This window comes from Malus sylvestris, chromosome 13 (assembly GCF_916048215.2).
Source record: "Malus sylvestris chromosome 13, drMalSylv7.2, whole genome shotgun sequence".
In the NCBI taxonomy this organism is placed as follows: domain Eukaryota; kingdom Viridiplantae; phylum Streptophyta; class Magnoliopsida; order Rosales; family Rosaceae; genus Malus; species Malus sylvestris.
Genome location: NC_062272.1, coordinates 5,898,406 through 6,008,182, shown reverse-complemented (window position 1 = coordinate 6,008,182; position 109,777 = coordinate 5,898,406). Strand labels below are relative to the sequence as shown.

Sequence of the window (109,777 nt, the reverse complement as noted above, 5' to 3'; positions counted from 1 at the left end):
AGCCCAAACATTGGGGTGAACCACGATACATCTTGTATTCTTTACTTTCTTGCAGATTCACGGTTGGATTTACGTTGTTCCAAGACCCCTCCGGTTTTGTGCATCAACATTTGACGCCATCTGTGGGAAACGACACGAAAAGCTATGTCGGTTATCTTTCATTTTTTTCATCTCACCACCGTGAGACCTCACCACACTCCACCGTGAATCTAGACAACCCAAGACGACATGATCTTTCTCTCTCACTCATCCCCCAAACGACAGCTACAGAAGAGGAGAGAGAAAGTAGTGGCATGAAGCACATGAGGTCTGCAGGAGGGTCGAATTTACCATGATACCCATCTCCCCGGCTGCTCCCGTCATCATTCTCGTAGATTCCCCCCCAACCGGCATGAACCCTGCTTCAGATGACCTATTTTTCCAGTCGTTAAACTCCCTCAAGCTTTTCAACATGTGCTCTCCATTTGCCTTGGACATGGCTGCGGAGCTTAGGCAGATCACTGCCCACCCACGGTCACTCGAGCCAAAGCTCAGCAGCGATATGATCCCCTGCATTACAGGATCGCTTTTCAAATGATCAGTTCGGGAATGGGTTTTGCCTTGCTCACTTAGAAGTTGTCCTTTGGATTGCCACATGCTCTCGAGACGAATCCAGAAGAACCAAATGAGGTTCCAGTCAAAGGTGTGGCTTAGCTTCTCAGCTTGGATGATTTTCATGATGTTCTTCATTACGTTCTCCTTAGCCTTGCTCCGCCCCACATATAGAATTTCCAACTGAATGTCGGTGTCAAGAGCCACGTTTTTCGCAGCCTTCGTGAAGTTTCGAATCCACTCGATGTCTTCTCCGCCATACAAGCAAATGTAGTCCCCCAGGACTTGCCAAGGAGAATGCTCTTGCCATCATCTTTATTGATGAGGTGGATGCTATTGCCACTGCAAGGTTTGATGCTCAAACTAGAGCTGACAGAGAAGGAGCGGGGAGATCAAGAAAAGCAAAAGATAAGCTTCCTATTATTAATTCTATCATTAATTCTATCATTATTCCTAATATTAATTCTATCATTATTCCTATTATTAATTCTATCATTATTTCTTTTGTCTGCCATTTGCCAAAAAAATAAATAAATAAATAAATAAAAAGTTTTACTTTTCCTTTTCAGCAGACATCATGATGATTAATTATAAAATAATAATTTATTATTTTTATGTCATGATGACTTATGATTAAATAATATAATTATTATTTCTGATATCACATGATTACTACCACGTTATTAATTTATACAACATGTGATTTATCAAACAACTGAATAAATCATTTATTTATGATTATATATATATACGCACACATTTAGGCAATACCTAATATATTGTTGATTTATGCAACATGTCATTTATCACACAACAGAATAAATCATTTATTCACAAAAGACACATAATACAATATTTTGCCTAGACAAACTTTGTCAATTTGATTTATTCATTATACGGTCGTACTTATACTGTCATTTATTGTTAGGAATGATTGAGCAACTAGATCCATTGATCAACATTGTTGCTAATTAAAGAAGTCTACCAACTTATAGACTGATGAGCCACGTGCTCATGGTGATCTCTTGTCTGACTGGACACCTACTTGCTTATCACCAACCAGGTGATCAAAAGTACGTCAAGTACTCCAAAATTATTCGGCAGCATGCCGCTATTATCACCAACCAGGTGATCAAAAGTACGTCCAGTACTCCAAAATTATTCGGCAGCCTGCCGCTATTATCACCAACTAGGTGATTAAAACTACGTCAAATACTCCAAAATTATACATAAGCATCACTCATGTCAATCATACATAAACATTCATGAACATCACTCACGTCAACATTCATGAGCATCACTCATGTCAACATCCACGAGCATCACTCATGTTAATCAACATAAACATTCATGAGCATCACTCATGTCAATCAGCTTCGAAAACTTCATTTACAAAGATCCGACTTCAAAGCTTCATTTATAAAAGCTCCAGCTTCAAAGCTTCACCTACAAAACTTCAGTGCATGGTATACAAAGACCGCATCCAAACAACCGCCACTTCGGCCCACACATGGATTGAATTTGAAGCATCCAGCCAACAGACTTTATTGACCGAAGACTTGGGGGGACTACACTATGTACCATATATTGGGCTTCTGCAACTGGGCCTCATGAAAAATACTTGGAGGACTTAGCCCATTATTTATGTATTGAGGAACGAACCCTTATTCTATAAAAGGGACTCCCTCACTTTCATTAGAGAACACCCATTATTCATGTATTGAGGAACAAACCCTTATTTTATAAAAGAGACTCCATCACCTTCATTAGAGAGAGACTCTTAGCCCATCACTTATGTATTGAGGAGCGAGTCCTTATTCTATAAAAGGGACTCCCTCACCATTATTAGAGAGCATCGCTGCCTACTAAGCAATTGCATCGCCGCAAGCATCACTCCTAACCCATCACTTATGTATTGAGGAGCGAACCCTTATTCTATAAAAGGGACTCCCTCACCATCATTAGAGAGTATCATCGCCAGTTGAGCAACCGCCTCGCCGCGAGCATCACACCTAACCCATCACTTATGTATTGAGGAGCGACCCCTTATTCTATAAAAGGGACTCCCTCACCATCATTAGAGAGCATTGCCGCCTGCTGAGCAATCGCCTCGCCGCGAGCATCAACTCTAGCCCATCATTTATGTATTGAGAAGCGAGCCCTTATTCTATAAAAGGGACTTTCTCACCTTCAACGCCGCAAGCCGAGCCAATCAAGGCAACATAAGCCACATGTCGAGTAGCCTCGCAACATGTGCTACTTCTAGTTCAGCATCATTTCACATTGAGCACCGCCTCATATCGAGTATCATTTCTAGACGACATCTAGTTACTCCGGCCCACACATGGACTGAATTTCAAGTCTCCAGCCAAAAAACTCTCTTGACTGAAGACTTGGGGGACTACTGTTTGTACCATATTTAGGGCATCCGTATTTAGATCTCGTATAAATACTCGGGGGACTCAATTGTAATTATGTAATAAATGAAGGGGCAAATATGTAATAAGTGAGGAACCCTTATTCTATAAAATGACTCCTCACTCTCCTCATTAAGAAAGGTCAAGATTCAGACCATGGGAAGAGAGAAAATAGGCTAGAGAGCACACTGCCTCTAGCCTTCTTGTATATTCACCATTCAGAGTGAAACAATATCAACATCAGTGTGGACGTAGCCCAAACATTGGGGTGAACCACGATATATCTTGTGTTCTTTACTTTCTTGCAGATTCACGGTCGGATTTACGTTGTTTAAAGAACCCTCCGATTTTGTGCATCAACAACATTATTGCCCATCATTTTTTTGTATGCTAGAAGATTAATTTGTCTTTTCACCCTCTTTTGATTGACAAAGAAAATTTCATTAATTAGTAGAGATTATATATATTTCTAAAATAATAAATAAATAATTATATATATTTCTAAAATAATTATATATATATTTATATTATACTATTAAATAAATAAACAAACGATATTATATATAAACAAAACAATAATACTACGTGGCCCGAGTGAGACATACTCTTTGTGTGTTTCACCAGATTAATTTACCATACAACATTTTAATTCATTTTAATAACTAATTAATTATTAAAGAATATATTAAAATTTGTGGCTTTATATAAAATTGAGCGACACCGAGACCGTGCGGTCTCTTTTCTCAGAGTGTCCTTAAAAGTTAAACCGCTAGCAAACTCGCTCGCTCGCGGCTCACTCATTCATTTCTCGCCTCCTTAGGTTTTTGCTGGTTCATTCCTCTGGTGCGTTTGGCTATGGCGGACGAGAGTGTGGCGGGGTCCGCTGATTTTCCGGTGAAGAGGCCCAGGGAGGAAGAAGAGAACGGCTCTGCAGCTGTTGCCTCAGCCGTCTCCATGGAGCCTGACGGTGGCAAGGAGCCGGATTCTGTCTCCGCTGTCATTCCCGGCTGGTTTTCTGAGATTAGCTCAATGTGGCCAGGTTGGTTTTCTCTTCCATCCCCATTTATTTTCTCGCTATAACTTGTGTTTGGAAGCTCAGAAATTGTGGGAAAGTTTCCAAATAGTTTATTTAATATTATAGCTTTAAATGTTATGAAATTATTGGTGGGTTTTCTGAATCGTTATTTGTTTGCCTGTTAGCTATTAATGCTTTGCTAATGAAATCTTGGAAATGGGTTTTTGCACAGAATAACAGTTTAGAATGAAACTAATAGATTGTGCCACTTTTATGGACCACAATTGTTGGAATGCAGGGGTATAGAGTATATGATAAATTTCACTCCTCTGCTTTCTTGTATGTCATCAAGTGTTGGAATGCAGGGGTATACTGCTCGATGTCGCAATGCGTAGCGGTTCTGAGTCACTTGCAAGTTTGAAATGTTTATATTGTATGGTCACATGCTCCAATACTTGCGCTTTCTCTAACTATAGTGAATAATTTCTCATCAAATGTTTGTTCAAGTTGTAATGCGTATTGCTTGATGTTTGAAACATAAGATTGATAATCGGATGCTTACCGAATGAAAACAGGGATTGTTCGATGTTTTGTTGATTGTTGATTGTATCTTCCCATTGTTTGGTAGACTGATTATAGAACTAGATTGCAACTCTATGGAAATTGATTTATACATGATATTGTGCAGGAGAGGCACACTCCTTGAAGATAGAGAAGATTTTGTTTCAGGGAAAGTCCGACTATCAGAATGTGATGGTCTTCCAGGTAATTGACTCTTCTCATAAATTCACGTCTATTTCTAATCGTTTCAATCATTTGATCTTCAAGAAAAAAAATTATCTCAATTGATGCTACGATATCTGTTTACAGTCAGCGACATATGGAAAGGTTCTTGTATTGGATGGGGTGATTCAGTTAACAGAAAGGGATGAATGTGCCTATCAAGAAATGATTACTCATCTCCCACTCTGCTCAATTCCAAATCCAAAGAAGGTTAATATTGTTTTTAAATTTTTTTTTAGTGGTTTTAGCATTGTTAATTGTTTTTGAAGTCTAATACTTTGACGAACCCTGTCTATGTTTACAAATTGGTTTTGTCTATTAATCATCTTTCCAAATTGGTATTATTTAGGTTTTGGTTATTGGTGGAGGAGATGGTGGGGTACTGAGGGAAGTGGCTCGTTATTCTTCGGTTGAGAAGATTGATATATGTGAGATCGATAAGATGGTGATTGATGTAAGTGTTGATGATGATGTCTTTCGGCTTGATCTGTTTGTAATTTTAATGTTTAAAAAATTTCAAAGTAGCTTGTGTAATATTTTCGTGTACACCTAGATTCATTACTTGAAGGAATTTACTTTGACTGGAACATGCATGTTACCATGTGGTTCTCATTTGACATAGCCTCTGTCAATACGCACAATTGGACTCGAGATTTCTGACTTTTATACGATGAAATGGTAACAGATTTATTTCCGTCTGCATTCCAGGTGTCTAAACAATTTTTCCCTGAGGTAGCTATTGGATATGAGGACCCACGGGTCACACTTCATGTTGGTGATGGTAAGCTTGTTCTTCTTCTGTCTAATTTTTTTTTTCTTGCCTTTTCGTTTCTTTTCTTGTAAACGGCTTACTCATAAGATTTCTCTTAATATTGTAGGAGTTGCATTTTTGAAGGCTGTTCCCGCAGGAACTTATGATGCAGTAATAGTGGACTCTTCTGACCCAATAGGTATTAATAAGAAACTACATGCATCTTGATCCTGATAGAAGGATGAGAGTTGTGAGTTTACTGGTTTTGATGTTTTTTGTTTTTTTTTTTCAATCAGGTCCTGCAAAAGAACTTTTTGAGAAGCCCTTTTTCCAGACAGTAGCTAATGCTCTTCGTCCGGGAGGAGTTGTGTGTACACAGGCAGAGAGTATATGGCTTCACATGCACATCATTGAGGATATTGTGGCAAATTGTCGCGAGATATTCAAAGGCTCTGTCAACTACGCATGGACTACAGTCCCTACATATCCAAGGTATACATTTTTCTAAGTCTCTTTCACACACACACACACACACACTCTCTCTCTCTCTCTCTCTCTCTCTCATGAGCACACACACACACGGATGTACAAGGATGTGCCTGCCTGCATGACCACGTTTGTGTTTTTAACTTGTTTAATTGCGGGATTTTTTTCATTTTGCAATTTACCAGGTGGCAAATTATCATAGCTAATGGTTTGAAAAGTGCAACAATTGACTTAGAGGCCACATATTTTCCCAAAGTTTAGCTTAATCTGTTGTTTTCTTCTGTGCTTCCATCACTTGCATGGCCGTCACTCGTCAGTTACAAATTTTCTTTCATTATCACAACTTGGGCGTTGTGTTGTATGTTGGTTTGTTGGTCCATCATTAATCTGATTAAACATGTTCCTATCTTACTGTTGATTAAGCTTTCGTTTCTGTTTCAGTGGGGTGATTGGTTTTATGCTTTGTTCTACTGAGGGACCTGCTGTGGATTTTAAGCACCCCGTGAATTCGATTGATGAGTCGAAACGGCCCTTGAGATTTTACAACTCTGAGGTGTGATTTTGCTTTTTCTTGTTTTCGTTGAGCTCATCATCATGATCCCTATTTCTGTCAGATTTAACCTTTTTTTCTTTTCTCATTTTCAGATTCATACAGCTGCTTTCTGTCTACCATCTTTTGCAAAGAAGGTGATTGACGCAAAAGCAAAGTGAGGAACACTTTCAGTAGCATCCAACAAGCAGATTTGTTGTTGCCGAGCGCCTTTTTATCCCGTAGTTGAAATAGTTTAATTCAGAGCAATGAACCATGGAATAATTTGATATTTGAATTGCTGTTCTAGAGTCGATCCCGATTGGGATTATTGGAGCTGTAGTAGTGATATGAACAGTTTTTTCGAAGATCGTCTTGCCTTATGATTAGTTACAGAGATGGTTATATACATGCCAGCTAGTTTTTGCCTCCATTTAATCTTCATTACATCATATTTTCCTGCAAATGCGTGATTTTTCAACAGGTCCGGACATCAAGTCCGTCTGGCGGAACATGAACATCATATGCCGTTTTGGCGTTTGTCAAACTGTCGTCGACGACGACTTCATCAACTTTCTTCACCAAGCTCTGCCTTTTGCAGTTGTTGAAGTAAACCACGAAGACAACCCACTTCATCACATTCACGATGCAGAAAACCCTAACATGAGCAACAACTCCATTCCTTCCTCCACAGCATGCAAAAAACAAGCAAGACCCTCTTAAACTGAGTCCGAAAACAGAGAAAACGAGTGAAATATAAAGTCCTTGACGCCGTTGCCGCTCGCTACCTCTGATTAGAGAAGCCGAGAGCATCAATGCAACGATCAATCTTGTGGCCGTGTGGAGCAATGTTTTCCATTCGTAGTCGAAGGAATCGAGGTGGTGTTGTCGTACGAATTATAGACGAGTGAGAAGCAGAAGAGAGGGAGAGAGGAAAGAAAGGTGAGTTGAATAAAGTGAGTATACTTGTAGGTCAAGTTTAGATTCAGTATGTCAAATAACCCTAGATTTTGCTTCAGCACGATGTGGTTGCTTTCCATATCAACAACCTTCACCAGCTACAAATTAATCAGGGATACTTCAGTACTTATATGAAAGGGAAATGATTTCCGCACAGACGCATACTATTTTTCAATCCAAATACCGAAAATAAACAAGAATATGAGTGAAAAAAGGAAGTTTGCGGGATCACTTGTCATATAGTATAAAATAACTTATTAAGAAAGTCAACGACAATGGATTGAGAAGGCTTGGTTTGATTAAACCCAGTGGCCATCCAGTCAATGGCTTTGGTTGGTATTTGACAATGATACTGTACTTGCTGGTACATGAGGTTCTACTTCCGTACATTGACATTGTCAGACAAGCGGATGCTGGATTAAGACTAAAAGCTCTTCTGGATAATTAAAAGCAAAAGCTCTACGTAGGAAGTTCTAGAAATCTTAATTAAGGATTTGAATATGCTTCTAACAAAAGCACTTTTAGTGCGCTTAGAGCATTTCCAATATTGTGGTGCCAAATGATAGATTTTTTTTTTTTTTTTTAGAAAACTACCAAATGCTAGATTTTGGCATACTAAAAGACAAATTTTAGCTTCCCAAAGATATTTTTTTTTTCATTTGTTTGCTCTCTACTTATTCGAGTAGCTGAGGACGTGTTTAAAGTGACCACATAACATTGGCGAATAAATTTCAAACACCATGCATCACTTGACCAATGCTCCATCATCAATCACTTTTAACAAATTGGGGTTGGATTTTATCAACACCAACTTCAATGGAATTGCATTGTGATTGAACTTGTTGCCCGCTTTCTGCATTTTTAACCAGAGATAAATATACCTGGGTTTGGATAAGCCCAAAATAAGATATTTTTCATAGCATTCTGGATTAAGGAGGCCCAATGTGCTAACGTGGGAATCTGAAACTCAATGCAGCTCCACTTCCATTGTAAAAAGACGTTAATATAAGCGGTGTTTAAAATATCGGTATCGGTGAAAATAGCGATATGTAAATTTTTGGAAATATCGAATGTTGATATCGGTTACTTTCGATGGAAATGATAGAACTTTAAAATGAAACTTTAGAGATTGTCAATTTAGTTTGGACGAAATATAAGAGTTTTTCCGATATTTAACAGATGAGTTAGAAATATCAGTAATATATGTCAATTTTAGCCTAAACTTAAGAGTTCCTCCAATATGAGGTGAATTTAGACTTCGCCCCCCATTTCCATATATTTCTATGATTTTTTGATATTTCCATGGAAATATCAACTGCATCCAACAAATTTTAAACTCTGAATGTAAGTAGGCCTATGAATTTTTGCACGACACGTAACCCGACACGAAAATAACAGGTTTCGAGTCAAGTTGTTTACAATTCAAGTCATTATCGGATCACCTATTAAGAACTATTAATAAGTCGGGTCATTATCTTGTCACCCATTAAGAATCTAACAAGATATCATTTTTCAGATTTAGACATTAAGCATGTTAATTTCTATCATGACCTGTTAACCCGATACAAAAAGACACAACCCGTTAAGAAATCAAGCCATTATATGGTCACCTGATAAGAACTTGTTAAAATAACAGGTTTGACATGACATAACTCATTAAATTAACGGATATCACACGAAAACGACACGAACACAATAAACACGATCTTATCGCTAGGCCAAATATAAGAAAGGACAATGGTCAATCATGACATGTATATAATATAATTTTCATAAGCGTCTTCCATTACCAGAGTCTTGCATGATAGAGTATTAATTCATATTAGAGGTGGCGCATGTTATTTAATCTGTAATTTGGTGATTGAGTGATTGGACATTGATGTTATATATGTGGTGACGAGTAGTTAGGGTTTTGAATTGCTTTTGAGTGCGGGTTATGTCTTATCCAATCAATCAATGCAAAAGACAGCCACAAGTCGAAAGGACGGACTTGCATCATTGGGATAGTGATTTTGCATCCTTCGTTTTTTGTGGTTAGGATGTGATATCCACGTACCTTATTTTATATCTTACATATCTTTTTAAATTTTAGCAGTTGGATCGGATGAATTGAAAAAGATTAACGGATAAAATTATCAAGGATGTGTTAGAAGTAAAATAGGATGTGTGAATAGTATATCCCTTTTGATTTAGGTATACTTCTTCAATTGTTCGTAAGGGTCGTAGTAGCATTAGTCGCACGTTTACATATAATTATCATGAAGCTCATAAAGATTAACAGCTAGCATGCTTCTTTTGCAAAAGTTGTGCTAGAAACAGTCTTTCACACAAACATGAACAACTGCATAATTCTTCTCTCTAATGCAAGGTAGGTGATTAATACAAAAAGCAAAATGAGGAAATTTTCACCATCATAGGGTTGGTAGCATTTCCTTTCTAATTTTTTTTTTTTGCCAAAATAGTAACTATACTGACATTGAAGTTGGAAAGAAACAGAGCAGATTTTACCCAAATAGTAACTATACTAACACTAAAAGTGTATGAGAAATACACACAAATAAAATTGGTTACAAAAAAGGAAATGCAAAGCAGTAGCAGATTCATGATTCTAACATTAGGTGGTCCTAATTAAGGTATGCTAAGCGCTTGTCGCGCAGACCGAATACAAAGATATAAATAATGAGTTTACAAATGATTCATTCACAGTCATTTCTTATTGCATTCTATCTAATCATTTAAAATCCCTCAATCTAATTTTTTACAATGTATTTCCAATTAATTTGGCCTGAATTTGTTAGTCTTACGTATCTCTCATCCAAATATACGATAACGTCTAGTAAAGGGCAATATATCATGATTTTTAGTGTCTCCAATTTTTTTTTCTTTTTTTCTTTTTTTATCAAAAACTCATAACCTATTTATATTTGTGCATATATCTCAAAAATATTAATCCAATACTAGACAAATTTAGAGGTGTCGAACGGACTAGCCGGCACATGCACAACACATGCACGACCCACTTAAATAAGGAACAGTACAACATGATTCGTAAGAAGTGGACGGACCGTACCTAAGATTTAGGCTCAATTGGTCACCCGGATAGAGGCCCATTGGGCCCGTTATGGGTAGAGCACGACCCGCGACCCTAACTTATTATAAAAAAAATTCATTATTCGTTGATTTTCAATTACAATAATACATTTTTAAGGTTAGTAAGACTTAATAGCAGTGATATTTAGCTTAATAACATGTTTAAATAAATTTTTAAATTTTTTTAAAATAACTGAAATTTTTTTTTGGAAACTAAAAATAACTGAAGCTTGTTTTGCAGAAATTGGCGTGTTTAGTAACATGGTCCAAGTCTTAATGTTGGAAAAGGATCCTCGTCGGATCCTTTTTATGGGGATCCTAGGGATTCCGTGATCGCGATCGTTCATTGTATATCATGAGGTTAGAAATTATTTTAAAATTTAAAATTTAAAATTAAATGTAAATAGTACCTAACGAAAATTGATCGCATAATATATGATGAACAATCACAATCACAGGATCCTTAGGAAAAGAATTCGGCGAGGATCCTTTTTTATTTTTTATTAAAAGGAAAACTAATGAAAATGATTTGAAAACTTTGAGTTTTAACGATAAGGATAAAATAAAAAGTAAATTAAATAGTATCATGATTGATCTTTTAGTGTAAAAATATGATTTTTTGTTAAAATAAACAGTATTGAAAGTTTTTCGTTAAAATTCTTTTATTAAAAAGTTGGCTCAAGCACAATTATTTTATTAAGCGGGCTGACTGGAGCTGATCGGCATAAAAGAATCAATTTAGATATCCTTTTGTGACACTGATGACGACTAGATCAACGCCTTAATACTTCAAGAGAAACTCGACCCCAAACCCGGACAAAGATTGTCTGCCCTCCACTTCCGGTGCTCTCCCCGTGCCCTTCTGTTTGTGTGGTCACGGTTAAACCACGTCAACATTTTATATTACTATTCATTTTTGTCTTATTATATCTATAAAAAAATAATATAAAATGTTGACATAACTTAACAATGACCACACAAAACAGAAATCAAGAGAAGAGCACCGGAGGGCAGACAATCCTTGTCCCCCAAACCCATACCCATGTGAGCGAACTTTAAATGGACGAGGATGGACCGAGCCGACCGATTTGACAACTCTAGTCACAAGTTGATATGAATGTGACACAAACCACATCCCCTCTGTTGTTTTCGCTTGTACGTTTGGCTTTGATCGGAACGGATGGTCCACGTAACATGATAACTTGTGTACTTTGAAACTATTACCATGTTATTTATATGTTAAAGATTGCCTTCTGAGTAAGAATATGCATGTCAGGAGTATGTCAGAAGTGTATACTATTTTTTATTTGGAATTGGATCCTCGCCGGATCTAATTCATGGGGATCCTAGAGATCAACTCATATGGGCCGTTGATAAAAAATCGTACGGTCATAATTTTTATTTTATTTTATATTTTTCACGTAAAACGAGACTGATTTACTTTTAAAACATTTAATTGTGACCGCACGATTTTTGATCAACGGCCCACGTGGATTGATCCCTAGGGTCCCTAGCAATTAGATCCGGCGAGGATCCAATTCCTTTTTATTTCTCTAACCACATGACATATAACGCGAATCTAATAAGAAGTAAAGATAAGGTAATATCCCGATGATTTATGTTTCTTTGTAATGGTAAGGTTTGTTTACTTACTTGAGATAAGAGAAGTCATGAACAACTTTTCTAGGTAAAACACATACTTAATTGTTTAGATATGACATGTATAGTACTTCAACGTGAAAATCGCCAACTTAATCCCTAGTGTGTTAATAAACGCAAAATATGCCATTAATAAAAACGATAATTGTACTTTATGCATTTCTTCCATAATATGTGTGTGTATATATATATCTCACGTTATTTAGTTAAGCAACGAGAGATACTAGACTAGTATATATATATATGTATGTATGTATGTATCACTTATGTTTAGCACACTCATTACGTTACTTAGACCATCTCCAACCTTGGGCTAAAAGCCAAATTACCCCCCCCAAACACTCTCCAACCCATGCTAAAATTTTAGGCTAAATGCCAAATGCTATTTCTGGGCCAAATACCCCCCCAGCTTTCCCCCCGGGCTAAATGCGAAATGTTTATCGGAATTTAAATTTTTTTAGATCAAAATGTTCATAAAATTAATTTACAATAATCTACATATTTATTTAAAAAAAATTGATTTAAGAAAAAAATTTAGGCTAATTTCATTCTTTAATAATTCCGGGCTAAAATTTTAGGGTAGAAGGGTTGGAGCAGAAAATATATTTCTGGGCTAAAAGCTAAATTTTCCGGGCTAAAAAATTTGGCTTTTAGCCTAAGGGTTGGAGATGGTCTTAGGCTTGTAATGGGAGAGTTGAAATTGACTATCCTCATATGTTTATTTTATGTGTCTATCGCTCCCATCACATTATTTAATCATGTGGTGAGAACGATAAAATTAAGGGTTCCTTTAGAGATAGATCTGTGTAACTCTTGTTTCCTCAATAGAAGCCCATCTATCTTTAAACATTCAAATAAAACTCAAAATTCAAATTTGTTGACATGTGAGCAAGGAAATAACGTATTATTACAAATTATTTACAATTTATGACACAATACACTAATTATGTTAATGAATCATATTATTATCTACAATAATGATGTAATTCGTTGAGTTTTAATAAGCACGATTTCAGTTTTTTTTTTCTCGTAAAATCCTTATTTCCATCTAGCTTTTTTCTTTAAGCAATTTAACATTTTAAAATTCAAATAGTTGGTGCACTATTTGTGAGAGTGAAAAACTGTAGCTTCTTTCAAGAGTTGACCAAGACAATTATGTGTATTCTATTTAGATTTTGAGAGATTTTAATGGATTTAATAAATCGATGGATTCTAATAGAGTTTAATTGATTTGTAGAAATTGCATGTAAAATTTTGATTCAATTCCCTCGAAATCTCAAGGGAAGAGGCGAGATTTGTGAGTGCTTAAAATACATTACGAAATCTTTCTAATTCCCTCAAATTCCTCAACTTTTTAAAATTATATAAAATGAATTCCCAATTAAATACACCTGGAATGTTATCAACATTTCGAAATTCTAATTGAATACATATGGATTTCTAAAGATCTAAATAAACTATATTAAAAACCTGATTCAATGCATTTTGAATTTCAGATAATCATTTAAAATCCTGGTTAAATATCTATAGAAATTTTTTTTTGAGATTTATTAAAAGAATTAAAATTCCTTAGAATCTCAATTGAATACACCCTCCATTTATGATACGTACAAAATTTAACTATATTTTTGTACTAATTAATTTACCAATATATAAATACATTTTTTTTATTTTTTCTATAAAAATATAACATGCCTAATATATATAATATTACATGCAAAATAAGTTACCTACAAAATAAATGAATGTTAAAAAACATGCTTATAAATAATAAATGCAAAGTTAATGTTACGAAAATTATGTTTTACATATAAATGTGGGTAAATTATTTTAAACACATATATATACTACAAAAAAATTATGCCTAGTATATATAAGAATCCATGCAAAATAATTTACCTACAACATAAAAAAAATGTTGTTTGATTAAGTTAACAATACATGCAAAACAAATTCACCTACAAAAATGAATAATGAGCTAAAACATGCCTAATATGTGTAATAAATTTATTAGGCATATTAGGCATGTTAAGTATTAGTGAATTATTGGGTGTGATAAAACATGCATAAATCAATTATTAGGCATATTAAGCATTTTTGTATATTTATTTATAGGCTTTTTTTTTAATCCAAAATGGTCCCTGAGATTTGCATAACACATCATTTTGGTCTCTGAGATTGAAAATCAATAAAAATGGTCCCTAAGATTGTCCACCATCCATTATTTTGGTCATTCCGTTAAAAACTCCGTTAAGTGTCCTGGAGCTATTGGCCAGAAGTTTGAGCAATTTTCAAAGTTTCGTAAATCAATCGTTTCTTAACCAAACTCTCAAAATGAAGATAGGAAAGTGTAGAACAAGATTATACCCATTTGGAAGCCTAATGTTTGCCGAAGATGGCTGGAAAATAGCCTGAAAGGTGACTGGTCCGCGGGAAAATTGGAAAACTCGCCGGAAAAATGTTCATAGCTTCTTTAATACTCAACGAAATCGAGTGATTCAAAAACAAAAATCATACTTCTCGACGAAACGAAGAGAATAGTACCTTTTTTGAAGGCTAACTCGCCGTGATTTGGCCGGAAAACAGCTCGAATGTATAATATTACATGCAAAATAAGTTTCCTACAAAATAAATGAATGTTAAAAAACATGCTTATAAATAATAAATGCAGAGTTAATGTTACGAAAATTATATTTTACATATAAATGTGGGTAAATTATTTTAAACACATATATATACTATAAAAAAAATTATGCCTAATATATATAAGAATCCATGCAAAATAATTTACGTACAACATAAAAAAAATGTTGTTTGATTAAGTTAACAATACATGCAAAACAAATTCACCTATAAAAATGAATAATGAGCTAAAACATGCCTAATATGTGTAATAAATTTATTAGGCATATTAGGCATGTTAAGTATTAGTCAATTATTGGGTGTGATAAAACTTGCATAAATCAATTATTAGGCATTACTGTTTATTTATTTGTAGGCTTTTTTAATCCAAAATGGTCCCTGAGATTTGCATAACACATCATTTTGGTCCCTGAGATTGAAAATCAATAGAAATGGTCCCTGAGATTGTCCACCATCCATTATTTTGGTCATTCCGTTAAAAACTCCGTTAAGTGTCCCGGAGCTCTTGGCCAAAAGTTTGGGCAATTTTCAAAGCTTTGTAACTCAATCGTTTCTTAACCAAACTCAACCCATAATATATCAAAATGAAGATAGGAAAGTGTAAAACAAGATTATACCCATTTGGAAGCCCAATGGTTGCTGAAGATGGCTGGAAAATAGCCTGAAAGGTGACTGGTCCGCGGGAAAATTGGAAAACTCGCTGGAAAAATGTTCATAGATTCTTCAATACTCAACAAAATCGAGTGATTCAAAAACTAAAATCATACTTCTCGATGAGATGAAGAGAATGGTACCTTTTTTGAAGGCTAACTTGCCGTGGTTTGGCAAGAAAACGGCTCAAATATTAATATTACATGCAAAATAAGTTATCTACAAAATAAATGAATGTTAAAAAACATGCTTATAAATAATAAATGCAGAGTTAATGTTACGAAAATTATATTTTACATATAAATGTAGGTAAATTATTTTAAACACACACACACACACACATATATATATACTATAAAAAAATTATGCCTAATATATACAAGAATCCATGCAAAATAATTTACCTACAACATAAAAAAAATGTTGTTTGATTAAGTTAACAATACATGCAAAACAAATTCACCTATAAAAATGAATAATGAGCTAAAACATGCCTAATATGTGTAATAAATTTATTAGGCATATTAGGCATGTTAAGTATTAGTCAATTATTGGGTGTAATAAAACATACATAAATCAATTAATAGGCATATTAGGCATTTTTGTCTATTTATTTATAGGTTTTTTTAATCCAAAATGGTCCCTGAGATTTGCATAACACATCATTTTGGTCCATGAGATTGAAAATCAATAGAAATGGTCCATTTGATTGTCCACCATCCATTATTTTGGTCATTCCGTTAAAAACTCTGTTAAGTGTCCCGAAGCTCTTAGCCAGAAGTTTGGGCAATTTCAAAGCTTCGTAACTCAATTGTTTCTTAACCAAACTCGACCCATAATATATCAAAATGAATATAGGCAAGTGTAGAACAAGATTATACCCATTTGGAAACCTAATAGTTGCCGAAGATGGCTAGAAAATAGCCTGAAAGGTGACTGGTCAGTGGGAAAATTGGAAAACTCGCCGGAAAAACGTTCATAGCTTCTTTAATACTCAACAAAATCGAGTGATTCAAAAACAAAAATCATACTTCTCGACGAGACGAAGAGAATGGTACCTTTTTGAAGTTAACTTGTCGTGGTTTGGCTGGAAAACGGCTCAAAATTGGTTGTCTTGGTCGTCGAGTTAGCCACTTTCAAGCTGTTTTTCGGCCAAACCACGACGAGTTAACTGTCAAGAAAGATACCATTCTCTTCATAACAGTGAGAAGTATGATTTATGTTTTTAAATCACTCAATTTAGTTGAGTATTGAAGAAGTTATGAACATTTAAAGTTTACCCAGTTTCCGGTGAGTTTTCCAGTTTTCCCGCGAACTAGTCACCTTTCAGGTTATTTTCTGGCCATCTCTGATAACCATTGGGCTTACAAATTGGTATAATCTTGTTCTACACTTTCCTATCTTCATTTTGATATATTATGGGTTGAATTTGGTTGAGAAAAGATTGAGTTACGAAGCTTTGAAAATTGCCCAAACTTCTGGCCAAGAGCTCGGGACACTTAACGGAATGACAAAAATAATGGATGGTGGACAATTTCGGGGACCAAAGTGATGTGTTATGCAAATCTCAGGGACCATTTTGGCTAAAAAGCCTTATTCATATTAGGCATTTTTGTTTTTTATATTAGGCAATGAATTTATAACTTTTAAATAGGTTATTTTAGGTATCCTAAAGATGTACAATGCTTAAAGTCCAACGTAATTAATGAATTTGTTTATATGGAGTCTAGTCACGATTCGAGCAAAAAATTATGTTAGATTTTATGTGGAAAAAATTAATTTTGAGGAACTAAATCACAGTTTCAACAAAATTAATTATCTCCAACTGCATGTTTGCACTCTATACCACTCTCATCTTGTTATGTGTTACTTAATCATGTAATGAGAGAGATAAACACAAAACAATATACAATCTAACAATACAAATTATCATTATCATGTGACTTAATCACATAAGAAGAGAAATAAAAATACAAAGTCCTCGCAATGAGGTTATGTCCGAGAAAGTCGAAGCTAAGGGTTTTGGCGATTTGTTTTCGAAACCTTAAGGTTAGGACGACGGCGCGCTTCAGGGAACGGAGATTAAGGCAACTGGGCTATTTGCGAATGAGAAAGGTCTGTGTGGGGTGTTGGTGTGGTGCAGAAGTTTTTTAGGGTTATGGTTTACGGAGGTGGCCATGGCAGGCATGCAAAATATGGAGGGTTTGGCAATGAAATTTGGAGTTAGTTTCCCTCTGTCGGAGAAGGAGAAATGTGGGGTTAAGATCGACATGAAGGCTATGGAAGGAGCACCGTTAGGGTTCCATTATAGTGTTGTGGCTGAGGTCTTTTCGATGAAACCTATCAACGAGAATGGGTTCATTAACCAGTTCACGAGTCCGTGGAGAGGAAATAAGGGGATTTCCATTAGGGCTTTGGGTGGGGCACAGTTCATGGCCCGTTTAGTAGACCGTCGAGACATGTGTTGTGTACTAAAGGCGGACAAACGATGGTTATTTAGGGATGATATAGTTCTGGTTGTTGATGGTGCCCATCATGGTTGATGAGCTAATCTTCTTCACTTGGCGACAATGTAGGTGCAGTTGCATAACGTCCCGCCGCTCAATATGATGGAGGCAGTTGCTAAGGCAATATGAGGCTTGATTGGTACTGTCGTTAAGGTAGACAAGGATAATGGTAAAGATTGTATTGGTTGGTTTTAACATATGAAGATTTCTTTCGATGTATGGGAGCCACTTATGCGGATAGCTAATGTCGAATTCCCTGATAAGGGGACAATTTGGATTGACTTTCGTTATGAGGGGCTACCTAGTTATTGTCTTATCTGTGGTAAGGTGGGGCACGTTACTATATGGTGTAAGGATCAACCTGGGGATGAGGCTTCTAGGGTTGACACGGAGGCATTATATGCGTTCAAGGGGCTCGATGCAGAGTAGGATTTGAAAATAATTGCCTTGTGAGGAGATGAGATGGGCAGATGGGAGCTATGAGGTGGAGTGGTTAATCCTTCTCGTTTATTTAGAGGCACAATAAAGCTCGGATGAGAGGGGACTTACGTAGAAGACGTGCTCTGGAGGTAAAGAAGAAGGAAAGGCAATTGTTGACGTGGGAGAGAGCCTTTGATGCAAGGCTCATTGGTCCAGAAGGATCCATTGCACCTGGAGCAGGGAGGATATAGTTGGTGAACAATCTGGAAGAGGTTGGGGTTAATAAGGAGAACAATGAGGTAGTGCAACCAAGTCGTGACATTGATCTTAATATGCCAATTGTGGAAGTGAATGATGAGGTGTCTAAAAGGGCTCATGAGAGGGACGGTACAAATGAGGATTTGGGGGAATGAATATTGTCTTAGGATTCAGATCCATTCAATTTTCTTCCTATCATTGAGGCTGTCTCGATAGGAGGAATGAAACGGAATCGGGAGGATGATGGTGATGAACTGGAGGTATTCAAAGAAGGTTTGACTTGTGTGAACAAGATCCAAAGGTCTGGAGTGGACCAACCGGAGGCCACCTACGAGGGGTCTTCGGGATCACAATGAAAATAATGTATTTGAACTGTCAGGGTATTGGTGGGGGGGACCTGACAGTTGATGATTTCTTGGAGCAAAATCAGCTTCATTCCCCTGGGGTTGTGGCTCTATTAAAAACTAAAAATAATAGTCGAAGGTACCGTTACTTGAAGCGTAGGCTTGACATGTCATGTATGCATGATATTGAGCCTAGGGGTATTGCCGGTGGTATGTGTGTTTTTTGGAAGGATGCGAATGATGCGGTTTTGTTGAAGTATGGTGATTTTTTCCACTGAGGTCTTGATTGAGGATGGGGTGCGGCATTGTAGATAGCGTTTGGTGGTTGTTTTTGCGAGTACGAATGAGCGTAAACAGGCACAACAACTAGGTGTGCTAACGGAACGTATTGCATGCTACCTTGAGCCATGCCTATTAATGGGCGATTTCAATGATTTATTATTGGAATCGGAGAATGAGGGGGTAATGGAAGAACATTTGCGAGTCTGAGGTCTTTTCGGACCTTTGTGGCTTAAGCGCGCTTGTTGGACTTGAGGTTTGAAGGATACCCGTATACGTGGAGAATAGATGTGATGATGGTTTTATCCAAGAAAGAATTGATCGTGCTCTTGCTACAAATGAATAGGTCAAATGTTATCAATAAGCAGTAGTAAAACATGTGATGTTGGAAGGGTTGGACCATGCAATGTTAGTGCTATTAATGGATGTGGATCAACCTAGGCGAATGAAAAGGCTCTTGTATGACCCACGATGGAATCAGGATAAAAAGTGTGATGAGGTGGTACATATATGTTGGGGTGGTGCGCTCGGTGGAACTCCTGCACATAACCTGGTGCATAATCTATAGAAGGTTAAACGTGGTTTGGTGATGTGGCGGAAAAATGAGGGGTATACTGAACATAAGGAGATTTTCCGCTTGAAGGAAGTCATCCGTGATGCGTATCAGCAACCGGTGTTTAACGAGCACCGGATTCAAGGTTTGGAAGAGGAGCTTACACGAGCAATTAGAAGGGAAGAAGTCTATTGGCGTACGAAGTCTCGAGTACAGTGGTTACGGGAAGGTGATAAAAATACTCGGTTCTTCCATGTGCAAACTTTAAAACAAAGACGGAGGAATGTTATTCGGGGATTAAAAAAGGAAGATGGGACATGGTGTATGGATAGGCACCGAATCCATGACATTGCAGTTGATTATTTCCAGTCATTGTTTTCCACAGATAAGCCTGCTAGTTTTATGAAGATCCTGTAGTGTGTGTCGAGTAGGGTGAGGGATATGGATAATAATTTTTTGATTGCCTTAATGAATGATGTGGAGATTGAAACTGCTTTATATCAGATGCACCCAACAAAGTCACCGGGCCCGGATGGGTTCAATGCGGGATTCTTCCATCATCATTGGGAGACGGTTGGAGGTGTGGTTATGGGTATGGTAAAATCTTTCTTTTGCTTGAGAAGAATGTTAAAAGAGTTGAATCATACTAATATCGTGCTCATTCCTAAAGTGGATAACCCAATGAAAATGTCCCAATTTCAACCGATTTCGCTATGTAATGTGGTGTATAAAATTATTTCCAAAGTTCTAAAAAATCGGTTGAAGAGAGTTCTCTATAAAGTGATTAGTCAGAATCAATCGGCGTTTGTGGCAGGACTACAAATTTCTGATAATATTTTAGTGGTTCATGAACTCCTACACTTTATGCAACATGGGAATGAGGATGGTGTTAACTTTATGGCGATGAAATTGGACATGGAAAAAGCTTATGATCGGGTTGAATGGTCCTTTTTGAATGTTATGTTGCATAAATTGGGATTCGACGATATTTTTTGCCAATGGGTGATTGAGTGTATGCAAACCGTGTCATATAGTGTGGTTGTTAATGGTGAGACAACGGGTTACATCACACCTAGTAGGGGAATTCGGCAAGGGGATCCATTATCACCTTATTCCTAATTTATGCGGAGGGTTTTTCTTCTTTAATCCATAATGAGGAGAGGGTTGGACGCATTCAGGGTATGTTTATGAATGCCTTTGCCAAGCCTCTATCCCATGTCTTCTTTGCGGATGATTCCGTTTTATTTTGTAGAGCTATGGAGATTGACGCTCGTAATGTTAAATGTTTGCTTCAACGGTATGCTGAGGGATTTGGACAGTTCATTAATTTGGATAAGAGTTCGATCCATTTTAGTGTGGGTTGCTCGTAGGGGTTGAAAGCTCAATTATCACAGGTCTTGGGGATTAGACATCAGAAAGGATTCGGGAAATATTTGGGTATTTAAGCGAATTTTAGGGCTTCGAAGAAAAAAGTGTTTGAAGATGTACAGATAAATTGGATGAAATAATCAATGGTTAGGTAGAACAATTTATGTCTTTAGCCGAAAATGAGGTACTAATTATGAGTGTTACAACTGCCCTACCTGTTTATACTATGTCATGTTTCTAATTGCCCATCCAGTTGGCAAAGGAGATTGAACAAATTATAGCACGATTTTGGTGGAGGGATCAGAAGATGAATAAGGGTGTTCATTGGGTTGCTTAGAATAAAGTTGCAAAAAAAAAATGCTTCTGGAAGTCTCAGCTTCAAAGAGATTATTGATTTTAACTTAGCTATGTTGGCTAAGGTGAGGTGGCATCTTATATGTAATCCGGACTTGCTCTTAGCTAAAGTGCTTCAAGCTAAATACTACCATTCTTTGTCGTTTCTTGAAGCATCGGTGGGAAAGGGGTACTTCATGGGGTTGGAAGGGGATTTTGTAGGGGAAGAATATATTGAAGGTCAGTATACGATGGAAGGTTGGGGATGGGAGAAGTATTCAGAGTGTGAATGACCCTTGGTTGCCTACACCGTGGACGTTTCGGCCTATTTCAAGACATGAGAAGATGCCTATAATGGTTGCCGACATGGTGGCCCTTGGAGGTAAATGGAAGCGAGAGGTTATTAAGATGTGTTTTAATGAAGAAGAAGCCCGTGTTATTTTAGGTATGCCGCTTAGTCAATTTGGATGCCCTGATCATATTATTTGGCCTTACACTCGAAATGGGGTATATTCAATGAAATTAAGGGATATGGTGGCTCAAGAGATGAATCAGAATAAAGAGCTTGGATGGAAAGGGGTGGGTCAATCCAGCAGGGATGCCAGCAAGGATTTAGTGTGGATGGCTATATGGAGGTTGAAGGTTCATCCCAAGCTGTGTCATTTTGTTTGGAAAGGGTGTCGGAATATTCTTGTGGTGCGCACAAATTTGCAACGCACGGGGATTCATTTGGAGACTAGTTGCTCGTTTTATGCAGGTAATGAGGAAACGCAGGTACATCTTTTTTTTGGGGCCCATTTGCTCGTGTTTTTTGGTTTGGTTCTCTGCTTCAATTAGATGTGACTACGGTGGTGGGAGAGAATTTTATGGAATGTTGGAAGTGGTTGTGTGCGAAATATGGTAAGGAGGGGGAGGCTAGTGATATCATGCATTAGGTGGTTTGTAGTCTATGGAGAATATGGAATTGTCATAATAGTATGGTGTTTGAGAAAATTGAGGTAGAGTCTACTGTTGCGATGCAATTACTTCGACAACAGTGGGAGGAGATAGCAGGATGTGATGGGGAAGTGGTGCAACAACCAACCTGTGGGTAGCAAGGAAGAGGGGAGAGTCCTAAAGGGTGGGTTAAGCCGCCTTTTGGAACAATAAAAGTTAATTGTGATGGAGCCTGGTGTAATTGTACTGGTGTGGGTGGTTTTGGGTGGGTTGCGAGGGATTTTGTGGGCATTTTCAAAGGTGCTGGAGGTGTGGGCAAAGTACTATGTGTTTCGAGCATCATGGCGGAAGCGGAAGCAATGAGGTTGGCTTTGCTTGTGTGGAAATGGGTTTCGGGTCTGTTCAGTTGGAAACTGATTCAAAGGTCTTTGTCGACATGATTCATGGGAGCTTGCAACCAGAGGCAATCATGAATGGTATTCTATGGGACATTAACCTTATTAAGCAACAATAATGTTTTGTTGAGTTTATTTATACTCCCCATGCCTATAATGAGGCTGCGCATCTTGTGGCATCTTATGTCACGCGTGTGGGGGGTGGTCACTCATGAAATGGTTTTGAACCAAAGTGATTATTTAATACTCTGGCGTCTGATGTAAACATTTTGATTCGTATGTAATAATATTCAACTTTCAACAAAACAAAAAAAAAAATATCACATAAGAAGAGAGACAAACCCAGCATAACACACACCACCGATTTGGGAAGTGGCACAGATATAGCAGAATTGTGGCCAGAAATACTTTGGCCCTCAACATCATGTAAATATCCCAAGCTCCCAACCCTTTATTTATTCCAATTTCCAACCAGCTGGTCTCGTCCAAGGCCATACCAAATATGGATGCCTTCTCTTCCTCCTTCCTATCTGCTTTTCCTGCCTTCTCTACCCCCAAACTCAGCAGTATTTCCTCTATCAGAATGGAAGAAAGACCCAGCTCCAAACCACCAGCTTCAAGGCCGCCGCCGTCGCAGCAGCCTCCGAGAACCACTCCACCACCGCCGCTAGCGGCAAAAGCCGATCATGCTCTTCAAAACAATGCCTCAACTTTCACTGCGGCAAAACAAACAGTTTCTGCGCTGCCTGCAGTGATCTTCAATGCTTTGGACGATTTCATCAACAGCTTCATCGACCCTCCAGTGAAACCCTCAGTGGACCCCAGGCACGTGCTCTCCCACAACTTTGCTCCGGTTGAGGAGCTTCCGCCGACGGAGTGCGAGATCATACACGGCTCCCTGCCTCCGTGCCTCGACGGAGCCTACATTCGCAATGGCCCCAACCCGCAATACCTTCCGCGTGGGCCCTACCACCTGTTCGACGGGGACGGCATGCTTCACTCCGTTAGGATCTCCGGAGGCCGCGCGGTGCTCTGCAGCCGATATGTCAAGACCTACAAGTACACCGTTGAGCGTGACGCCCGCCACCCTATACTTCCCAACTTCTTCTCTAGCTTCAACGGCCTCACCGCTTCCGCCACACGTGGCGCTCTCTCCGCTGCCCGGGTCCTTACAGGCAGGGTCCACAATCCATTCCATACCTAAAACGCAAACATTTCAATGCATTCTTTTCGACATATTTCTTATTAAAAAAAATTGACTTAAATGTTAAAATGATTTCTATGTTTTAAAATAAAAAAGAAACTAATGAAAATGGTTTGAAAACTTTGAGTTTTAATGATAAGGACAAAATAAAGGGTAAAGTGAATAGTACCAGGATTGACTTTTTAGTGTAAAAATGTGGTTTTTCGTTAAATTGAACGGTATCAGAAGCTTTTCGTTAGAGTTCCCTTTAATCAAAGGATCAATTTAATCTTTGTGTTTCTAATTTGGCTAATTTAGTCATTGTGTTTCTTTCTGTTCGCTAATTAAAGACATTTTTATCTAATTTTTATAAATTATAATTGATTTGATTTAAAATATTTAAAATGAAATAAATTAAAAATAAAAATAAAAATAATTCTCCTCCCAACTCTCTGACCTCCTCCTTAACATTACTCCCTCTTTTTTTTTTATGTCACAACCTTAATCATTTTTCAGATTTGAAGTTTTATTTCTTATATGTGTTATTTCTCGTTGATTTGCATTTTTCTTAAAAGAGAAAGAGTAAATATTTCTCATATGATTTTTCTTATGAATTTTTTAAAAGAGATTGAATGAAATGTCCTTAATTGACTAATAGAGACAAACATGAGAATTAAAGTAGTCAAATCGAAATACGGGGACTAAATTGACCATATGGTTATAACATAGAAACTATTTTGACATTTAAGCCAAAAAAAATTGGATAACATAATCTTTAGCGATCCAAACTACAGAACATGTCGGCTTTGTGGTTACTAAATTGATAAAGAAACAAAATAGTATTTTCAATCATTATTGTTCATTTTTCGTATTATAAATTGTCTTGACTATTGAAAAAAAAAACTATTATAGTTTTATTTTTTGTTCAAAATTGTTATTCTTACTATCTATTTATATCATTATTTATTAACTCTCTAATAAAAATGAGATGCATATACATTTGTGGGCCCTAATAAATAGTACAAATCCATGATAATTGTAGTAATAATCTTTTTTGTTACTGCACATCTCCTGTTTCTTTTGTTCCTCAATTTTTCTTTGGTCTATTCCATCCAAAAGTTAAAAGGATGAGCACAAAAGAAAAAGGAGTAATTTCTCATACTTAGTACAACATTACCAAGTACATAAGTGTCATAACAAAATTAAATTAATTATATTTTTATTTTAATCTTTCATTTAGTATTACTATCAAATGATTCACCGTTACTTTGTTTACAGGCCAATACAATCCTGCAAATGGCATTGGTCTTGCAAACACAAGTTTGGCCTTCTTTGGCGACCGACTTTACGCTCTCGGCGAGTCCGATCTCCCTTACTCCCTCCGCCTGACGTCCAACGGAGATATCGAAACTCTGGGACGCCATGATTTCGATGGCAAGCTCTCCATGAACATGACAGCTCATCCCAAGATAGACCCTGACACGGGGGAGGCCTTCGCCTTCCGCTATGGCTTTATACGGCCGTTTCTAACCTACTTCCGCTTCGATTCGAATGGCGTGAAGCAGCCGGACGTTCCGATATTCTCCATGGTCACTCCAACGTTCCTCCATGACTTTGCAATCACCAAAAAACATGCCATATTTGCTGACATACAAATTGGGTTGAACCTTATTGACATGATCACTAAACGAGCCACCCCATTTGGTTTGGACCCCTCGAAAGTGCCAAGAATTGGAGTGATTCCGCGGTACGCAAAGGACGAGTCGGAGATGAGGTGGTTTGAGGTGCCGGGTTTCAACGGCGTACACGCCACCAATGCATGGGATGAGGACGATGCTATTGTGATGGTGGCACCAAACGTTTTGTCAGCAGAGCACGTACTGGAGAGGGTGGATCTTGTTCATTGCTTGGTTGAGAAGGTTCGGATTGATCTCAAAACGGGGATTGTGACGAGGCAGCCGATTTCGACCAGAAATCTGGATTTCGCCGTGATCAATCCGGCTTACCTGGGGAGGAAGAATAAGTATGTGTATGCAGCTGAGGGTGATCCCATGCCTAAGATATCAGGAGTTGTAAAATTGGATGTGTCCAATGTGGAGCACAAGGAGTGTATTGTGGCCAGCAGGATGTTTGGGCCGGGGTGCTACGGGGGCGAGCCGTTTTTCGTGGCCAGAGAGCCCGAGAATCCTGAGGCGGACGAGGACAACGGGTTTTTGGTGTCGTATGTTCACGATGAGAAGGCCGGGGAATCGAGGTTCTTGGTGATGGATGCAAAGTCTCCTCAGCTTGACATTGTGGCTGCTGTGAGGATGCCCCGGCGGGTGCCTTATGGCTTCCACGGACTCTTTGTGAGGGAAAGTGATCTCAACAATTTGTAGTTTCATATTTCCCCATGAAGCAACGTAGCAAACGTTACACAAACAATTATATTATAAGTATGAAATATATTGTACGTATTTATCTTTTGCAATAAAGCTTCCAATAAAAAATAAGAGTTTAAAATACAATTAATTTTGCTCAAATATAAAAAAATAAAAAAATTTACAATTAATTGGTGTTTATAAACATGTATCGGAGAAGTATGACAACAATCTACAATTAGATGGTTTACTGGGCCTATCTGGTGTGTATGAACCAGATTGTGTTGGACTGATGGTTAAGTTAAAGATAATATCGAAATTAGATTGAATTCTATATCGCATAAATAAATCGTGTAGGTGATCGCACTTCACCATACTAATTCCCCAAAGCAGAACAAGCTAATTGATCTAAGCATTGAGTGTTGGAATTTAATATAGCTGCAAACATAGATTACGAATGTGCATCAAGTATTGTGATATGAGTTCAGACCTTGTGAAGCCATTGATCACTGGGAAAAGAAAAGGAAATCTTCTACTCAAGGAGGACCTTATGTTCTTTGTAGAATATGGCTATGCAAACACGTTCCTCTTGAGCAGGGACTTATCCTTTTATAAACGTGCAACCATAACCATTTCCTCTTATCAAGGAAAACAGTTTGTTCAAAACACACGTCTATAGTGCTCCAACGTGGGATATCCACTCACAAACATGTTTAACCCTTAATGTCCTACTTTAAAGGAAAGAAGTTTATTCACCTATTAACTCTAACCGTTCTTAGTTTCCACTAAACTCAAAACACGAATGAGATTAGTTTAGAGTCCAATAGGGTTCCAACATTCTTCCATTTGGACCTAAACTCATCGTCTTTGTTTTGAGCAATGTTTCTACTAACAACAGTTCCTTAGTGATCACATGAGTTAATAAATAAACAAACACATCCTCACACATCCACCATGAATGACTCAAGTCATAGAACTTCAGAAAAGTTTGCACAAAATGGTGCAGCCACTCTAAAATCACTATAACATGCAATTATTCACGTATGATGCTTATACATGTTAGCTATAAGAGAGCTTTACTGTATGCTCCCACTAGTTTTCCCATTACCTTAACGTTGCCTTAGTTAGCAACAATCCAACTTCAACTTTTCTGCATGCTGAAAAGTAGGATCAAATAGCGACCTGAAAAGCTTTTAAAACAATCAAGCTTCATTGCAGAAATATCACATATATGATCATAGCTTTTCAGCCAAGTCTCATTAATGATTACTAGCTCAAACAAAAGCAGTACATGAAATAAATTTAGAATTCATCTATTGCAATAAATAACTACAAAGCAAATAAGACAAGACTAAGTTTTACACCCACATATTCAGCTTGCATGGTCGATGTTGCAAGTGTTTTCTGTTTTGCACTTTTCCCCGAGATGACTCATTCAGCCATGAAGAACAAATAACCACTTGTGGACCTTCTATCATCTGTGCAGCCTGCAAAATCCGAATCAGAGTACCCTACCACTTCCAGCTTTTTACTATTTCCATACACAAGCATGTGTGATTTTGTTCTTTGCAAATATCTCATTACATTCTTAGCTGCCACCCAATGTTGTTCTCCAGGATTCGATTGATACCTCCCAAGTACATTAATTAAGCTAAGTCAGGTCTAGTACAAACCTGAGCATACATCAAGCTCCCCACCAATGAAGCATAGGGTTTGTTCAACATGGTTTTCCTCTCCAAGTCATTCTTAGGACATTGCTCCTTGTTCAATTTGTCACCTTTGCTCATCGGGACTTCTCCTCTTGAACATCCTTCTATGTTGAAATGTTTTAATATGTTCTCAGTGTATGACCTTTGCGAAATCCCCAGTAAGTTTCTTGACCTGTCTCCTTTAATCTCTATGCCGAGAACAAAATAGGCATCCCCAAGTCTTTCATATCGAAGGTGTTTGACAACAACAACTTGGTTTCAAGCAATAGGTTCAAATCATCGCTTGCAAGAAGTATATCGTCAACGTAAAGTATAAGGAAAATGAACTTGGAACCAATGTTTTTAAAATAAATGCAATCATCAACCTTATTCTCAGTGAAGCCAATATGAGTTACCTTTTCATCAAATTTCATAAACCACTGCCTCGATGCTTGTTTCAGACCATATATAAACTTGCTTAATCTGCAAACTAGGTGTTCTTTACCCTTTTCAATGAAACCAGGAGGTTGGTTCATATAAATTTCCTTTTCCAAGTCACCACTTAGAAACACCGTTTTGACGTCCATTTGGTGAAGTTCCAAGTCAAAGTGTGCCACGAGTGCTAAGATTATCCGCAGGGAATCCTTGGACGACACGGGAAAAAATGTTTCATTATAGTCTACCCCTTCCCTTTGAATGAAGCCTTTAGCTACCAATCTTGCTTTGAACCTTTCAACCTTCTCTTTCGAATCTCTCTTAGTTTTGTACACCCATTTGCATCCAATGGGTATCATAGATTATGTCTTCTCTACAAGGGTCCACACCTGATTAGAATGCATAGACCCTATCTCCTCTTCCATTGTTCGCTGCCATGATAGAGAGTTTTCACTTTTATAACTTCATGCATGCATGCAAGTTGCTGGATCAGTCATTATACCTTCATCATGCTCAACTTCACAAAAGTAAGTGATATAATCTTCTGGAATCGTTGATCTGCAAATTCTTTATGAGGCTCTTCTTGGTGCTTCCAAGGCAATTTGCAACTCATCAGCATCATGTTAAACTATTGGTCCATCTTGTTGTGGTTCATTTATTTGATGACCCTCTGCAACATTATTTTCATGTGATGGTTGCGAGAAACTAGTTTGAAAAACTATAGTTTCTCCAAGGCTTTGACTTCATTCATCATTATTGCTCAGCACATCAGTATAGTTTGAAAAACATTATTTAATGGATTTCATAAATCTATGAATTCTGATAGAGTTTAATTGATTTGTAGAGATTGCATGTAAAATTTTGATTCAATTCCCTTGAAATCTCAAGAGAAGAAGCGGGATTTGTGAATGTTTAAAATACACTACGAAATCTCTCTAATTCCCTCAAATTCCTCAACTTTTTAAAATTATATAAAATGAATTCCCAATTGAATACACATGGAATGTTATCAATATTTCGAAATTCTAATTAAATACACCGGGATTTCTAAAGATTTTAATAAACTATATTAAAACCCTAATTCAATACACATTGAATTTCAGAGAATCATTTAAAATCTTGATTTAATATCCGTACCTTTTTTTTGAGATTTATTAAAAGAATTAAAATTTCTTAGAATCTCAATTGAATACACCCTCCATTTATGATATGTACAAAATTTAACTATATTTTTGTACTAATTAATTTACCTATGTATATATATTTTTTTAATGATTAGCTAATATGCCTAATATATAAATTCATTGCCTACTTACTTACCAACATAATGCAAAATAAGTTACCTACAAAATAAATGAATGTTAAAAAACATGCTTATACATGCAAAGTTAATGTTACGAAAATTATATTTTACATATAAATGTGGGTAAATTATTTAAACACATATATATACTATAAAAAAAATTATGCCTAATATATGTAAGAATCCATGCAAAATAATTTACCTACAACATAAAAAAATGTTGTTTGATTTAAAATTAAGTCACCTATGTTTTACATAAAAATCTATCAATTATTTGCACATAAGTTAACAATACATGCAAAACAAATTCACCTATAAAAACAAATAATGAGCTAAAACATGCCTAAGACCATCTCCAACCCTTGGAGTAAAACCTAAAATTTTTAGCTCAGAAAATTTAGGTTTTAACTCAGAAACAACTTTTTTGCTCCAACCCTTATGACCTAAGAGCATCCCCAGTGAGGGGCTCTATATGAGGCTGGAAAAGTGATGGATAGAGCCCATTCTAAAGCTCCAAGGAATCTTTGGGGCTTTATAAAAGAATATCTCCCAATGAGGGGCTATATTTTCCGGTCTCTATATGGGGCTATATATATTTATTTATGTAGTAATTTGATTAAGCGATGAATTTTTTTATTTTTTTATTTTTTGTGTTAGTTTTTCTTAAGTTGATTTTTGAACGTGCTATCTTAATTTTTTTTTTATGAACCCTTCAACCTAAAAAGTTCAAATTGTGACAAAGTTAGATTTCATCAATTATGAATCATTCGTTGGATTAGATTCCCTTATCTCAATCTCATCCGTTGAAAGAAACAAACCCCCACTTCGCCCTCTGAAATAATTTGATTTTCACGTATAACACAACAAATTACCTAGCACCAATTAATATATTAGTATCATGATTTTGAAAAAAAATATTTGAAAATTTCACCCATCAATGCCCATAAACGTTAAGTCAATTTGAAATTTTAATTCTTATGAAATTTAAAACAATCATTAATTAGCCAAATTGCAAGAAAAATAAGTAAGAAACAAGAATTAAAAAAATAATAAAAGGAGAGTATAAGTGTATTCACAAGTGGAGGGAGAGTGATAGAATTTTGTTCACATGAGTTGCTACTTTTTTTGTGAGACCCACTGTTTTTTGGGGCTAGATGTAGCTCGATTTTTTGCTACCCAAGAAAGGAAGTTGCTAGCCCCAGTGGTGGATCTAGCCCTATTTTCCGGCTCATTTGGGATGAAATTTCTTGCTAAGGCTAGAAATGTGGTAGCCTTATGGAGGATAAAGCCCCCATTGGGGATGCTCTAAAATTTTAGCCCAAGATTATTAAAGAATGAATTTAGGCTTTTTTTTTTAACTTAACTTTTAAAAAAAATTATGTAGACTATCATAAATTAATTTTTGAACATTTTGACCTATAAATATTTAAATTCCAATAAATATTGAAAAATCACTAAATCGACACATGAAACTTATGAAATACTATGGAAGAATATGAAACACATGATAGAGATTGGAAGAATTGTAAATGGGAAGAAATGGTTTTGGAAGATGGTATAAAAAAAAAAAAATTGGAAGAATTGTAGGAGAAAAGTGAGTTTTGTGTGGATGTTTGAACAAATACATATGTATTTATAGAGTTTTTGGGTGAATTTTGAGTTAAATAATTTTTTTTAATTATTTTAGTTGTTGAATTTAAATTTGGGTAGCTAGATCTTTTTTTATTGTTAGATTTGATTATATTTGATTTTAGCCGTTTGATTCAATAAATATATAAATATAAAACTAAAAAAAAGAAAGTTTGAATGTGGATCGTTGGGTGAACCAATGGCCCAACTGATTGTGGCCGCCAAATCATAAAAGAGCCGTTGGGCTTAGTTACCTATCAGACATCAGGGTAGACAACCCTATGTGGGTGGGCTATATTCTTTGGGCTCCACCAAGTTTTTGGGCTAAATTTTGGGAGAATTTGAGTTTTATTTATTTATAGGTTTTAACACTTAACCTAATTTTAGAACAATGGTTGGAGAGAAACAAGGGGGAATAGAAGGGAAAATTTAGGACTTACTCCAAGGGTTGGAGTTGGTCTAATATGTGTAATAAATTTATTTGGCATATTAGACCATCTTCAATGATGACCTAAAACCTAAAAATATTTAGCCCAAAAAATTTAGGTTTTAGCCCAAAAACAATTTTTTAGTTCCAACCCTTCTAGCTTAAAATTTTAGAAGTGGGCTTCACAGCCCCGGTTTCAGTCTCAGTTGGTGGGGCCCTTAGGCATTTTTGTTTTTTTATATTAGGCAATGAATTTATAACATTTAAATAGGTTATTTTAGACATCCAAAAGATGTACAATGTTTAAAGTCCAATGTAATTAATAAATTTGTTTATGGCTTCCACGGACTCTTTGTGAGGGAAAGTGATCTCAACAAGTTGTAGTTTCATATGTCCCCATGAAGCAACATAGCAAACGTTACACAAACAATTATAAGTAGGAAATATATTGTACATATTTATATTTTACAATAAAGCTTCCAATAAAAAATAAAAGTTTAAAATACAATTAATTTTGTTCAAATATAAAAAAGTAAAAAATTTACAATTAATTGGTGTTTATAAACATGTATCGGAGAAGTACGGCAATAATCTATAATTAGATGGTTTACTGGTGTGTACGAACCAGATTGTGTTGGACTGATGGTTAAGTTAAAGATAATATCGAAATTAGATTGAATTCTATATCGCATAAATAAATCATGTAGGTGATCGCACTTCACCATACTAATTCCCCAAAGCAGAACAAGCTAATTGATCTAAGCATTGAGCAACAAGACCAATATCTGTTGTAACGAATATTGGAGGCTTCCAGCTTCTCATAATTCTTCATCACAAGGTTGCTTTCATGTGCTCTGCCTTCACTTGCACGCTCATCCCAGTCACAATCGAAAATATGCAGTCTTTTCTAATGATTAAGGGGCCCTTTGATTTTTTTCTTTTCAGTTTTCAATCATACATCTGAATAAAACAATAATCTAAAGTACATATACATATTGATAGAATTCTGATTCTTAACCAAAACTTCATAATATTATCATTCCAACTTTCTGATCAAAACTAAACATAAATAAAAATTATGGGCAATTTAGTAATTACATGAACACAAATTTTACTGTTTTTTTTACGTGAACCTCACGTCCATATAAACATAGCAGCCCTATTCAAAATTAAAAATTAAATTAAAAAAACTCCAGTTCTCTCCTCCGACTCTCTTTGCACTCTCTCGCCAAAAAAATCCTCAACCGCTCTTCTCCCATGTTCTCCTCACGCTTAACTGATCTACTTTCTTAAAACCACCCAACAACACTATAATTTGTCTTTCCCCGAACTCCCACAAGTTACAAAAACAAATCCTTCAAAATATTAAGATCCCCATTCCATATTAATTCTTAAAAAAATTGTTTAATGTTCCACAAAATTGCAAGATAAATGAAACAAGGATTAATCTATAAGGTTTGATCTGTACGTTTCTCTTCTCTTCAAAAATTGATGAAATATAAATGAAAGGATTGTTTTTGCTGGTTTGGTGGCTATGTTCGGCAGTATATTGACAAATATTCCTAAAAAGCAGGCAACTTTTTCTTACTTCATAAACTCTCTTGTAGTTTTGTGGATGTGACGAAACGTAGAAAATTAAGATGCAAATTTAATTGCACACGCATTGGTGTGTGCCAATTGCTAGTTTAAGTTGAGTAAACTCGAGCATGGTTATTAAGAGTTAAGAACTTAAGACCCACGTTTCCTCATGGTTGGGCGATTTATTTTGGTCCACAAACACCAAGTAAAATATCTCCCCGGCTTCCCAACACCCTTTAATAGTTCCCCTTGTTGGAATATGATTATGATAACATGATTTTCATAATATGTGTAATCATATGTAAAGGTACATCATAACATTGGTATACTAATATACATATGATTGTAGTAAAATAAGTTAATTAATAAAGGAAATAATATAATATAATACAATTAATTAATTTTAAAATGATATGAACAGTTGTATTTCAACGTGAAAAAGATTATTTTCATCCCTATATATTTGTCAAATCATTTTCTGTCAAATTCATTCAATTTCATTCTCACTCATTACTCATAACATATTGTAATCAATAGTCTAAGCGACAACCGTTTCCCGATCATGTGAACTACCCAATTTCTATCACCCCTTCCCCTCTGTGGAACAAAAATCCATTGATCCGTGACGGTGTTAGATCCGGACGGAATTTAGAGCCGCCGAAACAAAGAGCAATACAAAAAAATGGATGCCTTGTCTTCCTCATTTCTACCCACATTTCGCACTCCAAATATTCTAGTATCTCCTGCCATCACTACCCCCAATCTCCTCATAATTTCCTCTGCCAGAAGAACTGAAGAAAAACCAGATAATGCTTCAACTTTCACTGCGGCAAAACAAACACCGTCCGCGCTACCCGCAGCTATCTTCAGTGCCCTTGATGACTTGATCAACAATTTCATCGACCCTCCACTGAAACGCTCTCGACCCCAGACACGTGCTCTCCGGCAACTTCGCTCCCGTTGAAGAGCTTCCCCCAACAGAGTGCGAGATCATACACGGCTCCCTGCCGACGTTCCTCGACGGGGCTTACATTCGCAATGGCCCGAACCCGCAGTTTCTTCCTCGTGGGCCGTACCACCTTTTCCAACGCGACGGCATGGTTCACTGCGTTAGGATCTCCGGAGGCCGGGCGGTGCTCTGCAGTCGCTACGTACGGACATACAAGTACATCGTCGAGCGTGACGCCGGCCACCCTTTTGTTCCTAACTTCTTCTCTTGCGGCACGTATCGTTCTCTTCGCTGCCCGCATCTTAACAGGCAAAGTACAAAAATCTTGTAGTTAAATGTTAGGAAGATTAAATTTGTCTATAAAATCTTATAAATTAAATAATATGGAAGTTGATTAGATTATTATTTAAGTATTAATTAGTGTGCTTATTTATTTCTATTTGCGACAAATAATTTAGTTTTCAAATTTAGTCTACGTAGTACTACTGTTATAATAATCCAACAGTGTAGATTATGACACGTCACTTATAATTAAACTAAAATTAAGAAAAATTTTATTTCAAACATAATTAAACGGTTTTGAAATTTTTTTTAAGAACTTCTAAACCTTAATTGTAGTAAAAATTAAGCTTAATTACATGTGATGTGTTATGTTTTAATTTCGTTAGATTATCTTTATGGTGAAGATTGAACAAAATGCGGGTAGATACACATGACTAGATGTAGAGACTCGGAATCATCTAGCCCATCATAACACACCCAAAATAATTACAATTAGTTTTCTTTTTTGTAATGTTTAATTATTGAGGTTATGTTTAACTTCTGCGATCCTTAAAAAATAAAAAAATAAGTACGTCAAAACTTGTAATAAAAATTCAAATACAACCTGAAAAAAAAACAATTAAAATGTGAGATGCTTTTTCTAAAGGGGATTTTCTAATACTTTTGTTATGCAGTTAACTTTTTCAGCTGACAAATTGGAAGTAATTATTATTATTTGCATGCGCTTTTAGCTATTCTAAAAAATTTCAAACAAGTTTATGAATAGACAATAGCGAGTCAATATGTAATATATTGGTGTATTTACTAAAATATTCCAATAGGTTAGGGTATATAGTATATTATTAAATAAATTCACGTGATATATATATTGTGTGACGATTTGATAATCACATTTCTTATTGTCCCCACTCACTTTACCTTTCCACTACTTCGTTATTTACAGGCCGATACAATCCTGCAAATGGCATCGGTCTTGCAAACACAAGTTTAGCTTTAATTCTTTGGCAGTCGACTCTATGCCCTTGGTGAGTCTGATCTCCCTTATTCCATCCGCCTGACGTCCAATGGAGACATCGAAACTCTGGGACGCCATGATTTCGAAGGAAAGCTCTCCATAAGCATCACGGCTAATCCGAAGATAGACCCTGAGACGGGGAAGGCATTCTCCTTCCGCTTCGGCCCCATGCCGCCGTTTCTAACATACTTCCGCTTTGATTCGAACAGCATGAAGCAGCCTGACGTGCCCATATTTTCTATGGTCACTTCCTCTCTCGTCCATGATTTTGCAATTCCCAAAAAATATGCCATATTTGCTGACATACAAATCAGGATGAACCATATCGACATTCTCACTAAAGGTGCCTGTCCGTTTGGACCCCTCCAAAGTGCCGAGGATCGGAGTGATTCCACGGTACGCCAAGGACGAGTCCGGGATGAGGTGGTTTGACGTGCCAGGGTTCAACATCATGCATGCCATCAATGCTTGGGATGAAGATGATGATGCTATTGTGATGCTGGCACCAAACCTTTTGTCAACCGAGCACGCATTGGAGAGAATGGAGCTTCTTCATATTTCGGTGGAGAAGGTTCGGATCGATCCCAAGACGGGGATTGTGACAAGGCAGTCAATGTCAACTAGAAATCTAGAGTTTGGTGTGATTAATTCGGCTTACGTGGGAAAGAAGAATAAGTATGTTTATGCAGCTATTGGTGATCCCTGTTGACCTATATTGACTTAGAAATGCCACATAATCTGCCATGTAATGTGACATGTCATCAATAATGCAGTTGAGAGTTAGTTAGGATGGTTATATGTGGCATACAAGAGAAGGAAGTTAGGTTATAAGATGTATAAAAAAGGTAGTTCTCGGTCTATCTTGTGTACTGAGAATTCTTTTAATCAATACAATTCCTCTATCTTCTTTTAATTCTTCTCTTGAGTTCTTCCTTTCTCTTTATTTTCTGCAATTCTAATGCTTCTGTTAAGAATCCCATGCCTAGGATATCCGGAGTTGTGAAATTGGATGTGTCCAATGCAGAGCACAAGGAGTGTAGTGTGGCCAGCAGGATGTTTGGGCCGGGGTGCTACGGGGGCAAGCCGTTTTTCGTGGCCAGAGAACCCAATAATCCTGAGGCGGATGAGGACGACGAGTATTTGGTGTCGCATGTTCATAATGAGAAGCCGGGGAATAGTGGCGTAACCAGAATTTTTAAATAATAGAGTCATAATATCAAGCAAAAAAACTTCATTGGGCATTTCACCCATCACCTAGTACGCACTTGCCAATTCCTGTCAACATATGCCAAAACTTTATGCCAACATAAGTCAACAACTATTATTATTCGTGGAGGCTTGTGAGAGTTGACTAAAGTATTTCATACTAGAAGAGAGAAGGAAGACAAATATGATAGAAGAAAATAGAAGAAGTAGGAAGAGGATGTTGTAATTTAGTTTAGATTAGGTGTTTATAAGGGTCAAATACAATGTACAAAACAAATATACATGGGGTTTTTAAGTTGTTGGGGTCAAGGATAACCAATGACCCCATGTTGGCTCCACCACTGCCGGGGAATCGAGGTTCTTGGTGATGGATGCCAAGTCTCCTCAGCTTGACATTGTGGCTGCTGTGAGGATGCCCCGGCGGGTGCCTTATGGCTGCCATGGACCCTTTGTGAAGGAAAGTGATCTCAACAAGTTGTAAATATGTGACACATTTCGTTATAAGTTTGAAATTATATTTTCTATTGAACACATCGGTTACCATCAATACAAATAGTTAGTGCTAAAAACACCGATCTTTTGAGATAAAATCCTACACTAAAGTGGCAGCTATGTTGCACAACAAAGTACAAGGGAAGAACCAAGTTTTTGAGATTTTTTTTCAATGAAAGGGATACATAAACCTATACAAATTCAGCTAGAAGACCTAGTTTTCTGCATAATGTGAAAACTGATGAAGTGCTGAACTTGCTGCAGCTCCTAATTGGGCTTTGGAGTTTCTGATCATGAATTTCATCCCCATATTTCAGTTCCCTTTCCCTTCATCGCCAACTTCTTCTCGACAGGCCGGTTCTTGCAATCGGCAGAAATTTGTCGTGCTTCAGCACATTCCCAAAGCAGAACAAGCTAATCTGAGCAACAAGACCAAAATAATTAGTCCCTCTTTCATAGCAGCCAATGTAGATGCAAAGCAACCTAAAACTTAGTCCTTAGCAAAGAAACCAAGCATCAAAAGAATCCCTCTCCACTCGCAACCACTGCCAAAATATATCGCTAGCGCAATTGCATTGATGCCGTGCGTCCCCTCCAATACCGAAATCACAAGACTCACATTGCACACAGCACTCCACGCTAAGTAAATTGTTAGCACTGCTGTAAATGCTGGCCAGCACCAAACAGCAAAGTATAGACCGAACATTATTTGCAGGAAGACAACATGGTAGGTTGCCGCTGACCTTATCAATCCAAGAAGCGTACAGGTTGACAAGACAAGAACATAGACAGATGTTAAACTTCGCTTCAATCTTGTTTTCTCAAAAGGGTATATGTAGCATTGCCTTGAGAGTCATCGTCGGTCCCTCTTCTTCATAGATCTTTGAGGCCAAATCAACGATCAAAAGCACGGTGCTGAGCTCTAGGAGATGGAGAGGCACCAGATAGAGAAGACCGAGATGACTGAACCCAGCTGAATAGTCTTTCATTTTTCTGGCTATGTCAAATGGTACGAGCCAATTGAAGTGGAGATCATCGGGGATTTGTTTTACAATTTCTGAGATTTCAACCATGAACATTTAGGAACAAAAAAAGACAGAAGAGAGGGAGGGAGGTGAGGGGAGAATTCCGAAGGCTTCTAGCTTCAAATTTTTCATCGTAAGGTTGTGTTGGAAGTTTTGAGACTCTTGTCCCACATTGGGGAAAACAAGATTCTCAAGGGTCTTTATATAGATTTAGTGCTTTAGTCTAGTAATTAGAATATGGGCCATTTGGAAATGGATTGAAGGCTTGGGCCTTATGGTTGTGTGGATTAGGCTTGTATAATATAGCCTAAATACAATTAATATTAATTAATCAAGACAAGGGCCTGCCTAGGCCCTTGGAATTTAAAATTAATCTGATTCATTAATTTTAATTTTCGGATTAAGTTTTTAATTAATTTATTATTAATTAAAAACGTTTTGATTAAAAGACACAGCTCTTAGAAAAGAGTTGTGAACCTTCAAATACACTGAACTGGTATTTGAAAAGGTGTGAAACAGCCTATATATCTGCAATCCATGGTGTTGATGCACAAAATCAGCGAGGACTTTGGTACAACAGAAAGTGTCAGGTTTGTGACCTTCGCTTGGTTGCTTCGATCACTAGTGAAGATAAGTACGTAAATGAATAGGGACAGGGAAGCAAACACAAGATGTACGTGGTTCACCCAGATCGGCTACGTCCACGGAGTAGAGGAGTTCTCATTAATTGTGAAGAGTTTACACAAATACATAGGTTCAAGCTCTCATTTTGTGAGTTCTAGTGAATAGTTTAGTACAAAATGACATTAGAGATTATTGTGGGAGAATGATCCCTATTTATAGAAGAGAGTTTCTAGTTTTTTTCTAACATTGACACGTGTCATGTTGTGATTGGCTTCTGATGTTGACACATGTCGCGCTGTGATTGCTTCTGATGTCGACACGTGTCGCATTGTGATTGGCCTCCTGGTTGAAGGGAAGCTCTTCTGGGTCCTTGACGGTATAACGTTGATCGGTGTTCAGTAGTTTCGGGATTGGTCAAGTATGGTACAAACAGTGCTCCCCTAAGTTCCCGAGCGAGGGAAGCTCCTCGGTTGGGGACTTGCAAGATCCAAGCCATTGAGTAATCACGAAACTTCTAAGTACCGAAGTGTGGTATCATTTTCACGTGCCTTATCTGTCTCATATGTAGATGTGGCATCTTCTCTGGAAGTACTTTTCCTCCATCCATGGGTGGTATCTTTAACTGATGAAGATGCACAAGGTAATGTATCAATTTCACTTGAAGCTTACTTGTAGTTTCGGGCTTGGTTAAGTGCGATACAAACCCTATAGTAGGAGTCCCCCAAGTCGCCGAGCTAGGAGATCTGCCGAAAGAGGTGACAGACAAGGTAAGCAGTCAAACTTCCAAGCAAGCAACCCAGGATCGGAGGTTCGACTTCGGCTTCCGGTTGATTGTTCTCCTTCTCCTTGTCTCTCATTCAGCTGCCAGGATAAGGAGAAGTAAATGAAGAAGAGATGATATGAGATACTTTTGCTTTTGAAGAAGTAACTTTCCACAGGCTCATTCTTGAACTGTGCTGGAGGGTTTTCTGGTTCCCTTCAGAGTATAAGGCCGACTCAAGAATTTGAGGGTCAAAACAAGTCCATCAAATCTAGAGTACGTTCGACCTTGATGATATGAGATACTTTTGCTGTTGACGGAATAGTGAATGTGGTATGGAAAGGTGTCGTGCTGTAATGATCTGTTTCAGCTCACCGTTGAACCTTCTGCTTCAATCTTTTGCATGGCAGAAGTGGTGTGCAACCTTTGCATTTAAATGGTCCTTCAGAACATTCCTTCATAGTGACTCATCCACGCTTGGCAGCTTCATAGTGACTCATCAACTGTCATGAGGTATTTGCCGGTGGAATTCATGACCTTGACAGCAATTGAGGATGAGTTCTCGAGAGCAATGCTAAGTAAGCAACCAGGTAAAGGTCTCAGGCAGTCAGTTCCAGATTGGAGGTTTGATTTCAGGTTCCGACTGACTGCGCTATTTCTCTTTGTCCTGCAGGTGTGGACAAGGACGAAGACAAGGACAGGGAGAAAGCATGATATGGGATACTCTTGCTTTCGACCCTGATGATATGAGATACTCTTGTTCTTGGTGTGGCTTATTTGCTGAGGTATTATCAGGGGGAAATAAAGCTGAGTATTTCGAGAGGTTATGTTGAGGGTGCATTCTCGAATGCGAGAAAAGGTTGAGCATTTTTGCAGGTTTGCCTGTCCGTTGAGGAGGGAGGTCGATGTATATAGGGATTTCCCAATAACAAGTAGTAATGCTATTCCTTTACCCTTCTTGGTCACAGCAATGTAGTGAGAGCTGCCAGCTTCACGTGTTTTAACTTTGTCAGAGCACTTTGCAAAAGTGGTATGTGGTATCTGGAAAGCTGATGTTGCGTGTGAAGATTACAGACAAGTTTTATCTAAGGAAATCTGGCTCTCGAAGTTCTGAAAGCTGTGCCTCTTCGGTTTTCGAACAAGCAATCCCGTCGGGGATCTGGCTCTTGATATTCGGAAAGCGGTGCCGCTTCGGTTTTTGAGAAAGTAATTATGTTGGGAGTCTTTTCTCGAATGTGAGTAAAGGTTGGACGTTCTTGCCAGCCTGTCTTGCCACAGAACATGGAGGTCGACACATATAGGGACTTTCGAGTTGTCAAGCAGTGGTGCTGTTCCTTTACCCTTGTGGGTAATAGTAGGGTAGCTGGAACTTTGAAATTCTCGTGCCTAAACTTTGTCAGAGATCTTTGGCAAAGTTATATGTGGTACCCGAGGAGTTGATGGTGCGTGTGGAGAGTGGTGATTGAACAGTAAGATTCACGTGCTTTCTACTTCACCAGAAATCTTCGACAGATTGCCCGTAATTTCCGCAAAGCTGAGTGTGCATGTGACAGGTGCTGACGAGGCTGAAAAAGTAGGTGCTTCTTCGATTTCTGAGATCGGCCCTCGTGGTCTCTGAGCAGCTCAGCTTTCGAGAAAGTAAACGCCTCTTCGATTTCTGAAGCTCCGTCAAGTGCAGATTTTTATAGAAGTTGGCATTAAGTTCCACAGCACACTTGAATCTCCACCAGTAGAAGCTCCCTTCTTGCACTTCTAAGATCTTAATTTGTCTGACCTCTTCCTTCTTTAACACCTTTGAAAATGTCTGGCCCCTCCGACCGTCGTTTTGACTTGAACCTTGGAGAAGAGACAGCCACGCCTTCTCCAGACAACATATGGCGCCCATCCTTCATATCCCCTACTGGTCCTCTTACCGTTGGGGATTCTGTGATGAAGAATGATATGACCGCTGCGGTGGTGGCCAGGAACCTTCTCACTCCCAAAGATAACAGACTACTTTCCAAACGGTCTGATAAGTTGACTGTTAAGGATTTTCTGGCTCTTAGTGTTCAGTGTGCAGGTTCTGTGTCTAATATGGCCCAACGCCTATTTGCTAGAACCCGCCAAGTTGAATCATTGGCTGCTGAAGTGATGAGTCTCAAACAGGAGATTAGAGGGCTCAAGCATGAGAATAAACAGTTGCATCGGCTTGCACATGACTATGCTACAAACATGAAGAGGAAGCTTGACCAGATGAAGGAATCTGATGGTCATGTTTTACTTGATCATCAGCGGTTTGTGGGTTTGTTCCAAAGGCATTTATTGCCGTTGTCTTCTGGGGCTGTACCGCGTAATGAAGCTCCAAATGATCAACCTCCGATGCCTCCTCCTTCTGGGGTTCTGTCCAGTACTGAGGCTCCGGATAACCACCCTCCGGTGCTTTCTCTTTCTGGGGCTCTACCGACTGCTGAGACTTCCCCTGAGCAACCTTTGTGAAGGCTCCCTTTTGTTTGTTTATTTTGATTCATGTATATGTACATATTTGTAACTTATCGGAAATATCAATAAACAAGATTTGCTTCATTTCAACGTATTGTGTTAAATACACCAAGGCCTTCTTCACTAAGTTCTTTGAATTTTTCCTTTTGTTGAAGCTTGTATGTTGAAACTTTGTGAGTGAAGCATGTAGGTTGAGGTAGTGCTCCCTTAATTTCCCGAGTGAGGAAAATTTCTCGTTTGGAGACTTGAAAAATCCAAGTCACTAAGTGGTCGTGAGACTTCTGAGTATCAAGGTGCAATATCATATGGTAGGAGTCCCCCAAGTCTCTGGTCGAGGGAGTTGACGAATGAGGCATTTCCTTTCTAAGTGGTAGCCCAAAACTCCTTCTTCATATATATTTGTTATGAAAGTTGTTAGGCCCAAAGAAGATGAGGCCTAGGCAATTTTTTTTTTTTTTTTAATTTTCAAATTTCCGGATTTTTGAATTTTCGAATTTCTGAAAAAATAAAAATTAAAAATAATATATATATATATATATATATATATATATATATATATATATATATATTTTAAAGCTTTGTAGGTGAAGCTTTGGTGTTGAAGCTTTGTAGGTGAAGCTTTGAGGTTGAAGCTTTGTTGGGCACCATGAATTGATTTTGCTTCACACTATCTTGATGAAGAGTGTGTGAAGCTTTTATATGCTTTGGTGTTGAAATTTTGTATTGTAGGTGAAGCTTTGGGGTTGAAGCTTGATAGGTGAAGCTTTGGTGTTGAAGCTTTATAGGTGAAGCTTTGGTGTTGAAGCTTTATAGGTGAAGCTTTGGGGTTGAAGCTTTATAGGTGAAACTTTTGTTGGCACCATAAATTAATTTTGCTTCACACTATCTTGATGAAGATAGTGCGAAGCTTTTGAGATTAATATTTGTCCTCCATTGATGAAGCTTTTGTTGGCACCATAAATTGATCTTGCTTCACACTATCTTGATGAAGATAGTGCGAAGCTTTTGAGATTGATATTTGTCCTCCATTGATGAAGCTTTTGTTGGCACCATAAATTGATTTTGCTTCACATTATCTTGAAGCTTTTGAGATTGATATTTGTCCTCCATTGATGAAGCTTTTGTTGGCACCATAAATTGATTTTGCTTCACACTATCTTGATGAAGATAGTGCGAAGCTTTTGAGATTGATATTTGTCCTCCATTGATGAAGCTTTGTTGAATTTCCCAATTTCCAATTTCCTCTTTTTTTTTTTTTTTTTTTTTTTTGGGAAAACTAGAAATTTGAAAATGTGGGAGAGACAACGTATACAAATTTTGCTTCCACATTGTTGAGTGAGAGATTGTGATGCAAGCCACATCTTGTAGTAGTCGAAGGTTTGGATGAACCATATAAATTGAATTTGTTTTGAACAGTCTTGATCAAGAGCGTGTGAAGCTTTCTATGAGTTGTAGTGTTTGCATTGTTACAGAGGAGAAATGTCTGAAGCAGATGCAAGAGGGCTGAAGAGCTTGATCTTCGTATACCAAGCCCTGAAGCCATTGTTGGCTTGCAATAAGACTTTGTTGGTGACTATAGCTCTTGTTAGGCATAAGTGCTCCCCTAGTTGAGTTGTAAAGCTTGAGGGTTTTTGATTATTTGTGAATGCTAGGAGTTCACATGTACAAGTTGTACCACTCGTCTTCTGGTTAGTGGAATGAATGGTGGGTTTCTTTCATCACTTGGTTGGTGGTACGAATGTGAATTCCTTAATCACCTTTAATCACATTTCATCACCTGGTTAGTGACATGAAGGAGAGTACGCGTTGTACATTTCATCACCTGGTTGGTGGCATGAATGAGAGTACGTGTTGTACATTTCATCACCTGGTTGGTGGCATGAAGATGAGTTCCTTCTTCACCTGATTGGTGATAAGGGTGGCAAGTTTCCAAATAATATTAGAGTACGGGTTGTACATTTCATCACCAAGTTGGTGGCACGAAGGTGAGTTCCTTCATCACCTAGTTGGTGAGAATAAAGGCAAGGTGTCGAGGCACATTGTGGCAAATGTTGAATGACACAAAGTGTGTTGAACCCTTTCGAAGCACAGTTGGCTTATGTATGGATGTGTTGGAATGTATGATGTTTATGTATGAATGTGTTGGAATGTATGATGTTTATGTATGAATGTATTGGAATGTATGATGTTTATGTATGAATGTGTTGGAATGTATGATGTAGATCATTTGTATAGTCTTATTGACACATACTTAGATTTTGTTTTGTATTGGAAACATTTACGTTGAAGCTTCAACACTTGAGTGTTTCATTGCTCGGAATGTAAAAGAGTTTAGGGCCGAGTTGGCTAAATCACCTCTTTATTGAATTCATACCAAATGGTCTTTGTTACATAGGATGCCGAACGGCTGTAGCTTAACACTTGTACAATGTGAGTCTATTTGTAATAGTACTTCAAGTGGTCAGCATTCCATGGATGGCCAAGGGTCTTGCCGTCGGAGCTTCTGAGCTTGTAGGAGCCAAGGCGGCTGATGCCGACGACCTCGAACGGTCCATCCCAGTTAGGACTGAGTGTTCCTTCACTCGGGACTCTATCACAGAGTAATCTTTTCTTCAGTACCCAGTCTCCCACTTTGAAGGAGCGAGGTTTGACCCTTGAGTCGTAGTAGTTGGAGATGCGCTGCTTGTAGGCGACATTCCTCAGGTGAGCCTGATTTCTGTGTTCCTCGACTAGATCCAGGTTGAGGGTGAGTTGGTTGTCGTTTTCACTCTGCATGTAGTTTGGATTCGGTATGTTGCTTGCTCAAGCTCAACCGGGACAACTGCTTCTGTACCAAAAGCAAGTGAGAATGGAGTTTCTCCTGTGAAAGTCCGATATGAAGTGCGGTATGACCAAAGAACTTGGGGTACGAATTCTGGCCAACAACCTTTAGCTTTGTCCAAGCTAGTTTTCAGAGTGCGCTTGATTATTTTGTTAACGGCCTCGACTTGTCCATTAGACTGGGGATGGGCTGGAGAGGCAAAACATAAGTTGATGTTGAACTTAGAGCAGAACATCCTGAAGTTCTTGTTGTTGAACTGCCGCCCATTGTCCGTGACTATCGCATTGGGAATGCCGAATCTGCAGAGGATGTTCTTCCATACGAAGTCTTCTATTTTTTCCTCAGTAATGGTTGCCAAGGGTTCTACTTCAGCCCACTTTGTGAAGTAGTCAACTGCAACGATTGCATAACAGACCTTGCCCTTCCCTGCAGGCATTGGGCCAATCAAATCAAGTCCCTATTGGGCGAAGGGCCAAGGGCTGATCATAGGAATGAGTGGCTCGGGAGGGGAGTGAGGGATGGTTGCGTAGCGTTGACACTTATCACATGAGCGAGATATTCTGATGCCATCTTAGTGGAGTGTTGGCCAATAGTATCCTTGGCGAAAAGTCTTGTGTGCTAGGGATCGAGACCCAACATGATCTCCGTAGACTCCTTCATGTATTTCCCGAAAGACAATTTCTGCCTCCGCAGGTGTAAGGCATCTTAGGTATGGTAGGGTAAAACCGCGCTTGTAGAGTTGGTCATTAATGATCAGGTAGCGAGTAGACTTGTATCGAATCTGCTTAGCTTGGACTTTGTCATTTGGGAGGGTGCCATGGGCAAGGAATTTATAAATTGGGGTGATCCAACTATCTCCTTGTTGTAAATTGCACACTTCCGCGACCATGGTGCTTGGTGCTGCCAACAATTCAACATGAATTTTTCTCCCAATCTTGTCTTCCACTGCCGAGGCGAGGCGGGCCAAAGCGTCTGCATGACTGTTTGCCGCTCGAGGAACTTGGGTGATCTGGTAGTGGAAGTGCTTGAGCAAAAGTCGTGTTTGCGCAAGATATGCTGCCATGGAGCTATCCTTAGCATCAAAGTTGTTTGTGACTTGGTTGACCACTAATTGGGAGTCACTGAAGATATCAATTTGTTTAACTCCAAGATGCTTGGCCAAACGTAAGCCTGCTAGAAGGGCTTCGTATTCGGCCTCGTTGTTCGATGCCTTGAATTTGAAACGAATAGCGTATTCTATCGCCACTTTGTCAAGGGTAGTGAAGACTAATCCTGCTCCGCAGCCCTGTTGGTTGGATGAGCCATCAACATACAGACTCCATGTTGGGGTTGTTGATTCTATCTTCTGAGCTTCCGATGGTAATGAAGCTATTGCTTCAGGTGTAGAAGCAATGTCAACAAGATATGTGAAGTCGGCGATGAAATCTGCTACTGCTTGACCCTTTTCGGCTGGTTTTGGTTGGTAGGAGATGTCAAACTCACCCAATGTTATTGTCCATTTGATCATTCGCCCAGACATGTCAAGACTCTGGAGTATCTGTCGAAGAGGGTGATTGGTAAGCACGATGATGGCGTGTGCTTGGAAATAAGGGCGAAGTTTTCGAGCAGACATGACCAATGCTAGAGCTAATTTCTCAATGTTGGAGTATCGTGTCTCCGCATCTTGTAGGGCCTTGCTAGCGTAGTAGACGAACCGTTCGACACCACTGTCCTTTCGGATAAGAACAGAACTGACTGCTGAAGCCGAGACCGATAGATAGATAATGAGAGTGTCACCAACTTCTGGTTTGGAGAGCAGAGGGGCTTTACTCATGTACTCTTTGAGGTTCCTGAATGCCTTGGCACATTCCTCCGTCCATGTAATGTACTTCTTATTTCCCTTGAGTGCTTTGAAGAAAGGAGCACATCTGTCTGTGGCCTTAGAGATGAATCTGGTTAAGGCTGCCACCTTGCCAGTAAGGCTTTGGATGTCTTTTGAAGTTACTAGCTCTTTCATGTCAAGGATTGCTTTGATCTTTTCGGGGTTAGCTTCAATGCCTCGTTGGCTAATCATAAAGCCTAAGAATTTGCCAGATCCCACGCCGAAGGCACATTTGTTGGGGTTCAACCTCATTCGATACCTCTTTAGAATGGTGAAAGTTTCAGATAGGTTGGTGATGTGTTGGTCAGCATGTTTGCTCTTGACTAGCATATCATCAACGTAAACTTCCATGCTCTTCCTAATCTGTTCGGCGAACATTAAATTGACTAGTCTCTGATAAGTTGCTCCTGCATTCTTTAGGCCGAAAGGCATGACTTTGTAGCAATATAGTCCCTTGTCAGTAGTGAAGGTTGTGTGTTCTTGGTCTGAGCGGTTCATGAGGATTTGGTTGTATCCTGAATAAGCGTCCATGAAGCTCAAGAGCTCACACCCTGCCGTAGAGTCTATAAGTCTATCAATGAGAGGAATGGGGAAACTATCCTTCGGGCATCCTTTGTTTAGGTCGGTGTAGTCGACACACATTCTCCACAAGACCTTTTGAAGCAGGAGACTTTCCTTGGTCGGATTTTTCTTAACAATGACAACATTTGCTACCCATGTTGGCTAATTAACTTCACGGACGAAGCCTATGTTCTTGAGTTTTTCATCTTCTGCTTTCATCGCCTCGTATCGTTCAACATCATAAGATCTTCGCTTCTGTTTTACTGGTTTGGTCTTGGGATCAATACTCAAGTGGTGACAGATGATATCGGGAGAGATGCCCGGCATATCTTTATATGACCAAGCGAAGACCTCGGCGTTCTCTTGCAAAAATGAGATCAGCGACAACCGAATAGGTGGTGACAAAGTGGTGCCAATCTTCACCATGCGATCTGGATGGTCTTTGGAGATAGAGACATTCTCTAACTCTTCAGCGGGTTGTGCTTGCTGGGTGAATGAGTCATCTCGAGGGTTGTCGGGTTGACTGTTGCCATCATGAAGATCCGAGTTGGCTTCATCTGGACTGGTCTTTACTACCTGGTTATGTATAGAGAGGGTCTCCTTGAGGACAGGCAGGTGTTGTTGCTTAACTGAAGTATTGTAACATGATCGAGCACTAAGTTGATCTCCCCTGATGTATCCATTGCCGAAAGGGGTTGGAAACTTCATCAACAACATATGTGTGGATACCATGGCCTTGAGATCATTGATGCATGTGCGCCCAAAGATGACATTGTATGCCGTCGGGCAATTGACCACTAGGAAGTTAGTGGTAATAGTAGCTGTGTAGGGGCTTGTACCAATGGTGAAGGGTAAGTGTATACTCCCTAAAGGTTGCACGATATCACGAGAGAAGCTTATCATAGGAGAAATCGAGCGATCGAGCAAGTGTTCAGCTACATTAAGTGCCTTGAAAGCTTCAGCAAACATGATATTGACTGAAGCACCTGTGTCTATCAGGATTCGTTTCACATCAAAATTTGCTATGTGAGCCTCCACAATCAGCGGATCGTTATGAGGGTAGATGATACCTCTTTCTTCCTCAGGGTAGAAACATATTGGATCCCAATTAGGTTTTTGATACTTGCCTCCCCTGATGTCTTCCACGTGAAACACTTGATGGCCATGTCTCAAAGTTCGTTCATTGTTTTTCATGGCCCTATTGGAAGATTCAGACATGGGTGTGCCGCCGCTTATGGAGTATATCACATTCACCTGGCGTTGGTTACGGTTATCCCTTAGAGGGTGAAGGAGGAACTGATTAATTTTTCCTTCACGTGCCAAAGCTTCGATATGATCACGGAGGATGATGCACTTCTCGCCGTCATGGCCATTATACTCGTGGTAGCAGCAAAACACGCCCGTGTTCTTCGTGGACTTGTAATCTGGCTGCCTTGGCTTTGGCTTTGGTAACAGGTAAGCTATACTGGGTTGATGGCCGCACATGTAGCGTTCAAAGGTGTGTATGTCTCATACCTCGGGGTAGGGCCTGTCTTGACACGCGATTGGCCCACTGTGTTGACTGCCTGGGGATGGGTGTTATTGTGACGATATACTGAGTTATCGCGATAGTGCCCCTTATTCTTTTTATTAAAATGAGATTGGTGAGGATGGAAATCTTTCCTTTTGCCCTGGGATTGATATGTCTGCTGACTTGGCGAAGCATTAAATGAGGCCGGGGGGTGTGCTGCTACCATTTGGAAGGTTGAGGTCTTTTCATTCGGTTGGATCTGGCCTCCACTCCCTACTTGCTGATAAGGGGTGACTGTAGGGGGTTTCCCTTGATATGTCCTTGCCTCGGTAGAGGCATGGTTGTAAGCTTGTGCCATCACCTCAGAGTAAGTCTTCCAAGTGTTGGCATTGATCATGTACTTGAAGAAACAGTCACGTAAGCCTGCCGTGAAGGCCTTGAAGGCGGTCTTGTCATTTGCCTCAGCGCAGCGGGAATACTCATGGCTGAAGCGGCCAGCATACTTTCGTAATGACTCGTCCGGCTTCTGGCGAATAGTGTACAAGTCATTTGCGGAATGCAAGCGATCGGTCTGGAAGATGTGTTGAGAGACAAACAACTTCCTCAACTCTTCAAATGAGTCTACCGTCTCGGGTGGAAGACGGCAATACCAGTTTAAAGCTCCGCCAGAGAGGGTGGAGGGGAAGAGAAGGCACCGTTCTTCATCGGTGTGTCTCCAGTATACCATGGTGGACTCAAAGAGGTTAAGGTGTTCAATCGGGTCTTCCCTTCCAGTATACAGTTGTAAGTCAAGCTTCTACTTTGTCTTCGCTTTGAGGGGGGTGTTGAGGATCCTTCTTGTGAGGGGGCCAAGCCTGGGTTGGTTCCAGTCAGGTATCTCGGCTTGACGTTCAGCCTTCAACTTGTTTACTTCTTCCAGGAGCTGTAGGACGAGGGGGTCCTGAGTGGAGTCGTGCATCACTGAAGTTTTCTTCCGTAAGTCCCCATCGCTTCTTGGAAGTAGGAAAGTTTGATCAAGATAGCATGATTTTTCCTTGGACTCGTCACACTGACTCCTAGAGTGAGTATGTCGGAACATTTTCGAGTCCCCTGTACCTTCATGTTCTTCTGGGACTTGTTGCCCATTCCCTAGATTAACTGCTGGCCTGGGTCGTGGGAGAGGACCGAGTATTTCAGAAACTCTTGGGTCATTGATCTTCGAGCTTATGTGGATGGGATTCTCTCGACGTTGCTTTAGGAAGTCTCGACAATCGCGATAGACGGCTTTTGATCATTCCACTCCTTCTGTGAGGAGGTGCTTTCCTCTACTCCTTCTGCTTCGGGTTGAAGCATCTTGGTTGAGAGAAGTCTCATGTTGATTATCACATTGATGTGTAGCTCGATCCCTATCAGGGATGTCCGTGTTGGATATCGGTGACCCTCCGTGTTGGGGGGCATTCAGATGATTGTTGACCTCAGCAAGGGCGACGAGCTTGTGTGCTTGAGCATGCCTAGCCTCGTGAAGCATCTCGAAAAGTTTTTCATACTGCTCCTGGATGACCTCGTTCCTTATCATTATCTTGTTGTTCTGAGCTTCTAACTCATCGACTTTAGCTTGAAGAGTAACTCTATTTCCTTCCTGCTTTCGTTGATTCATACTAGGTCCAATGGGGGTGTCATTCTGTGTGCTATGGCTTCTTTCGCTCCCCATGTTGGAGAGAGATGTTTGGCCAAAAGAAAGTGTACGAGTGGTGGAAACCAGCTTAACAAAGCTGAAGAGAGTGGGAGTAAGTGTCTTTCCCACAGATGGCGCCAAATGTTGATGCACAAAATCAGCGAGGACTTTGGTACAACAGAAAGTGTCAGGTTTGTGACCTTCGCTTGGTTGCTTCGATCACTAGTGAAGATAAGTACGTAAATGAATAGGGACAGGGAAGCAAACACAAGATGTACGTGGTTCATCCAGATCGGCTACGTCCACGGAGTAGAGGAGTTCTCATTAATTGTGAAGGGTTTACACAAATACATAGGTTCAAGCTCTCATTTTGTGAGTTCTAGTGAATAGTTTAGTACAAAATGACATTAGAGATTATTGTGGGATAATGATCCCTATTTATAGAAGAGAGTTTCTAGTTTTGTTCTAACATTGACACGTGTCATGTTGTGATTGGCTTCTGATGTTGACACGTGTCGCGCTGTGATTGGCTTCTGATGTCGACACGTGTCGCATTGTGATTGGCCTCCTGGTTGAAGGGAAGCTCTTCTGGGTCCTTGACGGTATAACGTTAACCGGTGCTCAGTAGTTTCGGGATTGGTCAAGTATGGTACAAACACATGGTATCCAAATGAATCATCTTTTCTTCTTTCTTTTCTTCCGTACAAACTTTCCAGAGAGAGTAAACACACAAAGCAATTCGCTAGAATTCTATAATCCAGTGCGGGTTATAAGATTAGGTAGTTGTATCCTGGTCGAGCAGACGTTATAGAACCACAAGCACAAGAGTGTGCCTTGGAATTTAAAATTAATCTGATTCATTAATTTTAATTTTCGGATTAAGTTTTTAATTAATTTATTATTAATTAAAAACGTTTTGATTAAAAGACACAGCTCTTAGAAAAGAGTTGTGAACCTTCAAATACACTAAACTGGTATTTGAAAGGGTGTGAAACAGCCTATATATCTGCAATCCATGGTATTCAAATGAATCATCTTTTCTTCTTTCTTTTCTTCCGTACAAACTTTCTAGAGAGAGTAAACACACAAAGCAATTCGCTAGAATTCTATAATCTAGTGCGGGTTATAGGATTAGGTAATTGTATCCTGGTCGAGCAGACGTTATAGAACCACAAGCACAAGAGTGTGCCTTGGAATTTAAAATTAATCTGATTCATTAATTTTAATTTTCGGATTAAGTTTTTAATTAATTTATTATTAATTAAAAACGTTTTGATTAAAAGACACAGCTCTTAGAAAAGAGTTGTGAACCTTCAAATACACTGAACTGGTATTTGAAAGGGTGTGAAACAGCCTATATATCTGCAATCCATGGTATCCAAATGAATCATCTTTTCTTCTTTCTTTTCTTCCGTACAAACTTTCCAGAGAGAGTAAACACACAAAGCAATTCGCTAGAATTCTATAATCCAGTGCGGGTTATAGGATTAGGTAGTTGTATCCTGGTCGAGCAGACGTTATAGAACCACAAGCACAAGAGTGTGCCTTGGAATTACTGTTCGAATGACATAGCTTTTACGCTAGCCTTTACCTTCTGTAATCAAGTTAGTACCGTTGACATTCTTATATTAATTTCTGTATTTATTGTATACTTTTCATTCTGTATAGCAAGTACCTTTTGTGAAATAAAATTGTGAATTTCAAGTTCTGTTTATTTCTGAATTGTTCTCCAACAGGTTGCTTTCCATTGCTTTCACTTCCAAGCTCAATCCACACGGTTTCATATACAACCGTGAATTTCTAAATGACCATGAAGTCTTTGAAGTCTTTCTTGATGCAATTAGCAATGCGGAAAAGTCCAAGTCAAGACTCAAGTCCACCCCAACCACCATCAACAGAAAAAGTCTTTCTTGATGATTTCAGCCTATTGAATATTTGAAGGAGAGCCAAGGGTAGACTTGACTTAAACTTTAAGTCTAGTTCGGAATTGCTTATGTTCATAAACTTTTGTTTTTCTTTTCTGAAAGTGCTTTTGATACAAATACATTGAGAATTTTATTAAAATTCAAGTGCTTCCTAAAAAGGCCACTCGGAAGTACTCTGTATCCCAAAAACATTTCTATGTAAGTTTTTCTGCCAAATTTCGAAGCGCTTTTAATTGTCAGAAAGCGCTTTTAACTCTTCTTGAAACAACCCCATTTGTTTCTCGACTAATTACAACATTACTACCATGGCCCCAAAGTTGTTAATTTTCACATGTAAAGGGGGCCATTGGTTTGTTATATCCTTGACTTTGTCTCTTGGCTCACAAAAGATAACGAAAAAAGGTCGGCCTACTTTGTGGAAGAACCAAAATTTACCAATTCTTACCCTGTGTAACAACAATGCAGTAATACATAATTCAGTGTAACAGCAATGTGGTTACTGGTTTTGTTTCGGTAGATTGTTGGACGCTTTGAAATTCCGATGAGATAATACAGTTGCCTTAGCAATGGCGCCGCAAAATGTCAAATTCTTATCAATATGGTAAAAGAGAAAGACATATAATTTGATGGAAGGATGCATCCAAACTGCAATAGTATTATATGAAGGGTTGCAACATCTTCACAATTTCATTTCCAAGTAATACATTCATTAAAACCACCAAATGAAAGTTACAAATTGAGCTACAAGAAACCAGAATATTCATCCATTGCTTTCACCTCTCTTCTTAGCCTGCATCTTCAATTTCTTCTCCACCGCGCGATTCTTGCAATCGTAGAAATATATCATGCAGACAATCCACTTCAGCACATTCCCAAAGCAGAACAAGCAAACCTGTGCAATAATACCACCAAAATAATTCCTGCTTTTGTAGCAGCCGGAATAGAGGCAAGGCAACCTCAAACTTATTTCCCAGAAAAAGAAAATGAGCATCAAACTAAACCCTTTCCACTCACATCCGCTGCTCAAATATATCGCCTGACCAAACGGCTTGATTCCGCCCGCCCCATCCAGTATCGAAATCACAACACTCACATTCCACACAGAACTCCATGCCAAATACATTACCACAACCCCTACAAATGCCGGCCAACACAGTACAGCATAGAACAAAGCATCGAAATCATTGAAGTTTCGGAAGACAGCATAGTAGGTTATTCCTAGCCATGTCAGCCCTAGCAGAGTATAACTTGACAACACAAGGACATAAGAAAATGTTACAAAAGTTCCCTTCAGCCTTGTTTTGTCAAAGGTTTTTTTCACCATTTCTCTTATAGTCATCACTGGACTCTCTTCTGTGTGTATCTTAGATCCCAAGTAAACGATCGGAATCACAGTTACGAAATGGAGGAGATGAAGAGGCACCACAAAGAGAAACCCCAGATAAAATAACTCATTGGGAAAATCTCGGTTCAATTTTCTGGATACCTCAACTGGAATGGACCAACTCAACCTGAAGTAAGTCAAGTAGCGGTTCATGCCGGCCTCACGCGGCGGCAGGTTTAGGGTTTTCAAGGTTTCAACCATGATTTTCTGGAGATGGGATTCATAGTAAATCAAGAAACAGAAGAGAGGAAGGGAGGTGAGGATTGTGAAAGTTAAGAATTTGATGTTTCTGGCAGGGATTAGAAGAGCTTTCCTGAGAATACCGGAGGCTTCCAGCTTCTGATTCTTCATCACAAGATTGCTTTCCATTTCCATGGCTTCGCTTCCAAGTTTGATCCACTCACAATTGAAGGTTTCTGATAATCCAAAGCACATCATTTACTAAACTATTTGAGCAGTTTTGGGTATTAATGAAATTTCCAAAGAGTAGAGGACAAATTAAATGACACCATTGTTCAGCCCCTTGAACTTTACTCTGCAATTTTAATTCTTTTTTATGGCTAGGTCAAGGCTGCGTGCATGTCCCGTTGCACCCAAGTTAAAAACTCCCTCCATGTAGATTAGACCTAGGTGATTTACAACAAAACGCGTACAAAGAGAAGAAATACGATAAAATACTTCGTTACTTCATTTATTATTTAAGGTTTACAATGTACACGCATCAGGGCCGGTCCAGAGCGGGTGCAAGTGGTGGCACCGCACAGGGCCCCCAAATCGGAAGGTTCCCGATTTTTCAAATTTGCATGTATATACATATATTCTCCATCGGCACCCGGATGCAGTGTTAAATGAGCAAGGGGGCCGTAGAAACTTCTTTTCGAACGACTCCACTCAAAGTTGTTTGGGAGCATATGCTCCTATCAACTTTACACGGGACACACAAAAGAAGTACTTTGATCCTATTAGACGGGGGAGGGTGAAGAAGCTAGGACAGAAGGGTAGAGTTCAAGAGAGCAAAATGCGTTTAGGAACGTGGAATATAGGAACCTTAACGGGAAAATCTATGGAAGTAGTGGAAGTTATGGTGAGGAGAAGGATAAATATTATGTGCCTACAAGAAACTAAGTGGGTTGGTAGTAAGGCAAAGGATCTAGAAAACTCAGGGTTTAAACTTTGGTATTCGGGCACAAATAGAACGAGAAACGGTGTTGGCATCATCGTGGACAAGACCTTGACACAAGATGTTGTAGATGTCAAGAGGGTAGGAGATAGAATCATGGCAATCAAGATTGTAATAGGACAAGAACTTATCAATGTGATTAGTGCGTACGCACCTCAAGTAGGGTTGGATACAAGTTCAAAGGAGAAATTTTGGGAAGACCTTGGAGACTTGGTGCAAGGAATTGCTCAGACGGAGAAGTTATTTATAGGAGGAGATTTAAATGGACACGTGGGCAGGGAGACAGGCAACTATGGAGGTTTTCATGGTGGCCATGGTTTTGGGGAGAGAAACGAGGATGGGGAAGCTATCTTGGATTTTGCAATGGCATATGATCTCTTCTTAGCCAACACCTTCTTTAAGAAGAGAGAAGAACATGTGATCACCTACAAGAGTGGGTCGTCAAAAACACAAATAGATTTTCTTCTAATGAGGAAAGGGGATCGTATAACTTGTAAGGATTGCAAAGTTATACCAGGAGAGAGCGTGGCTAATCAACATCGCTTGTTGGTGATGGATGTACATATCAAAAGAGTGAGACAAAAGAACAAGACTTGGAAGTGCCCAAGGACTAGATGGTGGAATCTAAAAGAAGAAAAACAAGCCATTTTCAAAGAGAAGGTAATCACCCAATGTGTGTGGGATAGAGAGGGGGAAGCTAGCCAAATGTAGGATTCCATGGCTAGTTGTATCCGAAAAGTAGCAAAAGAGGTATTAGGAGAGTCCAAGGGCTTTGCCCCACACCAAAAGGAATCTTGGTGGTGGAATGAGGAGGTACAAACAAAGGTGAAGGCTAAGAAGGAATGTTGTAAAGCCTTATACAAGGAGAGGACCGATGAAAATGGTGAAAGGTATAGAAAAGCGAAGCAAGAGGCGAAGAAAGCTGTCAGAGAAGCTAAGTTAGCGGCTTACGACGATATGTATAAACGACTAGATACCAAAGAAGGAGAGTTGGATATCTATAAACTAGCTAGAGCAAGGGAAAAGAAGACAAGGGACCTAAACCAAGTGAGGTGCATCAAGGATGAGGATGGAAAGGTTCTTGCTACAGAGAACGCGGTTAAAGACAGATGGAGAGGTTATTTTCATAATCTTTTCAATGAAGGACATGAAAGGAGTGCTTCTTTAGGGGAGTTGAGTAACTCAGAAGAGTGTAGAAACTACTCTTTTTATCGTCGAATCCGGAAGGAAGAAGTGGTTGTAGCTTTGAAGAAGATGAAGCATAGAAAAGCAATAGGCCCAGACGATATACCAATCGAAGTGTGGAAAGTTTTGGGAGAGACAGGTATAACATGGCTCACTGACCTTTTCAATAGGATTTTGAAAACGAAGAAGATGCCAAATGAGTGGCGAACGAGCACTTTGGTGCCTATCTACAAGAATAAGGGCGACGTACAAAATTGCATGAACTATAGGGGTATTAAGTTAATGAGTCATACAATGAAGCTCTGGGAGAGAGTCATTGAGCATAGATTGAGGCAAGAGACACGGGTTTCGGACAACCAATTCGGGTTCATGCCAGGGCGCTCAACCATGGAGGCAATCTATCTCTTACGAAGATTGATGGAAATATATAGAGATGGGAAAAAGGATTTACACATGGTCTTTATAGATTTGGAAAAAGCATATGATAGGGTCCCAAGAGACATTCTTTGGAGGATTTTAGAGAAGAAAGGAGTACGAGTAGCATATATCCAAGCTATAAAGGATATGTATGAAGGACCAAAGACTGCCGTAAGAACTCATGAAGGACAAACCGAAAGCTTTCCCATAACTGTAGGATTACATCAAGGCTCATCCTTAAGTCCTTACCTTTTTGCGTTGGTAATGGATGAGTTAACAGGACATATTCAAGATGATATTCCTTGGTGTATGCTTTTCGCAGACGATATAGTGTTGATAGATGAAACTCAGGAAGGGGTAAATGCAAAGCTTAACCTTTGGAGAGAAGTGTTGGAATCTAAAGGTCTTCGCCTAAGCCGATCAAAGACAGAATATATGGAGTGCAAGTTCAGTGCAAATGGAGGCCAAAACGAGTTAGGGGTGAGGATCGGAGATCAAGAAATACCAAAGAGCGACCGTTTTCGTTACCTAGGATCTATCTTGCAAAAGAACGGAGAATTAGATGGAGATCTCAACCATAGAATACAAGCTGGATGGATGAAGTGGAAGAGTGCATCTGGTGTGTTGTGTGACCGCCGTATGCCACTGAAGCTCAAGGGAAAATTTTATAGGACGGCAATAAGGCCGGCGATGCTGTATGGCACAGAATGTTGGGCGGTGAAGCATCAACACGTACACAAAATGGGTGTAGCGGAGATGAGGATGCTTCGTTGGATGTGTGGGCACACGAGAAAGGATAAGATTAGGAATGAGGATATCCGGGGTAAAGTAGGAGTAGCCGAAATTGAAGGAAAGATGAGAGAAAATCGGTTACGGTGGTTTGGACATGTGCAAAGAAGGCCTACTGACGCTCCGATTAGAAGATGCGACTATGGGACAGAGGTTCAGGGCCGAAGGGGTAGAGGAAGACCTAGGAAAACTTTGGAAGAGACTCTAAGAAAAGACTTAGAGTACTTGGATCTAACGAAGGACATGACACAGGACCGAGCACAATGGCGTTCTAAGATTCATATAGCCGATCCTACTCAATGACTTGGATTTTCCAAGTCTCCAACCGAGAAGTTTTCCTCACTCGGAAAATTAAGGGAACACTACCCCAACCTACATGCTCCACTCAGAAAGCTTCAACATACAAGCTTCAACAAAAGAAAATTCAAAGAACTTAGCGAAGAAGGCTTTGGTGTATTTAACACAATACGTTGAAATGAAGGAAAACTTATTTATTAATATCCCCGATAAGCTACAAATATGTACATATACATGAGTCAAAATAAACAAACAAGATGGAGCCTCCACAAAGGTTGCTTAGGAGAAGTCTCAGCAGTCGGTAGAGCCCCAGAAAGAGAAGGCATCGAAGGGGGATCATTCGGAGCCTCAGTACTGGACAGAACCCTAGAAGGATGAGGCATCAGAGGTTGATCATTTGGAGCTTCATTACGCGGTACAGCCCCAGAAGACGAAGGCAATAAATGCCTTTGGAACAAACCCACAAATCTCTGATGATCAAGTAAAACCTGACCATCAGTTTCCTTCATCTGGTCAAGCTTCCTCTTCATGTTTGTAGCATAGTCATGTGCGAGCCGGTGCAACTGTTTATTCTCATGCTTGAGCTCTCTAATCTCCTGTTTGAGACTCATCACTTCGGCCGCCAATGATTCAACTTGGCGGGTTCGAGCAAATAGGCGTTGGGCCATATTAGACACAGAACCTGCACACTGAACACTGAGAGCCAGCGAATCCTTAACAGCTAACCCATCAGACCGTTTGGAAAGTAGTCTGTTATCTTTGGGAGTGAGAAGGTTCCTGGCCACCACCGCAGCGGTCATATCATTCTTCATCACGGAATCCCCAACGGTAAGAGGACCAGTAGGGGAGACGAAGGATGGGCGCCATATGTTGTCTGGAGAAGGCGGGGCTGCCTCTTCAACAAGGTTCAAGTCAAAACGACGGTCGGAGGGGCCAGACATTTTCAAAGGTGTTGAAGAGAGAAGAAGTCGGACAAATCAAGATCTTAGAAATGCAAGAATGGAACTTCTACTGGTGGAGATTCAAGTGTGCTTTGGAACTTAATGCCAGCCCCTATAAAAAGCTGCACTCGACGGAGCTTCAGACATCGAAGAGGCGCCTGCTCAGAAATCGAAGAGGCGTTTGCTTTCTCAAAAGCTGGGCTGCTTAAAGACCACAAGGGTGATCTCATAAATCGAAGAGGTGTTTGCTTTCTCAAAAGTTGAGCTGCTCAAAGACCATGAAAGCCGATCTCAGAAATCGAAGAGGCGCTCGCTTTCTCAAAAGCTGGGCTCCTCAGAGACCACGAGGGCCGATCTCAGAAATCGAAGATGCACCTACTTTTCCAGCCTTATCAGCACCTGTCACACGCACACTCAGCTTTGCGGAAATTATGGGTATTCTGTCGAAGACTTCTGGGGAAGTAGAAAACACATGAATCTTACTGTCCAATCACCCACTTCCCACACACAACAATAGCTCATGGGTACCACAGATAACTTTGCCAAAGTTCTCTGCCAAAGTTGAGCACGTGAAGCTTGCAGCTCCCACTACATCGCTCTGACCAAGAAGGGTAAAAGAATAGCAAAGAAACAGCACTAACAAAGTTTAGACCCATAAATTTTGAAGGTCTAGCTACCATATTATTACCCACAATGGTAAAGGAACAGTACCACTGCTGGATAATTGGAAAGTCCCTGTGTGTCAACCTCTGTGCCTCGTGGCAAGGTAGACTAGCAAACATGCCCAACCTTTACTCACATTCGAGAAAACACTCCCAATAAGATTGCTTGCTCCAAAATCGAAGAGGCACCGTCCTCCGATTCTCGAGAGCCAGACTCCCAACATGACTACTTTCTCAAAAATCGAAGAGAGGGTAAAGGAACAGTACCATTGCTGGATAATTGGAAAGTCCATGTGTGTCAACCTCTGTGCTTCGTGGCAAGGTAGACTAGCAAACATGCCCAACCTTTACTCACATTCGAGAAAACACTTCCAACAAGATTGCTTGCTCCAAAATCGAAGAGGCACCGCCCTCCGAATCTCGAGAGCCAGACTCCCAACATGATTACTTTCTCAAAAATTGAAGAGACACTGCTCCCCGAATCTCGAGAGCCAGACCCCCAGCATGATTGCTTTCTCAAAAATCGAAGAGGCATCGTTCTCCGAATCAATCGAAGAGGCGCTCGCTTTCTCAAAAGCTGGGCTGCTCAGAGATCACGAGGGCCGATCTCAGAAATCGAAGAGGCACCTACTTTTCTAGCCTTGTCAGCACCTGTCACACGCACACTCAGCTTTGCGAAAATTATGGGCATTCTGTCGAAGACTTCTGGTGAAGTCGAAAGCACATGAATCTTACTGTTCAATCACCCACTTCCCACACGCAACAATAGCTCATGGGTACCACAGATAACTTTGCCAAAGTCTCTGCCAAAGTTGAGCACGTGAAGCTTGCAGCTCCCACTACATCGCTCTGACCAAGAAAGGTAAAAGAATAGCAAAGAAACAGCACTAACAAAGTTTAGACACATAAATTTTGAAGGTCTAGCTACCATATTATTACCCACAAGGGTAAAGGAACAGTACCACTGTTGGATAATTGGAAAGTCCCTGTGTGTCAACCTCTGTGCCTCGTGGCAAGGTAGACTAGCAAACATGCCCAACCTTTACTCACATCCGAGAAAACACTCCCAACAAGATTGCTTACTAAAAAAATCGAAGAGGCACCGCCCTCCGAATCTCGAGAGTCAGACTCCCAACATGATTACTTTCTCAAAAATCGAAGAGACACTGCTCCCCGAATCTCGAGAGCCAGACCCCCAGCATGATTGCTTTCTCAAAAATCGAAGAAGCATCGTTCTCCGAATCTCGAGAGCCAGATACCACATACCACTTTTTCAAAGTGCTCTGACAGAGTTAAAACATGTGAAGCTGGCAGCTCCTACTACCGTGCTATGACCAAGCAGGGTAAAGGAATAGCATTACTACTTGTTGTTAGGGAGACTCCTATATATGTCGACCTCCATCCCCAACGGACAAGCAGACCTGCAAAAATGCTTAACCCTTCCTCATATCTGAGAGGGCACTCCCAACGAAGCCTTTCGAAATATTCAGCTTTCTTTCCCCCCGATAATACCTCTGCAAACAAGCTATACTAGAGCAAGAATATCTCATATCATCAGGGTTAAAAGCAAGAGTATCCCATATCATGCTTTTTCCCTGTCTTTTCCTTTGGCCTTGTTTTTACCTGCAAGACAAGGAGAAAGAGAGCAATCAGTCAGCACTTGAAATCAAGCTCCCAACCAGGAACTGACTGCCTGGAACCCCTTACCTGATTACTTACCTGGCATTGCTCTCGAGTACTCATCTTCAACATCTTATATTTCCAGGGAAGGTACCGCATCTGCTTGAGGAACAAATAGGGCAAGTGCGAAGGATACAAGGAAGCATGTGGAGACAAGCGTAACAGCACACGTGCCTATACATCCATTACTCTGTCAAAAGCAAAAGTATCCCATATCAGCAGGGTCGAACGTACTCTAGATTTGATGGACTTGTTTTGACCCTCAAATTCTTCAGTCGGCCTTATACTCTGGAGGAAACCAGAAAACCCTCCAGCTCAGTTCAAGAATAAGCCTGTGGAAAGTTACTTCTTCAAAAGCAAAAGTATCCCATATCATCTCTTCTCATTTTTCTTCTCTTTATTCTTCATGCTGCTGCAAGATGGGGAGAAGGTGAACAATCAGCCGGAGCTCTGATTGCTTACCTTGTCTGTCACCTCTTTCAGCAGATCCCCTAGCTCGGCGACTTGGGGGACTCCTACTACATGGTTTGTATCGCGCTTGACCAAGCCTGAAACTACAAGTAAGCTTCAAGTGAAATTGATACATTACCTTGTGCATCTCCACCAGTTAAAGATACCACCCCTGGATGGAGGAAAAGTACTTCCAGAGAAGCTGCCACATCTACCTATGAGACAGATAAGGCAAGTCAAGATGATACCACACTCCGATACTTAGAAGTTTCGTGATTACGAGATCATTCTCCCACAATATTTCCTAATGTCATTTGTACTCTAATGTCATTTGTACTAAATCATTCACTTGTACTCACTAAAGGAGAGCTTAAACCTATGTACTTGTGTAAACCCTTCACAATTAATGAGAACTCTTCTATTCCGTGGACGTAGCCAATCTGGGTGAATCACGTACATCTTGTGTTTGCTTTCCTATCTCTATCCATTTATATACTTATCCACACTAATGACCGGAGCAATCTAGCGAAGATCACAAAAAGCGACCGTTTTCGCTACCTAGGATCTATCTTGCAAGAGAACGGAGAATTAGATGGAGATCTCAACTATAGAATACGAGCTGGATGGATGAAGTGTAAGAGTGCATCCGGCGTGTTGTGTGACTGTCGTAGGCCACTGAAGCTCAAGGGAAAATTTTATAGGACGGCAATAAGGCCAGCGATGTTCTATGGCACAGAATGTTGGGCGGTGAAACATCAACACGTACACAAAATGGGTGTAGCGAAGATGAGGATGCTCCGTGGGATGTGTGGGCACACGAGAAAGGATAAGATTGAGAATGAGGATATCCGAGGTAAAGTAGGAGTAGCCGAAATTGAAGGAAAGATGAGAGAAAATCGGTTCCGGTGATTTGGACATGTGCAAAGAAGGCCGACTGACGCTCCGGTTCGAAGATGTGACTACGGGACAGAGGTTCAGGGCCAAAGGGGTAGAGGAAGACCTAGGAAAACTTTGGAAGAGACTCTAAGAAAAGGCTTAGAGTACTTGGATCTAACGGAGGACATGACACAAAACCGAGCGCAATGGCGTTCTAGGATTCATATAGCCGACCCCACTTTGTGGGAAAAGGCTTTGTTGTTGTTGTTGTTGTTGCATGTATATACATATATATAGCAGTATGTGTATAATATTATAAACTTGAGTATAAGCGCAAGTGGTATTACAGCTTCTTTACATCGGCTTAGGTGATGGGTTTGAAACTTGTCGCCATCTTTTTTTTTAGTTTATTTTTTTTAAATGCATAAGTTTCCACAAAATAATATAAAAATTCTACATAATAACATGAAAATTCAAATCTTTACCCTCTAAATAGTTAAGGAAAAACAATACGCTACCTTTCCACTTGTTGATTTGTTAAATTTGTTTGTGCTATTAGAATTTAAAGAAACTCAAATGAAAACTAAAATTATTTTTTCAAACAAAAAAATAAAAAAATAAAATTCTTAAGTACTTTTTCTTAAGTACTTTTTAGGGCCTCCAATTGACTTTTGCATAAGGCCCCTAAATTCTCAGGGTCGGCCCTGACACGCATGTTTGCCTTATTCTATAAGGAATATAATTACAAGGATATGAAAACTAAATACAAGAGAGATTACAATTAAACAAATCTTAATCCTATCTAAAATAGGACTCCTAGAATATTTACAAGTTAGGACTCAAATCAACACTCCCCTCAAGTTGTGCGTAGATATCATAGATACCCAATTTGATAATTGGGTCCTAAAAAATCCTTTACTAGATACTACCTGAGTAAGAACATGAACCTGCTGGTCCTCTAAATTCACAAACGGTATAAACACATTCTTTCTTTTAAGATTTTCTTTGACAAATATCAATTAACCTCCACATGCTTTGTTCGATCAACATTAGACTTGATCCCCGACGTAAATTACAAAATATGGCATTAGATTCTTAATTATTTGCAGCATCCGCTAACTAGGCACGATTACGCACAAGATATTGTTCAGAATATGGTATTCGATTCTTTTAACTGTTCGCAACATCCACTAATTGGATCGTTAATTACAATAGTCAAACAAAGAACATACAATAAAAAAAGAATGGTTAGTCTTGTATAGTATGTGGTAGGTTTGAACTGTGCTGCACAAATAAGAGTACCGCAACCAGAAGATGTCAAAAACCAAGTCTTTGTGACTAATGATGGGGGTGAAACGGACTCCACAAGCAAAAAAGATCGGCAGCTCATTGGGACTTCGTCAGTAGATTAACCAACCATACTATTTCGCTCAAAGACTACTACCATAAATGCTCAACTCTCAACCACTGAGAACCAAACTCACCTTCTTCGATCAGCAAGTGGAGAACTAAGAAGTGGAGTCTTACTGTGATACACGGTAGATGATGACACTCTAATATGGCCAGTTGCGTCCAAATTTCTCAAGGAAAGAGAAGCAGATTAACGCGTAGACATCCAACGTACATGTTGTGCAGAGGTGCCAAGGTGGGGAAGGCGACAAACAACTTCATCTTCTTGAACCAACAAAAAAGGGTGTTCATGAAGCTCTGCTGGAGAAGAATGCAATAAAAAGGTGTCGCGTGCAACCAAAGTACCAAAGTTCGTGCAAGAAGAAGACTTTGATGGATGCAGAGCAGAGATAGAAATTGTGAGCGCTAAGATGCAGTAAGTGTTGAAACGAAGCCGTTTTAGCCGAAAATACACCTCAAATCAAAACAAACAAACTTTAGGAACATCTAATGCAAACAATGAAAATCCAACCACAAAGAAAGAGTTCACATAAAATCATATATAAACAGATATAATATGGCAACTTCAAAGTAGGAAAGCAACCTCTAATTTTTAGCACGCAGAAGTGAGAAAGCCGATGCAAATGATGTCCAAGTCATCCAATCCAAGTTTCTAATAAAACCCATTGTCACGACATCGACATAACTAACATGATTCTCGTCAATCCTACTAGAACTACAATATAGCAGAGAAATCATCCTTCCAAGTCATCCAGCAGTTGCTCCAATTCCAGCTTAGTCCCTGTAAAGGCAAACAAGCAGATGCACTCAGCTACTCGATAATATCAAGAAGAAAAGAAGTCCCAAAACACAAAGCCCTAACACTTTCAACCAGTTGTTCACATCCAAATACACTCTACTTGTTCGAGCTTATATCTTTCACCATTTTGTAAAAACACTGTATAGCCAAGACTTACAAACGTTGTATAGCCATGACTTACCCATTGGCATAAGGTGAAGCACGACGAGCAGGGCGATGTGGAGGAGACCTGCTGTAGCTCCGACCACGTCGAGGAGGTGTGACACTACGGCGTCGTGGAGGTGATCTTCTCCTACGCGGACTATAACTCCTGCCAAAAAAGATATCATTTAAGTGTAATAATTTTAATTCTCCTCATCAAGAACAAAATATTTTCAATTCAAAAGTAGACAAACATTAGGAATATTGTGTTCCAAATAAAAAAACTTGCACGCACAAGGCAAATTCTAAGTGAGCTGAGACAAGTATGTCAAGAAGGATGCGGTTAATCAGGGTACAAACAATTCTCATTACCATTCAAACACTCAACGCAACAATAGCATAAAATGGAAAGACAACGGGTCATCAAAATACAGAATCACAATTTTAACAGAGTGAGTTAGAAAAGAAAGATGGTCCCACCTGCGCCCACAGCCATCGTAACTGGGACTTCTGCGGCGTCGAGGGGATGGACTTCGACGCCTTCCACCACTCACTCCTCGTGAACCAACGCGCGTGCGACATTCTCGAGCAAAATGACCAGGTTCACCACACTCATAACACTTTAAGTCCTCTCCTCCACCACGCCCACGTCCACCACCACCACGGCCTCCACTACCCGTAGAATTGTGAGAAAGCTCCACACGCCATCCATTTTTACCTGTATACACAAAAACGGGAGATAGGAAGCTTTGCATCTACCAGAATAAATGAAGATATGATGCAAAAGATAATACGACACCAACTTATCACTTATAGTTGCAAAAGTCAAAACAAAACAAATTAACACACACAAATACAGTTAGAGTGGGATAGTTGGGCAAACCATTCAAAGCTTGAACCGCGTCTAGAGCATCCCTGCGATCATCAAATTCAATAAATGCATATCCTGGCGGTCTTCGTGCAACCCATACACTGTCATCAATTTCATAAAAATATTGGTTAGCAACACGAATCCTTCGAACCTATGAAAATTGATCACGACTCGTTAAGACAACGAAAAACAAGAGGAATGTAGCAGAAAATACTTGCGAAGAACGCCGAACATCCGGAATTCATCTTCCAAATCCCTCTCGTTCACTCGAGTGTCCAAATTCCCAACATAAACCCGAGTCATCGTCGCAATACCACCTTCAACCTAGCAAAATACATACATATATATATATAACACAAATTTATCTAATAAAAACAAATTCTCATTTAAATTCCAGAAATAATCGAACTTTTCCAGGAAAAATTAGAACAAATCGAAAGTTCAATGATTTACGAAACGAAAAGAGGGAAAAATAGCATTGAATATTACCTTGAAAAAAACCTAGAATTTGTGAACTTTGATTGATCGGAGCGATGGGGAAACGAATTGGATGCTCTGCGGGTGGAATCGCAGAGCCCGATTAAACCCTAGAAACCAGAACCAATTTCCCCGCGTGTTCTTCGACTGATTGTACATTCCCCTTTTAGCCCTTATGGTGAATCTCCTCTTTTAACCTTGTCTGTGAGTTTCGGGAGCCCAACTGCCCCGCTATTGGGCTTATATGTAAAGTTATCTGCTCTCAAGGCCCAGACTTCTAAGGGTGTCTGAACGGCATGTCGTTTTTAATATCCAAAGCCATTCTACGGCATTGCTAACACATGCCTATGGGCTCGTTTGAAAATACTTTTAAAACGACTGAAAATGCTTTTGGTGAAATTGACTTTGGGTTTCCAAAAGCATATAAGTATTTTTTGAAAGAAGTACCATATATATTCTTCTTGCAGGAAGCACTTAAAATGTTTTTCTATAATCCACTTAGATTTCTACTAAAGATTGGTCTTAAAATTTTGGATTTTTAGCCAAATGGTCCCTGAGATTTGCATAACTCCTCATTTTGGTCCCTGAGATTTGAAATCAATAGAAGTGATCCTTGAGATTGTCCAAAATCAATCATTTTAGTCATTCCGCAAAAAATTATGTTAAAAACAATCAAAATGACAAAAATACCATCAATCTAACAAACAATACGTCAAAATGATTTGACAAAAAAAATGAGGGTATTTTTGTCATTTACATTTAGTGGAGATTTTTTATGGAATGACCAAAATAATTGATGATGAACAATCTCAAGTGCCACTTTTATTGATTTCAAATCTCATGCACCAAAGTGAGGAGTTATGCAAATTTCATAGACCATATTGGCTAAAAAGCCAAAAATATTTTCACTAAAAGTTTTTTCAGTAATTTTAAAATAACTTTCAAACGAGCTCTATATTTCTCATATCATTTTCGTAGGATAAATTTTTACTTCTTCACATTATTTCACCCCTTTTATTAATCCATGTCGTATTTCCAATGATTCTGCTTACTCCATTTGAAAGTCCTTATTTATTGTCTAGAAATAACTTAAGAAACATAAACTCTACAAAATGGCGTGTAAGCGTTTAATATTTCTCATCAAACAAGACTAATGACGTACATGGAAAACTTTTCTAGTGGAAGTGATGTTGTTATAAACACGTTTAGAAATTTATTAGAAGTTCCAAGTGTTTCATGAAAAACTTCCAAGTTTTCTTAAGTGAAACACATTTAAAAGCATTTTTTTGTTCATAAAGTGTTTTTCCTCGTATGGAAGCAAATTATAAAGAAGCTTTAAATTTATAGTGAAGAGGTTGGACGAACATAAAAATAAAATAAGAAAAATGCTTTCAAACATCATATCGTCTTATAGTCAAACTATCTGAATAATTTACCGCCTACAAGAAAATAATCTATTTATTAAATACACAATCATTGAATAATCTGAATTTATAAAACTAAATAATCCAAATTAATTCATATTATCAAATATTCGTAACATTTAATATTGCGCAACGTAAAAAGAATTCCGAAAAGATACACTAAAATAATCTTATAGAAAGAAGCAAGATATACTATAAAACAAGAAAAAAGTGCGTGGACGTATGATTATGGACCAATAGCAGAAAAGCCGAAGGAAGATAAATGGATGGTTTGTTGTTTGTTATCATGTCAATAATGTCCGTGTCGTTATTCGAAAACGCTGTCGCCGTCCTCACTCCCACTCATCTGCCACGCTCAAACATCATCTCAGCAGGCACGATATATAACCCACAACAAATCATTCAATTTCATGACCAATTACTGAAGCTCGAAGAAAAAGATTGGATTTTTGTTCTGAAGGATTTGTGCAAAAATGGCAGAAGAAGATGGGATTGTGGAGAGGAGTGAGAGATTGGCGGGAAGAAGTGGGAGTGGGGTAGGGAGCGACTCGAGGTGGGTGGATGGGAGCGAGGTGGACTCGGAATCGCCGCCGTGGTCGTTGCATTCTGATAATGGAGAACGCGGCAGAGGAGAAGGGTATGGAGGATCTTTCAGGAGGAGGCTTGTGAAGAAGCCCAAGAGAGTTGATTCTCTTGATGTGGAAGCCATGGCGATTGCTGGTGCTGGTAGCCATCACTTGAAGGTAATAACACAGTTCCTTACGTTTTTCTTCGGTTTTTTTTGTGAAATAAATCATTTTTATGTGGTATTAGTGGTTTTTCTTTATGTGTTGGTTAATTTTAAATTCATCAAATGTTGTAAGATTGGAAATTTGGTTATTTGGAATAAAGGTTACTTTGCATGGGTGTAACCACATTGGCTAGAGCTGACATGCTCCCCTATGCACCTGAGTTTGAATCCTCATCCCCGCAATTTATATTAGCTTGGAGTAGAGTATCGTTTGTATTAAAAAATAATCTTTGTAATATGGTATGTTTGTTACATCATGTGAACCTTTTATTAAGAAATTGTATATCAGCAGAATCATGATTTGCCACCCCTTTTTTGCAGACAAAATTACCTTTTCCCAATTCTGTAATGTAAAGTGTTTGAAAATGCTACTATGATAATATCCATGACTTACTAACTTTGTTTAATCAATCAGGATCATTCTGTTTGGGGCACTCTTGCTTTAGGATTCCAAACTCTTGGCGTGGTCTACGGTGACATGGGAACGAGCCCTTTATATGTCTTTGCTGATGTGTTCAGCAGGGTGCGCATCGAATCAGATGTTGATGTCTTGGGAGCTTTATCACTAGTGATGTACACAGTTGCGCTTATACCTTTAGCAAAATATGTTTTCGTAGTTCTCAAAGCCAATGATAATGGAGAAGGTAGGCGCTTTTTCGTGTCACAATTATTTTGTCCTTAGTTGCTTGGTAGTATATGGTCATGTGAGTACTTGTTAACCTGTACAATATTTATGTTTCCAATTGTAGGAGGAACATTTGCATTGTACTCACTGATATGCAGATATGCAAATGTTAATCTGCTGCCAAATCGTCAGCCAGCTGATGAATACATCTCAAGTTATAGGCTCAAATTGCCCACTCCAGAGTTGAAAAGGGCTTTGCGTATAAAAGACTCTTTAGAAAGGAGACCATTCTTGAAAACTATCCTCTTGTTGTTCGTTTTGATGGGAACTTCGATGGTTATAGGAGATGGTATTCTAACCCCAGCTATATCAGGTACATTACTTGACTGAGCTTGAGGTGGAAAATTCTTGATATCATATACTCAGCCAACAAAATATGTTTAAGCTGCAGCTACTGACATGAAATCACATTACCAATAACAGCCACAGATTGTTCTTGCATCGTTTTCAAGTTCCTCTTCCTTAGACAGGAAACCACAATTAGGAAGTAGGACTTTTGTTAAACCTGGCTGAAACTGCAAAATTGTGCACAATCATTTTCATACATTATACGAATGTTTTCCATTGTATCTGTGTAGGAGAGTATACTGATGTATTTTCTTCTTTTTGGTTGTCTTAGTGATGTCTGCTGTGAGTGGCCTGCAAGGTGAATTGCCAGGTTTTGGTACAAGTGAGTATCTTTTTCTTAGTCTGACAGAGAATCTGTGGTTCATTTGTTTACTTAACTATTTTTTTTACCTGGGATAGAATTGAAAGGGGAAACACAAGTATAACTTATAAGTTGCGGACAGTATGGCCCATTATCTGATTGATTTTAATTGCAGATGCTGTGGTTGTTGTTTCGATTGTAATTCTCCTAGTGTTGTTCAGCATACAGCGGTTTGGGACTGGAAAAGTGGGTGTCATGTTTTCTCCAATACTTGCTTTGTGGTTCTTCAGCCTGGCATCTATTGGAATCTACAATTTAGTGAAGTATGACGTTACAGTCCTGAGGGCATTCAATCCTGCTTATATTTATTTTTTCTTCAAGAAGAACAATAAGGAAGCATGGTTCGCTCTTGGTGGTTGTGTTTTGTGCATTACAGGTATATCTCACCTTTAACTCCCGTTAGGTTTCTAATGAGAGCCATTTGTTTTTCCCTTTTCAATTTCTCCTATGGATTTATAGTAAAGAAACTTCCCAAATGCATTAGTGGTTATGCTGTTTCAGGAGCCGAAGCTATGTTTGCTGATCTAGGACATTTCTCTGTGCGAGCCATTCAGGTTGGCCAATGCATACCCTTTCTCTCCCTTGAAATAGCTTCATACATTTTATTTATCGAAGAGCATCGTATAATCTATACATCTTGTGCAGGTTGCCTTCAGTTTTGTGGTGTTCCCCTGCCTTCTCTTAGCTTACATGGGCCAAGCTGCTTATCTGATGAAACACCCTGATTCCTCGGCTAGAATATTCTATGATTCTGTGCCAGGTGACACTTTCCAACATCTTGGCTACCATTCTTTTCAACTCCACTCTAACTGTCTCGTAAAGGGGCATCTCTCTGTATTTGGTTCCTCAGTTTGACACTTATGGTTCCCCAATCTTGTGAACAAACAGATAGTCTTTTCTGGCCAGTCTTTGTGGTAGCTACCCTTGCTGCGATGATTGCCAGCCAAGCGATGATATCTGCTACATTTTCATGTGTTAAGCAATCAATGGCTCTTGGATGCTTCCCAAGGCTAAAGATAGTTCACACCTCAAAGAGGCGAATGGGCCAAATTTATATCCCTATTATCAATTGGTTTTTAATGATCATGTGCATAGTTGTGGTTTCCATCTTTCGAAGCACCACAGAGATTGCCAATGCATATGGTGAATTATCCTTTTCCTCTCCTTCCTATAAGAATTTTGTCCAAAGCCAAAGATATTTGTATATTTGAAATGAAGTTGGTTCAACATTCATATTCTAATGTTATCACATGAAATTCTATATGTTACAATTTTAAATGCCACTAGGCAGGAATATTGAGTTTATATTCCTCACAACAATATATATGAGTTTTATTAGTCGGACAGGAGTCAAGATGTACCAACTATTAATGTGTAATGATAATTTTGCTAATCCAATTATATCTATTCACGCAGGAATAGCTGAAGTTGGTGTCATGATGGTGAGCACAACCTTGGTGACACTTGTAATGCTTCTCATTTGGCAAACCAACTTGTTTCTAGCTTTGTGTTTTCCACTTGTATTTGGATCGATAGAGTTTGTCTACTTGTGTGCGGTTTTATCAAAAATCAAAGAGGGTGGCTGGCTGCCTCTTGCTTTCGCCTCTTGCTTCCTCTGTGTGATGTACACTTGGAACTATGGGAGTGTGCTGAAGTACCGAAGCGAGGTAAGGGAGAAGATATCCATGGACTCCATGACTGATCTTGGCTCCACACTAGGGACTGTTAGAGTCCCAGGAATTGGATTGCTGTACAGTGAGCTTGTCCAAGGCATCCCATCCATTTTTGTGCAGTTCCTTCTAAGTCTTCCAGCTATCCACTCCACTATAGTTTTCGTCTGCATTAAGTATGTCCCTGTCCCAGTGGTTCCTCAGGAAGAAAGGTTTCTGTTTCGAAGAGTTTGCCCAAAAGACTACCATATGTTCCGCTGTGTAGCCCGATACGGTTACAAAGATATCCGGAAGGAAGATCACCATTCATTTGAACAACTTCTAGTTGAAAGCCTGGAGAAGTTTCTGAGGAAGGAAGCTCAAGATATTGCCTTGGAGAGCAATTTAAATGACTCAGACTTCGACAATGATTCTCCCAGGTCAAGGGATTTGGGAGTCCCAGGAGGTGATGAGATTGAGGAACTCAGGATTCCATTGATGTACAATGGAAGATCACTGGAGGTAGGAGGAGCTTCAACCTCAGAAGAAACTGCTGTTGCTGAAACGTTGCCGTCTAGTGTGATGTCATCGAATGAAGACCCCGGTCTGGAGTATGAGCTCTCAGCACTGCGAGAAGCAATGGATTCAGGATTTACGTATTTGCTAGCGCACGGAGATGTGAGGGCAAAGAAGAACTCGTTTTTCTTCAAGAAGCTAGTCATAAACTACTTCTATGCATTCATGAGGAGGAACTGCAGAGCAGGTCCTGCAAATATGAGTGTGCCTCACATGAACATCATGCAAGTCGGTATGACTTACATGGTCTGATTTATTTATTTTTACTTGCAGAATTTATCTCATTTTATGGATATTTATCTGCTGCTTATTGCAACCTCTATGTGAGACACTGTAAGACAATTATTGCATCATAAATTTCCCCATCCTTCAGAGAAACATGCAACTAAGACGCTCTGGTGATGGTATCTCAAACCGACTGATCATACCATATGTGGTATCTCGTGATTTGTTTGCGATACCGCCTCCTTAACGGGCCAGTTCAATGTGAGTTCTTCTATTGGTCTCTTTGTGTTTCCCTGTCTTTGTTTTGGTCCATTTTTCAACACCAACCAAAGTTGTTCTTGCGTACAAGAAGCTCTGTTGGGTCAATTTTTCTTGTCGGGCTTTAGGCAAAAGTGGCAACCTATTTTTATTGGTGGAAAAGTATCGACATTTAGAATAAACCCTAAAGAATATTTTTATGTACAAATATAATCAAGCCACATTTCTCACGCAGTGCGTTTTAATAAGAAGGCCAACTCATGCAAGTGCGTGCTTGAGGGTTCTTATAGAAGGAATAGGATCCTCTCCGGATCCTCTTTGTGGGATCCGGATGATTAATTAATCGTGTCCGCTCATCGTATATCGTGCGATTAGAAATTATTTTAAAATTTTAATTTAAAATTGAATATAAATAGTACCGAACGAAAACTGGCCTAACGATGTACGATTAAAGGACACAATTGAAGGATCCTCTGGATCCCCACAAAGAGGATCCGGAGATGATCCTATTCCCTTGTAGAAAGCATTTATGTTTATAAGAATTTTGTTAAAAACGCTTTAGAAAGGTCACCTTTCAAAAGAGCACTATGTATAAGACTACGTGTTTGGGGTCGCTTCAAGTGTTTTATGAAGTGCTTCATGAAATAGCATTCATGTGATTCTCTCGAAAACACTTCTACAATCACTTTTTAAAAAAATTGTCAAACACAGTCATAAGCGTTTTTGAGCGTCGAAAAACACGTTTAGTTCTTCTAAAAGCAATCTCATTCATACCTTGTAATTTGAAATCACACTCATATCAATCTATTTGTTATCATAATCGCTTTTAGCCATTCTAAAGGCACCCTGAACAACAAGGACTCTTAGTGGAGTTTGCGTGTGGGGGAAGTTGGATTATACTTTAAAAAAGAATGGATAAGAGAGGAGGATGAGTAGGGTTTGCACTTTGCATCATCAATTAGATTGGGAAACTCTCAGACTCGTTCCCAGTCAACCGCTAGATCCACCACGTGTCATGACTCCTAAAACGTGAGGAAACAAAGCACGCTTGAGAGTTTAGATACTTAAAAATTGCTTTTTGTTCGTTGAATTTTCATAAGAAATTCATGAAAACTAATTTTTCTGGACTGAAATCCGTGGAAGCTGAAAACTTCTTCTAAATAGTGAAAAGTCAGATGTTAGTTGATAATTAAGATAATTAAGTGACCCATGTGTCTCAGAATAATTGAATAATTAAGGGCATTTTAATCCAGCATTATTTCGATAATCAAGGGGTGTAAACGGTCCTGTTAAGCTTTGAAGGGCCATTAGAGTCCAACCATAAACCAATCATATAGTTTTTAATCAAATTTTCAACGAGTGAGCTTTGCTAAGACCACATCGTTGATGGATGCAAGTTTTATGTGTGAATGATTGAGAACCATTGATCTTTAGGTTTCTTCTTGAGTCGTGACTCAGACGAGTGCACCAACGACCTAAAGTCATCTACATGTGATGAAGGATTGTATTGCATTTCCTTCTATAATAAACAATTACTGGCTGCACAGACTAATGCTGACAGTTCTTATCTATTGGATCCCAATCACGGTTTAAAATACCTACGAAATTGTCGATATTTATGTCAAAATATCTGAAATCAAGAATAGTTGGAGGGGGGGGGGTGAAATATAAACTTCATCGTGTATCGGTGAGATATTGGAAAATTGATGAATATCGACAATGTCTATTGACTCACTACAAAAATTTTGCTAGATAACCATCGAGCGAGAGCCCTTCCACACAAGACTCCCGGATCACTATGGTCGACTTTCATCTCTGTTCGACCAATAGATCTCACAGTCAAGCAGGCCTGGGATAGTATTTTACTTGCTCAAGTAATGAGAGGTTTTTTATTCGTAACCCAATCAATTCTTAGAAAATATATTATATTACCTTCATTGATAGCGAAAATATTTTTCGTATACTATTATTTCAATTTTCGAACGCATTGCAGATTTCGAACTTTTGAATTTTTTTGAGTATTTTCGTCAAAGGCAACTGATATCGATATTTTCATAAATTTGCATACTGATATTTCCTGCTATATTTATATTTAAACAATGATCCCAATACAATTAAATGAGATTAAATCATGACTAATCCTAATAGGTAATTTATTTGAGAGCCAACAGGCTACTAGATCCATCGCTATCCATGGACCACAAACATTTACAAACCCTATGGTTTATAAGAGCTGGAACTAGTTAATTAAACAACTACTAATTAATTAATTTGTGTGATCCGGTGCTTCTTGACCTAACATCGTTGTGATTATACAAAATTATGTTACTTAATTTATTATATACACATGCTCTTGGTGCAGGTTAAATCTAGCTACCTAATCCCCCATGCTGAATTGTAATCATTTAATTAATTTGATTCATGCATATGTGCTGCATAGCTTGAATTCTGGTTTTGATACCGACCCTCATTTTTTTAATGCCTCTCTCCTCCCATGCATGCAAACTCGAACCTAACTTCAAAATTCCTTGACATAAACTATTATAAATTGTTACCTAATAAAGTAATTTGGATAACCGATTAGGTACGATAGAACAAATACACAACTCTCATAACTTGCATATAAAAATGAGTTTTCAGTTACACTGTGTTTGGATGCGTCAAAATAACTCGGAAATTAATAAAAACTCGGTATTTCAGCAAGGAAAAATTGTTTTCCCTCGTTAATTTGGCAACCTCTATCGTGGAAAACGCCAAATTTTGCGCAGAAAAAATAGTGGAACTTGAGCACGGAGATTTCCAACTTTAATTTCCACCGATAGAGGCGTTATTTCAAAATCCAACCTAAGAGAAAAATTTGGCGCGCAGAGAGACGCTTCAAAGTCAGGGAACAAAGAATAATCCAGCAACAGACACCAATCAGAAGGGAAAAGGAAGATAAGCCACTGACCTGGAAATCTACACGACATCAAGAAGAGCGACACAAGAGCAGATCGCAAAACTTTTGGTTCAGATTACAAGAATAGGTGAACAACGCAAGAGCAGCGTAACTCATACCAGAAATTTGGAGTATCTCTCTGCGCACTGAAATTCCCGCTTAGGTGTATTCGCGATTTTTTCACGTAGAATTTGGCGTTTTCCACGATAGAGGTTGCCAAACGAGAGAAAACAATTTTTTTCATGCCAAAAACCAAGTTTTTACTAATTTTCAAGTTATTTTGATGCACGCTGTGGTTGGATAAGGAAATTTAAAATTACTAAAAAATTTGGGGAAACTTGATATAACTCCAATTTTTTGAGCCAATAGTAGGAATGGTCCAATTTATTAAAATAAGTTCAATTCTTTAAATTTAATTATTTAATTATCAATAATTATCTCTTAAAAGAAAAAACTTATTGTAAAAATCAAATTTCTTCCTAATTATCTCTTTGATTATTTTTTTTTGTATATTTTTGTTTGTTATTTCTTGTTCTTCCTCCTGCTTTAACCCATTTATAGATTTTTTTTTTAATTTTTATAATCAACCTATATCACATGTTAATTGTATTTATCTACCTATATGACAGATTCTTTTTCATAGTCAACCTGTCACAGATTAATGTGTCTTATCTCACTATGTTAATTGTATTTATCTACCTATAGGTATATTATGTTTTTTTTTTCTACCTTTTAGTTAAGTTTCATATCTCACTTACAGGTATAATATACATTCATATATTTGTTACTTGAGTTAGGGTAAAATGTTTTGCAGATAGATTTATGTTAGTATATTAATTTTTTTTTTTGTTTATAAGATATTAATTAGATATTTGGGAGTTGAAAAATGCATAATATTAAAAGATTTTTATTATTTTTAGGAAATATAAAAGGAGTATAAAAGAAATAAAAACATATAATTAGATAACTGGAGTCACTCCTAAAAACACTCTATGTTTTTTGGACCTGGATCTAAAAGCCCCAAAAAATTTCAAAATGACGAAATTTTATTTTCTAGAATTTATGGATTTTCTTGTTTGGTTGACCTAAAAGATGGAAATTTTTATTTTTAAACTCTCACTCATAGAAATTTGAAGATAACACATATATATTTACATAGAATTTAAGCTTGGGAAGGAGGTCCCAAATTCCAAGTCCTTTTTATGTGGAAATTCAAAATTTATATTTTACGAATTCAAAAAGGAGAATTAATTAGTACATGCTAATTTATAAATTTTAATTTTTGTCAAAATACGAGTATTTGGATAGTTTGATTGAACCAGTAAAATCTTTAGCCCTAAATTACCAAAAATTCGAGCCATTGATGTAAAATGTATACAACTTTGATTTGACACAGATTACCTTCCTCAGGATTCTAGGGATCCCATAATCGTGACCGTTCATTGTACATCGTACGGTAAGAAATTATTTCAAAATTTAAAATTAAATATAAATAGTACCTAATGATTTATGACTGCACGATGTACAATGAATGACCATAATTACGGGATTCTTAGGATCCGCAGGAAAAGGATCCGACAAAAATCCTTTTCCTACAAGGCAACAAAATGAAAAAAAAATAATTAAATAAAATCATGCAAAATATTGGTAAACATCTCAGTCGCTTCTCTGTATGTACAAAGTACAATTGTTTCGTCTATTTCATATGTACGTGCAATTTGCACCACCATACACCTCAAAATATTAGCCTAAACCCTAACCCTAAAACCAGAAAGGACTATTTAGGGTAAATTATATAGTAGTCCCTCATGTTTGAGGTCTATTACAACCTCATACAACATCTTTAAAACATTCACTTTCATACATCACGTACTATTTTATTTCAAAATAATACATCCGTTACATTTTCCATCCATTGATCCGTTAAGCGCTAACGTGGCTGCCAAATGTGTGCCACGTGGCAAAAAAAACAAAATTTTAATTTTTTTAAAACCTAAATCTTCTAAATAAATTTAAAAAAATATAAAAAAAAGCTGAAACACACCTCCCCGCAACCCCCGCTTTGTCTTCCTCCCTCCCTCCCCCACCCAACATGCAACCCAAAATAAGAAGAAAAGAAAAAAAAAACCCATCTTCATCTTCCCCGACCCCCCTTCCTTGCAACCCACCCCTTTCTTCCTCCTCCCATCTTCCCCAAACCCACCGCACCCATCCTCCACGTCCTCCTCCGCACCCACCCTCACACCCATCCGCGCACCTACCCTCCGCACCCACCCTCTTCCCTCCTCTACACACCCCACTCCTTAAATCCACACCCATTGGGGAAGACAAGATCTGGGTTGCCACATTTGTGCCACGTGGCAAATTTTTTTTTTTTTTAAAAAAAAAAAACCTAAATCTTCTAACAAAATAAAAAAAATTAAAAAAAAGCTAAAACACACCTCCCTGCAACCCCCACTTTGTCTTCCCTCCCCCACCCAACCTACAACCTAGAAGAAGAAGAAGAAGAAGAAAAAAAAAAAAAAAAAAAACCCCCCGTCTTCATCTTCCCTGACCCCCCTTCCTTGCAACCCACCCCTTTCTTCCCCCTCCCATCTACCACAAACCCACCGCACCCACCCTCCACGTCCTCCTCCGCACCCACCCGCGCACCTACCCTCCGCACCCACCATCTTCCCTCCTCTACACACCCCACTCCTTAAATCCACACCCATTGGGGAAGACAAGATATGGGTTGCAAGGAAAGGGAGATGGGTTTTTTTTTTTTTCTTTTCTTTTCTAGGTTGCAGGTAGTGGGTGCGGAGGAGGAGGAGGAGGAGGTGGAGGATGGGTGCACATTGGGTTTGGGGAAGATGGGAGGGAGAAGAAAGGGGTGGGTTGCAGGAAAGGGGGGTTAGGGAAGATGTAGTTGGGTTTTTTTATTTTTTTTTTGGGTTGCAGATTAGGCTCGGGTGGGGAGGGGGGATGGGAAGATGGGTGCGCGGAGGAGGTGGAGGATGGGTGCGGAGGAGGATGTGGAGGATGGGTAGGAGTGGTTTTGGATTTGGGTAACAGAGAGGGATGACGGATGGGGAAGATGATGAAGGGGATGGGGTTTCGGCGGGCGGCGCAAGGGGGGTGGGGTGATGGGATATGGGTTTTCTAAGTTTTTTTTTTTTTGCCACATGACACAAATGTGGCTGCCACGTCAGCGCTTAACGGATCAATTGATAGAAAATGAAACGGATGTATTATTTTGAAATAAAATAGTACGTGAAGTATGAAAGTGAAATGTTTTTAAAATGTTGTATAAGGTTATAATAGACATCAAACTTGAATAACTACTATGTAATTTACCCGACTATTTATTGTACGAAATTCAGTGCATGAAATGATTTTTTACGCTGAAGTTCCAAATAAATCCTTCTACCTTTATGGCTGCTTCATCATATATGTCTTAGCGAATGCGCTAACAACAGTAGAAAATGTGTTTCTGTTTGCATCCCTCACGTTAATTTGATAAAATAAAAAAAACGAGAGCCATGCATGCATTCTCCAAATTCCAGCCATGCATGAGGGACACGTGCTGTTGTGTTGAGCCGACAGGAGTACGACACGTGTTTAATTCATGCATCCTAGAAGTTTCTTTGTTTTCTTAGAAGGGCAAAGAGTTAGGTAAAACCGAGCTGTTGTGCTGCATGAATTGAACGTGTACGTCCATTAAGAAATACATTGTTTTTTTTTTTTTTTTCATTTTTTTTTTTGGGACAGGACGGCATATATTTCATAAAGTCAGTCAGGCTAATTGGTACAAGATAAAGAAACATCCTTAACAAGAAGATCACTAATGATATGGGTTACCGAGTTTGCTTGACGGCAAATATGGGCAACCGAAGCTTCAGTGACCAGAGACAGCAAGAATTTGGTATCTTTGATGATGGGTCCCATGGAAGACAAGTTCATCGAAAACTCCAACACTACCAAAACAATCTGAAGCACATCACTCTCAATATTAATCTTAATTAAACACCAGTTCAAGACTAACTCTCATAGCCAGTGCTTACATTGTTTCAACTCCGAAGAAGCAGAGTGATTTTGCAATCTTCTTTTGACCTTTTGCAGTTCTTTCTTTCTTTTCAACTGTTTAATATCATTAATAAATCAAGGGACAAACTTACCAGGTACGGTCAGTTTGCAAAAAGTAAAAAGAAGAATGTAAGAATTTACTCGGTTGAATAATAATAGGAATTTGGATCCGATTCGAATTTTACTTTGTGGAATTCTATAAATCTTCACATATTAATCATTTATCGTATATCGTGCGATCATAAATTATTTGATTTTTTTTATTTAAAATTAAACACAAATAGTATCTGACTAAAACTGTCCGCACGATGTACAATGAACGGCTAGGATGTGGGGAACCCTAGAATCCCCACAAAGTGGATCCGGAGAGGATCCTCTTTCTAATAATAGTGTGCATAATCTAGAAGGCATAGTTAGCTTGATGATTAATTGACTACAAAAAGTAATGCTAAATAAATTAACTTTTTAAATTAAATTTATATACCGTATGATGTGTCAGTAATAGAAAATGACACGTGATAATTTGATCATCAAAAACGACTTCATATATAAAAATATAATTTTATGAATAATATCCTTAGCATTACCCAACTAAAAATCCAATATAATTCATCGTCACCAACCATCCTTCAAAAGTTCAAAACAGCCAAAAAGGGTGATAAAAGCAAGAAGAAGAACCCTATTTTTTTTTTTTTGGAACAGAATAAGAACCCTATTTGTTCACTTAGTTTAGGGTTATTGGTAAACACTAGTTACAAACTATTTTTCTTAAGAAAATGTGCTATTGACAATCCACTAATGATGTACGTCTGTATACGACTATATACCGTATAAAATGAAATTACATTTTCGTCAATCAACCGTTTATAATCGTGCTTATATATAAGGAATGGTAATTGATTAGTAAACTTCGTGCTTTAATAAGGATTAAATTTTGTATGGAAATAAATTGAGCCCTTACATGGTGGCGTGGATTCGAATTCTATGGTTTGTTAATCTAATATCTAATCTAACAAAATTTATCTTTTGACGAAAAAAATAATAATTTGTATGGAAAGTCTAGCTGTACATTTGGATATGTGGATGTCAAGGGAACCCTCTCGATTATTGTAGTCCTATCAAGACAAAGTGTATCATATTATTTCCTATCCTGGGTTAATTAATTTTATTTCTAGACATCAAGGATATCATATTAGGGTTGGTTTGGGTGTGTGGTTCTTTAAAAAAAAACATGTTATTAAAAAAATTTGGAACATTAAATATGTTTGATAAGATAAAAAAAAATTACTTTTTTTTTTTAAAAGTTGTCGTTGACAATGGAGAAGCATAGAAAAGCATAAATAAGGTCTACTATATGTTTTTTTCAAAGCATAGTGAACAATGTCTATTTAATGAAATTTTAAAATGACAAGTATACTTCTGCATATTTTACAAAATTATAATCTTTACCTTGTATTATTTTCCTTAGTCACTTAACATATTCACATCAAAATTTTATACAAAAGTTTAACACTCAGATTTGTTGAAAGCACTTTTTCAGAGCTACCCTTAAAAAGCCACTTGGGGAAATAAGCCATAAAGTTCCAACAAAGTTGTTGCAACTAATAATATTAGTGATAGGATAGCAACCCCTTATATTTATTTGATTTTTATTAACAAGTTAGTCAATCGTAGTATAAATATTGTTTTTGTGGTGGGAAGGGAAAGACATTTAAAACACCTTCTCAAATGGATGCAGAATTATTCTGTCTAAGATTCCGAATGGTAGGGTTTTTCTTGTTTGGTTTCAATGAACCCTATCACACACTTTGCCTTGCTTATTACTGGTGATAGCCTATCAAACACTCCACGTACGTGTTGATTTTTAGTCAAAATCCAACTTTAAATTTGTTGGCTTTTCAAATAATCACACTACCAAAGCCTCAAAAGTTGCCTGCTCTTTGTATTATTTATCGATATTTATTTGGTTTTTAACTAAGATGGTCTTTGAGATTCATTCTTTATTTTGGTATCTGATAATAAAAATTGATAAAATTAGTCTTTGAGTTAGTCCACCGTAAATTGTTTTGGTATTTTTATGAAAAGTCTGTCAATATCCTCGTTAAGTGGAGGAGTTTGTTTGACAAAAATACAAAAGATGGTCACATGATCATTTACGTGACAATTTAATAAAGACATTGACAGATTTTCACGAAATGACCAAAATGATTTACAATGGACAAAGTCAAGACCGTTTCTATAGATTTTTATTTGTCAAACGAAAGTGAAAGTGAGGAGTTATACCACTTTCAAATACCATTTTAAATAAAATAACATTGCCAATTTGTTATTGAGCTTTAGCTTTCTGAACCCACCACCAAAAATAATCGGGTCCAGATTTAAATTATATGAGAATTAGATATGAATAATACTCCAAAATTATGAGCGAACTAAAAATATTTTCAACTAAAAATATCAAGAAAGTCAAGATTCATGTTTGGTGGCTGCCAAAAACTAGACAAATTATATACCAGAAGTAACTTCTGAACTTGGAATTCACACAAAGGTCACACCAAATATTAACAATTAACAAACACTGAAACATTTGGCTCTTCGCAGAAATGGAAAATAAGAATTTATTCTTCTTTATTTTTGTTTATTCTCATAAAGCTTCTAAAAGATTTGGTTCGTATAGTTCTTTTTCTACAAAAAGAATTCTTATCCATTCAAACTTAAAGAGCAAAGTAGCGAGCACATTAGTTTGATTATCTACCTTAACCAATATCAGTCATTGTTAAGTTTAATTTATGAAAGGGGTTTGCTTACAATTCTCACATGAACTTTCTCGTTTCATTTTCTCAGCTTTTTTTTGTTTTATCATGCAATGTTGTTTGGTGATAAAAAAAAAAAAAAAAAACTCTCTAATTTCTAAGTCACATTTTTTAAAGATTAATCATGCAAAAAACCAGTTAAATTATAAATCTCAATCGTTTGAATAACCTTGTCAAAATTTCAATGTTTAAATAAACATGATTCATCTATTTCATAGATAACAGTTAGATAATTAAAGGCTTTCACATTTAGTTAGTTAACTTTTGCATAAATAATCTTTAAAAGTTGATCAAATAATCACCATGCAACAATGCAACAAAATAAAAGGGAGAACTGAGAAAGTTAAATAAGAATATCTAAATATTCGCAAATAACCCGAAAAAAAGAATATCCAAATGCGACTCTGCCCCTCTCCCTACCTCTTGCCTCATCCAGCCCTCATTCTCTCTAAAATGCTCTCGCCCTTCCTTGCTCCGCCCTCAATCGTCTCCGTCGGCTGGCGGTTTCAGAGTCGGTGACATTTATTTCCAACGTTCTTCGCCACTTCTCCGACGTTTATCGTCGGTTTTTTATGCCTTAATTTCCTTAGTTTTCCACATTTCCTATCTTCCTTGTCGTCTCTTTTCAAACCCAACTTCCATCCTCCCCATCTCTTCCCTCTACCTCCCCTCCTCATATGCCATCCTCATCCCACCCTCTACTCAAACCCACAAACGACGAACCAAAGATAGATGCCAAATCCATTTCCTTACTCCGCTTTCCTTCCCACGACCGGCATGCCGACTTTCCCTTGAGGCCAAGCGTTCTGCGACTTCAGGCAAAGTCACATTCCCCCTTAGCTTCACCCCTTTTCCATATATTACTGTGTTTGTATATATTTGCACGGGATGGTGAGGATTTTTGGATCCCGTGGCTATATCCTGATTTGGCACTTTGGTGACGAATTTAATGTGTTAGATGAATTTAATTTGTAAAATTTGTAAAATAAATAGACACAAATATCAAAATTTAAAGACATTCAATAGCAATCACAGTGCCATTTCTGAGTCAAACCACCTAAAATTTAGAAAAAAAAACCATTAGATTTGGAAGAAAAAAAAATCCTCCATCGCAACTCCTAATTTGGCTGCTGGAAATCGGAAGAAACTCACTTCACCACTCTCTCATTCTCAACAGCCACCGAGTGGTCTTTAAAAGCCCCAACGCAAAAATTCCACCAACTACAATACAACAACAAATAACACAAAACAAATCTCTCTCTCTCTCTTTCTCTCTCTCTCTCTCCCCTCTGCTCTCAGAGAGAAGCTTAAAGCCAGATATTCTAATATTTTTTATACAGAAGTGACTACTGAGTAGAAGGAAGGCACCACCGTCTTTTGGCATTTCGTGTTTTTGTTCTCCATTTTCTGGTTGTTCACCTGCTGTCTACATTTCCCTCTTTAATTTTTATATCTGTAAACTATTATTTTATCAAAAGAAACAATCTTTCTCTCTCGCCCTGCAGATTATTACAAGCCAATTTCGTGTTCCTGTAACGCTCCTTTTGTTTTCAGTTTTTCAGAAATTTTTTCTGGGGAGGCGTTTTCTGCAGAAACTTTGTTTTTCCGCTGAGTTTTTCTTCTGTTTTTTTGTGGGTTTCTTTTTCAGAGATTCAGAAAGTCGCTGAGTAAATAAGTTAAACAATCCATTTCATCTTTTTGCAATTTAACGAACACCAAAAGAATGTGACTTTTCTCTGCATATAACTTGGGGAGGCTGTTTTTGCTAAATGGGTTTCGTTTTCTCTCCCCAATCTGAAGCAAAACATGGCTCTGCTCGATCACTGAGTCCACCCGCCATGGATCAGGAAACTGGGGTTTATCAAAACCATATAAAGGTGCAGTATTTTGCTTTGATTTCATACTTTTTCTTCGCAATGATGAAAACCCAATTGAGTTTTGTGATCAAATTGCTGTTTTCTTGTGTTGCAGAAACAATCATGGAAGACAATTCTGACTCTGGCTTACCAGAGCCTCGGCGTCGTCTATGGCGATTTGAGCACTTCGCCTCTGTACGTTTACAAAAGCACATTTGCTGAAGATATCGATCACTCAGAGACCAACGAAGAAATCTTTGGCGTCTTGTCCTTCGTATTCTGGACTCTCACCCTCATCCCCCTTCTCAAGTACGTGTTTATTGTCCTCAAAGCAGACGACAATGGCGAAGGAGGAACATTCGCCTTGTACTCGCTGCTGTGTCGACACGCCCGAGTCAGCTCGCTGCCCAACAGCCAGTCTGCCGACGAGGAGCTCTCCGATTACAACAAGGAAAGAGCCGGGACGGCGCTGCAGTCGAGCATCGGGTCCAGGTTGAAGTCGACTCTGGAGAGGCACAAGGTGCTGCAGAGATTTTTGCTTGTTCTTGCTTTGATTGGAACTTGCATGGTGATTGGTGACGGTGTTCTCACGCCGGCTCTTTCTGGTAATTTTGGGTTTTAATTTGGAAAATTGGCCAAAATGATCAGCTTTACAGTATGTCATCGATATCTGATCGCTATAACGTCAATTGATATGTCGTCGATGTTTAATTTTGATCAATTCTACAATTAGGATTTGACTTCTGATCATTTCTAGCCAGTTTCCCTTTTAGTTTATTGCTTTTGGGTTTTTTGGAGTGAAAGTTGGAATTTTGTGTGTTTTTATTTACAGACTAACTGGAATTTTGCTTTAAATCGCTGCAGTTTTTTCTGCGGTTTCAGGGCTTGAGCTTTCCATGTCCGAAAAGCATCACAAATGTAAGAGAACTTTTTATAGCACAATCACTTTTGAAGCTTTAGCAGTTTGTTATGAGCTTCGATACAAGTAGAGATTGCTTATTTAGTGAACTTTTTTTCTTCGGAGTTTTTGGACTTGAAGCCGTAAATTGGTCCGGTTTGTTCCAACTTGTTTCGTCGGATTCATAAGAGTAAAATTGAATAACCGAGTTTTGCACCTTAATACACCGGCTGTTTTCCTCTTTCCGGAATTCCACGGTGCATTTCATCTTTTACCAATCATAATTTCCTTGTACTTCAAGTTAATTGTGACTTATCCATACTTTAGTTGTCTGGTATTGTTGGTCCTTAACGCGATAAGGTTTTTTTTTTCCTTAATTGTCGGCCTCCATAAATCTCGTTGTGTAATTGAGTGGACAGTTTGATTTCACTCTGGTGTATAAAGATCAATGCTTTGCCTTATACTTCCTCCTGAAATTTTGATAATCTTTATGCAGATGTAGAAGTTCCAATTGCATGCATCATTTTGATTGGCCTGTTTGCACTTCAACATTATGGAACTCACAGGGTCGGGTTCTTGTTTGCTCCTATAGTTCTGATATGGCTTCTATGCATCAGTGCGATCGGTGTTTATAATATACTTCACTTCAATCCGAGTGTGTACAAAGCACTTTCTCCATACTATATGTACAAATTTTTAAGGAAAACTCAGAAAGGGGGCTGGATGTCCCTCGGCGGAATTATGTTGTGTATAACAGGTAAGTATGCATGTATAGGATTGACTCACGTATATATTTCCTCGGAAGCAAAGTGGTTTACCTGTTTCTCTAATGCACAACTTAACTTTTCCAGGTTCAGAAGCCATGTTTGCTGATCTTGGACACTTTACACAATTGTCCATTCAGGTATATTATTTTTGCACGGCTTGTTACACTATCCGAAAAGAGTTGATATGGCAGTACTGATAATGATTGTATAAATGTGGTTCGGCACTTCAGTAGTAAAACTTTAGCACACAGTCCGCACTTATTCAGCCTGGTACAATTAGCAAAACGATTACTTTCCTGGTAAATATTCACATTTTTGCAGATTGCGTTCACCTCTTTGGTTTATCCAGCTTTGGTTCTAGCATATATGGGACAAGCTGCCTACATATCTTCACATCACAATGTTGGGAAAAATTCTCAGATTGGATTTTACCCATCTGTACCAGGTAGACACCTTCATTTGTTTAGCAGGAAGATTCTAGATTTGAAAAATATGCAACTTCTTAGCTAATCTAGCAAACCCCGCCACTCCTCAGAAAATTTGAGATGGCCCGTTCTGGTAATAGCTGTACTTGCTGCCGTAGTAGGAAGCCAAGCTATCATCACTGGAACTTTCTCAATCATCAAGCAATGTTCTGCCCTGGATTGCTTCCCAAGAGTCAAAATAGTCCATACATCATCCAAAATCCATGGTCAAGTTTATATCCCGGAAATCAATTGGATCTTGATGGTGTTGTGTTTGGCTGTTACTATTGGTTTTAGAGACACAAAGCGCATGGGTAATGCTTCAGGTATGGCATCGTTTACAAATTTGAAAAAACCATTAATGTTTGATATTCCATTTTAGAAATTAGTAAACCCTAAACCCTAATACTTCTGCATCTATCGGCTGGATTTTAACTTTTCGCTATCCCTATGTGTTGATGCCTTCGTGTGGAAGTTACTTAACCTAAAGCTTCATGTCGAACAGGTTTTGCAGTTATCTCGGTGATGCTGGTCACCACGTGCTTAATGTCCCTAGTTATTGTCCTATGCTGGCAGCAGAGTGTCTTTGTTGCAATTGGCTTCGTGGTCTTTTTCGGCACAATTGAAGCTCTTTACTTCTCGGCTTCTCTTGTAAAGTTTCCTGAGGGAGCCTGGGTTCCCGTTGCTCTTGCTCTCTGTTTTTTCTTCGTCATGTACGTTTGGCACTACGGCACAATTAAAAAGTATGAGTTTGAAGTCCAAAACAAGGTCTCCATTAACTGGCTGCTTAGCCTTGGCCCCAGCCTTGGCATTGTACGAGTCCGTGGGATTGGCCTCATACACACCGATCTTGTATCCGGAATTCCAGCAATCTTCTCCCACTTTGTCACCAACCTTCCGGCCTTCCACCAGGTCCTAGTTTTCCTCTGCATCAAATCCGTCCCAGTCCCCCATGTTAGACCCGAGGAACGGTTTCTGGTGGGTCAAATTGGCCCAAAAGAGTATCGGCTCTATAGGTGCATTGTGAGATATGGATATCGCGATGTTCACAAAGATGACATGGAGTTTGAGAATGATCTTATGTGTAGCATAGCAGAGTTCATACGCTCAGGAAGCACTGAATTCTCTGTTGCAGCTGAAGATGCGGGCAAGGAAGATGATAAAATGACGGTCGTTGGCACACGCTCCACTCATGCAGATGGGATTCAGATGAGCGAGAACATCAACGTGGAAATGAGCCCATCAGGGCAGATAGAAATAAGATCTCCGCCAGTGGCTCAACGAAGGAAGAAGGTAAGATTCATTGTTCCGGAGAGTCCAAAGATCAACACGGGCACAAGGGAGGAACTGCAGGAGCTAATGGAAGCTCGGGAAGCTGGAATAGTGTACATAGTTGGGAACACATACACGAATGCAAAGAAAGGATCTAGTTTCATGCGAAGGTTTGCAATCAACTACGGATATGAATTCTTGAGAAGGAATAGCAGGACATCCAGTTATGCACTCAGTGTACCGCATGCGTCTGCGCTGGAGGTAGGGATGATTTACCATGTATGATTCAGATTACACGACGAATTTATAGGGCAAATTGTACATCTTGTAACGCGACAGGTTGCAAAGGATATCCAGAAATTCAGTCATCCTCCATTTTGGTTTTGTGACGTGAGAGGATGAACTGGTGCTTTTTTTTTTTTTGGGTCTCAGATAAAGAAATTGTTCAGCAGGACAACGAGAATAGTGTCATATATAATATAGATAACCCAAATTTCCCACACTATAATCTCTTTTGTTTTGTTCGAGCGAGATTCTAATCTAATTTGAACTAGTACAATAGGGGGTTCGAACTGGGATGTAGAGTGGAGAGTATATTGTTCTAGTCAATTTGGCAACATCTAGATATGCGAGACGCTAAATTTAGGTGGTTATTTTCAACTGCAAGATCTGTTGCACAACCGTGTCTACATCTCTTTATTTCATGGCTAGTTACGTGATTAGAAATAGTTGTATGCAATTGCTGACACTCAACGACGCATGTGTTGGGCCAGTAAGTGGGTCATTGATAAGCAGGCCTGTTCACATTGCACTTTTAAGTGCCAGTTACTGATGTTGGCTAGAAGCCCTTGGAAACTATTTTTTAAGGGTATTTCCTTTCAGTTGGGCCAAATTAAAAACCAAAGCATTTGAAATTGCAGGTGGGTCTGTGCTCTTTTGGAGAGCTGTATAGAAGTTTCTGAAGAATACAACACATCAAAAATTGATAAAATTAAATATATATAATGTTAAAGGTAAGGGTAAGGGCAACAACGTTGTCGTTTAGCCCAAAAAAACCCTCTCCAACATTCCGCTCAAAAGCCCATACTTCTCAAGTTCGTGCATGTGCCAACGATAGATTGACGTGAGCCACTATTTTATTATTTTTCTATCAAGCGTGTGTAATACACGAGCGACGAAAGGAGAATGGCCAACAATGGTGGCCCTGTTGCAGCAACGCACCCGTTGCTTTTCAACGGCAGGGACGGTGGGGAATGGAAAGCCGTTGGATTTCCTAACGTCCCCGACTTTTTAACTCGTTTGTTTCAACATGTCCCTCAACATGGTGGATCACCTTAACTTCCATCGTTAATCACTCTGTCGGGAGAGAAATGTTATTATTACATTTTACACCATGCTTCATATACACATTAAATACTTCACAAAAAAAATTAATTAAAGAAAATAGAAAAACCGTTGTGGGTAAACCAATCTCACAACTCACGACAGACAATTAAAAAAATAAAAAATAAAAAGCCTGGACGCAACTTCTCTCTACCATCGACGCCAAGAAAATACAAATATATATATTTTTTAAGTATAAAAAATAGTATTTATAAATATATATATATATATATATATATATATATAAAATAAAAAAACATATAAAAAAAAAAGGAAAAAGGAGATTATTTGTTTAAGGGTTTTGGAATCCAATAGCGTGAAAGACACGTCTGGATCATTCAACGTCGGGGAGGTGGACCTGGGCCGTGGGTCCCACGGTTCATTGTGGTTGAGTGCATTTTTGTTCATCATCTTATTTATCATTTTTAGATGAATTTTAATTTTAATATTTATGTTTATTTATTACACGAATTTTAAAATTCAAACGTATCTAATGATGATAATTAGGATGGTAAGTATACATTACATTGAATGACAGTGAGCAAAAATGCTTCTATTGTGGTTTCGTATTGGGAGAGAAGCTCCCGCCCCACCAAGCCGAACCCCGTTCTTTTAAACTCCCCACGAAACGCGGCGTCTGGATAAACCCGGGCCCACGGAGACTTCCACTTGTTTGACTTAGAGATGACGTGACATACGCGTGTCACGAGAGTGTGCTCCCTGTCGGTTCGGGGGAGGTTGGCCGACGTGGACGGCTGCCTAAGGATGGTGGTGGCGTTGGTGGCCGCGGGTCCCGCGCGGGGTAAGATCGTTGTGGTGGCCCCCAGCTGGGGACATTTTTAGTGCTCCACGTGTCGATGGATCCGTACTCGGGCAGTGGGGTGGAAAGTTGGAGGAAATCCTTGTCTGCTTGATTTTATCCACTTTGATTTTGAACAACAACAGCACCTCGTCTTGGGTATAATTACATGCATGCCATTGCTTTTGGGGGAAATTTTACCAAACGTAGTTAAAATTGTGTGAAGCGACGTCCGAAACCATATTCTAGAACATTTTCTTTTCCAAAATTACCCTGAAATGGAAGTATTTGTTAGCCTTTTTAAGACTCTAGAATTTGATGATGTGGTGCAATTACAGATAAAGATCGGGTGTCCTTATCTGTCTATATCATTCATTGCATTACTTGTTTTTCATGTAAAAAACTTTTGTAATTAAAAAGCAAAATGAATCTGAGTACAAAGACATAAAAATATTATCAAGATCAAAAGTGATCTAACACGCGTGCCCATTCCAAAATCATCATTTTAAACAAGTTTCTAAATTTTAGCTCATGTTATTCAACGGTACCATATGTTTGCCTATACAAAAATACAAGCGCATGCGCATTAGTCCTTTTCTATGTTCTAAATGCAAACGCTAAAAAAAAAAAATAAAAAAAAAAAAACATTTATTGTTTTATATATCACATAAAACTAATTATATTAGAAAGACAATAATTCAAATATTGTCAGTGCGATTAGCATCTCAACGGCAGTATGTAATTACTTATTATATGAATATTTATTGTATCTCATTGCATGCAAAATATCGCGTGTTACGATGTTTACTTGAAATAAAAAAATGATACATAATCATTTCTTTTGTTTTTTTGTTGTTAAAGGATAGACTTTACTAAATTTTAATTGGAATGTTTACATCTTATGCGAGAATATTAAAAACAAATTATGGGTCAAGAGCATCCTATAAGAAAGAACCACCATGCAAGCACCATGTGAAGTCACCTCGTGCGCAACAATGTTGCACTGCACTGAATAAACAGAAACTTCACCTCCCCTAGTTGAGAAACTAAGGTATTAATATCGAATAAAAAACAATACAAGATATCATCTTAGGTAACTTCCCTGTTAAGCATCTGAATTAGAGATTAAGGGAATAAAATGTCAATACTTTGCATACTTATTCTTAATAATAAACATACAATCAATTGAAGGAAAAAAACAAAAGAAAAAAAAAACCCCTATAAAAGGGGCAATATTGATAAAAAGTGAAAAGGTTTATGGTGATTTGGTAAAAGCGTGGCTCAAGTGTCCCATTAAACCTTATCCTAAATGCCAGCTATGAAAGTGGTGCGCATTGGGTCACGCTCGCCGAGTCAGGCTTTTATCGAGCTGACCCAGCGTCACATAAATTTTTAAGCATGTCGAAAAAACGGCTTGACATACAGAGTATTATAACAAAAATAGTTAAATATTTTTTCATATTAAATTATTTATATTATGATATTTGATGTATCAAATATTTATTGACGGATCCATTATGAAGCAAGTGGGTTTAGTTGACCTACAAATTCTGATGATCTCTATAGATGACTTGAGTGTTATCCCTTGAAGGTTAGAGTTGCCTTTCATACATGACCTTCAATTGTTTGATGCCTCAAACAGGAGTTCTCGTTCTCAAATTTTTTTAAAAAAAAAAAAATCAACTTAAGCATTATATTCTTAATATGCTTTTAAATAGTTAATTTTCTTAATTGAAAGAAATCGGTAGTCTTGCAAAAAAAATGGGGAGGAATAGAGTATATTATGTGTATTGCTAATATATGGACTTTGATTATACTGATTGCTATTGCTTCAGCAAGAGCCTTTTTCACTTTGAAAATTGTGAAAATTCATTGTAACCAAATGAGAGATCAATGGTTGAGTGATATCGTGATAATTTATATTGAGAGCAATGTTTTTTCTTCCATTGAAAATGAAATTATAATGCAGCGTTTTCAAAATATGAAAAACGCATTGTGGACAATTGTAATTTGTATTATTATTTATTCTATAAATTATGAATAGAAAACTTCATTTTAATCCTTGGCAAAGATGACTTTTAGATTAAAACCATGAGTAAGATCAAAATTTAATTTTAGTCCTTTGATGTAACATCTAACATCTCCCAGGGGAGTGGATTATGTAAGCCTTATATGTATATTCTCATCTCTACCTAGCATGAGACATTTTGGGAACTTTTGGTTTCAGGTTTCATCGGAACTCTAAAGTTAAGCGAGTTCGCGCGAGAGCAATCCCAGGATGGGTGATCTACTAGGAAGTTCTCGTGTGAGTTCCTAAAAACAAAACCGTGAGAGCGTGGTCGGGGCCCAAAGCGGATAATGTCGTGTTACGGTGGAGTCGAGCCCAGAATGTAGTGGGGGCTCGAGGTGGGATGTGACACTTGATACATTAATAACCTTATTTATTAATTATATTTTGATTTTTTTTAAAATTATTTCTCTTTTTCTTCTTAAATTTTAATGTATTAATTTTATTTCATTATAAATTTCATTTTCATTTCATTTATCCTAATATATTTTGTTGATGCACAAAATCAGTGAGGACTTTGGTACAACAGAAAATGTTAAGTTTGTGACATTTGCTAGATTGCTCCGGTCACTAGTGTGAATAAGTATGTAAATGGATAGGGACAGGGAAGCAAACACAAGATGTACGTGATTCACTCAAATTGGCTACGTCAACGGAGTAGATGAGTTCTCATTAATTGTGAAGGGTTTACACAAGTACATAGGTTCAAGCTCTCCTTTAGTGAGTACTAGTGAATGATTTAGTACAAATGACATTACGAAATATTGTGAGAAAATGATCTCTATTTATAGAAGAGAGTTTCTAGTTTCATTCTGACATTGACACGTGTCGTGTTGTGATTGGATTCTGATGTTGACACGTGTCGCGCTATGATTGGCTTTTGATGTCGACACGTGTCGCGATGTGATTGGCCTCCTGGTTGGAGGGAAACTCTTATGGGTCCTTGATGGTATAACGTTGACCGGTGCTTAGTAGTTTCAGGATTGATCAAGTATGGTACAAACAGTGCTCCCCTAAGTTCCCGAGTGAGGGAAGCTTCTCGGTTGGGGAATTGCAAGATCCAAGCCATTGAGTAATCACGAAACTTCTAAGTACCGAAGTGTGGTATCATTTTTACTTGCTTTATTTGTCTCATATATAGATGTGACATCTTCTCTGGAAGTACTTTTCCTCCATCCAGGGGTGGTATCTTTAACCGATGAAGATGCACAAAGTAATGTATCAATTTCACTTGAAGCTTACTTGTAGTTTCGGGCTTGGTTAAGTGCGATACAAACCCTATAGTAGGAGTCCCCCAAGTCGCCGAGCTAGGAGATTTGCCGAAGGAGGTAACAGACAAGGTAAGCAATCAGACTTCCAAGCAAGCAACCTGGATCGGAGGTTCGATTTCGGCTTCCGGTTGATTGTTCTCCTTCTCCTTGTGTTGTAAATAGCACAAAGAATAAGGAGAAGAAAATGGAGAATAGATGATATGAGATACTTTTGCTTTTGAAGAAGTAACTTTCCACAAGCTTATTCTTGAACTGGGCTGAGGGTTTTCTGGTTCCCTCCAGAGTATAAGGCCGACTCAAGAATTTAAGGGTCAAAACAAGTCCATCAAATCTAGAGTACGTTCAACCCTAATGATATGGGATACTTTTGTTGTTGACAAAGTAGTGGATGTATCGGCACGTGTTCTGTTACACTTGTCTCCACATGTTTCCTTGTATCCTTCTCACTTGCCCCATCTGTTCCTCAAACAGATGTGGTATCTTCTCTAGAAACATAAGATGTTGAAGATGAGTACTTAAAAGCAATGTCAGGTAAGTAATCAAGCAAGAGGTTCCAGGCAGTCAGTTCCTGACTGGAAGCTTGATTCCAAGTGCTGACTGATTGCTCTTTTTCTCATTGTCTTGCAGGTAAGAACAAGGCCAAATGAAAAGACAGGGAAAAAACATGATATGGGATACTCTTGCTTTTAACCATGATAATATGGGATACCATTACTCTGGTGTGGCTTGTGTGCAGAGGTATTATCGGGAGGAAAAGAAGCTGAATATTTCGAGAGACTCTGCTGAGAGTGCCCTCTCAGATGTGAAGAAAAGTTGAGCATTTTTTTTATTTGCAGGTTTGCCTGGCTGTGGAGGATGGAGGTCGACATATATATGAGTCTCCCTAACAACAAGTAGTAGTGATATTCCTTTACCCTTCTTGGTCGTAACAATGTAGTGAGAGCTGCAAGCTTCACGTGTTTCAACTTTGTCAAAGCACTTTGAAAAAGTGGTATCTGGTATCTGGAAAGCTGATGTTGCGTGTGAAGATTGCAGACAAGCTTTATCCAAGGAAATCTGGCTTTCAAAGTTCAGAGAGCGATGCATCTTCAGTTTTCGAACAAGCAATCCTGTCAGAGATCTGGCTCTCGAGATTCGGAGAGCGGTGCCTCTTCAATTTTTTAGAAAGCAATCATGTTGGGAGTTTGGCTCTTGAGATTCAGAGAGCGGTGCCTCTTCGATTTTTGAGAAAGTAATCCTGTTGGGAATCTGGCTCTCGAGATTCGGATGGCGATACCTTTTCGATTTTTGAGCAAGTAATAATGTTATTCCTTTACCCTTATTGGTCATAGCAATGTAGTGGGAGCTGCAAGCTTCACATGTTTTAACTTTGTCAGAGCGCTTTGAAAAAGCTGTCTGTGGTATCTGGAAAGCTGATGTTGCGTGTGAAGATTGCAGACAAGCTTTATCCAAGGAAATCTGGCTCTCAAAGTTCGGAGAGCGATGCCTCTTCGATTTTCGAACAAGCAATCATGTCGGGGATCTAGCTCTCGAGATTCAGAGAACGGTGCCTCTTCGATTTTTGAGAAAGCAATCCTGTTAGGAGTCTGACTCTTGAGATTCGGAGAGCAGTGTCTCTTCGATTTTTGAGAAAGTAATCCTGTTGAGATTGTTTTCTCGAATGTGAGTAAATGTTGGACATTTTTGCTAGTCTGCCTTGCCACGGAGCACGGAGGTTGAAACACATTGGGACTTTCTAGTTATCAAGCTGTGGTGTTGTTCCTTTACCCTTATGGGTAATAGTAGGGTAGCTAGATCTTCAAAATTTATGTGTCTAAACTTTGTCAAAGATCTTTGGCATTTGTGGTACCCGAGGAGCTGATGTTGCGTGTGGAAAGTGGTGCCTCTTCGAAATCCGGAAAGTGGTGCCTCTTTGGAATCCGGAAAGTGGTGCCTCTTCAATTTTTGAACCAACGACCCTATTGCCCTTTCTTTTATAAGGGCACCAATTGTGTGCAAGGAGTACATTCAGAGAGTTATTGCTTGTAGGAATTTTCCCCTTACTTCAGATATTTATTGCACCTCATTTCTGCTTCATCATTTCTGAGAATGTCTGGCCTATCCGACCGTCGTTTTGACTTGAACTTTGGTGAAGAGGCAGTCATGCCTTCTCAAGACAACATATGGCGCTCATCATTCTTATCCCCTACTGGTCCTCTTACCGTTGGGACTCTGTGATGAAGAATGATATGACCGCTGCGGTGGTGGCCAAGAACCTTCTCATTCCCAAAGATAACAGACTACTTTTCAAATGGTCTGATGAGTTGGCTGTTAAGGATTATCTGGCTCTCAGTGTTCAGTGTGCAGGTTCTGTATCTAATATGGCCCAACGCCTATTTGCTCGAACCCGCCAAGTTGAATCATTGGCAGCTGAAGTGACAAGTCTCAAACATGAGATCAGAGGGCTCAAGCATGAGAATAAATAGTTGCACAGGCTCGCACATGACTATGCTACAAACATGAAGAGGAAGCTCGACCAGCTGCAGGAATCTGATGGTCAGATTTTACTTGATCATCAGAGATTTGTGGGTTTGTTCCAAAGGCATTTATTGCCTTCGTCTTATTGGGCTATACCACGTAATGAAGCTCCAAATGATCAACCTTCGGTGCCTCCTCTTTCTGGGGTTCTGCCTAGTACTGAGGCTCTGAATAATCACCATCTGGTGCCTCCTCTTTCTGGGGCTCTACCGACTGCTGAGACTTCTCCTGAGCAACATTTGTGAAGGCTCCCTCTTGTTTGTTTATTTTGATTCATGTATATGTACATATTTATAACTTATTGGAGATATCAATAAACAAGCTTTACTTCATTTCAACGTATTGTGTTAAATACACCAAGGCCTTCTTCACTAAGTTCTTTGAATTTTTCCTTTTGTTGAAGCTTGTATGTTGAAGCTTTGTGAGTGAAGCATGTAGGTTGAGGTAGTGCTCCCTTAATTTCCCGAGTGAGGAAAACTTCTCGTTTGGAGACTTGAAAAATCCAAGTCACTGAGTAGTCGTGAGACTTTCGAGTATCAAGGTGCAGTAGCATATGGTAGGAGTCCCCCAAGTCTCTGGTCGAGGGAGTTGACGAATGAGGCATTTCCTTTCTAAGTGGTAGCCCAAAACTCATTATTCATATATATTTGTTATGATTCATATATATTTGTTATGAAAGTTGTTAGGCCCAAAGAAGATGAAGCCTAGGTAATTTTTTTTTTCGATTTTTTTTTTCAAATTTTCGAATTTCCGAAAGAAAAAAAAAAAAAATATATATATATATATATATATTTTAAAGCTTTGTAGGTGAAGTTTTGGTGTTGAAGCTTTGTAGGTGAAACTTTGAGATTGAAGCTTTTTTGGGCACCATGAATTGATTTTGCTTCACACTATCTTGATCAAGATAGTGTGAAGCTTTTGCAGGTGAAGCTTTTGTGTTGAAGCTTTGTAGGTCAAGCTTTTGTGGGTTAAGCTTTTGTGGGTCAAGCTTTTGTGGTGAAGTTTTTGTGGGTGAAGCTTTTGTAGGTGAAGTTTTTGTGGGTTAAGCTTTTGTGGGTCAAGCTTTTGTAAGTGAAGCTTTTGTGGGTCAAGCTTTTGTAGGTGAAGTTTTTGTGGGTGAAGTTTTTGTGGGTCAAGCTTTTGTGGGTGAAGCTTTTGTAGGTCAAGCTTTTGTGGGTCAAGCTTTTGTAGGTGAAGCTTTGGAGTTGAAGCTTTTGTGGGTGAAGTTTTTGTGTTGAAGCTTTTGTAGGTGAAGCTTTGGAGTTGAAGCTTTGTAGGTGAAGCTTTGGAGTTGAAGCTTTTGTTGGGTTCCAAGAATTGATTTTGCTTCACACTATCTTGATCAAGATAGTGTGAAGCTTTTGAGAACTTGTAGTTGTCCTCCATTAATAAAACTTTTGTTGGTGAAGCTTTGGAGTTGAAGCTTTTGTTGGTGAAGCTTTTATGGGTGAAGTTTTTATAGGTGAAGCTTTGGAGTTGAAGCTTTGTAGGTGAAGTTTTGGAGTTGAAGCTTTTATTGGGTACCATGAATTGATTTTGCTTCACACTATCTTGATCAAGATAGTCTGAAGCTTTTGAGAATTTGTAGTTTTCCTCCATTGATGAAGCTTTTGTTGGTGAAGCTTTTGTGTTGAAGCTTTGTAGGTGAAACTTTGGAGTTGAAGCTTTGTAGGTGAAGCTTTGGAGTTGAAGCTTTTGTTGGGTACCATGAATTGATTTTGCTTCACACTATCTTGATCAAGATAGTGTGAAGCTTTTGAGAATTTGTAGTTGTCCTCCATTGATGAAGTTTTGTTGAATTTCCTTTTTCTTTTTTTTTTGGGAAACTAGAAATTTGAAAATGTGGGAGAGACAACATATACAAATTTTGCTTCCACACTGTTGAGCAAGAGATTGTGATGCAAGCCATACATTGTAGTAGTCGAAGGTATGGATGAACCATATAAATTGAATTTGCTTCGAATGTCTGAGAATTGTAGTTGTCCTCCATTGATGAAGCTTTTGTTGGCATCATAAATTGGTTTTACTTCACACTGTCTTGATCAAGAGTGTGTGAAGCTTTTGAGAATTGTGATTACCCTCCTTTGATGAAGCTCTTGTTGGCACCATAAATTGGTTTTGCTTCATACTGTCTTGATCAAGAGTGTGTGAAGCTTTTGAGAATTGTGGTTGCCCTCCATTGATGAAGTTCTTGTTGGCACCATAAATTGGTTTTTGCTTCACACTATCTTGATCAAGAGTGTGTGAAGCTTTTGAGAATTGTGGTTGCCCTTTATTGATGAAGCTCTTGTTGGCACCATAAATTGGTTTTGCTTCACACTGTCTTGATCAAGAGTGTGTGAAGCTTTTGAGAATTGTGGTTAAACTCCTTTGATGAATCTCTTGTTGGCACCATAAATTGGTTTTGCTTCACACTGTCTTGATCAAGAGTGTGTGAAACTTTTGAGAATTATGATTGCCCTCCATTGATGAAGCTTTTGTTGGTATGTGTTGTACATTTTATCACCTGGTTGGTGGCATGAAGATGAGTTCCTTCTTCACCTGGTTGGTGACATGAGTGGCAAGTTGCCAAATGATATTAGAGTATAGGTTGTACATTTCATCACCTGGTTGGTGGCATGAAGGAGATTACGGATTGTACTTTTCATCACCTGGTTGGTGGCATGAAGATGAGTTCCTTCTTCACCTGGTTGGTGGCATGAGTGGTAAGTTGCCAAATGATATTAAAGTACGGGTTGTACATTTCATCACCTGGTTGGTGGCATGAATGAGGGTACGGGTTGTACATTTCATCATCTGGTTGGTGAGAATAAGGACAAGGTGTCTAGGCACATTGTAGAAAGTGTCGAATGACACCAAATATGTTGAACAATTTCAAAGCACAGTTGGCTTATGTATGAATGTGTTGGAATATATGATTGAACGAATATATTGTGAAGCTGTTTATTTATTTGTATAGTCTTGCTGACATATACTTAGACTTTGTTTCATGTTGGAAGCATTCATGTTGAAGCTTTGAACCCGAGTGTTTCACTGCTAGGAATGTAAGAGGATTAGGATCGAGTTGTCTAAATCACCTCTTTATTGAATTTATGCCAAATAGTCTTCATTACATAGGATGTCGAACGGCTGAAACTTAACACTTGTACAATGTGATTTTACTTGTAATAGTACTTTAAGTGATCAGCGTTCCATGGATGGCCAAAGGTCTTGCCATCAGAGCTTCTAAGCTTGTAGGAGCCAGGGCGACTGATGCCAACAACTTCAAACGGTCCATCCCAATTTAGACTAAGTGTTCCTTCACTCGGGACTCTGTCGCAGAGTAATCTTTTCTTCAATACCCAGTCCCCCACTTTGAAAGAACGAGGTTTAACCCTTGAGTCATAGTAGTTGGAGATATGCTGCTTGTAGGCGACATTCCTCAAGTGAGCCTGGTTTCTGTGTTCCTCGACTAGATCTAAGTTGAGGGTAAGTTGTTTGTCATTTTCACTTTGCACATAGTTCTGGACTCGGAACATTGCTTGCTCAAGCTCAATTGGGACAACTGCCTCTGTACCAAAGGCAAGTGAGAATGAGGTTTCTCCTGTTGATGTTCGATACGAAGTACGGTATGACCAAAGAACTTGGGGTACAAATTCTGGCCAACAACCTTTAACCTTGTCCAAGCTGGTTTTCAAAGTTCGCTTGATTATTTTGTTGATGGCTTCAACTTGTCCATTAGACTGAGGATGAGCTGGGGAGGCAAAACATAAGTTGATGTTGAACTTAGAGCAGAACATCCCGAACTTATTGTTGTCGAACTGTCGCCCGTTGTCAGTGACTATTGCATTGGGATTGCCGAATCGGCAAATGATGTTCTTTCATACGAAGTCTTCTATTTTTGCCTCAGTAATGGTTGCCAAAGGTTCTACTTCGGCCCACTTTGTGAAGTAGTTAACTACAACGATTGCATAGCGAACATTGCCCTTCCCTGCAGGCATTGGGCCAATCAAATCAAGTTCTCATTGGGCCAAGGGCCAAGGGTTGATCATAGGAGTGAGCGGCTCGGGAGGGGAGTGAGGAATAGTTGCGTAGCGTTGACACTTATCACATGAGCGGGATATTCTGATGGCGACTTGGTGGAGTGTTGGCCAGTAATATCCTTGGTGAAAAGCCTTGTGTGATAGGGATCGAGATACAGCATGATCTCCGCATACTCCTTCATATATTTCCTGAAGGATAGTTTCTGCCTCTGCGGGCGTAAGGCATCTTAGGTATGGTAGGTTAAAACCCTGCTTGTAGAGTTAGTCATTAATGATCAAGTAACGGGTAACCTTGTATCGAATATGCTTAGTTTGAACTTTGTCATTTGTAATGGTGTCATGAGCCAGGAATCTATAAATCGGGGTAATCCAACTATCTCATTGTTGTAAGTTACACACTTCCGCAGCCATGGTGCTTGGTGCTGCCAACAATTCGACCTGAATTTTTCTCCCAATCTTGTCTTCCTCCGCTGAGGCGAGGCGAGCCAAAGCATCTGTATGACTGTTTGCCGCTCGAGGAATTAGGGTGATCTGGTAGTGGAAGTGCTTGAGCAACAATTGTGTTTGTACCAGATATGCTGCCATGGAGCTATCCTTAGCGTCAAAGTTGTTGGTGACCTGGTTAACCACCAATTAGGAGTCACTGAAGATATCAATTCGTTTAACCTCAAGGTGTTTAGCCAAACGTAAGCCTGCTAGGAGGGCTTCATATTCGGCCTCATTGTTCGACGCCTTGAATTTGAAACAAATAGCATACAGATAACACAAACTAATCTCTCGTCTAACAAGTGAACGGTTAGTCAAAGTGCGTCGTTCAACATGTCTCTGTTTGGCCCTTAGCATCAGTAACACAAGAATCGTACAAATGAAAATTGTCTCTAAATGAGACATCTGTAACAATAAGATCAATAAAAGCTTCATTCAATCCATATCTATCATGTTGATGCGCAAATTCAGTGAGGACTTTGGTACAACAGAAAATGTTAAGTTTGTGACCTTTGCTAGATTGCTCTGGTTACTAGTGTGGAAAAGTATGTAAATGGATAGGGACAGGGAAGTAAACACAAGATGTACGTGGTTCACCCAAATTGGCTACGTCCATGGAGTAGAGGAGTTCTCATTAATTGTGAAGGGTTTACACAAGTACATAGGTTCAAGCTCTCATTTAGTGAGTACTAGTGAATGATTTAGTACAAATGACATTAGGAAATATTGTGAGAGAATGATCTCTATTTATAGAAGAGAGTTTCTAGTTTCATTCTGATATTGACACGTGTCGTGTTGTGATTGGCTTCTGATGTTGACACGTGTCGCGCTATGATTGGCTTCTGATGTCGACACGTGTCGCGCTATGATTGGCCTCCTGGTTGGAGGGAAACTCTTCTGGGTCCTTGATGGTATAACGTTGACCGATACTTAGTAGTTTCGGGATTGGTCAAGTATGGTACAAACATGTTTTATTGGGTTAATCTCAGTTTACTACCCTGAAGTTTCGTGGTTTTCAACATTTGGTACATGAATTTTTTTTCATCCCAGAGTCATACCTCAAGTCTTAATTTTGGGACAGTTTCGTACATTAATAAAGTTTTCCATCATAACCTCCGTTAACTAATGATGTGGCGCCTACATAGACAATGACTTGGAGCCACGTGTCAATTTGGACCCACTTAAATATTAAAAATTAAAAAAAAAACCTTAAAAACTAAAATTTAAAATTTTCCTTCCTCTTCCTTTCTTCATCTGTCTCTCTCCCACTTCGACGACGTCACTCAGAAGCTCACCGACTATCCCGCCCACGACCTTTCCTCTAACCCTCCGCCGCCCGTCCACCAGCCCAAGCCCCAGATCAGCTCTTGCCTCCAGCGCATCCGCCCTCCCTTCTCGCCTAAGTTAACAATCGTCCCCTCCCTTGTTAGAATCCACTACTCCACCCCCAAATGCCAGCAATCTAATCATCCCACCCAATGGATCCATTGCCACTCACTTCAACTTCATCATACTGTCCACAACCCTTCTCTCTCCCCTCTCTCATTTCCCAACCGTACACGGGGCGGCTGACTTTCGATAACATTGACCCATCTGTGCAGCGGCAAGGTCTGCCGCAGCTTCGAGACCCTTCTGCATAGGAGAGGTGGGTGTGCGGGGAATGTGCGTGCAGATGAGAGAAATGAGAGAAGGGAGGGAGGGGGTTGTGGGGGTGAGGAGCGGCCCATAATAAAAAAATAGTTTTGCGGACTGATAGCTAGGGTGGGGGTAGGTGCAAATGAGAGAAGGGAGGGAGCGGGGATGTGGGTACAGGGAAGAGGGAAAAGGAGGAAGGGGGGGCAGGATGCCTAAAAAAGTTTTTTTTTAATTTAATTTTTAATTTTTTTAAATATTTATGGGTCCAAATTCACACGTGGCGCCAAGTCATTGTCCATGTAGGCAACACATCATCAGTTAACGGAGGTTCTGACGGAAAACATAACGGATGTACGAAACTGTTCCAAAATTAAGACTTGAGATATGACTCTGGGATAAAAAAAAAACTTTATGTACCAAATGTTGAAAACCACGAAATTTCATGGTAGTAAACTAAGATTGACCCTATTTTATTGTAAACATTTAGATAAACTAATTTTTGTTATACAATATATTTTGATGTACTTTGTCTTCTTCATTTAGTTACATCAAATTCATTATAATAGATTTCAATGTATATATTTAGGTACACACATTTCAGTACATACATTTTGGTGCATATATTTCGGTACATACATTTCGGTACTAACATTTAAATACATTATTTTAATATAATACATTTCGGTACTAACATTTAAGTACGTTAATTGAGTCTTTCAAGTTTGAAAAATGTTAAATAAAATTAATAAATTAAAAAACTCTTTTTATGGTAAAAAATTAGATTGAAATTTGTATATTAATAAATTTAAATATTTAATTAATGGGAGATTATAATCAATATGTAATCTAACGCTAGGTTTATTTTAAATTTCAATCTTCTTGAATAAATAAAATTAAAAAAAAAACCCAATTATAAATGTAAAACTACGTTTTATGTTTTAAGATTATTATATATCTAAAAAATACTTATTAACCCTTACATGTAACCCTTTAGGGGGTGTTTGTTTGCCTTCTTTAGCTCTCACTGGACTGGCTTAAGTTAGAAGTTAGTGCAATCTGTGTTTGTTCACTGACGAGACTAAGTTAAATGGGACAAAGGAGGACTCGCCTCAACTAAATCCCTCACTAGGAGGTCTTAGCGAAGCCCCCCAAAAACAACGGGATTGCTAGTCCCGTCTCCCTCGTCTGCCAGCAGCGTCATACGAACCTACATGAGCATCATCAACCCCCCTTCTCTAGTGACCAAACCAGAAACGGTTGTCGCCGATCTCCATCGTCCTGCAAACCCAGCGCCCTTTTGGTATCTGGATCGGTGATTTGGGATTTTTTGCTATTTGGGTCAACTCAAACGACGAAAAAAAAGAATGAGAGAAAGAATATTTCTTGCCACTTTCGTTTCAATGGCGCATACTGAAACAACAACCTCATCTTGATATTTCTCACAATCTGAAGTCTTGACTTTCGCAGCGAACAACATCGTTTTACGGTGATGATGAACTAGCAGAGATTGTTGAAGTTCGTGCAGGCCTTGGCGGCCCACAGCCTCCTCTTCTCCTTTACGCTACTGCTCCTCCTCAAGCCATTGGTGATCCATTTACTCTCCCTCCCCCTTCTCTCTCTCTCTCTCTCTCTCTTTCTTTCTTTCCTCAGTTTTTCAGCTCTAACTTTTGTTTAATTTGAATGGAATTGTCAAATTTTAGGGTGGGAAAGTTTGGGAATTTTGTTGGATTGATGAGGCAGGTGATGGGTTTTGTTTGGTTTGATGGAAAATTGGTTTGCATGTGAACTGTGTATATTTGTGATCGAGAAGAAAAGGAAAAAGGAATTGGAAGGGAAAGGAAAATGGAAGAGATGGAGAAAAAGTAGGAGAGATAGTTTGAGCAAAGAAAATAGAGAGACGGATAGAGTTCTTTGTTTTTGGAAAAAAAAAGGAAAATTAATTTTTATCCTGCTTCTTAGTCCGATACTGCACCAAACGTTTCACTAAGTTAATCCAGTTTGTCTAGTCTAAGCCAGTCCAGCTTAGTTCCTGAAGTTAGTCCAGTTCGAGATAGTCCGGTGTAACAAACGCACCCTTAATTAATAGGAAAATTAATGAAAAATGCTTGAAAACTTTGAGTTTTAACGATGAGGACAAAATAAAAGGTAAAGTGAATAGTACCAGGTTTAACTTTTTAGTGTAAAAATATAAAATTTTATTAAAATAAACAGTATCGCAGACTTTTCATTAAAACTCCCTTAATTAATTTTTTCAAAATCCGCCACTGGAGATCCGCTTCCCGACTCTTTGAAAAATCCTTTCCAACCTCGATTTGTCGATAAGCTTTTCAAACATAAAAACGCAAAAAATATAGGAAAATTTTATTAAAACCCGTTTATTGTATCTCTACACCCAACTTATCAAGTTTCTCTATCACATTTTCAAATTTGCCCTTAAATAAGTAAAAAAAAAAATTATATTAAAACCCAAAACCCATGAACAACAAAACACTATTTTTATCTCTACACTCATCCATGTATTCATGTAAACTCAACTCAGACGCCGGTTACACTTTCACCGACGTTGTCAACGGCCACCATTCCCTTTCACCCTTTTTTCCTTTTCCTTTGTTTCTTGAATTTCCTTCGGTTTTTGGGGATTCAATCAACTCTTGTTCATGAATATGCTTAACTTCTATCTCACCCTTGTTGTTCAAGGACCTTAAACGAAGAGTATTTGGGGAGAAAATTTCTTGTCTGGAGTCAAAATATTCTCGTTCTGTTCAATATAATCATTATCATCCTCATACCTAGCCTTTATGAATCTTCCTTTGTTGTTTGATATGTGAAATTTAGCACTAGCAAAAGGTCTAGCTCTTCTTGCACAAATGCTTCCCATCCCCATGCTTGATTTACTCTATGATCACAGTGGAGAGGTATGGTGGCTGTCGAAAACGTCAGGGAATTGTAAACGGCTCTTGGTCTAGGTTCACTGGAATGTATGGAAGGAGTGTAGAGATAAGAATAAAGAACCTTTTTTTTTTATGTTCGCGGGTTTTAGGTCTAATCTAAATTTTCTCTGCTATTAATTAAGGGCAAAACTGGAAGTTTGGTGAAGAAAATTTATAAGTTGGGTGTAGAGATACATAAGTAGGGTTCAAATAAAATATCTCAAAAACATATAAAGTTAAAATAAAAACAACAAACAAAAAATTTGTAAAAACGACTTGACGTCTCAGAGCTGAGGGTTTTCGTATTTTTTTGAGGAACCGCAACGCGAAGTCGCGAACCTTAGCAGACCCAGCTGTCATTTATTAACGTACAGCTCATTTTTCGGTCCACATTTTAACATTTTATTTTTTTGTTAATTAATTATTGGTCGTACCTATCCGGAAGGTTATATTTGTCCCGCAACTGTCCTGTAGCAAAAATCGCATCTCTTTGGCAACTAAGGATATTCCTATTTGTTTCCCGTTATAAAAAGTTAAAAATAATATTTAATTTGTTTTTGTTTATTTGGATTTCCATTAGACAAGTGTTCCCTCACATAGGCAAAACTCTTCATTTTAATCCCCGACAATGAAAACCAATATAATTGGTGTTTCAATTACGGACCGTAGTGTTAGTTTAGTCTTTTTGTAAAAATTTGTCAATATTCTGGTTAAGTGGAGTGATTGATTTGACAAAAATACTTAAAAAGGTAGTCATGTGATCATTCACGTGACAATTTAACGAGGATATCGACAGATTCTCACGAAATGACCAAAATGATTTACAATGGACAAACTGATGGACCACTTCTATCGATTTTCATTGTCAGAGACCAAAGTAAGGAGGTATGTCAATCTCATAGATCATTTTGGCTTAAAAACCTTCTTATTATCATAATATTTTGTATTTTATCAGTAAAGTGTAGAGTAAGAACATTAGTGAGTTAAATAATTAATTGTCATATAGAGGGGAATCGGTTTGAATCAAACTCGCATTATGTATATATGCATGGTTGCTTACCGTCATTGTGGTAAAATACTATTGCATAATATTGCGGATGCTATTGTTTGGTTGTTTTTTGTCGAATTTTTTTATATAAAACAATATATTTACACTAAGAAATATAGAGAAATAAATTGATTGCGAACTTGTCATCCTTCATATTCAATTTAAGACCTCTCACTTTCCTCGATATTATTCAAGATGTTTAGGTTGAAGATTTTAATGTTTAAACCTTGGCATCTTAGTGTTAAATACAAGTTTTTTATATATAAATAGAGTGCAAAGTGAGCCAAAAAAAAAATTCAGTTTATTCACTTGGGGGGTTTGTTATGCACATGTTAACAGATATCGGCATATACCAAAGCAATCTTATAAGTCATATAGAGAAAACTTGTTGAGTGCTGTCAATGCAACATGTCGAGATTTGCCTATCATATATTACATCAACATTTAGTAGGCATAAAAGAGACTCATGCCAAACATTCGGAGAGTTCTCGAAAAATCTTTACATGTATGTTTTCCGGATTTGGATGATCTTAGGACCGCCTTGGTCCCTATTTCCACTTGCCCCTAATTTAATAAAATACTATCATTTCGGCTTAAAAGGTATACCACTAAACGGTAATATAAGTGACATAAATTATTCTATTGTTAGTTAATTTGTTACGTTGTTAGGATAAAGTACATGAATCTCTCAAGGTTAATTGAACATTGCAAAAAGTTTAGATTATCACGACCCAGTCACTGGTGGCGTCCACAGAACAAATAAAATACAGAGTCGTGGGTTCGTGTCTTAATTAATTACTAATAATTTTAATTTTTATTACATTTTTTAGGATAACGATACAATTGGATGAAGCCGTCAATTTAATACACAAGTAAAGGACATTTGACCTAAACTTTCTACACGATTAAATCTAAACAATTAGTATAAAAAATTAGTACGTGATTAGGAAAAAGATTAATTACACTATTGGAGGATAATGTTTATTAATACATTGTGGAACTGCTTTTCACTCTAAAAAGAGGCTTAATCGTAGGTGTTTAGGTTAATTAAGATATCCTTTTAGGTTTTGATGACTTCGAGAGCAATACAATTTCCGCACACACTTTCTTTCAATGAATAATAATATTTTGCCTTACCTACTCAGCAACACCCACCAAATATTGTAACTTCGGTTAAATTAAGCCCTAGTGAAAATGTGAAACCAATCTACATCTATGATCTATCTACATTTTAATACAAGTGACAACATTAAATCTCATTATTTACAGGCTAAATGCGACAAGTTTAACGGCGGCACTGCTTCAAGACTCTTAGGCCATCTCCAACCGAGGGCTGGCCAGAGGGCTCCCTCCAAGATTCCCCAATATATTAATATTTTAATGAACAGTACAGGGCCATATTTGCCTCCGTTTCCAACCGAGGGCCAGAGGGCCAAAGGGCTCGTTTTAGCCCTGTCACAAAAAACCGTCTCCAACCGAGGGCCAAAGGGCCATAGGGCCAAACATAATTTATTATTTAAAAACTACAATTTAATGTTGTATAAATGGCCTAGGAAGTTATACGAAAAAAATAGAATTGAAAAAAAATATGAAACAAATTTTGTGAAATAGAAGTTATAGGAAAAAAAATATGAAAAAAAATTTGATTCATATGAAAAGGAAAAAAAAACAGGGGAAAAAAGAAGTTTAAATTCATTAAAAAAAAAAAGAAGTTTAAATTCATTAAAAAAAAAAAAAAAGAGAGGCCTAATAATCCAACGGCTACTAGCCGTTACATTAAAAAACATTTCAAACTATTAGTGTCGGTTATAACCGACACTAATAGTAGAACTATTTAAAAAAAATATAAAAACTCTTTAATGCTGTCGGTTTTAACCGACAGCAATAGGAAACATTAAAAAAAAAATAGCCAGCCCCGGGGCTGGCTGGCTGGCCGAAATCAGCCAGCCCTCCAGCCCTCTCCGATCCCGTGGGGCCCTCCCAGATTCCAGAGCCCTCTGGCCTAGCCCTCGGTTGGAGATGGTTTTAGGGCTATTTTCGGCCCTCTGGACCCTTCGGTTGGAGATGGCCTTAGGATTTGGTTCATTGAGTTTCGGTGACATGAACTTTCAATTTTTGTACGGATTTTGTCTGTTTTGGTTTATTAGTTTTATTGTTGGAGTTTTTCTAATGAATTTACTATTGGGGTTTTTGAATTTTAATCCTTGAAGAATATTAAAATTTAATAAAAACCTGATGTTAGATTGAATATTGATTTTAGTATTTTAATGCGTACTTAATTCAAATTCATGTTATAAAACAAAAATAGATATCTTATTTAATGACATTACATTAAATTTTAAATTTATTCTTATACACATTCTAATTCATTAATTTTATTTAACTTCTTCTAATTCGTGTACCTAAACGTTTGTATAATGATATATTTTACTAAATTAGTGTACTGATATGTCCATACCAAAATATATTGTAGTGAATTAGTGGCACATAAGAAAATATGTAAAAACATAAGTGTACCAAAATTTTCGTACCAAAATATATGATATTAAACTTGTGTACTGAAATGTTGGTACCTAAATATATTATACTAAACTAGTGTATCGAAATGTCTGTACCTAAACATATTATCAGTAGTACAAAAACATGTTTGCGCGACGCAGCAAATTTCGTCGCGCAAAGTATGTTTGCGCGACGATAAACACAAAACGTCACGCAAATAGTCTTTGCGCGACGAAGACTGGCGTCGCGCAAAACCGTTTTGAGCGACGAAGGTGCACTTACGTCATGCAAAGCAGTTTTGTGCAACACCAGTCTTCGTCGTGCAAAGACCGTTTGTGCAACGTTTAGTGTGTCTCGCAAGATTTTGGTACCAAACCAAGAATGCTTTACTGCTTTTTTCCCAACTTTGCGCGACGTAGGGTGCACCTACGTCGCGCAAAACTGTTTTGAAATTTTGGTATTCTTCCTTTTTTTATATATGATTGTATTGAAATTTTGGTTAATATTACCCATATCTTAGGTTTGTATATGATTGTATTCAAACACATATCTTAAGTTTGTATTGAATGTATTGGCTTTACCACATTGATCTCATATGCATTTGTTTTTATTAATGATAATACAAAATGTTCATTAAACAATGCTTAGTGGAAATTTTACCAAAAAGCATATATTTCTTGCCTCAATTTCCATTGGTTTATTAATTATTGTTTATAATTTAATTACAATATTTATTAAAAATTAAATAAAAAATATTTTTGCCAAAAAAAAAAAAAAAGGTTTGCGCGACGTAGGTTACTTCTTCGTCGTGCAAACCTTACTGTCACTACCTTGGAGCGTGACGAAGGTTTGTTTGGCTAATTTTTGCGCGACATTTTTTTGACTTTGCGCAACGAAGGACATGCGTCGCGCAAAGTGTTTTTTGTACTAGTGTATACTAATCTAGTGTACCGAAATGTCCGTACCTAAACATATTATACTAATGTAGTGTACTGAAATGTTTGTACATAAATATATTGTAATAAATTATTGGCGCATAAGAAAATATTGAAAAATATAAGTGTACCGAAAAATCTCTACAAAAATATTTTCTTATATTAGATACTTACCATAATGAGAATTAAAATTTATAATATCTTCATAAAATTTAATTTATGAACACCATAAAATTATAAATAAAAAGGAGAGAAATTGAATACAGATGCTGGCATTAAATAGAGTTTAGGGACTAAAATCAATTTTTAATCTTGTATAAGACATTTTTTTATAAACTTCATCTTATATATGAATTAAAATCTAGCTTTCTATTTACTATTTTGGATAAAATAAAAACCTTTGATCAATTCATTGATTTTATTTGTTCCACATTTTATTTTTCAAATTTTCTTTTGTCTTTACTAAAGCCGTTGCCTTAGGTGGTTGTCTATCCGTAGTCACACA

At 38.4% G+C, this 109,777-nt stretch overlaps 6 protein-coding genes, 1 long non-coding RNA gene and 2 pseudogenes across 9 annotated transcripts; 6 read left to right on the top strand and 3 right to left on the bottom strand.

Moving 5' to 3' along the window:
- Positions 1 to 3,740: 3,740 nt before the first annotated feature.
- On the top strand, positions 3,741 to 7,005 carry LOC126595097 (spermidine synthase 1-like). Its single transcript, XM_050261441.1, has 9 exons — positions 3,741 to 4,047; positions 4,712 to 4,788; positions 4,894 to 5,016; positions 5,156 to 5,260; positions 5,515 to 5,587; positions 5,685 to 5,756; positions 5,854 to 6,049; positions 6,485 to 6,596; positions 6,689 to 7,005. The coding sequence occupies exons 1-9, from the start codon at positions 3,864 to 3,866 to the stop codon at positions 6,752 to 6,754; spliced, it is 1,008 nt and encodes a 335-aa protein (XP_050117398.1). The 5' UTR covers positions 3,741 to 3,863; the 3' UTR covers positions 6,755 to 7,005.
- A 16,440-nt stretch (positions 7,006 to 23,445) lies between these two features.
- On the top strand, positions 23,446 to 26,658 carry LOC126595095 (probable carotenoid cleavage dioxygenase 4, chloroplastic). The gene is made up of 2 exons (XM_050261439.1): positions 23,446 to 24,143; positions 25,430 to 26,658. The coding sequence occupies exons 1-2, from the start codon at positions 23,471 to 23,473 to the stop codon at positions 26,527 to 26,529; spliced, it is 1,773 nt and encodes a 590-aa protein (XP_050117396.1). The 5' UTR covers positions 23,446 to 23,470; the 3' UTR covers positions 26,530 to 26,658.
- A 7,443-nt stretch (positions 26,659 to 34,101) lies between these two features.
- Positions 34,102 to 37,504, top strand: LOC126595100 (probable carotenoid cleavage dioxygenase 4, chloroplastic; annotated as a pseudogene).
- A 12-nt stretch (positions 37,505 to 37,516) lies between these two features.
- On the bottom strand, positions 37,517 to 38,733 carry LOC126595098 (uncharacterized; annotated as a pseudogene).
- A 14,623-nt stretch (positions 38,734 to 53,356) lies between these two features.
- On the bottom strand, positions 53,357 to 54,712 carry LOC126595096 (uncharacterized). The gene has a single exon (XM_050261440.1). The coding sequence runs from the start codon at positions 54,554 to 54,556 to the stop codon at positions 53,495 to 53,497; it is 1,062 nt and encodes a 353-aa protein (XP_050117397.1). The 5' UTR covers positions 54,557 to 54,712; the 3' UTR covers positions 53,357 to 53,494.
- Positions 54,713 to 59,201: 4,489 nt separating this feature from the next.
- Positions 59,202 to 62,405, top strand: LOC126595101 (uncharacterized). The gene is made up of 2 exons (XR_007613511.1): positions 59,202 to 59,594; positions 60,508 to 62,405. It is a non-coding gene; the product is annotated as an uncharacterized LOC126595101 (long non-coding RNA).
- Positions 62,406 to 63,738: 1,333 nt separating this feature from the next.
- LOC126595099 (serine/arginine-rich splicing factor RSZ21) lies at positions 63,739 to 66,469 on the bottom strand. 3 transcript variants are annotated; one of them, XR_007613510.1, is made up of 7 exons: positions 66,306 to 66,469; positions 66,031 to 66,140; positions 65,829 to 65,917; positions 65,426 to 65,663; positions 64,986 to 65,114; positions 64,589 to 64,786; positions 63,739 to 64,459 (listed from the first exon to the last, which is right to left on the bottom strand). XR_007613510.1 is itself a non-coding variant. In XM_050261443.1 (6 exons), exons 2-6 carry the CDS (start codon positions 66,117 to 66,119, stop codon positions 64,780 to 64,782), a joined length of 552 nt encoding a protein of 183 aa, XP_050117400.1. In that variant the 5' UTR covers positions 66,120 to 66,140; positions 66,306 to 66,469; the 3' UTR covers positions 64,530 to 64,779. The 3 variants fall into 3 exon arrangements, 2 of the variants coding, with proteins under 2 accessions (XP_050117400.1, XP_050117401.1); XM_050261443.1 differs by lacking the exon at positions 63,739 to 64,459 and having other exon boundaries at positions 64,530 to 64,786; XM_050261444.1 differs by lacking the exons at positions 63,739 to 64,459; positions 64,589 to 64,786 and having other exon boundaries at positions 64,982 to 65,114.
- Positions 66,470 to 67,963: 1,494 nt separating this feature from the next.
- On the top strand, positions 67,964 to 72,625 carry LOC126595093 (putative potassium transporter 12). Its single transcript, XM_050261437.1, has 9 exons — positions 67,964 to 68,460; positions 68,923 to 69,151; positions 69,257 to 69,505; positions 69,812 to 69,862; positions 70,017 to 70,277; positions 70,403 to 70,455; positions 70,547 to 70,661; positions 70,790 to 71,044; positions 71,318 to 72,625. The coding sequence occupies exons 1-9, from the start codon at positions 68,191 to 68,193 to the stop codon at positions 72,376 to 72,378; spliced, it is 2,544 nt and encodes an 847-aa protein (XP_050117394.1). The 5' UTR covers positions 67,964 to 68,190; the 3' UTR covers positions 72,379 to 72,625.
- Positions 72,626 to 83,485: 10,860 nt separating this feature from the next.
- On the top strand, positions 83,486 to 88,181 carry LOC126595094 (potassium transporter 6-like). The gene is made up of 8 exons (XM_050261438.1): positions 83,486 to 84,299; positions 84,394 to 84,883; positions 85,143 to 85,196; positions 85,673 to 85,933; positions 86,028 to 86,080; positions 86,265 to 86,388; positions 86,479 to 86,733; positions 86,913 to 88,181. The coding sequence occupies exons 1-8, from the start codon at positions 84,192 to 84,194 to the stop codon at positions 87,962 to 87,964; spliced, it is 2,397 nt and encodes a 798-aa protein (XP_050117395.1). The 5' UTR covers positions 83,486 to 84,191; the 3' UTR covers positions 87,965 to 88,181.
- Positions 88,182 to 109,777: the final 21,596 nt, after the last annotated feature.

Coding starts and splice junctions, on each gene's coding strand:
- LOC126595097 (XM_050261441.1), top strand. CDS start 3,864: ATGGCGGACGAGAGTGTGGCGGGGTCCGCTGATTTTCCGGTGAAGAGG. Junction 4,789..4,893: donor AGAATGTGATGGTCTTCCAG/GTAATTGACTCT, acceptor ATCTGTTTACAG/TCAGCGACATATGGAAAGGT. Junction 6,050..6,484: donor ACAGTCCCTACATATCCAAG/GTATACATTTTT, acceptor TTTCTGTTTCAG/TGGGGTGATTGGTTTTATGC.
- LOC126595095 (XM_050261439.1), top strand. CDS start 23,471: ATGGATGCCTTCTCTTCCTCCTTCCTATCTGCTTTTCCTGCCTTCTCT. Junction 24,144..25,429: donor CGCTGCCCGGGTCCTTACAG/GCAGGGTCCACA, acceptor CTTTGTTTACAG/GCCAATACAATCCTGCAAAT.
- LOC126595096 (XM_050261440.1), bottom strand. CDS start 54,556: ATGATGTGCTTTGGATTATCAGAAACCTTCAATTGTGAGTGGATCAAA.
- LOC126595099 (XM_050261443.1), bottom strand. CDS start 66,119: ATGACTCGGGTTTATGTTGGGAATTTGGACACTCGAGTGAACGAGAGG. Junction 65,918..66,030: donor ATGTTCGGCGTTCTTCGCAA/GTATTTTCTGCT, acceptor AATTGATGACAG/TGTATGGGTTGCACGAAGAC. Junction 65,115..65,425: donor TACGATGGCTGTGGGCGCAG/GTGGGACCATCT, acceptor CTTTTTTGGCAG/GAGTTATAGTCCGCGTAGGA.
- LOC126595093 (XM_050261437.1), top strand. CDS start 68,191: ATGGCAGAAGAAGATGGGATTGTGGAGAGGAGTGAGAGATTGGCGGGA. Junction 70,278..70,402: donor TTGTGTTTTGTGCATTACAG/GTATATCTCACC, acceptor ATGCTGTTTCAG/GAGCCGAAGCTATGTTTGCT. Junction 70,662..70,789: donor ATTCTATGATTCTGTGCCAG/GTGACACTTTCC, acceptor GTGAACAAACAG/ATAGTCTTTTCTGGCCAGTC.
- LOC126595094 (XM_050261438.1), top strand. CDS start 84,192: ATGGGTTTCGTTTTCTCTCCCCAATCTGAAGCAAAACATGGCTCTGCT. Junction 84,300..84,393: donor TTTATCAAAACCATATAAAG/GTGCAGTATTTT, acceptor CTTGTGTTGCAG/AAACAATCATGGAAGACAAT. Junction 86,389..86,478: donor ATTTTACCCATCTGTACCAG/GTAGACACCTTC, acceptor GCCACTCCTCAG/AAAATTTGAGATGGCCCGTT.